Raw genomic sequence first — 128,964 nt, 5'->3', positions numbered from 1 at the left:
AATTTTCTGGGATAACATTACTTACATCCCCTAACATAGTAAAGGTGGTGAGGTTTTTTTGGAAAGATTTAAGTCAGTGGTGCGCGGAGATTTGGTGAATCCAGTTGAATTTCCTACGGTAGCTGGAAATTCTAGAGGAAATTTTGAGTGAATTGAAATATTGAGATATTTCAAGTCACTGTTTAGAGAAGTGACACTAATTGGGTTTTGGTAGTATTCGCGGGTTTATTCAATTTAGTGATTTAGAGATTTTTCCGAGTTTCTGTTAAGAGTTTTTGGGGAAATAGTGGCTTTAGTTGGAGTTTTCAGGGGAGTCCGTCTACGATAATTGTGGTGAGCGTATTTTAAACAATTCTGATATATAGTGTAGATGTTATTGCATGCTTATGTGGACTATATTTTCGACTTGGCACCTAGAGTATTAATGAACATTTACCATAATAATATAGCTACGAATCGGGTTCCCTTTTCATTTTATTAGATTATTATAGGTCATAGTAATTTCCTACGTTATACAGAGAGGAGCGATTAAGTGGGTCTCTTGATAACTTCTCAGAGTTGTATTTTATTTGATTTTATAGCATAGCTAGTAGAATTCAGGCAAGGCATATCTATGCCCTGAGTGAACTTACCTCAATTTTCAAAGGAATACTCCTGTCAGTTTGTTTTAGTAGTTTACCCATAGTTTGTTCATGGTTATAATTATTTATTTCTTTTTCTTTTATATAGTGTAAATAACGTTCAGTATTAGTTCTGTTCATTTAATTTTTTTTCTATTGTTAATCCGATTATTCTGCCAACTTTACTCATTAATAAAGTTGGTTTGTGAAAACTTTGCTAATATTATTTCATTTCCTCAAACCCCTAAAAGACCACGCATTTAAGCCGTGGCCGAATCCAGTCTCCGAGGATATAATTGGTGGCATAACCAAGCCATTTCTCCACGAAGATTAGAAGGTAGGAAAAAGTCAACTGTTGACCAAGTTGCCTACTAATTCTCAATCCGTGTGATCAGGACGGATTTCAAACTTTTTCTGATCTGGTGGCAGCAACTTTCACGCTACCAAACTAAATTAAGAAAATAAATACCTTTGGCTGAACGATCCCATATACAGGGGGGTGAATTTTTCTGGTGCGAGTAAACTGAGATGATTATTATATATTCATTAGTAGTACTTATATAGGGATCGCCAATTCAGACCCGACGGTCATTTATTACAGTGGTGGCAGCGGTGGGATTAACTTTATCAGAAAGATATATTATTTTATTTGAATGGTAGATTTTATTTGAGAGGGTGAAAGAAGGAGGTCCAGAAAGAAAAAGTAATAATATTTTGCGTTAATTTTTTTGGTTGATAAGATACAGTAGAAGTCAGTTAGGTTTATCAACATAGAAAAGGGAACCCTACAAATTACCCGACTTGTGCCTATACATATATATTTTACCCGAAGTTTAGCAAGGAGTCCAAAAAAATATATAGGTAGTTTCTAGTTCGATACTCATTCCGATTATCGAAATGAATAATAAAGAAGGGGTATCAGGGGTTACACCCACGCCAACACCTGTTAGAGTGGCAACCCACTATTCGCTAGGTATGATCGCGGCAACTTTAGATGATTTTTCAGGAAAAGAGGTTGTAAGGTATTTTGAGAAATTACAGTTGCGTGCAAGACTGGATAATTGGTCGGAGGACGAAACCCTTCAGTTATTTAAATTCAAGCTTGTTGGTGACGCCTATAATTATTTTAAATCGGATGCGCAGTTGGACACGTTAAATTTTACTGATCTTAAGAATAAATTCATAAAAAAATTTACCCCATTCCAATTACCAGGCGAAAATCAGTGGAATTTAAGTAAATGTTTTCAACGACATGACGAAGATGTGTCGTCATTTTGTACTAGGTTAAGAATTTTAGGGTCTGCCTTACTAAAGGAAGATTTAGCAGGAGCTGACGCTGGCGAGGAAGCTGGGATAAAAAGGAAGAATCGAGAACTTATCCTGAATCAATTCAAGGTGGGGCTGCGAAAGGACCTTATGAAAGAAACTGGCGTTTTATTGTTGAGTGAGAAAAATTTGGATTTGGAGAAGGCTGAGGAGTTAGTTAAGTTACAGGAAACAACCCTTATGATGGTCCAAGGAAGATGTGCGAACTTAAAAATTTCGGCAGTAGATAAGCAGGGCGAGTGCCAGGCTTGTGGTGGAAAGTCTGAACATTGGTCTAGGGAATTGAGGGTCGATACCACGGATAACAATAGAGATGAATATAGAGGCTCCAGAGATTATAGGAACAAAAATAATCCACTTCTAGGAAAGAATTGTTATTCATGCGGAAAACCAGGTCATTTCTCCAGAGACTGTCGCAGAGTTCAACCCGAATACAGTAATGGATGTTATGTGTGCCAACAAGCAGATCATTGGGCAAGGGATTGTCCAAGAAACAATCAGAGTAGGGGTCGATCAGATTTTCGTAGGTCTTATAGGGGAGCTAGGGTTGCAGAATTTCAATCACGTACATGGAAGCCGGTCAGAAACGTAGTTGGATACAATAGAGATGGAAAACCAAATGCGGAAGCTGAGAATAGCAGAGAGGCAAAGCAGAATACGGGAGCCATACCTAGACAAGCATCACAGTCGACTTCTTTTTCAGGGCCACGACAGGAAGATGGGGACAATGTCAATTTAAACTTCTGAGGCTGAATTCCCCCTGCCAGGATGGAGGCCATCGACAAACAAGAAGGCAGAATCAAATATATAATACAGGGAAATTGGGAAATTCGGGTGTACAAAATCATAATAAAAGGGAAAGTAAACGGGTTATGGTAATACCGGAGGTAAATTCAGGAGATATACCGGATATACCCCATATTATAAGAGTGAGTGTGAATGGAGTATTGAGTTATTGTTTAGTAGATACAGGAGCAGCGGTAACGCTTATTCAAAAAAAGCGAGTGCTGGAGAATGAAGTAGATGTGAGAGGAGCGGATAAATATCAGTTGACCAGTGTCACAGGACATCCTTTGCGGACGTGGGGTACTACGAGTATGACAATAGGACCTGAGGATGGAGATGTTAACACAAGATGTACCGCAATCGTTTGTGAGGATGAAACATTGGGAACGGTTCAAGCCTTATTGGGAAGGGATTTCCTATATGCCAATCGAGCACGTATCTCCTACGAGCAAGTACCATCAGTCGCCATGTGGGGAAAGGTCATCCCATTTCTGCACAAAAAGGACATGGACGGAAATATTGGATGTCAATTACCATCAAGGATAGGACAAATCACCAGGAGAAGAAACGACAAAAATCTAATAGGCAGTGCACAAAACAAAAGTAATGGAAGAAGCATAGACGCAACGCACAGGGAAACCGCATCTTTTCAGCACCGGGGATCAGAGAATAACTGGGCTGGTTGGCTTCAAAAAGTGAAAATCTTCTTCGATAGTTACAGAAGACAAGTCCAGCGGACAGATCGATGGGAGACAAATAGACATCAACAAATATCAGAAAATTTTGAAAGAAGAGGAAACAACAAGCAAGGCGATGCAGAGGAGACTGAAGCGATAACCGAGGTACCTTTAGCGGTACAAGTTATCACAACAGAAGAGGCAGCAGCCGAGACAAGGAAGAATACGACGGACACAGAAGATGACGAAAATAAAACTGAAGGCATCATCAGAATCAACGATGCTGGCAGAATTTTTCCTCAGGAATTAGAAAATGAAATCGTCAGAGTACCAGAGTTATCCAAACTTAGAGACAGTGTCGGTACTTCCAAGACAGATTCAGGAGTGCGTCCATCGCACGCGAAACAGAGTAAGTCTGATATCAGTCCAGACGAAAATCAGACATCAGATGAGCCAGTATCAGAATCGGACCTGGTAGCAATGGAGGATCTGGTAATTTCCCCAAGGACAGAGGCGTATATACGAGGAAGCCTGAAAGTACCTGTAGAAGGTGATATCCTAGTTTGTGAGCCCTTCGAAATAGGAAATCCTCAAGCACACGTAGCCCGTACTGTTGTAAGGAATGAAAAAGAAATCCCAGTGAAAATCATAAACTTATCGTGGAAAGAGGTTATTCTGAAGAGAGGACAGAAACTTAGTAGAGTTATTGTGGGAGAGGAATCACCTCAAATTAACACCTCTAATAGCAATGTTTGTAAATTGGATTTTTCAAACGATGATTGGATGAGAAATGGATTTGACCTACATCATTTGGATGAAATGAACAAAGAAGAGCTATTTAAGTTAATTCGAAAATACAAGCATCTGTTTCGGGATGAAGATGAAGAGTTGACTAGTACGACAAAGGTAAAGCATAGCTTGACTTTGGTACCAGGCGCACAGCCCATTTGTAAAGCTCCATACCGCATACCTTATCGTCAACGAGAAGTACTCGAAGGGGAAATAAAAAGATTATTGGACTTGAAAGTTATAAGACCATCATGTAGTCCGTGGTCTGCACCCGTAGTACTGGTAACAAAACGCCTGCCTAATGGAGAAGAGAAAGTGAGAATGTGCATCGACTACCGAGGACTCAATAACGTAACCAAGAAGGAATATTATCCCCTTCCTAACATATCGGATTTGATTCAAGGACACAAAGCAGGTACAAACATGCTCTTCTCGGTTATTGATGTAGCCGAAGCCTATCATCAGATAGACATGGACGAGCAGGCGATACCGTTGACAGGATTCAGTACGTTTCAAGGTCACTACGAGTATATGAAAATGCCATTCGGTCTTGTGAATGCGCCTTCGACCTTCCAGAGGTTTATGAACATGACACTCACAGGGTTGACTCCAGAGACATGTATGGTCTATTTGGATGATATCATCATTTTCAATACTGAGGGTGGAAAAGACCACATTGAAAAAATTGAAAGGGTTTTCGAAAGATTGAGCGAGGCTAATGTGAAGCTGAAACCAAAGAAATGTAATTTCATGTCAGAGAAAGTGAAATATTTGGGCCATGTCCTTTCCCAGGAGGGTATATTACCCGACCCGGAGACCATAGAGACAATTGCCAACTTTCCACTACCAAAGAATATCAGGGGAGTGAGGTCCTTTTTGGGAATAGTAAATTGGTATCGCCGATTCATACCCAATATTACGGAGATATCTGCACCATTGGTCAATTTGACGAAAAAGAACGTCAAATTTGAAATTACAGAAGAAGTGCTAGAAGCCATAAGGAAACTGAAGAATGTGTTGAAGTCAGATTCGATTTTGATTTTTCCTGACTTCGAGCAACCGTTTATTTTGGCGACCGATGCGTCAGGACTAGGTGTGGGAGCAGTGTTGAGCCAACTACGAGATGGGTATGAAAGACCCATTGCCTATGCGAGCCGTAAGTTGAAGAAGGCAGAATTGAACTACACTACGACAGAAAAGGAGTTACTTGGAGTTATGTATGGAATACAAACTTTCCGTTGTTATGTATACGGGAAGAAATTCTCGGTAATCACCGACCACCGACCGTTGAAATGGTTGCTGACTCTGAAAGACCCGAGTTCGAGGTTGACTAGATGGGCACTAACCTTGGCGGAGTACGATTTTGAAATTATCCATCGACCCGGAAAACTTCACGGAAATGCCGATGCTCTTAGTCGAATGTATAATGAAGAGGAAAACTTCATAGACGTGAAGTACGTGGAATTCGAAGAGTATAGGAAGAAACACAAGATACCACGGTTCCAGAACCTGACGTATCGGAAAGAAGATTTGTTCACTTCACCAGAAAATTGGGCGTTAGCTCACTGCGTGTCGAAGGATCTAGCTATGGGAGCGGGGCTCGCCAAGATTTTCAAGGAGAGATATGGAGGCGTGGAGTCCCTGAAAGGACAAGGAAAAGGTGTAGGGGAAGTAGCGACGTTAGCGCTTCCGGAAAGGAACATTTATTACCTGGTCACGGAGAGTGCCTACTATGAGAAACCCACCTACCACACATTATGGGAGTGTCTTAAAGAACTCCGAGAATGTTGCGAAAGAAACCAGGATAAATTTCTGGCCATACCTAAGCTGGGATGTGGTTTGGACGGACTGGAATGGGAAAAAGTGGTGGAAATGATTGAATTCATTTGGTACGGATCTGACATGGAAATCAGAGTGTACGACGACAGGGGCACTATAGACAAACCTATCTGGATTGTAGAAGAAAATATAGTTATAGAACCAGTTTGGGATCGAGAAACTGTGGAGAGGGCACAAAGTCGTGATAAATTTTGCCAATCCGTGATAGCCCAACTGAAAGATGCAGAGGAAGGAAAACAAGAATTCTATACAGATAAAGACGGAATACTGTATAGAATTGAAGAAGATGGAGAAGAAAAGCTAGTAGTCCCCAAGGAAATGATGAAGAAGGTACTTGAAGATTTTCATAATATGCCTATGGCCGGACATCAGGGGCAACAAAAAACGTTGTGGAGTATCAAGAGGAGATTTTATTGGCCTAATATGCGGGCGGTAATATCAAATTACGTGGCAGCTTGCGAATCTTGTAATAAGCGAAAAACTTCACCACATCATAGAAAGGCACCTCTTCAAAAGTTCACGACGGCTTATGAACCCTGGGAACTGACGTCTATGGACATAGTGGGACCCTTAGTGACATCTTGGGATGGAAATCGCTACCTATTAACGTTCCAAGATTATTTTACGAAGTACGTGGAAGCTATTCCCCTTCCAGACCAAAAGACGGACACAATCGCACGAGCCTTCGTGGAACACATCGTGTACCGACATGGAGCGCCTAGGATGCTCTTAACTGACAAAGGAGCAAACTTTACGTCTGGCCTATTTAAGGCTGTATGTCAAATGTTGGATATCAAGAAGATCCAAACTTCGAGCTACGCACCAACATCGAATGGTCAAATTGAACGGATGCACCGAGTGTTGAAAGATATGCTATCACATTATATAGCAGATAATCAACGCGACTGGGACACATGGATTCCGGTGGTACTGATGGCTTACCGCGGGAACGTTCATATTTCCACCGGATACACCCCGTTCTTCCTTCTGCATGGACGTGAGCAAGTGTTGCCTGTGGAAGACTTCATTCGACCGCAGCGAATCAGATACGACTGTGCAGAAAACTACGCTTCGGAGCTAGCTGCCAGACTGAAAGAAGTGTACTCGCGAGTATTGAAAACATCGGAAAAGGCCAAAGAAGAAAGAGCAAAGCATTACAACAAAAAAACGAGGGAGAGGACGTATGAGCTCGGAGATCAAGTGTATCTCTTGCGAATGCACGTTAAGCCCGGTATATCAAAGAAACTCGTGAAGCCCTGGATAGGGCCATACAAGGTTGTAGAGATAATAGGTCCAGTGACCTATCGAGTGAAGAAGGTTGGTGGAACAGACGAACAGGTAGTACACGTGAATCGGCTGAAGTCATACTCAACCTATACTGTCGAAGGGGATGATTCCGAGGAAAATAATAATAGCGACTATGAAGAGGAGAGGATGAATAGCTCTGGGAGAACGTCTAAGAATGGACGTAAAGAAGAGGAAAACGAGAAAAAAATCACAATTCTCCCCCAGTGGATAGAATTCGAAGGTCACTCGGAAGAAGCAGCGACTGAGGAGGAAGATGTTGATGTAGAGGAAGGTATAGAGGAACCCCAACCCTTAAGGAGATCCGCTCGGATTCGGAGAGAACCAGATCGACTGAACCTGTAAGAGAATGTAACTGAGTGAATGAGAACTGGATGATGGAGAGTGAAATTAATGAGTGAGATGAATGTATGATACGAGTAGATGAACGATTAGGGGTGGGCAGGAAAGAAACTATAATGATGAGAATGCATTTGAGCAAATCAGAGGAGTGCCGTTACTTGAAGAGCCCGGGGTAAACTCTCTTCAAGCTAAGTTATTGATGTGTTCGTCGAACTAGTGTCTATCTTTGACCCGGATTGACATTAGATGACGTATCAAGTGAATTTTGTTTTCACTTCCTTTTAGTTTATTGTATAGTTTATTGTAGTCTCAACTTTTCTTAATGAATGTAATGATTTTTATTTTACCATATTATAAACGATCGATGGTTAACCTAAATTGGAGCGTCTATACACCCTTCGTCAATCCCTGGCAATGAGATGGAAAAAGGCAGCACGATCTCGATTTTCCTAATGATTGCTATCTTGCTGGTCAGGCATTATTTTGTATCGGTAATCAGGATGATCGCGTACGGTTGCAGGGATGAGAGAGTGAACATTTCGACTGTATCTCTCAGAGACGTTAGTGTCCAGAACGAGAATCCGCGTACTTGAGCGACTTCAGATTGTGCATCACCGTGAGATGCATAGTCAGACTTATTTGGTGGAAAAAGGACTGTCGAGTTATGTAGACAGTTACGGAACGTTGAAACTATACCTGTTGGGATCCTGTTAGTTATTGAACAAATAACCTTGAATTGTTCAATCAGCGCCACATTAATAATATTGGGATCAGTGGATAGTACCTGCACCTGCGAAGGAACAACCTACCATGAAAATGGACGAACCTGGAAGAATATGGCTTTCTTAGTCGACGTGAGGATCCGAGCGAGAGACTAATTGGCGGTTATTATACATTTCGAGTTGCGAAGTACCTACTCTATAGGCGATACCCTGACCTGGTGTGTAATTCAACTGGAGCGTTCCAGAGAAGCCCAACCAGATAAACCGACGACGTCATTGCCAATCATCGCAGAACCCCAGCAGACTGCCCATCATACCACTGGCGGTTACCCTGTTTTGCCCCAGACACACTGGACTGTGAACAAAGACATTAACGAAGCAGCTTGAGTGACTGACCAAAAGACTTTTCAATCAGTGCGGTACAAAGTTGTAGGACGAACTTAGGATCTGTGTAGATTGAATTCAATCTGAGTTCAATCTATTCGAATCGTATCTAGAATAATGTGCCGTTGACCAATAAAGAGTAGCATATCATATGGAAGTTATTGAGATGGAAATTCACCAAGGCGTAAAAGACTACAGTGAATCGTGAGTGAATATGGCCTCTGTTGTGACGTGATAACGCGAACTGTAGTATACAAGGAGATACGTTCACTCCTATTTCAATGACTTTTTTTTGTAAAATTTGGAATATTTCGTTAGGGAACCCCTAATCATAGCATGCGAGACAACCCCACTGAAAGTCGCGTAACTTGAGGTGATACCTATTCTGTTTTCATATTTGAATTCGACATGAGGTGGCGTTGTTGCATTTGTCAGTAAGCATGAAGCGAGAAAAGTTATGGCAATTAAGCCAAAACTTTTTCAAAAGGGGGAGTATTGTAATAAGTTGGATTTATTATATTTTTAGTTGAATTTTAAATACCAAAACACATGTGTTTTCGTATGAAAAGGGAACCTTATCATCTTTCAGAAATAACCTTAAGGCCAACAGAACCAAGCCATTTAAAGAAAAAAAGTCGTTAAAATTAACTGCTTGATACTAAGAAATTCGATATTTTGTAACATTCAACCCCATAATTCATTTCATTATCTTTCGTTAAGGGTCGAAAATATGTCATCCAGTCTGTATACCCCATTTAGAATAAAAGTCAGAAAACACTCAAACGTATAATAAATATCGCAATTTATCTTATGAGCTCTAAATTTAACGACAAGATAAAATGAAGCCACCCAAGTGGCTAATCTACATATGTTTTATTCGAGACAGCAAAGAAAATATCCAAAAATGACCCTTGCAGTGACATCTATATATCAGTAGTAGACTCACGACATTAGAAATGTCGGGAACTAGACGTGAATTCTTGAGGACTTATTCGCCGGACCATGAGGTGGCGAAAAGAGTACCAGTCTTAGAAACAATTTCAAACTTTCTGATTGGTTAGAATTTTCTGGGATAACATTACTTACATCCCCTAACATAGTAAAGGTGGTGAGGTTTTTTTGGAAAGATTTAAGTCAGTGGTGCGCGGAGATTTGGTGAATCCAGTTGAATTTCCTACGGTAGCTGGAAATTCTAGAGGAAATTTTGAGTGAATTGAAATATTGAGATATTTCAAGTCACTGTTTAGAGAAGTGACACTAATTGGGTTTTGGTAGTATTCGCGGGTTTATTCAATTTAGTGATTTAGAGATTTTTCCGAGTTTCTGTTAAGAGTTTTTGGGGAAATAGTGGCTTTAGTTGGAGTTTTCAGGGGAGTCCGTCTACGATAATTGTGGTGAGCGTATTTTAAACAATTCTGATATATAGTGTAGATGTTATTGCATGCTTATGTGGACTATATTTTCGACTTGGCACCTAGAGTATTAATGAACATTTACCATAATAATATAGCTACGAATCGGGTTCCCTTTTCATTTTATTAGATTATTATAGGTCATAGTAATTTCCTACGTTATACAGAGAGGAGCGATTAAGTGGGTCTCTTGATAACTTCTCAGAGTTGTATTTTATTTGATTTTATAGCATAGCTAGTAGAATTCAGGCAAGGCATATCTATGCCCTGAGTGAACTTACCTCAATTTTCAAAGGAATACTCCTGTCAGTTTGTTTTAGTAGTTTACCCATAGTTTGTTCATGGTTATAATTATTTATTTCTTTTTCTTTTATATAGTGTAAATAACGTTCAGTATTAGTTCTGTTCATTTAATTTTTTTTCTATTGTTAATCCGATTATTCTGCCAACTTTACTCATTAATAAAGTTGGTTTGTGAAAACTTTGCTAATATTATTTCATTTCCTCAAACCCCTAAAAGACCACGCATTTAAGCCGTGGCCGAATCCAGTCTCCGAGGATATAATTGGTGGCATAACCAAGCCATTTCTCCACGAAGATTAGAAGGTAGGAAAAAGTCAACTGTTGACCAAGTTGCCTACTAATTCTCAATCCGTGTGATCAGGACGGATTTCAAACTTTTTCTGATCTGGTGGCAGCAACTTTCACGCTACCAAACTAAATTAAGAAAATAAATACCTTTGGCTGAACGATCCCATATACAGGGGGGTGAATTTTTCTGGTGCGAGTAAACTGAGATGATTATTATATATTCATTAGTAGTACTTATATAGGGATCGCCAATTCAGACCCGACGGTCATTTATTACATCAGAGTCTCATAGAATAGTAGTTTCGTCGGCAAATGAAGTGAAGGAACCAGATATATCTAAGAGGAAAAGATTATTTATATACAGAAGGAAAAGATATGGACCTAAAACTGATCCTTGAGTACTCCCCAACTAACTTTTAGTAATTCGGATGTTCAACCAGTTGGTTTCGTCCTGTCAAATGTGGTTCCATCCACTTCAGGGCCATGTTTCTTATACCATAGTGAGAGAGATTCTGTAGTAATAATGTGTGATTGACACAGTCAATTATGGAGTTTTGGCTAACGGGACTAATGTCATTTGAAATATGAAAACGCTAATCTAATGAGTGTTTTGATCATCCATATGTCAGAAACAACATTGAGTGTCTGAAAAATTTAAAATGCGGTTCGGAGGGGGAAGGTTGTACTTTCAAATATAACAAAATAATCTGTTTCTTGCATTTTGAGGTTATGAGGTTATATATTCGAAATCTTGATGGAGAATGAACGTTGGCATATGTGAAACATTCGCCAGGAACTTGATGGATTTCAAGTACGAGTATTATTTCTACGGGAAATATCATTCCGTAAATTATTCAACTCCTTCGGCAAACTATGATACCGTACAAAATTGTGAATTACTTCCAAGAATGTAAATATTGTTGTAATCAACGAAGAGATAATGAATATCAGAGTTGGAAATATTATTTTTTGAAAGTAGGTGATTCCCTGTCTCGGGGAAATTGTAAATAAATATTGTGAAGTAAACAATTTTCTATATGATAAACAATGAGTTGTAGCAATGAACTTGTAGGTGATATTTATTTATTTTTAAAATTATCACTTCGCGATTTTTCAACTCAATGTAGATATCATATGAGTGCGAGGTCTTTCACAAGTAACCGACCAACTGATTCAATGAGCAGTTTTTGAATTAGAAAAAAGATGAATTCGAAAATGAACCATTTTTGAAAACTATATTTTTGGAAAAAAAGGTTTTTAAAATTGTTTCATCTGCTACTGCGGTAGACGTCAGTCTAACGTCTACCGCAGTAGCAGATGAAACTTCGAGATACAACCTTTGTCCTCGCAGTCAACGCATATACCACTGATGATGTCTGCCGCGGTAGCGGATGAAACGTTTGATACTTCACGTTCACTTCGACCACGGTCTTCCAGTCCGGATTCTGTTTTCTTTGATAATATGAGTGCTTCTTACTGCTTTCTAGTTGAAAAACCTCTCACAATCTGAAAAATAAAAAAAGACAAATCAATGGGAAGGGTAGTAAAGGGTATACTGAAGAATACACCCCAAACTTCGATGACATATATTTTTCATTATAAATTTTCATTTCTTACTGAAAGGAATTAATAGTTTTTTTTTACTTAACATCCATGGTTGTGTCTAGATCTGGGAAAATACGCAACACAAGCTTTGCTTAGGTGTTTCCCAAAAACTGAACACCACCATTTATTTTTTTTTAAGTTTGCTGTAATCATTAATGATAATAATAATACATCTTTATTTCCCGCTGACAGTTACATGTATGGGAATTGTCAAGCCTAATTCTAAGGTTATTAAAATTATTTAAAAAAATTAAATATGAATTTAAGATAAGGTAGGCGCATACATTAATTTTCAATTAAAAATTCGGAAAGCGAATAAAAACATTTCTCCAATAAAAAATGTTTCAAGTCTTTTTTGAAATGTCTCACATTTTAATGCTGTTTAATGATATCTGGGAGTTTGTTAAAAATTCATGGCCCTATGTACTGGGGAGCAAAATATGATGCAATATTCACTTTCGCAAATGGAATATACATGGAGTCTTTATTTCTTGTATTATATCCATGAATATCTTCATTCAATTCGAACAACGACCTATTTTCAAAAATATAAACAGCTATATCAAAAATGTATATACATGGAAGAGGTAAAATTCCGTACATTTTGAAAATAGGTTACATGAGTCCCTAGATTAAAAAATCGCTAATAAAAAATCCCGATTTTCGACTAAGAAAAAATATCGTAGTATGTCCTGAAACTTTAATAAACATTAAAAATTTTGTTCCAAGGTAGACCTTTCAGTACTTGACATTCAAAAAAACAATTATTAAAATCGATTTACAACTTCTAATTTTAGGGGGGTGTTTCCATTCAAAATGGGTCACACTGTATATGATTATCACGAGAAGCAAGCCAGCCGCTTATACCATGTAACTGAACCTTGGTTGTTGGGTCAGTTTTAATGAAATTGCTAGTCAACAGTTCAGTTCATATTTAAAAGAGGATAGCGCTTTGTAAATGCTAAGTCGTGTCAGGCCTTACTTGATTGAGGGGTAATCAAATTCGAAATACAGAATTCACAAGTCGGACGTGATTTCTCTGTCTCCAGTTAAAATCCAATGAAAGAACGCTAATGCGGCTGTTTTGTCCACTCTGTCATTTCGTTTTCGCTAAATTCGTTATCATTTGTCCGTGAAAAGGGTCCAGCAGGCCGTGAACTGAATCCTTGATGGATTGGCCCTGATTTTCTTATCTTTAATTAATCTGCAAAAGGTCTGCAGAATTCGATCATGTCTTGGTTTATAAAAAATTAATGACGTTCATTGAAATGATTTAAAAGAGGTTTCATTATTGCAGCATGAAATATACAGGGTGCATCTTGATTTATGTCATTAATTTAATGTGGTGATTATTTCTCATATTTTATGAAAAAAATCATATGAAAGCGTGTCGTAACTTGCTTTGTTTCCGAGCGGTTTCGGAAAATATTAAAACTAAAAATATTGTTCTTTTATTAATAACTCAAAAGTACCCTAAGCTGGTATACCATGCCATAAATGACTTGCAACTAATGAATGATATACAATTTTCAGACGTTGGAAAGGTAGATTTTTTTTCAGATATACGATTTTATATAGTATATGTTCAATAGTAGATAAACGTTCATTTAATTTGATGTTTTAGTCTAGGAATATACCGAAATATTTTATTTTAGTTACTGATAAGACGGTATATGTTATTTTAGGGAGCAGGAACTGTTTCAGGAGAAATGCAAAAAATGAGTTTTATCAAAGTTCATATTTAGTAACTTATGATCGAGCAAGTCCTTCATTATAGTCTGTCTCAGCCTTTATTACAAGAGTTTGCCAGTCTGATAAAAAATTGCTGTGTTATACGCGAATCCAATAATTTTACCTCGACTCCTCAGTGAAAACAAGTCATCGATATACATATTGAAAAAATTGGGCCCAGTACAGTACCTTGAGGCACTTTTCTGTTTGAAATATATTTTTTGAATAGTTTCAATTCTCTATTTTAAATCAGGCTATTATTCTATATTGACTGCAAAACTAGATTATCTACAAATTTGCCGTTACCACGTAGTAGAAGAACAACATGAAAAATGAGAAATACATCTTCTTATGTGAGGGGAGTGGGAAAGTAGGGATTCAAATAACAGGGTGATAATTAAAATACTACTGAATACTACTTACTCACATAATTCATCTGTCATATTCTCTGTTTCACCATCACTGCCGTCATTTAAATCAATAATGAATTTATTTTCACCATTGGAAATAAATTCATTATTGAAAGTTTCCAATTTCCATATAGTCTTTTTTATCTAAAATTACTGTTTTAATCGTTTTCTGTCAGTCCTCTTCGGTGATATTAGACATTTCTTCTTTAATTAGCTCTATTACCTTCCTATCGAATTTTGTTTGCAGGCATGTAAGGCGTACACATTCTCGAACCTTCAGTCCACCCTTTCGTAACTGTGTCATACCAAGTTTCGTCCAAATAGAAAATGTACCGTTGTTCTTGTCTATATTTAGTTATTTGTTCTGAGTATTTGTTACGCAATTCCACTATTCTTTTGCTTTCCATAACTGCTTGACATTTGTTTATTATTTTAAATCTAAATCCTAGTTTCTTTATCCAATTTTGAAGAGATTTGTTACAGCAGCTCACGTTATGGCCAGAAGTATTCAACTTCTTTTATATGATTTCAGTTGTAGGAATCTCATTGCTTTTGTAACAGTCGTATATTGTTTTTTCAATGATCTTACTAAAAGAACATCTGAAGGTTTTGGTAATCCTGTATCACATGGCGTATTGCGTTCATAAGGTTTTTGGGCTATTTTACGTACAGTTGAGAAAGGAATTTTGGTCAAATCTGATGTTGCGTGTAATAGTTTATTTCCCTCTAAACAAAACTTGAGATTCCATCGCTATTGGAATCACTACACTGGAAAAAGTATCGTTATTACTATTAGTATTTGTCCAAGGTCGACACATTTCAAACAGATAAGAAAAAATTCAAGTAATTATAACTGCACCAATATAGAATTTCAACACTCAAATCGCGGTCAGTTCCTGAACTGAACACGACGGCGATAACCATCCCCGCATTCCCGATTTGTATTCGTCACCGTAACATGACTTCAAATTCAATTTTAGGACTCTTCAATCAATCATAAAACTCGGTTAGTAAAAATTATCCAATACGAACACGTGGACTACTTGGGAGCCGGTTCATTTTTATGTATTGATTTTTTTGGCCTTTATTGAGAATGCCTACAACTTTAAGTATGCACAATATCATTTACTTTGACATTTTCAAAAGAATACAATGAACTGAAATAGTTAACAATGTTAACTCTTATATATCTATACACCGCTGTAGGTAATAACAGACGGTCCTTAACTTAACTAAGTACCTGGATTTTGTTTACCTGTGACAATGTGGGTACGCTAATCTGAAAACCGGCGAAAAGACTATAGTCCGTTCATAATTTGTCGATAGCACAAAATGAGGGCCCAAGTCATAAAACGGTCGTAAAACTCGTAAAATCATAGGCGGAGGTTCCTGAGGTGTTTATTCATTAAATATAAAGCTTCAGTTATATTCGAAACTTGCCTTGAAAGGGTGAAGTTGTTACGAACGAAAATAATTTTTGGTTAATACATTTTTTAATCGCATTCAATTTACGGCTCGTTGGTGTTTCGGCGTCTACGGCAGTAATTAACGTCTCTAATATTTATTTTGAGAATTTTGTGCAGTGCGTGAGTAACTTTTTTTCATATTCCTACAAACATATACGTACCTTTCGTTCCTGCTTGTTTTGTTTGATTGCTTGCGATGGCTTCGTCATCATCATCAACATCATCAAGTTTTACACCGGTACTGTTGCGTACAGTCAGTAAGTCTGTCTATTCACCAAGAGAGAAGACTATTGTTTTGAACGTTCACGATGCTCTGGTTTCTCAGAATCCCACAAACACTGTTCAGAACATAATCAAGAGTTGTGCCAACATGACGGGCGTAGGGGAGTCAACAATATATAGGTTCCTATCAGAAAGAAAAAAAAAAGGTATAGCTAACCCAAATACAAACGAATACTTAAAGAGGGGGAGAAAACCTATTGAAATTGATGAATTTGCCAAAAATGGTATTCGAAGGAAAATTCACGAATTTTTTTACAAAAAAGAAATACCCAACTTAAACAAAATTTTACAAGAAGTTAGAGACGACCCGGATTTGCCTCATGTCGGACGAACCAAATCGTGGCAAGTTTTAAAAGAATTAAATTTCCGGTGGGAGAAATCAGACCGAAAATCACTTTTGATTGACCGGGAAGAGATAATATGTTGGAGAAGAAAGTATCTAAGATCTATACGAAAATTTCGGGCTGAAGGAAGGCCAATTTACTATCAGGACGAAACGGGGGTAAACGCAGGTCATACTCTCACAAAAATTTGGACAGATAAAAATATATCAAGCTCCAGGCAAGCCTTTATGGAAGGTTGGTCTACTGGTATTTCCCCACCCTCTGGTAAAGGCAGTAGATTAATAGTTTCTCACATTGGCAGTGAAAAAAGATTTGCTAAGCATGGTTTGTTGGAATTTGAATCCAAAAGCACAAAAGACTATCACGAGGAGATGACAGCTGATGTTTTCGAAGAGTATTTTGAGCAGATGATTGAACATATACCACCAAACTCAATTATAGTATTAGATAATGCACCTTATCATTCACGACTAGTTGAAAGACTTCCAACGACTGCGTGGAAGAAACAGGATATCATTGACTGGCTGCGGAATAAGTCCCTGCCTTACGAAGATGGAATGGTTAAAGCAGAACTTTTAAAAATTGCCCGGCAACACAAATCTAAGTTCAAGAAATACGTAGTTGACAAAATGGCGGAAAGACGAAACATCACAGTCCTTAGACTTCCACCCTACCACTGCGAATTAAATCCAATTGAACTCATTTGGGCACAAATGAAAAGCTATGTGGCTAGAAAAAATACGTCATATAAAATACAAGCTGTACGTGAATTGTTATATGAGTCTTTACAACATATTACAGAACAAAATTGGCGAGATGCAGTAAGACATGCAATAGAAGAAGAACAAAAAATGTGGGATCTTGACAATATATTTGATGCGACTGTAGAGACACAACCGCTAATTATTAACCTGCAAGACGACTCGGATTCCGAAGATGATCCTGTTTATTTTGAATTTGAATAGTTTTGTAAGTAATCGTAGTTTATATCATTTAAAAATAGGTATTAATTAAATAAATGTATCTTTTACAAATTGCAAGTAACTTATTATTTTTGAATAAAATAAAGAAATTTTTTTAAAATAAAAATACAGTTTACAGTACCTACAGTTTAAGAAAATTAATATATTTATTTATTTAAAGTAACTAATGTTTTAATCATATACTCTACGACACTGGTCACTCATTTCCACTCAAAATATCTACATAATCGGATTGAAAGTTTTATAGCTGTATTGTATTTCTTCAGATACAAGGTGGGTTAGTCGAAAACATCTTAAACTGCCAGTTTTAGTTTGGTTTTTGTTATTATATCATATTAGCTGTCCTCTCTGTATTTCAGTTCTCTAATGAGGGTCAAACTTGCAGTGAGCTATCAACAAATTATGAACGGACTATAGGTTGTTTTGGTTACATCCGTACTGCCTAAGCTTATGAATTTTCAAGGATTCCATATAGTTGAGTTTCCAACCCTTGCTTGCTCAGTGCAAAATTTCCGTATCGTTAAGATTCGAGAACTTGTGGTTGCATTCCAAGGATTCGTTTGAAAACTTTGCATATATCTAAAAAAATACGTAAACATGGTTTGCTGTCTTTCAGGGCTTCATATATTATATCAGTTAGGGACGAAATCGCATCTTATTAGAGGTTTTCTCTTTAAATCCAAATTGATTATCTGACAATGAGTAGTTTTCAAATATTTCAGACATCTGTGATATTTGTAAGAGTGGTCTATAATTGTTTTGTCACCTTTTTTGTAAAGAGGTATTAAAATAGTACCTACTTACATGTTCCTCTTGGATACCACCATTTTAGAGTACCTACAATATTTTGAAGTACAAGCTATCATTTACAAACAATGAGAAGAAGAATCACCATTCACCGGAATATATTCCCGTATCTTTTAAAATATACTTTTGCTACCGCTATGTTCGTATCACATTTGGCCAAAGCCGGGCATCTCGAATCCATTTTCTCTATTGCCGAGGCATATCTAACAAAATAAGATATTGTGAGTTGTTCTGCTTTGAAGTGTGTCTTTCGGGAAATGCTTTCTCCTTCAAAGGCAAATCGAATCAGATGGTAGTTTATATTTCCTTACGGCAACGAAAACTGAACCAATTTCAAACTTGATTGGGATATTTTTCTGGCTCGGGAAAAATAGAGGGCATTGATCCGTGGAATACGAGTTGAGATGGAGATCATAGTTGGCTTTGCTGCTAGAAACAATTCATAACTTTTGAATAGGTTGAAACGAGATGCATAGAATCCCTGGTGTAATCAGTTGAACTTTTTCTAATGAAAAATATTTTTTTGTACAACTGTCATTAAAAGTGACATTTTAATGGTTGTCAAGAGTATTAAAAGATGATGTTTACAAAGTAGCGTGTTAATAATATTTTTAACACCCGTGTTAAAAGAATTTTTAACACCATTTTTTTCGACTAAATAGCAATGAAAAAAACAATTATTCAATTTTCATAGAGGTTTTATTATGAACAATATATATATAGATACCTACAATTGAATTCTGTTACAAATGTATTATATAAGTACATTAATTACATTATTATTTTCTTTTTCAGTGCGGTCAGTGGACTCAGGTCATTCTTGCCCCCAAAAAATGAGTTGCAGTCCTCGTAGAACTGGTTCCCTTTCAGTGGAAGAACTTCATGAAGCAAGAGCCGAATCGATCCCTCTACGAAACCCTTCTTCACTTGGAAGGATCGATCGCAGCTTGAGAAATGGTGCTTATGGAGATTCTGTGAAACATATTCTTCCTTACGAATCAGTAGATATTTGTCCTGGAAATCTAGGGAAGAAAATTGGATTGGATAATTTAGGAAACACTTGCTACATGAATAGCATTTTACTAGTGTTTTTCATGACGAAGAATTTCAAGAACGAAGTTTTGATGATGAACGAGAACGGGAATGTTTCCTACTTATTCATCAAACTCAAACACCTGTTAATGCAGCTGCAGTTTCGTAAGAAGGTATCATCTTTCCCTCCAACCGATTTCCTGTAGTCTTTGAAGTCCACTAGATACTCGTTAGGACAACAAGAGGATTGTTCCGAATTCTTGGGGTTCTTGTTGAATACTCTTCGTGAGCAAAACAATAGCAAAATCAATACTCCTGACCGCTCTGTACTGAATAATTCCGTACAGCCCATCTCGTCTTGTGTTTGTAAATCTTTTGCTGGAAAAATCCTCACTTGTTTACTTTGTGGTAAATGTTCAAGAAGTACCGATAACTTATGTGAATTTCTGGAACTTCATCTAGCTTTTCCTAATACTACTAATAACCAGTCCGTGCGAAGCTTATTGTTAACTCATCTGAAAATGTAATTTTTAACAGGTGATGAACGACTGTATTGTCAAACATGCGCCAAATTAACTGACTGTTATAAGGAAACAATTATAGCTGAGGCTCCAGTCAATCTGATAATAACACTGATAATTTTCAAACAAGACTCAACCTCTAACGGAAGCAAGAAACTCTTTGGAAGGTTCGAAATAGATGAACATTTCAACCTAGCAGACCACTATTATAATATTCATGCAGTCATTGTTCACTGTGGTTCTGGCGTTGAATTTGGTCATTATTACGCCTTGGTCAAAAAAAACGGACTGGTTTAAGTTTGACGATAGTCGTGTCACGAAGTGTTCTGGCGATGCATTGAATTTATTGTAGCCTCTGGAGACACCCTATATTTTGTTCTATAAGAGAGAGGACATTGTTAGATCAAGATCTTCTGATGATGTGGTGCTGCATGTTTTTCCGGGTTTTCCTGCAGCTGAAAAAGCAAATGCGCCACTGGAATCAATGAAGTCGCCCCGGAGCGCTAATTAATTTTTATTGTTGTTTTTATTTTATTTTCATTGTTGTTTTAATAAAATTTACTTCATTATTATTTGTTTGAGGGTGGTTGACAATGTTTCGTGCTGTATTTCATCAGTTCGGACTTCCATTGTCTAATATAATATTAACTGATTTGAAATCCTTAATAGAATCTGTAAAAAAAAATAAAATAACAATTTTATTAAACAAAAAATTGAAATTACAAATAAATAACATACAAGCAACAACAAAAAAAATGAAATATTAATACAAGCTGAAAATTAAAAAAAACTAAAAAACATCATCATTAAAAAATGAAAAATTTAAATTGAAAGATTCCAAACCAAGTTACGTAACGACGTTTCGATTGTTAGTATCCACAATCGTCTTCGGGTGATAACTTCGGGTGATAATTTTCATGCTTGTATGTTATTTCTTTGTAATTTCAGTTTTTTGCTTAATAAAATTGTTATTTTTCGGTTATTCTTTTTAATTTTTTACAGATTCTTTCAGGGATTTCAATTAATATTATATTAGACAATGGAACACGTCCATTATCATTAATATAACTGTTCCTACATTCGTTCTGCTGATACGCTTCGTTCGTCATTCGTGATCCCATTATCTCAACAATTCGATATACTCGTCCCTTATCAAGTGAATCCATATCCACCCGCACACTTGTAAACACATCATCTAATTTGCCAAGAGACTTGCCTTCGACACAGAGATCGGTAATTCGGAAATCCATTTTATTAGACAGGGGAACAATAGGAGCCACGGTGGGATTAGCAGCGTCTTATTAGCTATAAAATACAACTTAGATTTTCGTGCGTGATTTCCAATTTCCATTCTATTAGCCGACTTGATGGCTTCTCGACCTAATCTACAAAGGATGCGGGCGAGGGGTGTGGAAAGCTCGAGAAATTGTATGTCTTCTTAGATGTTCGCGCGCGGGGATTTGATTAAAAGTGCAATTAGGCGAGATGGGGTCGTTTTGAGGCCGCTGTGTTATTCAAAACTAATTTAAATATTCGATCCGCAATCAACAGTATATTACGTATCGAGGAAGGAAACACTTCAATCTCTCGTCAGGCTTTGCAAACACTATTCTTCAAGTGTCACATAGAAAGACTAGTGGGTGAACAATGACCATATTGTTCCAGTCCTGACCTTGATGCAAACGAAGTAACACGATTTGTTTCTCTCTGACATATCTCGTATACATATCTCCCGCCATGTTTCATGAACTCTATTCATCAGGCGTCACAGAAATTGTAAAAAACTAACAATGGTCATGCTGTTCCAATCCTAATTTTAATGTATACGGCACAACAATATTTGTTTTCCTTTGACCTACCTCGTATACACTGCATCACGTTCCTCAGATACCTTTTCGAACACATTTATATGGGTAGATCCTGTATTATCGATACTTATTAGTTTTTTTTGAAACATTTGCAAATATTTAGATGTTCGCAAGCGGAAATTTGATTAAAAGTGCAATTGTGCCAGAGGTTTTGAGGTTGCTGTATGATTCGAAAACTAATTTAAATATTTGATCCGCAATTCAACTTTATAAGGTTTGATGTGAACGACGTCCGTTAAAAAAATAATATGAACGTTCAAATTTCGCGGGCAACATACTTTCGATTAGGAATTTTATTTTTTTATGTTGGATTTTATTTTTTATGTTGGTATACTCGTCTCGAACATATATTCACAGTTTCAGTTGTTTAGCATGTTCAGGTTGTTGTTAGTGAGAGACATATAAGCTACAAGCTACGTATTCGGCGATTTTCTGTTATCGAAAAAATGGATCAAAAAATTTGCATCAAATGTTGTGCAAAAAATGGTTGGAGTGTTGACAGTGACATACGGTGATTGTTTACAAGTAGTACAGTACAGTGCATTTCTTTAATGTTCCCCCCCTTTAATTTTGTGAACGGGTCAACTCAAAAAATTGAAATTTGGGATAATGAAATTAATGCATGAATAATTTATTTTGAAATGAAATTGACAGATAAAACTTTCAAGATGGTGACTGGGCGCCATCTGGAAAAAAAATTAAATGGAAAGGGGGGTTTTGTGAGACATATTTTTGAAGCTCCTAAAAAATGCTTCAAAACCTTAGAATATCATGTCAGTATCTTCAACTACTACAAAATGGCGGAACTTTTAATAATTGCCGGAATACATTGACATTTAACTACATAATATGAGGTAATAAGTTTGAGGTCAGTTCAAAAGATGCTGGACATGGTTGCCTTGAACTTCTTGACATATGAACAGCCTATCCGATATTTCACGCCAAACACAGTAACGTCAATATCTCTACAAATATTTATTATTCTCTGCCGCATATTCAATCTTGAAGCAGGTTCAGTTTCGTACACCTTTTGCTTCGAATAGCCCCATAAAAAAGTCCAAAGGTGTCAAATCTAGCGAGCGGGCTGGCCATTCTGTAGGGCCTCGACGGCCAATCCAACGACCGAGAAAAGTAGTATCCAAATAGTTTCTCACTTGTCTGGGGTAATGTGGTGGTGAGCCATCTTGTTGGAATACAATATTCATATCGATTTCATTAGGATTCGTTTCGACAATTTCAGTGATGAGAGGGTCAACAGTAGTTTCCAGCATATTTAAATACAGTTCCCCTGTTGAATTTTGATCAATAAATAGAGGTCCTACAATATGGTTTCCCAATAGTCCTGCCCAAACGTTAATTTTTTCTGGATATTGGGTGTGCCCCAGAAAACGTAAGGGTTGGTGTTACTCAAATAACGGCAATTCTGTCTGTGAACATTGCCGTTCAAAAAAAAGTTAATTTATCACTAAAACAAATATTGTGGAGATAGGTAGGATGTCTTGCAATGGTTTCCGTCATGATTTCGCAGAATTCTGTTCTTCTATCAGGGTCATCTTCAGTTAATTAGTGTACTACTTTAATTTTGTATGGATGATACCTATTCCTCTCCAAAAGTCTCCACACAGTAGAAGGAGACACCTCACAAACATTCGCGACGGAATAAGTACACCGATCAGGATTTACTACCATCTTACCAATTATTTGCACTTGCTGTTCTTCCGGAATGGACGGATTACCTGGGGGCTTTTTGTTATGTACACTACCAGTAGTTGTGAATTTGGATACAAGTTCCCTCAAATATTTTCTACAGATAGGACGATTCGGAAAACGTTCATTGAAAATCCTTTCGGTCTCGTGAAAGTTACGCGTCGCGTCGCACCGTAAATAAAAATCGCTTCCATTTTTTTTCCAATGGACGAGAATTAGCCGTTTTAGAGATTGTTGACGTGGTACCTTTCTACTAGTAAAACCGATAACTAAATGAGAATATACTAACTGAACGATTATGTTCATTGTCGTACTGAAATTTTTTGTCGTTTTTATAAACAAAAAATAACTTAACAAACCTTATCGGGTTGTTGGAATTGCCATATGGCAGATAAAAAGGAATATTTCTAGAAATATCGATATTAATGTGTTTGTCTTCAGAAAATTATTCAATGTTCCGCCATTTTGTAATAGGTGAAGATATTGACTTCATATTCTAGGGTTGTGAAGTATTCGTCAGGAGCTTCAAAATGATGTGTCATATGTCTCCCATTTCTGTTTAATTTTTTTCCCAGATGGCGCCCAGTTGCCATCTTGAAAGTTTAACTTCACAATACATCCATCAATTTATCAAAGTGTTATATTTAGTTCAATTTTCAGCTTTAAACCAATTGGTTTTACACTCTTTGAGATCTTCTATATTTTTACATTCATTCATTTGATAGGATAGTTCAATTATTTTTGACAGAAATTCAATTCATATTTTCAAGTACAGGAAAAAAATTGCAACTAACTAATATATGACACAAGATACAAAAATAATCAACTCATAGGTTCCAGGAATTTTACATGCATTATATCAAAAATTTATGATGCAATGTGAAGTCATATCAGAGTGACCTTCTCATAAAAACTATGTGAAGAATTGTTAATATATTCATAATTTGATAAATCGACGATTCACTACAAAAAATAGTTGACAGGTCGTGATCGTGTTTTTTTAGAAAAAGGTTTTGGTTTTCTATTTCTTCATCTCTAAAACCTCTTACCAAAATGTGTAGATCATGCAGAGAGGTAACTTTCAGATACAAACTGGAAGAAAAAGGCCTGTCAAACAACTACTTTCATATGAACACTGAATTACAGGAAAGAAAAATACTTTCAAAACAACTAGTTATTTGAACATTGAATTATATAAAAAACACTTCCTATTCAGTTTGTACTCCAAACATTCATCATGGAATTGAATCAGACACCATTCACAGGATTGCTTCACAATGTAGTATATGAAAGCGGTAAAATTTCACACAGTTACGTCACCCTCAATGGCGGACACCCGATGCCGAAATTCTTTTCCAAAAATTATACCCCTTTTCATTTTTTTTTACTTCTGAAACAATATATTTTATTGAATTACTCATCTTAATAACAAGTTCAAATTTGTGAAGTTTTTTGTTGATTTATTCATGCAAATGAATATTATTGTAGAAATGGTTTTTATTCATGAATGCACATATTTATTATAATTTACCACTATTCTTACTATCACTTGTGAACAAAAACTATAAAGAAGTATCTAAATATAACGGGGTAGAAGTGGCAGAAAAATGAAAAAGAATCATTTGAAATAAATCCTGATTGTTAGAACTAAAATTTGCTGTTTCAGTTTTGTTGAGGTTCAACAGACAACTTTCCAGAATTGAAGGGGTTATATTTTTAGAAGTGATTAATTTCTGGGAAAGAAAGTTTTTGGCTTTCTACTACTCCATCTTGATACAAAAAACAAGGATGAGGGAATCTTCCAAGGAAAGGAAGGAAGTAATCAATTTCAAAATAAGTAACTCTATACATGGATGTGTAGATCATGCAAAGAAGTAACTTTCAGACGCAAACTGAAAGAAAGTCCTCCTGAAACAGCTACTTTCATATAAACATTGAATTACACGATAGAATTTTTTTCTGTTTCAGGAGGACTTTTTTTCAGTTTGTGTCTGAAAGTTACTTCTTTGCATGATCTACACATCCATGTATAGAATTACTTATTTTGAAATTGATTACTTCCTTCCTTTCCTTGGAAGATTTCCTCATTCTTGTTTTTTGTATCAAGATGGAGTAGTAGAAAGCCAAAAACTTTCCAGAATTTTCAAATGTTTCCGTTCCTTAAAAAAACACATCTTTCAGATTTCAAAATAAGCGGTATTTATTATCAAAAAAATTCTTATAATTCCAAAATGGCACAAACAGAAAAATATAATGTAATACACGAAATTCACACATCATTAAATCTTCAACCTTTGACAATCCTGATCCTAAAAGAGACTTTATCTGTGATAAAACTCTGTATCTGCTCAAAGGTTACCATCACATATTTGGTAGGATCCAGGAAATGTTCTTCTGCAGGTACGGTAACAATTCCACTCAAGAAACACCTACGCTTGTTGCCAGAGAGATCAATGATATCGACTTCAAACCTAGAACAAAGGGTGATCCGATAGTGTTCATTGTAACACGAATTCAAATCAGCATTGTTAACATTTCCCATACTTTGTTATGCTTTATTTGATTTTTTGAGCAAAATTATCAATTTTTTCTTTCCAATTTGTTATTGTGAACTGTAAGGCAGCCTCGCACAAATGTTTTTTTCTGAAGCCTGACTGACAACCTAAAAGTAACCTGTTTTCATCAAAGTATTTGTTGAGTTCCTCATATACTGCTAATTCCAGTACTTTTTCAAGGGTTGGAAGAGTATTGATAGGACGAAAATAACATGCTTCATAAGTATTATTTATTTTTGGTATTGGTATTACTGTGCTTATTTTGAAGTGTTGGGGAAATTGTCCTGTTTGAAGAGACGTATTAATAAAGTTCAGTATAACATGCCCCAAGGTGTTGAATGTCTCTTTTAGAAATCATCTGTTCAGTATCTCAGATCTATTAATTTTATTTATTGAAAATATTATATTTTTCAACTGCGGCAAGTCTATCTGTTTAAAAGAATTTAATTTACAATTTACTATGAAGAAACTGTTTGAACTCCAGTCTGACTCAGAATTTCACCTATACTATTGACAAAATATTCATTGAATGCATTTGCAATATCAATTTCTGTGCTACAAACTTTCATTCGATCACCGACATTGAATACTATCTTTTCAAAATTATAACTTTCAATTGGATTCATAAGTGATTTTAAATATTTCCACATTTCTTTCGCATTATGTTTATTTTCATCAATTTTCTGTTCATAATAGCGCTCTTTCTTTACTTTTAAGGACACAATGTCTAATTTACCTCATACATACCTCATTTATCAAATTTTGATTGTTGATTCTGTTTCCGTATTTTTTAATTGGCTTTTCAAACGAACCAAACTCAGTGAGATTTTGATCCAATAACTTGAACATAGTTCGATGTGGTTGTCGTGTTTCGGGATACAAGTTAAAATACATTTCTGATGTCTTAACACTGTATCTATCGTATTTGTATCATATCTCTTTTCTCTTCATTCGTGAAAGCCATTTTTTCGCCAAAAATTCAATGTCTTGTACAATAACAAAATGTCATTGAGTGTAACAAATTGAAAGTCAAATTTGGAAACATCAAAGTCAAAGCCTATTATGATAAGAATTATTTTTTTCAATATCTCCAATTTTTCAAAAAGAATGATAACTTATGATACATCATTGGAAAGATAAAATGAAAACCATTTTCCGAAATTTCTGTTTTTTCCGGACATCTCCGGATATACTCGGGATTTCAGAACTACTTCAACGGCATATTGTTAGTCAGGTAAATGCGCAACTTTACCCCACTTTAACCATCTTCGTATCTCACATAGTTTCCGAGATCCCAATGGTGAGGATCGAATTTGAAACGCCCTGTATGCAGAAGAACATGATAAAATTCCAACAGAAGACATGTACCAACAGACACAAACAAAACTGTTGCAATGTGTGTCATAAAAATGCAGAAGAAAAAAAATTGATGAGTCCATAATGCTAAAGCTTTTTCAGTTGATTTGGAATAATTGGATGAGACAAGCAAGCATAAAATAAACCAGCAGGTGGGTACAAGGGGTGGAGGGATAGTATAAGAATAAAAAACAGTAGTCGTCCATTAGGCATCCAGTAGCTAACGATAAGTTCATAAAAGAAGGCTATAATTCGTAAACTGAGAACTGAAGAGAAAAGTAAGTATGTACTTGTGATATTTATCTCAAAATGACATACCTGCAAGTCTCTTTGGTGGCAGCAGGATTGACATGCTGTATTTCCCAGTGGAACTTCTCGTTTTCATACTTGTACACGAACTTGAAAGCTAATTTGGAGAACTTGATCAAATAAATCTTCTCATTGAGTTCATTCCTGCTGAAGGGAATGTCCACCTTCTCTGCCTTGAGGACAAGATCCAAGTGATTTTCTTCAATGTGCTCGTAGATACCGGTATTACAAGATGTCCACTGGCAGCCGAGGGTGGCTTTCATCGGACAATTGTAGGGACTAAACTCGCAGAATTTTTCGTGTTCTGCCATGCTGAGTGCCTTGTTGGCAAATTGGCAGCCATATCTTCGGTACCTGCAAGGGTAAGTCATGCACTTGACGACCGCTTCTATGGTAAAGTTCTGGACCCTATCCATGGGGTCTCGGCATATCGGACACTTTTTTTCTTTGGCTGAGCAATCGTCGCAGAAGCTGTGGCCTGTCTTGCACTCAAAGATAGGAGGAAGCATGTATAATGAGCATATGGGGCATTTCAGGTTGGATATTTTTTCCCAATCGATTTTTTCATTGTTCTTTGGTTCAGAAACCTGCAAGAAACGATGCTTTGGCAATATTTTCAAATACAAGGTATATGGAGCTGCAAAAGTCACATAAAATTACTTTCAACTTTTATTGACCATAATTATGTGAGAGTAAAATCAGCTTCTTTGAAAACTGAAAGTATGGCGATTCTGAGAATTGGTAGAATGGGTGAAGAACTAATAGAAAATTCCACTGAAATATTATCGTTGAGGTGAGGGAAACATTGTCAACTACCTTCAAACAAACACCTTATTTTTTGAACAGACTTCGTATATTTAGATAACAATATGTCTTGGAAAACTCATATTGTGTATGTGGCAGATAGTAAAAATCAAAAGAATTGAAAATCTACACTATATTGATTCAACCGGAAATGAAAAGTGTACCTCTTTTTTACAATTTTTTTTTATTTTTCTGTGCCAGTGAAAAATTAAGTAAGAGATAGAGCAGCTTTTAAACTTTCACTTTTTCACTGGCACAGACAAATGAACTGCATAGTATCTCAAGACATTTTTCTTTCAGTCAGACAGAAAGATATACTTTAATGTTAAGGTGAAGTAAAAAATTACATAAAAAAAATACCAAAAGTACATGAATAGGTCAAAAATTTCAACTATTAAATTATTTCTCAAAAACTAAACAAACTTTGTTTTTTGTTTCTTATCAAGTTGTTTGACAATATTTGCATAGATGACGTCATAGTGGGACCATATTGAATTAGCAGAAAATGGATTCTTAGTCATCGTTTCAAAGAGAAATGGTCAGTTGTGATATATCATTGAAAAGATATTTTTATATACTACCAAACGGTTTTGAAGAATATACAGGGTGTATTAGAAATTTTTTACTCGGGTTGATTTCTGGTTTTCATTCTATTGGGAAAAAAACCTCAACTTTTTGACAGCGCATATGCCAAATTAAAAAAAAATGCGTTGTTGACAATTATGGCAGTTAGAAACAGTTTGAAGGCAGATGTGTATTTAAGCTTGATTCACGTAAATACTTTCCAGAAAGTAGACGTAAGCACCTCAATTGTTATAACAACAAATGTAAAACGCTTGTTTAACAGTGGTCAATGCTTATTTTTGAAAGAAGCTGTTTCAGATGCATTTTTACGGTTTTTATACGAAAAAACTCCTGTGTGTGGAAACCATTCTAAATGATGTATGAAGTAATAATTTTTTTACATGCCGCAATAGCTTTCCATTCAATATATAGTGATGGAGAAGAGGAATGTCGAAAATTTTTCCAAAATGAAAAACATCATATAAGCCTACCTCATCATAGATACAATAAAACAGAAGATAGTATTGAAAAATATACAAAATATATTCAAAATACACTCGAAAGTGAATTTTCCACTTTATAGTAATTTGAATCATAATGACTATAACTACATGATGAATTCATTACCATCTTTTAACAGAGGGGCACGATTATGGCATATTGCATTTGGAATAGAAAGGTTCAAATCTCGACCTTTTGGAATGGTTACAAATCAATAAATTCAGGAATTCGGGAATGTTACTCAATAATCAAATAGATTTGAATTGTTCCCCTCTATTAAATTTAATTTGTAATGATGAAATTTGTAATTAGGACGGATCTCAAAAGTAAGAAAATAAAGTCGCAGGTAAAACTTGTATTCATTATTCTCCAGTTTAACGAGTTGTTACTAGAAAGGTAAATATTTCAGGTAATGAATTTATCACATAGACAATTATCAGTTAGTAATAGTCATTAGGATTCAAATTACTATAAGAGAAAGATACAGAATTCGTTGAGTCAATATTGTAAAGCTGAAGATGCTATAATATAGCGAAACACGTGTCCCGTTTTTGTAAACTTTCATGTGGAAATCTCACACTAAAGTGAGTTTTTTGAATACGTCATTGTATAAATTCAGAACTGAATTGACAGTGCTTTCCTAAAATGGGTACAGTTATGAAATAATCACAGAAAGCTAGACACCATTTAGACCCATAATTGATCACAATGACTTTGTTTTTTACACAATTATATAAAGGAATTAATTTTTTTTTCATGTTAAGTAATGAGCTGACTCCATCTATTGTGCAACCAAATGATCTATTCCAAGGTTCATCTAATGGTTGTAAAATAAAGTTTTTGAAAACATTTTCTTTCACTTGAGAAATATAACTGCACATTTTTCATTAGTTTTCAGTGATAGTCTTATATACAATTTTATATGTATTTGTCTGAATTAGTAAAATTAAACTTTCACATGTAATATTCATTTCAACAAATGAAGCCATTTTTGAATCCAATAACTGTCCATTTCCGTAAATTGATGACTTTTACCACTTTTGTATATCAATTGAGAATAAATACCTATCCATTAATATTATTATTAATGATCGATTTGAACTTACCTTTGCCAGCTGAGTCAATACTTTCTCATTCTTATTGTGCGCCACGATCTCAACCGTAACGATGTAAAATTGCTGTTCGCCTAATTTCTCTTTCAAAAAATCTGACGTCAAACTGGTGGGATCATCCCATTCTGAACTCTTCTCGTTGCTTGTGTACATGTAAGTCCTTTCGCAACCAAGCACTTTGAGGAAGTAGTGGAACTGTTGATCCTCTTCTTCAGATCTCAAGTGTTCCACAGAGCAAATGAAGACGCGTTTGTGAGACTCGACTTCCTTTTTCACCAAAAACAGCCGATCGTCTTTACACAAGAGGAACTTCTGCACCAGGGTGTCATTGAACCTGAGCTCGAACGAGTCATTTTTCAGGAGAAGATCGGGATGTTTCACCTCGAAATGGGGGAGCATCTCATTGCGGGGGCCCTGCCACGTGCATTCTGAGAAGCCCACGCTGGGACAGTCAAACTTGCGGAACTTGCAGCTTATCTCGTGTTCACTCAGTTTATTTGGAGTCAGGTTTTCATGACATCCATTGGCAGTGTGCCTGCAAGGGAACAACAAGTATTGGGAAATGGTTTCATAAGCTTCATCCCTGATGTATTTGGATTTATCGGTGATGGGACATCTACCGCATACGGCTCCGCTGCTGTCATTTTTTGTATGGATGGGGAATACTGAAAGGTAAAGGCTGCAGTTCAGGCAAACCATTTTATCCAGGATATCGGCTGGGATAAAAAGCTTCGACATGTTGAAAATGAACTGAAAAATGCAATTTTTTAACAAGAAACAATGATAAAAAATCTATGACATAATGTATCATTCACAAGATTGGGGAAACCCAGAACACCTATGAGCGATCAACAGGTAGTTACTTACGTCAAATCAATAAGTAACACTAATGTCGATTGAAAATTACTAAATGCTCTCCTTTCCAACTCGTTATAACCAATTACCAAGCATAAAATATGACTAATGATTATTACACGATAACTAAAATCTATATACCACTTCACATTCAAGGATATTAGACAGAGTAGATTGTCAGATTTAGGTTTTCACCGATTTTATTTTGAACAAAATACGCGCTCTCTGGTGGGCAAAAAATTTTACAACTCCCAATACAAAATTCAAGGTCGAGTCGAACCTGGACGGACTCTTTTTTTGTAACAAAAAATCGTGGAATACTAAAAAATGTAGATGAAAATCTTCAGCAAGTATGTATTTCTGCTGGATTTGGCCGATAATCTTCTCAAGGTCAATCCTCATTGACGATTTAACGTTCTTCAATAATACCAATTAGGAAATTGAGTGGGGAATAACAGTTTTGGTAGAATGGTAAAAAAGTATACTAAAGTCTGTAGACAACAATCTCATCGCATGTTTTCTGTCACATTAATCGACACATATGGTCGATAGTTCATATGGGATGGATGGTTAATTTTTTATAGTCAATGTTGTAGTGAAAATGAAGGTGAAAGTTTATGTTGCATTGAGAGAAATATTGTTTACTGCAAACGTACTGAAAGTATAATTCATTCTGAACTCATCAAAAATATATGGAACTTGTCAGTGGAATTTTCAATAAAACACAATCGAACTTGTAACTTTACCCTTCTGTAACAAATACATCTGAAGAAAGTTTATCACTATCGCTATATGAGGTTGAACATAAAAAAAACTATGACATATTGAATCTCGCTTTAAGCAAGGCCCACAAAGATATTTCATAAAGCATTGTGACCTATGTTTCTTTGATAACAAATAGAATAACCGAACACATGCATTATTACCCATTTTTGTCAGGAATTTGAGTATTTCCTCTTTTTGTCTATATACCGGAGATTGTTTGGCATATTCATATTCTTAGGTACTTTGTGTCATGAATACGAGCTCCATCTATCATTGACATCTTTAATCACGCAAGCTATGAGAGAAGTATATGGAAGCCAGCAACATTGTTAATGGTCCTGGAAATGATTTTTTTGCAATATGAATATGGAAAACTGAGTTTTGATTTCCATCACTGAAAACTCGAAACGAAAGCGTTTTTTACTGCTGTTATAATAGCCGCGTACAATACCCAAAAGAACATAACACGTTTTATTGAGAACAAAAGGATATGATTCTATAATAAACAGCTAGTAAATCAGTGTTGATATTGCTTTGCTGTATAATGTCTGAAAGAAGGAGGATTTTTATACCACAAAATTAGTCTGTCTTTATAAAGATCTATTGTTTTAAGTTCAGCTGCTCCCACTGCTTGGAGGGCGATGATGGCATACCATATCAAATTATTTCTGTGCTATTCTTTACAAAATCATGAATCTATTCAAACTACCTGAATTCAATAACTTGTTTCCCTAACCAGTAATTCAGAAAGAACATGTGATTCTCGAAATTTTTACAATAAGAAAAGAGTCCTCTGAAGACGACAAGTCACCTGTTGAGTGAACTGAATAATACAAATGGGTTCATTTATCATCTATCAATTCCTTGTAAAAATAAATACTAAAAATTGACAAATTCATGGAAAATAGTAAGCAATTTATACCTTTCAGTTTCTTCATGTATTGCATTTGACAATTTCCAGTTTTACCAACTCAACGGAAGATAACCATTGAAGATAATGAAAGTAACTAGAATTTTTTATTTAAATTTTTGACCATTATCAACTGCCTCATAACTTCTAATACCAATGTTTAATTGAATGGAAAACGAAAACTATGAAATTAAGGCGGAAAAACTGATATATAAATTGAGATCGCCATCCACTGAATTGACAGAAAACTTGAATAACAAATGTCAAAGATAAATGAAGGTTCTAGACGAGATCCTTTGAAAAGCTGGACATAAGAAATCGGTTCCTCTATCTTTCTGTAGTTTTCATTGCCATCAGGCAACTAGATGCTTCCAAAGCCCAAAAGGGTAGTAACTGTAGTAGAGTGAAAAGAGAAAATGGAAATGTATACTCTTAGAAATTTTTGAAGGTAGAAAACTTTGCATTATACCTGGAATATTTTCAAATGTTTAGTCTTCCATATAATTTGATTGAAAGCATTCTTATCATGATTTTTTTTTGAGAATTATTATTGCGGATTCACTAACTTTGGACAAACAACAAATATCAAGTAGGTACTACAAAAAAATAATAACTCCTGTCAATCTGTAGAGCAGAAACTTTATTATATTTTTTAGGACATTGTCAACTTATAATAAAATATTTTTCAACAGAATAGTCAAGCATAATTCAGTCAATTCTTACTTACAACCTTCTGTTTTAAAACACACTATATACGAATTCTGCACATTTTAACCAGTACTTTTCGTAATCACACTCACAACAAATCACACAATTCATAACTTAGGAGACATCTTCATTAGGTTCATTTCAGTAAGAGTCCATCTTGCTAGGCATTATCCGGACCCTGTAGCATAATTCGCTGCCAATAAGCTGCTTGATCTGATCGTAGGCCCAGAAAATATGGGGGCTGTCTTCGAGGAAGGCATCACACCTTTCGGTAAGGGGTCCACAAGGTGCCTTGAAGTATGCCCTGCCATTATTTCCTGTGTTGTCGGCGACATCTAGCTCGAATTTGTATTTACTGCTCTCCTCAGGAGGTCCGATCAACTGCATGGCCCAGAAAAGGTTATCTCCATTGAACATGTAGTGTAACTTGAACAGCTTGGTACCATACCTATAAAATTTATTAATTTTTTTTTTATTCAATAGGACAATCTCTTCCTTTCTTAAAAATATACTGAATAGCAATTGGGCTGAAAAGTTTGTAGTATGTTGTGGGTTTACCCTGTATGAAAATAAGAATGAAATATGTAACTTTACCTGGACATGAGTGATTTTGAAGTAAAAATTGTGTTTTTTTCCAATAAAATAAGTAAACTTCACGACATGTGTCGTGTGTAATATGTAATGTAATATGTTGTTGGGTTTGATTTGATTACATTTTTTCTTCTCCTTTTTAGTACTTATAAATGAAAGCTTGTGTTTTGAAATGTTGTTTTACTAATTAATTCTTATTTTACAAATAGAATGTGGAGAATTTACATAAATAATTGAAAATACTAGAAAACTCGTGCTCTAAAATGACAGTTTTCATTGGAAAAAATAAAACATGTATCTATTATTACCTCACTATGTAACAATCCTCATCTTCGTTTTCATCGTCATGATTGAAAGGATACGAGACAGTCTCCATCTCCAGCAGGTTCTCGTAATGATTGTTCAGGATGTGGTCGTACATTTCGTCGAAGATGATGAGTGACTCGCAGCCAACGTACTCCTGCAGGGGGCACTTGAACGGGCCAAAAGAGCACGTCGCCTCGTGAACTTTGATGTTTTTGGCTTTGGCTTTGTAAGAGCACCTCTCGTATTTGCACGGGTAGGTGATGTGGCTGATTATTTGGGCCAGCGCATAATTTTGAGTGTTCCCGAACTCTTTCTTGCACGTGGGACACTCTTTGACTTTTTCTTTGCATTTCATGCATATGCTGTGGCCGGTAACGCATTGGTGAATAGGCGGGACCATGTACTCCATGCAGACCTGAATAGGGGTGATAGAAAAGTAGAAATATATACTTCTGTATATTGATTTTGAGCTTGCAGAAAACTATATAAGGTGTTTTCACGTTACTTGAAATTATTGATTAGATTTTAAACTTCCTGAATGGCATTTTACTGTATGGTTTTGAGTTTTGGAAATATTTCTGGAGTTAAGTCATCAAATGTTGCATCACAAAGATACGAGAGCTGTATGAATACTGATTTGCTCAACCGAGTGCCATTTACAAAGATACATCTCTATTTCTTACATGTAAAACACCCAATTGCAGAAAATGCTTCTTACAAGGCTAAACAAGTGTGAATAAGATAAATCGATATCACCACTTTTCAAAACCGGAATTATCTTTGCAATTTTTAGTTTTGATGGAGATACACCAGATTTCAGAATCAAGTTGACAATACATGTAATTGGTTGTAGTAGCCCAGATAGATTTTCCTTGTACATAACCAATCAAGCGAGCCCGAGTTTTTTAGGGATTTGATGACTTCATTCACCTCTGCAGTATCAGTTTGATAGAAATGCATCAAGTTATCAGCATTGCATGGAACTTGGTGGAGATAGTTTGTGAATGAATTATTGGGTGTGCTCATGTCATTATTCATATCCAGAGCTACATTTATAAAAGTCATTTAACAGATCTGATGTAAGACAAGAAGAGCTGTTCGTGTGATTATTGCTACCTATGTTTTTATTTATAAGCTGCCAGATTGTTTTTTGTTCGATTCGTTCAGTTCAGTACCATATCACCACTGAAAAATTAAATTAATGTCATTTTGTAGAAGCATGTGCTTGGTCTAAATCTTGAGATCATCGGGATAAAGTAATTTTGGAGATACAATTATTTGAGAAAAGTCGACAATAAACAACGTTAATAAATTTGACAGACATTGTGATATTCATGTATAGCCTTGCAAAATTAAAATCTACAAATAAAAAGTTTTTTCTCTAACACTGTTTTTATAACATTGAGGAAGGAATATATTGACATGGCATCCACTTGCGAAAGACCTCATTAAATCCCTATATTATTGATTTTATAATTATACTTTTAATTGCCCTAACTCTTTACTTTTATATATATTTTTTCGCTAGATGATTTCATCTTTGTAACTCCATACAAGGATTTCTGTATTCATGACTTGCCATAAATATACTATAGTATGTAAAATGGTCAAATAAAGTACTCTACTCTAATAATGAACACAGCAGTGGGCCAAGATTGGAACCCTGTGGCACCCCCGATTTGACTAAATAGTTCATCAATTCATGATCATCAATTTCAACAAACTGATACCTATTGAATGAGGAGTAGGAGTATTATTGAGAAGTAGTTGTTTCAAAAAGGTTTTTTCTCACATTTTGTATCTTCTGTGCATAATCTACCGTCTTTGTAAAAAGTTTTCATTGTAGTTATGGCCTTTCTTCCTTCCTTTGAAGGTCATCCACATTTTTAGTTTAATGATGCAGGAGTATGAAGCCAAAGGTATTTCTTTTTTACCAAAATACATATTTCTCTGGAAAATATTTCCTTTTCAATATAATTTTCATGTACAAACAGGGTGTATTATAATATGGAAGGACTAAAATAAATGTTCAATGGATCCATCAAAAAGACAGTGGAATGCGTAGTTGACTAGAATGGAAATAAATCCTAAAGAAACATGACATCATCACTGTCGAATATTCACAACTTTACTGGATGGATTAAATGACGATGAAGCAATTGAACAAAATAGTAACTAGAAAGAATGATTATACCTACCAAACACTCCAGTTCTCGAAGAAGTTCATAGTCCAAGTCACTGTCCTCATCTTTGTTTTCACAATTATCAATCAACTTCTCCTCACGAAACACCTCAATCCTTGCCACAATAGACAAAGGATCATTCAGTATGCTCCTGATTATTTTGCTATCTATTTCTATGGGGCAATTGAGTTTTTTGGTGAGCTCATGAACCTTCGATTTGTTCCCACTCTCCAATATAATTTTGTAGGAATATTCTTCAACAACTTTGTTGCTGCCAATGTAAGTCACGTTGCAGCAAAACGTGCCAGTCTTAGAGTCAGTAGTACGGTTTACCATAAACAAATTTTCCCCATATGGGAGGAGATAGTTCTCCTTGTGGCTGTTGACGAAGTCTATCTCAAAGTTTCCTTCACTCAGAAGGAACAGAGGATGCTCCTCCTCGAAATGCGTCAGCAGATCTTGAGATAAGCCCCGCCACCGGCAATTCATATCAAGAGTGAGGCAAGAGTATTTTCGGTAACTGCATAACCTCTCATGCTGGGGGATATCCTTAGGGAACAGATTTTCTAAGCATCCATTCTCTTTGTGGCAACAAGGAAACTTTTGGAACTGGGCGAGATTTTCATATGCCTCGTTTCTTATAGAATTTTCACCAGTCGGACACCGCCCGCAGGTCGGACCATTCGGGTTGAAGTAAATGGGGAAGTGAGACAGTAGGTTTTGGCAGTTGACACATAAGAGCTTCTTCAAAGAGTCGGTGTGGGCAAAGTTCATCATGTTTTTGTCCTGGCAATGAAAATATATATAATAATAATAATATTGATGTTTATTTCTTTGGTTGAAAAGTACAGTTGAAAGAAAAACAATCAATGCACAATAACAAAGAAAATGTCAAGACCAAAACTGAATATAAAAAACATATGAATGTAAATAACTACATGTAACAGTATTATAAAAGACATTCAAAATAATAAAAACAACTCAATAACACAGACAGCCTAAAAGTATTGACAAACATCCATAGAAGTATAAAAATAAATAGTTGTTGACTATAAAAAACAACACAAAATTTCTCAAGAGATGAAGATCTCATGTTAGTTGATTAGTAAGTTCTTGAATGATGTGACAAATCCTTTGAAGTAGCATTTTTTTCAGCTGACTTTTGAATATATTAATATCTGAATTCTTAAGAGTTACTGGAAACATATTGTATAATTTACAACCACTGTACTCTACGCTTTTTTCAAACAAAGAAGTTCTATGAGCGTTTGGTAAGATTAGATCTTTAGAACAAGTATTGTGGTTATGTTTTGGAAGAGAGGAATGAAAATTGTATTTCTTTCTGTAATTGCATGTACTAGCCTTGTAATATATAAGTGCTGGCTACCGTAAGAATTTTTAGCTGTCTAAAAGCATCTCTACATGTATCTCGGTACCCTAGTTTAGCTATTAAGTATATTTCTGGAGGAGAAATGAAGTCAAATATAAATACATAACATCCGTATGTGTTGTACAAAACTCCAAACAATATCGAAACCAACTGAAAAGCTATTTAGCCATATACCTTTAGGCATCACATTCCTGAACTTATAAAAATGAAATTAAATACTCTTCATTGTCGAAAAATGACATTATTTGGAAAGCTAGAAATCACTGTTCAAACACTAAATTCACAAATTCCTCTAGCTGATACCTAGAGAAAATAGATTCTCAAGATTGAAAAAAACATCTTAAATTACTATGCAGAATTGATGAAAACATTGTAACTAAAAATAACACTATCTAAAATTCAATATCATTCAAGCCTTGTTAATCACAAGTGTATTTCCCTTCATTGTATTCAAAAAAGAGTTAATTAACAACATTCTTGAAAATTACGAGGCTCTTGAAACTTGTCCTGTTTGAATTGAATGAATAAAACAATTTAGCTAACTTACCTTTCAACAGAGATGAAAAGTTACAAAAACGCAAATAAAACAAAAATTACTCATGGAAATACCCGGAATTCTAGAAGCAACAAGTATCAGGCGACATTGACATCGACGTTTTAGGGTCTGTGGTTTTCACGCTGATAAAAATTTTTGACATTGAATCACAGAACGCGCAATGTGTTCGGTTATTCCCAGCGAGCAGCTCTGTTTTTATCATAAGCGAACAACAATGCTTTTGAAAGAAGGAATTCAATATAAATTGTAAAGAAAATATATTTGAAGAAGTAGAAAGTCGAAGCGATATTTTTCGTGCTTTGAAGGCTTGTTACTTTGCAAGCCACTCACTAATATTAGTATTCGAATTGAATATTGATGGCTTTCCAATGATATAAATTCACTAAAACTCATCAAAATCAGTTGAAAATATGATTAATTAGAATATTTCCAAATCTTGCCTTCTTCCTGATGTTATGTGTTCAAGTTCGAAGTTTGTGGAAAAAATAATATATATTTTTATGGCCCTTCCACGCTGTCGTAATTTTCATGCTATCCTCGTCAAAAATTATTTGCAATGACCTACATATTGATAAAAAAACTCACTCGAGTTTGCTGTTAAAATTCACAGCGCGTTTTAGAAATAACATAAAAACCATATACCTGTTATTCAAGAAAAATATAGTACATCACTGATATAAGGGAGCACTTATACCAATCACTGATATAAGGGATCACTTCAATTTATTTGTCAAAATGTCACATGTTTATAGAATGACATCTGTCGCGTGATTTTTGTTCAGATCTTTAATTTATGAACCATAATGTTAAAAATTCATTCACTTCTCTTTCTAATTTCTTTGGCCTTTGCTTCAAGCGCATTTGGCCAGACTCCTGTCCATAGTGAACAAAAGCTTCGTTCTAGGTCGCAGCAATCTCAAGGCAATGTAGCCAATCAAAGTTTTTTTCATCCACCTTAAAAAAAACACTTCATTTTTTACTGATCACCTTCTTCTCGGAAGACCTTTAAATAATAATAACACAAACTGACGGAATTCGTTGAATCCATCGACATCTAAGCTGGTCACTGGCGTAGACGGCCACTTCAGTTTTTATTCAAACGCAACTTTATTTTAGATTACACTTTTTGGACTCCACTCCGACCACGACATCTATTTGGAGAAGTGCGTTTATGTGGAATAAACTTTCTGAGAACGTTTTTTCAGATGGATTTAATTTCCAGCGATTCAAATCCAATGTGATTCGTTACTTTCGCACAGGCACCGCTCTTAAAGCGCCTTGAGGATTTTTCTGTGGTACTTGTGTTTTGACTTTAAGAAATACCGCTCTATGTTGCGATCGGAGAGGAAGTCTTTCACTTACTATCAATTTATTAACAAATGTGAACAACATTGGAAATTAAAGTACAAATTTGACATTGTCAAGCATTGTTACTTTCGAATGTACCGAGCACAACTGTGAATGAAATGTCGAAACTTGTTGGATCTTTTCGTTATTTATCAAGAGTGCCATAGATCGAGAGGTTTTGACTAAATATTTCACAAGGGATCATGCATACTATGTATACTATGCATATTGAATCAATTATTTTGATCCTTATTAGTGTATTCTAACTATGCGCGAGTATGCACTGCATCATCGCTGCAATGTGCATCTGGTGCAGATGGAAAACTGGAAAATGGGTCAGTCGGTCTTTGGGATTCGTTGTGTCCCCAAACTCTTAATTTCAGTCACCGTGACAGTTCATTTCAAAAAATTGAGATGGTACGTGAATATCACACTAACTTTGACATATACAATACGTTTTTTTCCATTTCAATCGGAATTATTTTCGACTTTGTGATCGAAAAAAAAAGAAAACTCGCAAAATTGGTCGCCAACGTGTTTTGGACACAGGAGGAATATCAGTGAAGTTCTATTAGCCATTTTATCGTTGGTGCTTTTTCGGTTGTGCTTGTTTATAGTTTCGTCATCTGGAATGACGCGTTCTTTGAAATTTGAAATAATAAATTTGAGAAGTTTTATTCCTGAATATTGACGTATTTTCCACTTATTAACAAGGTTTACCGTTTCTCACAGATAACCATGTTTATATTGTTGATAACAAATCTTTATTGTAGTTGAAAGTATTTAGTGAAAATTGAAATCTCAACATCAACAGGTTCATATTCTTCAAAATACTTTTTCGTGAATAAGTCGATATAATTTTGAACTACAGAAAAATTCACTCTATTGTTCATTACGCAGTAAGTAATATAAACTATTGAGAACTAAGAACTAGAAACTACTTATAGGTTTCATCTATTGAACCAGGCCATACCCAGGGGACTATCCCCAGGTACTGAATACAAATCGGGAAAAGAAGATTTCAAACAGTTTTTTGTGTCCGTTGAAAGTTATTTTTAAAGGGATCATAAAAGTCCTATATTTTTCGGGGATTATATGAAGCTCTCGAAAGTGTATGCTTTTTATAATCCTGAAGTGAAAAAATGAAAACTTGAAAGCCTTGAAAAATTGTAAGCAAGTTGAACGATAATTTGCCCAAAGCTCAATAATTCAGATACTAATTATGACTGGAATATTTTCTAACCGAACGCCGCACAGAAAATGGAGAAAAATAGTACCTAATAATTTAAATTTTCATATGCAGAGTTGATAATTTCATGTTTGGCTTTTGGAAAATCAGATTTTATATCGAAGAGGTCATACATATGGTCATGCTGTATGAATTAGTGGATTCTTGGGGAAGAAAACATGGGTTTGACCCCCTAACCGAAAATAGGGGTTCAAGACCATTTATTCTTGTACAGTTGATTTTACGTTTACCGTTCTTTGATCAACTAATTTGTACACTATTAGATTAGATTAGATTAAATAGCACTATATTTCTCACAGGCATTCACCCAATTACAGGAAATTTTCAAGAGTTGATAAAAAATATAATATGCAAAACAGGCTAATTATTTAAAAAAATAGCGATAGCTGGAATACAGAAAACAGAAATAGAAGATATCACTAGAAGGAAAAAAGTAAAAGAGATCACAGTTAGAAGGTTCAAGTGCGAATACATTTTAAAATATAACTTAGAGAACTATCATTAATATCGCACATATCACAGATTGAATTGCAGTTGTTACAAATTATTGACACTGGTGCTTTGGAACTGTTATTTGTTATTGACAAGAAAAATGACTGTTTTTGATATGAAACACTAATTTCATAAAAATCGCCATCACTTTGCATAAAGAGTTCACTTTCCACAAAATGAAAATTTTTTCTTCCCCAATTTTTGGAAATATCTCAGTAGTGAATTGTATCGGAATCGATTCAAAAATTCAAATTCAAATATTTATTGATCCATTGAAAGAGCTTAAAAAAAGCAATTGGACAAGTCAGTACATATGAAATACAGATATAAAATATAAGTATATAAAATACACATTCATAAATAACAACAGATACTAAAACAATCCGCAATCAATGCAGATAAGAAAAAAATTCATCGATTGTATGGGGGCTAATTTCAGAAAGTAGTTGTTTTATTTTATATTTGAATACTTGCTCCTTGGTTATAATTTTGAAAAACTCCGGAAGTGCATTATATAATCTCAGTTCCAAAATCTCAAATGAGTTTAGACGTAAAGATAAACGTGTTTTTGGTATGTGAAAATGATTTCTGATGCGTGTATTATATTCATGAAAAGATTGGTTTTGTTTAAAATCCTCTTTATTTTTATGAATATACAACAAAAGTTCCAGAATGTAAAGATCAGGTAGGGGCAAAATTTTCAATTTTTTAAATAATGTTCTACATAATGAAGTTTGTGATGCGTTTGCAATGGTTCTAATAATTCTCTTTTGAGTTATAAAAACATTGTGCGCAGATGGAGAATTTCCCCAAACAATAATCCCATAGTTGATTCTTGAATGTATCTGACCGTGGTAATATAAGAGTAGACCAGATTTGTCTAAATTGATTGAAGCCGTTCTAAAACTTTCAGCAAGCTACTCTCTAACTTGGGTTATTGTTTTCAACAAGATTTTCACATGCACCACCTTCAATTGACGTCATGAGGCTAAAACTCATCTTGCATTTCAGGTCTATGAAAATCATAATTCTTCAAGATGTATCGAATGACCCTTTGAAAATTCACCATGGGCCTGTTATTGTATTGCATGATTTTATCTGAGACGTATAACAATGACAAGTACCTATAAGTCATCGACTGCGCTCTCTAGGCTATTTTTATTTCATATGAATTAGACATAAAAATAACATATTTTATTACCAACATGAACATACCCTACCTAATTACAGAAACTGGTTACATACATAATATCTAACTTATAATTATAATTTCACGATTACCAAATATTACAAAACATGAGGTGTAAACAAATATTAAATATATAAAGACATCAGATGCTGATATGATCATTATTCATACTAGATACGATTTTCTTGAATCGCTGCACATATTAATGATTTTAAGTCAACATTTGATGGGGGAGTATCAGAAAAACCGTTATCTATATTCTTTATTCACGAAATCAAACTGTTCCTAAAGTATCTATACAGTGTCTATAAACAGTTTGAAAGACGTAGCAAACATATTGATTTGAGGGTTATCCTATATTTAACTATTATATTTCATCACACCTGGTATTCGAGATTGGTCTTTTTTGCTAGGAATGCATGTCCAAAAGTTAGAACAGTCACTTAAAATATTGCATTCAACAATGTAATTTTGTATTCAGCTGTTTTTTCGAATTGACGTTTCGGGAAAATAATATTCAACTCTTTGAAATTCTAATTTTTTCAGCGTTTCTTATTGATCAATACTCTGTCAAATGCTGACATTCAATTCACACTTACAACTGTCTTCCTTATCTACACAATGCGTACGCTTGCAAAAAAATATAAAAGCCAATTTGTAAATTTTTTATCGTACTTATATTCATGTTCTCAATTTTTGCAAATGTATTACCCAGTGAAAACTGAAAAAAACGACCTTATCAGGTATTGATGATGTGATTATGGGATAACGATTTTAATTTTTTTTTGAATAAGTAATGATATGCTTGTGTGTGATGATTTATTATGTAAATAAAGAATACTTTTATTACATACAAGTAATCAAGGGTGATGGACGGAAAACGATAAGATTGAACTTTCGAAAATTAACTCAAGTAAATCGCAAGTTGAAATGAAGTACCTACACTATCTCTGATAAAAATATTACTAACTATACTACCTAAACTATTTTGTGAATACAATTGAAATACTTTATACATTATTACCTACAATTAAATATATATTTACAGCAAAAATGATAATGACATATCATTATTTATCAATCATTCCGAAATGAAGATTTTCGTGGAAATAACGCTGCCATAGGGCATTTTACAGATTATGTACAGATATTTAAACTTAGATAAAATATTATTGATGATAGGGGTGACACAGACCCCCAGAATGAAACCAATTCTCTGTAAAGGTTTAAAGTATAAAATAAATAAAAATTTTTATTATTATCGGTGCTGATTGGTAAAATCATACGTGAAAAACGTATATCTACAGTACAATACAATATAATACAAATATCAACTGTGAATAATCATTTTAATGATCATCATTTTAATGATCATAGGAACCGTCAATAGAAAAAAAAGAATATAAAATAACAAAGTGTGCACATACAATTTAGCATATGAGTCCTATATAGGGCGAGAAAAACAAATCAAAAGTGTATTTTCATAAGTATGAAAGTAGAGATAGGAAATGTTGGACATGAAATTAATTCTAGAACAACACGTTATGCGAATATTGAAAATATTCTCTTCTATAAATTGCAATCTGTCGATATTACCAGAGGTTGAATAGTAAATTTTATTCATCCAACATAATATTCGTTTTAATGTTTTATCTTAGACGGTACCAAAGTACCGTAATAAGTAAATTGCAAAACTGGTGGTAGTCGATTTATCTGATGAAACTACACTAAGGCTGCCATAGTAGGGATTATTTTGGAGATCACCTTGCAAGATTTTGTCTTGTACATTTTTTTAGCCTAATGAAACAATGAATCCGATTTTCTAGTTGCAGTTTCATTGGACGCAGTACCTCCTGTGAGAGTTTTTCATGTTTACATTTTACCCGATATCTGAAAGAGATAAAAAACATTGGCAACAGATAAACAACTTGTATTTTCCAAAAAAAAATCAACAAGCATTATTTTTCACATCTGCTAAGATAAAAATGAGCTTCAAAATGAACAATGAAACTTTTGTTTAGGAAATCAATTTTAAAAATTTATCAAAATATTACAAAAATTTTTGGGAATGGAATAACATAACATTCAGAGTGTCACATTCTGAAGTTGGTTAGGTATGTAATTATCTTGAAAATAAAAAGATGCTTCTTTTTTAATTTCCACTGGGAACTTTTGAATTTCACAACGCTATGATAAAGTGTTTTATCGAGCTCGGCTTCAATTAAACATTACATACAAACATTTTTTTAAAGCGAATTTGGTTTGTTTTTACGCAAATTTCCATCTGTCAGGGGGAAATTTGCACCACATGTTCGGAATTCGACCTGTGTTACACATTTTTTGAATAAATAAATCCAAAACCTCCCTTTCCAAAAAATCAATCCTTTCTAAAAATATACCTGTTTCAATTTAATTTATACATATCTTTCAAAATATATTGAAGCTGTCTAAATGAATGTTCCTCGGTTATTTTGAATATTGGAAAAAATTGCGAGAATAAAATTCAAAGACAACACTTTCACGAGTATATTCCAAACATTTCTAAAACTCACCTGACGCTGTGATAAAAAAAAGAAATGCATCGCGTTCTTTATCTCCCAATACAGATAAATTCATATTTGATTTCATTTCGATTTTCAGCAAGAAATATTGTGCACAAATGAATATTTTTGAATCACGTCTTCTCGGAAATTATACACTGTACCAATACTGATGACATTCATTAGTCATCATCATCGTTTTAATGAAACTGAGCACTGACGATTCAGCGGTTAACTGATGTATACAAGTTTCTTAGACGTACAAGGCAAGTATATATACTGATTGATAGATGAATGGATATTTGTGGAATTTCTATATAATCCTCTGAAACCCCAACACACCTACACATTCCTCATGAACTTATCAAATATAGGAATATATTTAGCGATAGTAGGTACTACAGAACAGAAGTCACGCTGCGGTTTTTCTCATTCATGATTGATACTTAGAAGTCATACGATGACATACGTGCATATTCAATGACTCCATTTTTGAATACTGTTTTTGTTCTATACGAATATTTAATTTGTTTTCTAGACCTATTTTGGTTTTCACTTCTGATTATTTTAAAAGCAATTCATGAAAAATTTTGGAAAATATTGGAAATTTAAAGAATTCAAATTCAGTCAATGAAGCATTAGTCTATCTGTAAACAATTTTTTTTAAAGAAAAAACATACAGAAAAATCCTTAAGGCACTGTAAGATCGGTGCCTGCGCGAAAATAGCGATTCACATTGGATTTGAATCGCTGGAGATTTAATACATTTGGAAGTTTATTCCCAGGAAGTTTATTCCACATAAACGTAGTTCTCCAGATGAAGAAAGAGTTCTTAGATAGTGAAGTTCGAGGTGTACTGAGTTGAACCTCAAAACGCTGAGTCCGTTGTGTATTTCTAATATGTACCGCTTCTGGTAGATCTGTTTAAAAATCTGTTCAGAATCAGTTTTTCCGTTAATCAGCTGTCGCCCCCATACGAACGACAACTCTCAGAAGTTGAGAAACTTGTGCGAGCTAAGAACTAACGAGATCTTACCTTTCAACGTGTGATTCCTAACACGGATAACTAGATAGATAGTTTTATTAGTCCTTTGTGCTACATTATGTAGATGAGACAGGTCATATTTCTCAGGTATAATATAAATGTGTAATAATATAAGATGTCATTTGAATGAAAAATAATGTGACACACATTGTAAAACAAACACAAACACATTGAAATATAAGTAAAAAATAGAAATAGATAAATAAACAAACTGTTACGATATATACGTCACAATGCCAGTGATCTGACATTACCAACTTCAAGTATAAATTCATCTACTCTATAGAAACCTTTTTCTGATAGAAACACTTTCAACTGTATTTTAAAAACTTGAGGTGGCAGTGTCTTCATATCGCATGGCAGTATATTAAAGAGACGGATACCAGCAAACATAGGAAACATTTTATACTTTGCGTCATGGTGTTTTGGGTGATGAGCATATGGTTATTCCTAGTATGATAATTATGGACTTCCGATCTCGACTCCAGTTATCTTCTATTTTCATGAATATACGCTAATGTTTTTAGAGTGAACAAACACGCAACAGTTAGTATTTTATTTTGACGAAAAATCTCTTTACATGACGTTTTGTAATCTAGATTGAAAATTAGCCTCAGTAATGCTTTCTGTTTTATAAAGATTCTGTCCACCTCAGTTGCTAAACCCCAAACAGCAATGTTGTTGTGAATAATGGACTGAAACTTAGCGAAATAAACTGATATCAGTGACTTAGTATCCAATTTATTTTTAAGGGATTTAATGAGATAATACGATTGGTTCAATTTATTGAATGTGAACTCTATATGTTTTTGCCAAGTGAAATGTGAGTCCAATTATTGTTCCTAAGAATTTTGTTTAGCTTGTTGAGGCCAAGGATTCATTCCGGAAAATGAAATTGAAATCATGTAGGCTCGGAGATGAATTTGCAAATTCCATGCAGACAGTTATTCTCAGGTTAACTATAAGTCTATTGCTGTAACACCAGCCATCAAATTCGTGTAGGACTGAGTTTACAAGGTTATGCATTTCTTCCGTTGTTTTACTTGAAAGAATAATGAAAGTGTCGTCTGCGTAAAGGTATATCGCACCATTACTTATATTATTAGGTATAGATCATTCACATATAATAGAAAAATTAGTGGACCCAGTACACTGCCTTGAGGTGTCCCATTTGTTACAAGGAATTTATTGGACATTATATCATTTTGTTTCACCTGGAAATATATATTTGTTAGGAAATACATTATAAGCTGATTTATGTTTCCCCGAATATCAATCTTAAATAGCTTATCTGATACGAATTTAATATTCAAGGTATCGAAGGCTCTACTCAAATCAAAAAATAAACCCACCACAATGTTTTTTTTATCCATTGAATCATGTACTTCTTGTACACAGCTGAACGTTGTAGTTTCTACCGAGAGATTTTTCAAATGTGCCAAGTCACTTGAACACCTCCCGTGAAAGTATCTATATTAGAGATACAAATCTCCAAACTTTCTCAGATGTTTCGGGCTATCAACGTTGCACGTGATGTTCGCGTCTCCAATCAGGCGGATGGCTCTTTTCTGGATGGAATCCAGCAACTTCATGGTATGCTTAGGGGCAGAGCTCCACACATGAGAACAATACTCCAAAGAAGGTCTGATCTGAGCTTTATAAAGCATCAAAAGTTGCTGAGGTGTGTACAGTTTTCTGATTTGGAACAGTGTTCCAAGCTTTTGCGAAGAAGCCTTTGCAATTCCAGCGACATGATTGTCCCAAGACATATTGGTGTCCATTTTAGCCCCCAACGAACTTATCAACGCAGAAAGCGGTATTGTCTAACCTGACATTATTATATCCGGTTCGAAGACATTTATCTTCTTGGAGAAAACCAATACCTGGGTTTTTGTGGCATTGAAATTAACCTGGTTACTTTCTTCCAAATTCGAAATCACTTCTAGATCCTTATTAAGATATGTTACTTCTTGCTGTCGGTGAAGATGTGCCTCCGTAGCCGATATCCTGGAATCCAAGTGGAATGACGAGACAAATGTGCTGTCGTCAGCAAAGCAATATATTGGATTCTTGGTTTTTCCAATAAGTCGTTGATATACAATAAAAAGAGGGTTGAAAACAATAGGGTATCAGATGATGATAAAAGTATTCGAGAGATATCCATCGACGGACACTTGCAGGGAACGTTTTTTCAGGAAGCTGAAGAGCCAGCCAGACAAAGAAATGACCCGACAAGCCATAGCATTGAAGTTTGGCCAGCAAACCCTCATGCCACACACGGCCTTAGAAATATCGAGAATATAGTGTGAAAAGTATCATACAGAAATTTTGTATTAATAGCTTTATCTGAAGTTTGATTTTGGCAGCAATCTCTGCTTCGATCGAGATGAAAAGTAATCCCGTAATATGCAGTCAAGTGATAAGTGTTATCTGTCGAATTTTGATTTTTCTCCAAAAAATCTGAAAGTGGGGTTATAATATGATTGCCCAATATTCCGGCCCAGACTTTCAACTTTTGGGGATGTTGTGTATGTATTTCTGCGTATTGTCTTGGGTTTCCATCCGACCAATAACGGCAATTGTGACGGTTCACGCAATCATTTAAATGAAATGAGCTTTCGTTCGAAAAACAGATGTTATAAAGCAGCTCGGGATTTTGCATTAATCTCTCACTCATGCCCTCACTAAACTCCTGTCTTCGGTCAAAATCATCCTCATTGAGTTCATGAACAAGTTTAATTTTGTAAGGATGGAGTTTGTGGTTTTTAAGGATTCTCCATGCGCTCATATGGCTTATTCCGGCCATTGCTGATATACATCTGGTACTCAACCTGGGATTGGCGATGACTTGACCAATCACTTCAATAGCATTATCGTCATTCACTACCCTTCTCTGAATATTTGTTTTCTTATTTAAAACCGAACCTGTCTCCCTGAATTTTGTGACCAAATCCAGAACGTGATTTCTGCTTAGGTGTTTACCAGGGTTTTGCTCGTTAAATAAAATTGATGTTGTATTAGCATTTTCGTCGTTGCCAAAAAATAAAGCAATAACTGAAACCCTTTCAGCAGTAGTGTAAGGCATTTTTAAACAAATAACAATAGACGACCCGTTTAAACAAAACAATCGAACAATGTACTAATGAAAACTGGAAGAAGAGGAGTGGGTATTGATTTTGAAAAAGGGATTTTATTTAACAAAAAACTGATAAGAAAATTTTTTCATTCAGGCATACAAGTTACCGAGTGGTCTGTCTAATGTATTATTATCATGGCAATTTTATCTTCAAATTATCTAGAAAACTAATCGTTTCAAAAATTTTCTATTACCAGAGTTGTGAAGGGATACGAAAGGCCTTTAAAACAAGGTGTCACTCGACACTTTCCCTATCTAAATAAGGGTCGTCGGACGCACCCCTCCGAGGGGTGCGTACTACAAAAAATCTAATTATTTTGAAGGGTATCCCTCTTTAATTAGAAATCGACGTGTTTGAGCTTTTTTTAAAAATCTTAATTTTTATATTCAAAAACGGCTCTGTTATGTTTTCGTTGTTACACACTGTATATCACAAATAAAACCCATGGAACCTAGTCAAGCTTTCATTTTATCATCCTACAGTAATTTTCTGAAGTGTTTCTAACCTCTGTCACTTTTCCGACAGTATGATGTGCCCTTGCGATTATAATAAAGATTTTGTTCGAGAATAAATCCCGATTACAGAGACAATGTAAGTTAAAGTGAAATTGTTGGGCGTACATTAGCTAGCGGCCGCATCTGTTTCTGAGCAAGAGGATGAAATAAATCCAGGATCGCTAGCTATAAAACTGCTACTTGAATCGTTCATGTGAAATTTTTATTGGGAATGGAGATGCTGGAACGTAGAGTTCTTTGAATTAATAGACAAATGAATAAAATAGAAAATAAGATGGGAGTAGGTACTCCCAAGGATACAAAGGTGTAGTGTTGAACAGTAATAATAATTATAGTTTTTGAATAAGCACGTCATATGTGAAAATTTTATTTTAAACATACAAATGAGTATAGTAAGCTCTCAGAGTGTGAAAGCCAAATGGATTAAATTCAATATTTCGGTTTCGGTAAATAGTTTAACAAAATTCCGAAACTCGTCAAATTTGAATTATAATTTGACATACTTCAACGGAAAAATGCTACCCCTACCTTTAACTCCCGTCGAAATTCGATAAAATATACTCCAAACTTATTGCAATATACTCAAAACTTATTTCATGTTGAGGTATTGATAATAAGAAAGTAAGCAAAAACCATAGCAATGTTCTTTTTAGATGGTATCCTTGAAAAAACTGTGAATAATTTCCATGGCAACGTTAGTTCGAAACGCCTTGTCAGCTTGTTTTTTGTTACATTCGTTGTCAGTATTTCAATTTAACTTTACAGTTCGTTAACTTCAAGTCTGAAAAATGGTTCGATTAACGGAAATGCATAAAATAACAGTTTTACAAATGATTGGTTACGGAGATAAAACCCGAACACAACAAGAAGTAGCTCGCTTATTTCATGAGAAATTTCCTAATTTTTCGCCTATATCTCAAGGAACAATAAGCAAAATATAGAAGCAGTTTCGCGAGCTTGGTCATGTGGAGCAGATAAAAAAAGGAGCTGCTAATGCAATGAGTGATTAACTCAAATTAGATGTGATGTTTGAGTTTGAGGAAAACCCACATACATCGAGTGGACAGGCATCCATACATTTAATGTTTGTCATACATCGATAGTAAACATATTGAAAGAAAATAAAATGCATTCCTATGAAATGATACCTACTCAGGAGCTCATGAGAAGACGATTTTGATAGAAGAACTTATTTTTGTGAGCAAATGATTGATATGTTGGATAACAAATCATCCAATTGGAAGACGTTATGTTTTCTGAAGAGTGTACTTTTTCTCGCAACGTTCATGCTAATTGACGAAATTGCTGCTACTGGTCAACGAAAAATCCTCACTGGAAGAGAGAAGAACACATGCAATACCCTCAAAAGGTTAATGTTTGGGCACGGATTGTAGGAAACAATATCATTGAGAGCGTGGAGATAATTATTCGGCACTACTTCAAAATGATGTCATTCAGAGTTAAGCGAATTTATATCCTGATCCACGAAACCCTCAAATTCCAGTGAATATGATATGTTTTCAGCAGGATGAAGCACCACCACATTACTTAGTTAATGACCGGCAAAACCTCGACACAACATTTTCCAATCGGTGGATAGGGATACGATGATCCATTGAATGGCCAGCGCGATCACCTGATTTTTCATCATTAGATTTCTTTTCATGAGGATTTGTAAATAGGAATGTGTACAACACTAAACCTTCAAATTTGAATGACCTGAACATTTTGAACATCTACTTGGCTGATCTTAGTTCTAGTCTTGAAGAAAAGAAAAACTAAATTGGAGAAAAAACAAAAAAAAAAGAGAAAAAAAGAGGAAGGAGAGAGGGAAGAGGGGGAGAAAACACATTAAATGTTCATACTGAACATTTTTCAGAAGTATAAAATCTATGAAATCAATGACTTTCAGATTGAGCAGCGATGAGATATTTTTTGTAACAGCAAATAAGAAAACTTCACTAACTTTATATCTTTGTGGAATATTATTATACAAATTCTACGTCGACGAAGGATCGTCATCGATATAGAGTGGTTCGATGATGCGGAGGGGAAAGTAACCCTTTAAAGCTCAAATTCAAAATATGTACATCGCTGCGAAATCTGTTTTGTTATACAAATATAAAGGACATTTGTTAATGAATATTAATGAATATTTTATGGAAGAGACTAGCCGCGTGTAAAACACGTCTATTTTTCATAGGGAACCATTTTGTTTCTTCAAATTTACATGAAATTCGGTTATATTTTCTAATATCATATATATACCTAAGACATGATTTTTGAACTCTTTCAATTCTACAAATGTCTTTTTTATCCAGACATGCACCGTACATAACATTTGTTGCGCATTTGTAAATTTTATTATCAAACTTATTGATAATAAGTGGCAATGATGATGAAGTATTTTCAAACTCATGTAACTTCTCTGAATAAATTTTGTGACATGTTTTGTAAACCTTAAACTTACGTTCATTTCGATACTTAAATATTCACTCTATATCACATAATACCAGGATGTAGCTATATGTTGGTAAATAACATACGGCAGAAGTATTATTTGCACGAACTACATGAACACAAACCACCTCTCAAAAATCTTAAAATGATATCAAGAAAAAATCCGGTTGGACTATTTCAAAACGGAGGTTTGGTTTGCATAATGATTGAACGTATAACCTAGATTCAATGTAGACAGTTGTGTTTTGCACTTTCGCCACCATGGCGCTGGCATCTGATTTTGAATTCCCATTTGGAGAAACATCTTCTTATAATTACCCAATTGACATGTATAAAATTCAGCTTTTGTGTTATAACGTAACATTGATTGATTGAACGTATAACCTAGATTCAATGTAGACAGTTGTGTTTTGCACTTTCGCCACCATGGCGCTGGCATCTGATTTTGAATTCCCATTTGGAGAAACATCTTCTTATAATTACCCAATTGACATGTATAAAATTCAGCTTTTGTGTTATAACGTAACATTGATTGATTGAACGTATAACCTAGATTCAATGTAGACAGTTGTGTTTTGCACTTTCGCCACCATGGCGCTGGCATCTGATTTTGAATTTCCATTTGGAGAAACATCCTCTTATAATTACCAAATTGACATGTATAAAATTCAGCTTTTGTGTTATAACGTGAGTACAGTTACAGTTTATGGACTTTCAGGGTAATCGGCAAGGGATTTCTACAGTTCTCTACCTATGATGGGTCCATGTGCTGATAAACTTTCAGCTTTTATAAAACAAGGTAGGTCTGGTATTCTAGGGCTTTTATTCTATGGAGTCGTTAGGAAAAATAACAAAAAACGTTATTGAATTCAGTTGAAATCCTTAATTCAGCAACCCGTCAATCATCCAGAGAAACCCATCAGTAGTAACTGCAGCACGAGTCAATTTTCTCGTGCCGACAACTAATACACAAGACATCAGCAATTCCGTGGAGAAAATGGAATACGTAATCCCAATCATTTCCCGGTGGGAATCCAACAACCTTAACGTGCTTCTGACAAGTAATGAAACCCGTGACGTGTGACATGTACGACTAAATAACGTTCATTTGGCGAAACACCCTCACCCAGCGTTGGAAAACGATCTCGTGCCCTATTTTGCATATAACGCACTGATTTCAACTGTTTCTATATGTGTGTGGAGCAAGAGCTCTTGGATTTATTTCATGGGAGGTTGCGAACAAGCAGATGCGACTCCAGTTGAGAGTGAATTAGGGGCTGGAAGAATGTACTTGATTAGACAATGAACGTATTTTGTTATTTCCTCCGAAATTTAATTGATACTGTCAAGTATGAGTATGCGGAGGTTTTTTTAATTGGATCGAATCAGCCACATTTCAACTACATTTCAGACCATTTATTCATTGAGATTAGCAGATAGAAACAGAAAAACACTTTATAATAAACTATATAGTTGAAATGAAATCCTGAAGTGATACATGAATATGATTCAAATTCTACAGAAAAAGGAAGTATTCTATAAGGTTTTCCAACAGGGAGTTCCGAACTTTGACAATTGACAATTGAAGCTACATCTGTCAAATTAGTTGTCATTTAATTGAATTGAACTGGCCCATACTTGATGAAAATTCATATTAAAACTAATTAATACAGTTTATATTATGATTTTCACTATAAAGGGTTTTACAAAAACCGTGACACGTGTTTTGCTATACAATAGCTTCCTCAGTTTACGCTCGAGGAAGCTATTGTATAGCGAAACACGTGTCGTGGTTTTTGTAAACAGTGTTTTTGAACACATACAATTCTAAACGTTATGTTTCAATCGACCTCGTCAAAAATCGTTTCTTTGCTACCAGAAGACCGATTCGTTGGCCTCCCTATTCTTCGGACATTACACCAATGGATTTTTATTCATGAATTTTTTTGAAGAACGAGGTATATAAAAATCGCTACCATAGTATCGATAATCGTCACATGACAGAACGAACACCATACGTAGAATCGATGATAGTGCCATCTCATAGGGCTAAAATTTCGTTTTGAATTTAAATTTTATGGCAAACTTAACAAAAAAGTGGAAAAGGCGCATGACTCTTTTATTTTTGGTTTTGGGAAAAAATTATCCATATCCTTTTGTGATTAGAAAAGAGTTGATGATCGATTGAAGAAAAAATATATAGGTTGTCTCATTAAAAAAATCAAATGGATGAAAAACGCGATGTTCAAATATTTTTTTGTTGGCATCACTTTAATCAGCAAAAAAAACACTACTGGTTCTCTGATTCAAGTGATCTTGAATCTTTCATAATTGCGTAACAAATACTTAGAACACAAATAAATAAATATAGACAAGAACAATGGCAAATTTTCTATTTGGACGAAACTTGATATGACACTCACGACACAGTTACGAAAGGGTGGACTGATGGTTCGAGAATGTGTACGTCTAACATGCCTGCAAACAAAGGATCGCTACTAATCATTGTGCATTGCGGAGGAAGTAAAGGATGGGTTTCAAAATTTTTTGAAATGATGTGGAAAAAACTCGACAAAAAAGTAGAAAAGGGGCATGACTCCTTTATTCTTGGTTTAAGGAAAAAATTATTCATATCCTTTTGTGATCATAAAAGAGTTGGTGATCGATTGAAGAGAAAATATACAGGATGTCCCATTGAAAAAATCGAATGGATGGAAAACGCGATGTTTAAATATTTTTTTGTTGTCATCACGTTAGTCAACAAAAAAACATTACTGGTTCTCTTATTCAACTGATCTCGAATCTTCCATAATTGCGTAACAAATACTTAGAACATATAACTGAATAGAGACAAGGACAATGGCAAATTTTCCATTTGGACGAAAATTGGTATGACACTCACGACACAGTTACGAAAGGGTGGACTAGTGCTTTGAGAATGTGTACGCCTAACATGCCTGCAAACAGAGGATCGCGACTAATTATTGTGCATTGCGGAGGAAGTAAAGGATGGGTTCCGAATTCTTTGAAATTATGTGGAAAAAAATTTGAGAAAAAAGTGAAAAAGGCGCATGACTCTCTTATTTTTAGTTTGGAGAAAAAAATATTCATATCCTGTTGTGATCAGGAAAGAGTTGGTGATCGATTGAAGAAAATCTTCCATAATTAGGAAGTTAGCAATAGTGCCGATTTGAGTTTGATCACACTGTACAGCAATATTTCCAATATTTTGTTCTCAAAAAAACGATTTTTCATAATTGAACACTGAATGATATTCCTCGATTTACTCTTAATTTTCCCAAATTATCATACACTCAGTCCACATACTGAACTCATTCCTGTCAAAGACGAACGTCTCAACTCCAAAGAATTCTATTCCTTATAATCCATCCTCGCCCACTGCCCTCCAAACCCTTCTGTCCTGGGAAACTTTCTCAATTAACAAATGGCAGAGCTGAAACGGAACACTCGGCATGACTGATTTCCCATAATGCGGACGCATAATAACAACTATTCTTGAACCCGAAACGTCGTGTAAAACACAAGACAGCCTTGCAAATGAGCGCATCTGCGAGAAATCGGCCCAGAAGGGCGTAAGAAACTGTTTTCGCGGAGCGATTGTTATGCCATGTGCATGTCTGGATCGGATACAATGGAGAGATGGCATCTAAGAAAGTTTCGGGAAGGGGGATATCTGAGAAAGTGTAACTGTTGTGTCTAGATTTGGTTGAAGTTGGTATCGTTCCAATAACTTATTTGATAGGAAATGAAAAAATATGTTATTGAATTGTAAGGCATTCATTCATAACGTTGCGCGATCTATCGAAGGCATTTGATTGTCTTTCGCATAATATTCTGCTTAAGAAACTGTCCTATTATGGTATCCGTGGACTGTCCCTTGAATTTTTTGAATCCTATTTGCACGATAGATCACAGTGTGTATCATTACATGGGATTAAATCGAATGTGAAATCTGTCAAACATGGTGTGCCCCAGGCTTCTGTACTGGGACCAATCTTGTTTATACTATATATAAATGACCTATACTGCCATATACTTCCTAAAAAATGTTTTCTTTTTGCGGATGATACCACTTTGGTGGACTGTCACGGTAGTGTTAATGATTTGAGTGTTTCTGCTAACGCCACCATGAAGTCTGCAAGTAACTGGTTTGTTTCAAATAGACTTCTCCTTAATGAGGCTAAAAATCAAAATCTTATAATTTCGACAAATACGTATTTAACCTCAGGTAAAAGTGTTAAGCTACAGGGGATTCATATAGACGACAGATTGAACTGGTCATGTCATGTTGACAAACTGGCCAAAAAATTATCAAGTGTAATATTTATGATTCGTAGACTGAAGGTATTCGCCGGTATCAGAGCGGTCAAATCTTCGTACTTCGGGCTCTTCCATAGTCACATGGTATATGGCATAGAGTTGTGGGGGGATTCTTGTCATTCAAAAAAAAATTTTACATTGCAAAAAAGAGTTATATGTCTAATATCTAATGCCAACTTTAAAGATCATTGTCGCCCACTTTTTATTCATCTCAAAATTATGCCACTTCCTATAGCTTTTGTATATGAAACATTGATTGAAATTCATAAAAATAAATCAGAATACATTTTACAATCGCAACAACATGAATATCCTACAAGATCAGGATCTGATGAGAACTGAGAGATTTAGACTGAGCACCTCACAAAATAATTCATTGAATTTGAAATTCTATAATAAGTTACCAAGTCACATAAAACAACTCAGTTTCTACTGTTTCAAGCAAAAACTGAAATAATTTTTTTTGAATCACTGTTTTTATTCTACAGATAAATACATGTTATACAACATAGATAATTCATGTGACTTTGAGTGAGTAACAATTGTTCTCATTTTTAACATTAGTAGATTGTTTGTTTTTATTATTATGTAACTGTTCTGTTATACAAGCATTGTGATAGTTTGATTCGTATATATGACGTCATATTTATACATTTTTGTGTTTTGACTTGCTACAAATATTTGTTCAAATGTATCACGTAGCCAATAAACTATTCTACTTTATTCTATTCTATTCTATTAATTGTCTCACTTCTGTAATTTCGGACAGTCATTTAAGATGAGGTCTCCATATAAAATATTTGGTGTACAAATTACATTGTATATTACACAAATTCATTGCGATAACGAATGCAATCTCCAATGCGAATACTTCAAATTCTGAACAAATCGAAGCTTATGATCCTGATTTTGAAGGCTTTCCAACCTGCCTTACAGAAAGGGGGTTGAGGTTAAGAATACACTGAGATAATCTTCCGAATATCTAAAGACATATCGTTTTCCTTTCAGTCTGTTTGGTTTTTGGGGACAAGCATCGAGAGGTAGTTGTTTGTGCTGTAGTTATGCTTCTGTACCATGTGTTCATCATTCCTAACACAGTCATCATTTCCTTCTATACATCCGATTCCAAGTTGCAGTACTGATTCGACTGAATCTCCTGGGGTACTCAGTGACTGGCAGTTACATTCTGCAATGAGGTTTCTGCAACCATTTTGGCCTTTTAGTTGGGAGGGGCTATTCCTTCATGACATCAGAAGAGATATTCCATTACTACCATGAGGTATCTGTTACCAGATGTGGCCTCTGAAAGTGGTCCAAGAATGTCAACGGTGATTCTTTCGAAAGGTTATCAACTGAGGTGCTGCTTCAACTTTTCTCTTAGCCTTGTCTTCGGACCCTGCTTCGAAGAGCACAGGCCACAGAGCCTGCATCACTCCTCTCCATCTTGGCGACAATTGATTCACTCTCGCTTTTCAATCTATTGTTGACAAATTAATTTGCAGGTAGTGGTTCCTCTAGTTGACTACCGAAAAATCAATTAGGATAATCATTATTTAACAAACAAAGTCCACATCGGACCAAAAAACTTTAGGTATATAAACAGCTAACCCTTGTCTTTAGATTCAGTATCAATTTGCAATGCTAACCTTGTTAGCGATACGCGCGTCGAGTGCAAAAATATCAGTTTGGTGTTAGGGTAATTGATCATTAGAAAAAGTTTTCAAAAATCGGTTTGCAAAACCACTCACTACCTTACCTAACTCCACGAACACACGGTACTGATAAAGGAATATTGTAAAACGGACAAAAAATTAGTATTCAGCCAGTCCAGCTAGCCGAGCCTTTATTCCCCAACTACATTTGATAGCACGTTTACTAACTATCTGGGCGACTAGGGGCCACAGGCAAGAAATGTTTATGATTGTACTCTTATTTTTATTGCCGTTTCAATTGGGAATGGATAGACTATAAGCTGTATTTTTCCATTCTCAAAACCCAAAATTCTCCGTGAAAACTATTTTGGTGCTCATATCTTTTTGCTAAATTTGGTTAATCTGATTCAGTTGATGTTTAGTAACTAAATGGTGATTCAAATGATATCTATCTGACTAAAACCTTCGGGGGTTTCTCTGTGGTTCGAGGCTTCACACTATCTATTTTAATAATAGAAACATATTTTTCCACTTTCCGAAGTCTTCATATCCATCGGTAAAAATAACTTTCATTTTTTTTGTTTGAAACACATCAGGGATTCCAACCCGTCCTTGAATTTATACTAATGCGAGATAGCAGTCACAGAGTGTTCTCCGTTTTCCACATTACTTCCATTTTCCTCACTTCATTAAAATTGATAGATATGAGCAAAACAAACCTCACAGCCAAACGCCAAAGTGCAGACTCATCGTATGTTAATATTTCTGTCATCACAGCGAAAACTTCTGAATATTCATTCGAGTACAATTAAAATATTTTAATGAGGCGACGGCGATACAACAAGCTTCAGTTTATACAACTTCATAACTGAGTGCGTGTTATTGTATAATTATTCAAATTTACTTTCAATTCTTGTTGTGGGGTTAACCCTTTCGTGGTTTTGGTTCATTGAAACTTTTACAATTGTCTTCGGGTTTGGGGGCATAAAGAAATTAAGGGTCCAAGATGTGAATATTGTGAAATTTTAAATGACATTTCGCAAAATACAACATATGTTTCAGTATACAGTAATATTTTAGCATGTGAAGTTTTGTCTTTTCTGTTTTTGTGTTGGATAGACCAGGAATATTTGAACTGACTGCTACTTCCAAACACCTATTTTTTTGTTATCGAAGATAACCCCAAACAATTAAGTTGATGTCTTTCAAACGAAAAGACTAATTAAACATTGCCAAATTATCTTTTTGAATAGAAAGCATGTTTTGAACCGTGATCATGATATATTTCTTCTGGTAAAAAAAGCATTGAAAATATTTTCCATCTATGAATCTGGCAGGTAAAGGTTTGCCTTTTATATATCGGGATTTGGCAACCCTCGTGTTGCAATCTGGCAACTGACAGCTCTATCGTAAAGTTGAACATTTTTGAGCTTATACGTACTTATACCTATCGTGAGATTGAGACAACCTTAGGCATTATTGGGACTAACATACATTCAATATTGCATAAACATTTGACTGTCAAAAAAATTTGTTCGCGTTGGATCCCACAACATTTGTCAATCGCTCAAAAAAAGGCTCGTGTTGATTGGTCGAAGGAAATGTTAAAAAAATACGACCGCGGTGCTTCGAAACACGTCTATGACATCGTGACAAGTGATGAACCGTGGATTTACGCGTATGAACCCGTAAGTGAACAGCAATCGACTGTATGGGTTTTTCAAGATGAGCCAAATCCAAAAAAAGTTGTTCGCGCACGAAGCACTTCCAAGCAAATGGTCGCCTGTTTTCACGGAAAAACTGGAGTGGTACACAACCATTTGTTTGCCAGTTGTCTTCCAAGAAATCAGGAAAATCAACTGCCGAAGAAGGATCACTTTTCACCACGACAATGCGAGCTCTCACACATCGGCTCAAACAACTGCATTTTTGAGCACCCAACACATCGATTTGATGAGTTATCCGCCGTATAGGCCTGACTTGGCACCCAATGACTTCTTTTTATTTCCGCCCGTGAAAAACAAACTGAAAGGTCAACGTTTTTCGATACCTGAAGAAGCCGTTGCTGCATTCAGAATGCATGTTTTGGAGATACCTCAATTAGAGTGGCAAAAGTTCTTCAACAATTGGTTCAAACGCATGCAAAAGTGTATAGATCTTCATGGGGAATATTTTGAAAAACAATAAACTGATTTTCGATGATTAATATTTGTTTGCGTTCTCTAATCCCGAAATATAAAAGGCAACCCTCTGTACTAGGCTGAAAATAGTGACTTATTGTCTTTTATTTCCTTGATCGCCAGAAGAAAACAAAAAAGTATTGAAAATACGTGTAGATATAGGCCTGAGGGAATTAAATGAACCTCTGTGACAAAAGAAATACTATATTCTTGCTAGATATATCAACATATGTGATGCAAGGATCCACATCACTGAAGAAGTCGAAGTTATTGAAGTTATGAATCAGTGGCGTTGCGTGGGTTTTTGCCGCTTGGGACCGACCGGAAATACGCTGCCCCTTGTTGTTTATTATCATATTACAATATATATGTATGAAAATATATCATTTCCAATTTGATTTCAACTTAAGAGCCACCGGAAGACATCTGTTTCAGCCTGTTGGGCATCATCAGTCGTCGATTGAAGACAAAATGTGGAAAGTCGTCTTGGTTTAGGTCAGGTTGGAGCCTGGCTCCCTTACTTAAATTGGCTTAAATTGGTCATTACTGATGGTGGGATGGCGACATGAATATCCTCAGACATCAGTGCCTCCCTTCACGGTGTACTCCTACCTGGCTGGGATGGAATGGATGAAAAAATTGTTCATATGTTAACGGGGGATATGGAGGGCTCATTCGACGGATTGTCGGAGCCTTCTATATCGGGAGGGGTCGTCTACAGCATAATCTATACCTTTCCTAACTAACGGATTATCGTGAGTTTCTGCGCAATCAAAAACTCGCTGATTCCTCGACTGAATGGACTGCCGAATGGAAGGCAGCTGCAAATCTCTGCGGATGGCTTCATTCCGCACGAACCACGGAGCATTCACAATCATCCGTATTATCTTGTTTTGCAATCTCTCCAGAATGGAGATATTAGACGGAGCCGCTTGTCCCCAGACGCCTGAAGCATACATAATGACAGGTTTGAACATCGTGTTGTAGATGGTAATTTTATTTTTGAGGCTCATTTTGAATCTTCTGTGGATCAGAGGGTACATACGAGCTATACGGCCCTCTATCCTTGTTTTAACGTATACAATGTGCGGATTCCAGGTGAGCCTACGGTCTATTAGAAGGCCGAGGTACTTTACTCGCGCTTGCCAGTTGAGCGCCCTTCTAGAGACCCACACTTTCCTAGCCGGAGAAGATATCGTTCTTCCCATGGTTATTGCCTGAGTTTTTTCTGGGTTCACTCGGATCTTCCATTCGAGCGCTCGAAGTTGTCCAATGCGCGTTGCATGTAGACGATACCGAGCTTCCGACCAATGGAAGTTGAGAGGAGAGCCGTGTCATCGGCGTAGAGAGACACCTTCACACGCTCGGACCTCGGGAGATCGCTGGTGTAGAGCGAGTATTACGTGGGAGAGAGCACAGCTCCCTGTGGCACCCCAGCGATGATCTCTCTGTTGTCAGACAGGATGCCCTCTACTCTAACCTGAAATGTTCTGTCAGGAAAGACCCGATCCATCGGATCAGTGCCCAAGGCAGGTTGAACGCGTCTAATTTGTGTAGAAGGCCTTCGTTCCAAACACGGTCGGAGGCCTTCGAGATGTCTAAAATGACAATATGAACTTTGCGGTTACTGATCAGTTCCTGAATAGTGTTATCGACCAGTCTCAGAGCCTGTAACTCGGTGGAGTGGTCCCTCCTGAATCCGAATTGTTCGTTAGGCAGAACATTTCGGTCCTCAACTTCTTCGTTGAGTCTTTGCAGAACGACTCTTTCAGCCAGCTTAGCCGCCGACGAAGGCAGACTAGTTGGGCAATAGTTCTGTGGGAACAGTGGGTTCTGACCCTGTTTCGGGAGCATGACGACGATTGCATGCTTCCACCTTTTGGGGAAGTATCTGTGGGCCAACGAACTGTTTATTATATTGAGAAAGTTCTCGACGCAGTTGTCTGGGAAGGTTGGTTATTGAATAGACCCCCGGAGCTTTCTTGTCCTTTGCGGCCTTGACGTAACCCTTCAGCTCTTCCACAGAAGCCGGGCGGATGTTATCGTCGTCATCTTTTCTGAGGATGCGGTGAACCCGATCTTTCAATAGCAAATCGCGATCGATGTCATCGTTATCGTCGACCTTAAGTTGAAACTGACGTTCCATCGTGTAGGCAAAAGCCAGCGCCTTGTCGGCGGGGGAGTAGCACACTCCGCGCTCTCCGTGAATGGGTTAGGGAGCAGCCTTCTTCGTCTTCAGTCTGCGGGTGATTCGCCATAGCTCGTCATCCCCAGGCTCAAGGGATTCCAAAAGCTCCTCCCACCTTTCGTTCCGATGATCAATGATGGCCTGTTTAACTTAATTTGCCATCCTGCTTGCCGCAATTTTATCCCCTAGGAAAAGGGTTCGCTGATAGAGCCTTCTCTGGCGATTTCTCTCCCGTATCAAGGCTTGGATACGCGGGGGAAACTCATTGTAGCTCTTCAGCAGACACTCCTCCCTAGAGGTGGTCGCTCGCAACTCAAAAGACAAAATGTGGAGAACCAAGATGCGTACTTGATGAAAATAACCGCGTAAACGCAGGCGAGACGTGAGTGGAATCACCTATCGGTGTGCCACCCAAGTTAGCTTACCAAGTTTGTATGTCGGTGTTGGTGGTTTTCTGAAATGCTACCGAAAAACTGTTTTAGCTTGTTGGACATCTTCAGTACCGGGCAGGCGGTCTTCGATTGAAAACAAAATGTGAAGAACCAAGGAGAGTACTTGATAAAAATAACTGAGTAAACGCTAGCGTGATATAAGTGGAATTACCTACTGGTGTGACACCCAAGTTGGTTTGCCAAATTTTTATGTCAGCGTTGCTTGGTCAAACCACCAACGCTGACATATACTAGAGCCAACTAGAATCTCCTAACGCTGATAACAAAAAAACTTGACTAGTGAATCAACGTAGCGTTTTGAATTAAGTGAATCGTTGATTACCGCCAAATATGGGCATCACCTTCAGCCGGGTTTCAACGATATTATAACATCAGTTAAGATGAACTCGGATTGAGTCTACCCTTTACGTGCTATTTTTACCGCGAAGTCCTTTACGCAACCATCCATATCTACAGGGTGTCCCTGGACTTCCTCTTTTCCTCTCGGGAATGTATAGATGGGGTCAAAATATCACCAGTACTTCATATAACTTTTTTTCCTAAAATCCTTCGTTACCAAGTAACGGGCCCTCGAAGTTACAAAATGAAAAATGTTTTTCTTTGATAACTTTTCAAGTGAATATTCAAAATCATCCAAATTTTGGTAATTGACTAAACAAATGAATTCCGTCGATGAGCTTTCATGCAGGAGTCAGTTGTTTTGCTACAAAGTCAGGAACGGACTACCCCCGATGGTCCACACCCCAAAACTTTGAAATGACAGATATTTTTCAATATTTTTCAACAAAATAAGGTTACTTGGACAATTTTATGAATAAAAGTACTCGTGTGGAAAGTCGATCGGAGCAACGAGTCTTGATAAAAATGTAGTTCTACTCGACGACATCAAACCCGCTCGTCCACCATTATTTGAAATGAATAATTATCAAAGCAGAAATAATAATGATAACGTTAATTCAACAACATTCATCCTGAGATGTCTACCATTATTCGAAAATATTAGTTTTTAAGGAAAATGGAAATGATAGGTAAAATGTTCATAACGAATTTTTATAATGCAAACACCATCGGGGGTAGTCCGTTCCTGACTTTGTAGCAAAACAACTGACACCTGCATGAAAGCTCATCGAAGGAATTCATTTGTTTAGTCAATTACCAAAATTTGGATGATTTTGAATATTCACTTGAAAAGTTATCAAAGAAAAACATTTTTCATTTTGTAACTTCGAGGGCCCGTTACTTGGTAACGAAGGATTTTAGGAAAAAAAGTTATATGAAGTACTGGTGATATTTTGACCCCATCTATACATTCCCGAGAGGAAAAGAGGAAGTCCACCCTGTATATGTATATCGTTATCTATATCCATGGCATCAATGGCTAGGCACGTACGTAAAATTGCGCGAACGATTTTGAATAACTGAGTATTTTTTTTACATTTTCCAAATTAATAAATTGGCGCTTCCTGCCGCCCCCTTTCTTATGCTGGCTAGGGCCGTTGCCCCCACTGCCCCCAAGCTACGTCTCTGCTATGGATCATGGCGAATATCCAGTTTGGCTTCTCTATTGATCTGATTGAAATGTTTTTCATTTTTCATTTCAATATATACTGGGTGTTCATTAAACATGCGGCAAAAAGCCAAGGGACTATTTCTTGGACTATTCTAAGGATATTTTGTCCTTTGTCCTTTTTCCGATGATTTTTTATAGGACACTTTGTTTCGAAAATACGCAGCGAAAAAGAATTTCGACAATATACAATTTATTACAAAAAATTACAAGTAATGTTTCTTAATCTACAAGAACTGATGAAATCTTTCTTGAACTCTTTCAAAAACACCACGATCGTTTCTGATTGCGTGACATCCAGCAATTATCCGATTTCTCAAATCTTTCACATCTTCCACTGAAGTAGTATAAACTAATGGCTTCAGGTGACCCCATAGGAAATAATCCAGGATGTTTGAGTCCGGTGATCAAGCAGGCCATAAGTGAGGTCCACCTCGACCAATCCAGCGATGTTACTGGTGCACCATTGTGCATAAACCACATTGCATTTCTTGTAACCAATGGTACATCCTCCAGAAACTGAGGTAGTGTTTGTTCCAAAAAGTTGCGGTATACCTCGCCGGTAAGTCTTCCTGACAGAAATACTGATCCAATTAGGAAGTCATCTACAATTCCCACCCAAACATTTAACGAGAACTGATGTTGAAAGCGAACTTCAAGCACCTCATGTGGATTTTGGTCAGCCCAAACATGGTTATTGAGAAAATTCCTTATGACATTTCTTGAGAAACTGTCTTCATAGGTTTGTATTTGTATTTGTCTTCGTCGGGAATAGGATAATATGTATCAAAAATGATATTTTATCTATAATAATAATAGTAATAATAATAAAAGAAGTCAAAAACGGCTGGTCCAATTTTTACTGATTTTGTGTTTTTGAATTCGTCTTCATCGTGAATAGGATAATAAGTATTGATATATGATATTTCACCAATGAAAATGTTAATAATAATGATAATAAATCTGCTCAGTCAGTAGATGAACTATGCCGATTCTGTGACACCGGAAATTCAACTAACAAAAGCAATGAAGTACGTCGTTTTCCGTGCGTTTTCGATCGTTTTCTGTGCGTTTTCGACCGTTTTTCGTGTGTTTTCGACCGTTTTTCATGCGTTTTCGTGTGTAACCGTCACATACTTGACCAACTGTGCCACGAAAGCGCTACACGAAAAGCATTACGAAAAAAAAACGATCGTTTGTTTCGTATAACGTTTTTTCGTATAATGCTTTCGAGTAACGTTTTTTCGCGTAACGCTTTTCGTGTAGCGCTTTCGTGGCGCAGTTGGTCAGGTATGTGACGGTTACGTAAGAGAACGCACGAAAAACGGTCCAAAACGCACGGAAAATGATCGAAAACGCACGGAAAATAATATACTTCATTGCTTCTGTTAGTTGAATTTCCGGTGTCACAGAATCGGCATAGTTCATCTACTTCATTCATTGACTGTTAGGCGGAATGAAGTTCGCCGGGTTCGCTAGTAATACAGTAATAATACATTCGATACGAAAACCACACGGAACAATTTTCAGGAAACTTCATTATCATTTTTCTGGATAATGTCTTTGAACCTGAATCAAAAGATTGGTGAACCAAAAATGAGATGATGAAAACATTAGATTTAGTGAGAAGCATCCAATGTTTTGAAAACATTTCAATTAGGAACTTTGGTTTGTTCACGTAACCATTCATCCAGAAATGGGCCGCATCGCCAAACTGCTCCAGAGCCCATTTAGCGAATACACGTCGTTGTCTTCAGTGGTGGTATTATCATAATCAAAGCCATAATCAAATAGTGAAGTGAAATGAAGGCTTGTTAAAAATGCCTCAACATGCAAATAGCGAAACCTTGTTACGGCATATTCCTCCCTGCAGTTTTAGACATATATTTGAAGTTTAAAGAGGCGAACGCCGGATCCAATGAGAAGGGCCTGATTTGCATACGTCGTGTCATGAACGACACAAGCGATTTAATTAACGGTTGACAGTTTAACGATCTACTCCAGGCTTTTACTGGATTGCCAGAAAGCTATTTAATTACCTCGCAAAATGACGAACGCCATGAAAATCACGCCGCGGAAGGCTTTGATATTAACTGTCTTCGAGTCAATTTATGTGGGTTTCGAAATAAGTGTTGATATGATTTTTTACTTTTGGAAGCAGCTGGGTAGCTGGCACTGATAAAATACGTTCATTTGAATCAATTTAGCGTTTACTCATTTGCGTCTGGTAAATCGAACAACGGTACCCGTTACAGTAAATAGAACATTATTGTATAGTCGAAGTAACCGGTATTGTACATACTTGAAGTGTCGGCGCTCTCAAAGTACAAAAAAACCAATACAGAGAAATAAAGCCGCTGCCAACTAGTCCACGTTGACTGTAGACTTGGTGGTTTGTATTGGATAATTTTTACTAACCGAGTTATGATTGGCTGAAGAGTCATAAAATTGAATTTGAAGTCATGTTACGGTGACGAATAGAATGCCAGCCGTCGTGTTGTCAATGTTCAGTTCAGGACTGATCGCGATTTAAGTGTTGAAATTTGATATTGGTGCATGAATGAATGAATGAATGAAAGTTTATTGACTACCTTACATTACATAATGTTTGTAGTAAGTCCAAATAATATCTAAAAAGAGTACAACACATAGAAAAACAAAAATAAGATAAAACAAAATTTTAAAATGTAGTATACTGCTACTAGCTATTGTGAAATGTCGCAGTGGCGAATGCACTCCATAGAAATACAGTAGCGATGTCGAAAATGCTCCATGAAATCACTGACAGAATAAAAACAATTAGTTAGTAAACATTCTTTTAAGCGCTTCTTGAATTTATTGTTTGATAGGATTTTGTATTTCTGCGGTAACAGGTTGTAAAGATTATAATTTAGAGAGTTTTTCTGTGATTTGGTTAAGCGAAAACGATCAGTACGAATATTGCCTGCAGCTCTGGTATAATGATTATGTATATCGGATTGTTTGCGCAGACACATTCGATTTTTGTGCAGACTTTTTCCTGTGAAGTGATTTCAATAGCGATGGCGAACAATGCGAAAAAGAGATACCAGTGAATAAGATTCAGATGCATTTGAATATTGAAACACGGAGAGTATGTTTCAATGTATATAAGAATCTACATCTCGAGTTTGGTTTCGAGAGACACAAACTATTACAATCAACATCAGATTTGACCGAAATTACTTTCTCAACTGTACGTAAAATAGTCAAAAACAAACCTTAAGAACTCAAGACGCGATGTGATACATGATTACCAAAACCTTCACATGTGCATCTGATAAAATCATTGAAAAAACAATATACTTTACGACTGTTACAAAAGAAATGCGAGTCCTACAACTGGAATCATAAGGCCATAACGTGGCCGGAAGTATTCAGAATTTCTTCAGAATTAAATAAAATTCTTCAGAATTGAATAAAGAAACTAGAATGTAGATTTGAAATAATGAACAAACGTCAAGCAGTTATGGAAAGCAGAAGAATAGTGGAATTGCGTTACAAATACTTAGAACAAATGATTAAACATAGACAAGAACAACGGCAAATTTTCTACTTGGACGAAACATGGTATGCTACTCACAACACAGTTACGAAAGGGTGGACTGATGGTTCGAGAATGTGTACGCCTAACATGCTTGCAAACAATCATTGTGCATTGCGGCGGAAGTAAAGGATGGGTTTCGAATTCTTTGAAACTATGTGGAAAAAAACTTGAGGACTGCAATGTTGACTATCATAAGAACATGGAAGCCATTATTTTCGAGGAATGGTTTGAATACACATTGATCCAACATTTGGATGCGAATAGTAATAGTTCTTGACAACGTTTTCTATCATTTGCGACAGCTCATCAAAGTACCGAATGAAAATTCGAGAAAAGATGAAATACAAAGCTTTTTTATGGATAATAATTTGTATTTTGAAGATTACTATTCCAAAAACCAACTACTGGAAGTTTTACAGACAAAAACATTCAAAAAAGTGTATGCCCTTGAGAGTATTGCTGAAAAGTATGGACACACCATACTGAGACTTCTCCCCTATTTTTGTGTTTTCAATTCCATCGAGTTGATTTGATAAGGAGGTAATATAGCTAATTGAAGAAGAAGTATCTGATATTGCCGAAGAAAAGGATTAAAAAAAGTAATTTTAGTTGAAAAAGACACTTTCATGTTCATATATATATATATATATATATATATATATATATATATATATATATATATATATATATATATATATATATATATATATATATACTTCAAAAACACCAGCTAATGCCGCGCAGAGAGTTGAGGTAAAACCATCAGGCACCTGTGCAACGTCTTCGATTTGGAAGATTCGTCACAAATTATTTCCCACTATAAAAAGCAGAAATTAATTTCGTTTGGTCGATCCAACCAACCGATAGACCTGTTTCGGGGTGATAGCACCATCATCAGTACCGGGCATGGTCTCTTCAGAGCGGTGTGAATATATATATATATATATATATATATATATATTGTTGTTGTTGTTGTTGTTCTTCCACTTAACCCTGAAAAATACCTATGCGTACCTATTGAATGATACAAATTGTTTCTTCGAAACGTTTCCGCAACTATTATAAAATACGAAATTGCTAGTTGGGAAAGAACAATGTATAAAAAAATATTAAAAAATGTCTATACAGTTTTTGGTGAAAGCGGCAGTTTTCAACCTTGTTATGTGAAAATAATAAATAAAACCTACTGATACGTCCTGAACAAAAGATTTTTAAGTTGGGTTTTGAAAGTTTGGATACTTCCTGTTTTGAAATTTGGTGGGATGAGATTATATATCTTGCAAATCTGGTAACTAAACGATCTCCTGAAGAGTTCAGTTCTGAATAGGGGCGGGGACAAAATTCCTCGATGTCTAATATTGACATTATGAACATCAGTGCGGAATGTTATTTTCTGATGAAGATAGGAAGGTCTTCCGGAAAGGATGATTTTATGAAAGAGATTTCCAGAATGAAGAAATCTTCTGTTTTCCATATTCAACCAACCCGTTTCAAATATCTTGTTGGAAATTCTTTCTCGCTTCCTTATTCCATATATTAACCGTAAGCAAGAATTTTGTACCTTCTGAATTTTTTGTTTATATTGGCTGGTTAAATTTGGTCCATATACGGAGTTCGCATAATTGAAATTAGATAAAACCAAGGTCTCGCAGAGTAAGGATTTCAACCTAATATGAAGACATTGGCGTACACCGTATATAACTCGTAAGGATGAGTATGCTCTTCGCACTAACGCATTTACATGTTTTTCAAACCTCAGGTTGAAATCCAATAATACTCCTAGAACCTTGGTTCCGTCTACAATTTCGATATTTTCATTATTAATTTTGATATCTACTGAGTTTAGAACATCAACTCGCTTATTATTGGGTCCATATAAGATAGCCTTTGATTTTGTGGGGTTTATAATCAGACAATGATCAATAGCATTCTTAACGAAAATACCGAGTTCCCTATTGATTATCTCGCATGCGTCATTCGTTTTTTGAGGCGGAAAATTTAAATAAATTTGGGTATCATCCGCATAACAATGAATGTTTCATTGCCGAATACTTCTAAGAAGATTACCGGAGTAAAGAGCAAACAGCACAGGACCTTATATTGAGCCTTGTGGTACAACAGATGTGAGTGAAAGATAGTTAGACTCTATGTATGTATATATATATATATATATATATATATATATATATGTATATATATATATATATATATATATATATATATATATATATATATATATATATATATATATATATATATATATATATATATATTTTGAGGGAATTCACCTTATTTTTGAATAAAAAGAGTACTTCAATATGAGCAATTTAACGCGATTGTATTCTCTTCTATTGAAAGGTAATTATCATACAGCGGTTGATATTGAACCACGATCTGTCTATCTCTTCGGGTTTTTTTTATAACTGACATATTTAGTTGCGTGGGTTATACTGATACAACTCACCCCCAATTCACCACCCGAGGCAAACATCATTTGCCCCGGCTCAGTTTATATTATTCAAAAATTTAAGTGATACATTAGCATACATTCTCGCGCGGATGAACTTCCCAGTGTGTGTACACAATTTCTCCGGCTTTCTGATGGAGTAACAAGACCAGCACATTTGTTTGACTTACAAATTAGACGCGCTTGGCTTTCCATCAGCAGCACTTGGCTCACTTCGTTTCTTAATGGAATTATCGCTAGGGAGTGTTTGCTTTGCTGGAGCAATTGCAATGGTACGAGCAATTAGTACATTCGTACTCTACCGGGCGTTTGTGAGAAGGCGCCAAAGGATTCTGGTGGATTTTGAGGTGGTTAAACTTTTGTATGTGTAGGAAAGAGGCTTTGAAGCCAAATAGTGAGAAAGATTTGACTCTGAGTAGAAATCAAACTGCGAAAACATGTCATCAGTGCAGTGTAGCCAACTGCATAGATGGAAAACATCTTCATACCAAAAAGAGCCGACTCGACATTTGTGATTTTGAACAAACGAAGAATATGGAAAAATAAACGAAGGGAACCTCAAAAAAGCTCGGGAAAGCTTGTCTTTGAGGTGTTTACATTTGGAGTCATTTCAAACTTTCATTAACTGGGTAAAGGGTCAATCACCAAGCACCAACGAATTGACCTTGTTAATTTTTGTCCGTATTTACACATATATACGCACACATATACACATATAAACGCACAAAACAACTTTATATACATAAACATATCATAGGTACTCTTATATTTACTCACTGAGTTTATATATTTTCTGGGAAAATAGTGGCATGGATTGTGTGTCTCTCAACCATTTTTTAGTACTTTCTTGAAAGGACGAGAATGAAAGAAACTTCTCAGGGCTACTGGAATAATTAATATTACTGGAGTTTTTTCCCAACATCAAATCGTTATTTTTAACAAAGATTAACGAAGTTCCTAGTTTAATCTTCCTCTTGAAGATGATCACTTGGTGATCGAAACTCGTGCCGAGGTGTTGAAAATAATGATTTGGTGTTGGGAAAAAACTCCAGTAATATTCATTACTACACCGAAGGTTCAAAACAGTGCATCATAAGTACTGGAATAATGTTTAAAAGTCGTGGTGCCATATAAGCAAAGTATCTCTGTCCAATTGCTTTTCTTGCTCGCGGTAAGTGTATAGTTAAGTTCATTTCTAGTATTGTGTATATGATTGACGGTTTGTATACTAATTTTTTTAATCGCTGTAAAGCATCAGTATGTTTTTTGCATACAACTTCGTGCGTTCTATGAGAAGTACCAATAGATCTATATCATCGCCAACGATAATGGTAGTATTATTTATTGATTTTTCAATTGCTGTTTCAACGTCAGCACCATCACGTGATTGTCTGGTAGAAATACCAACTTTTTCGAAACTCTCAATGATCATTTCAATTGATTTTCTTTTGTTAAATCGATTAGATACAAATTTTTCTTGACTGATAGGAACTTCCATCGATTCATTTGAAGTGCACTTCACAAGATGTAGAAACGGCTGCGGTTCGTCTTAGTTGTTCCATCGCCTTGATATGTTTACTGGTATCGGAGTAACTATCAAAAATGACAACAGTATTTTAACCAAAATTTTTTGATAAATAATTAATATATTTGTTAATGATAACATTGAATGTATAATTTTTTTTCTATACAACACAATGCACGCCCGAGTAGAAGTTAGAAGTTTTAAGAAAACTTAAATACATTGATGAAAAGCAATGTTTCATATAATATAACATAAATCTTACATAACTTATTCATTAAGGACATTAAAACAACAGTACAAAAATAACATTTCCAAACGCTCAAAGGTGCGAACTTGTTTCCTCCTTTTCATAAAATAGGATGTATGCATCTCCACTCACAAGCGATTTTGGTGAAATTGGTGCCACGTGCTAGTATAAGGGTGTCTGCAGAATGCTGTACAATGTCCGCTGTAGGTAGATGCACTGTGATTCGAAAGTGCATATAGATTATAACGATAAGGAGTCACATTTTCTGCGGCATAATTGTTCATGTCTAATCCATCTAGAGGAAATTCCATGGCAACATTCAACTCGCCTCTAAATCTTTCTATTTGAGAAAATCTTTCAAAATGAATGACTGAAATACGGGGACACTTATGGATCGATAGAGACTTTGTGCATTTTCTTCTTTCCTTGCAACTTGAACACGTCGGTTTTTCATGTCCATCCAAAGTTTCCTCTCTTGTGAAGAAATCCAAGCACTCTGATAAATTCAATTGGCCAGTTCTTTGTGGTATGGGTAGTGACAAATCCCAAAAAGGATCGTAGGTTACAGATGAGTTGACGCCTTATATGTATACGGTATACAATACCCTATGTGAGTGCATTCTACTCGCATTCTCAGCGCTCTAGTCCGAAAACGGTTGACTTAACAGAAAAATGCAGGAGCCATTTTTTGTAGATAATCGTATGAAAAATAATTTTTATAATGACTTTTATTGACTTTCGAAACATAGGTCGCGAAATATTCGCGAAAAACTGAATTTCGTGACCTTTACCCTTATAATTTTTTTAGCCGGCATGATATCGATGTCGATTTTTCACATCTTCATTAAAACGCTATAATGAAGGTGTATACCAAATTCAAGCTCAGTAGGAATTTTTCCGCAGATTGAGGTTTGAAAAACCTAAAATGACTGGATTGAGAAGTTATAGCATTATATTACTATAGTTCATGTCTCGGGATTGTTATATCGTTTCCATAAAATGAACATACAGAAATCTCATCAGAGTGAGTAATATAACACAATACAAGCATTACAAAGCCTAGATGAATTTTATTCATATAAATAATTGAAATCTAATAAATTATGTCAGACAACAAGTTTTATATTACCTTGATATTGATTTGATTTGATTTCAGCTTAGCTTAAGTTTCTGATTAGTCCCATAAATGTATGTAATTAGTGGTGAATAAAGATTTGATCAATTTCATCCTGAACCGAATCACCGATGGGGTCAGTTTAAGTCAAGTGTGAACTCTGTGATTCTGAATTTAACCCCTTGAACGCGTCGTTTTCTTTCAACCCATTGAAATATTCTGTTTTAGCAATCACTAACATCCAAGGTAAATAAATCGTTTGCTTCAATCAACAGGGCTTTTAATTGCTTCCTTAATTAATGAAAGACAGCAAAGTCCGATTCGTATATTTATTTGCAGAGTGTAGTGAAAACGTGGAGAACAACTACTAGTTCCTGCCTTTCAGTCGAACATTCGGGGTTCATTGTGAGTTGGCTGCTTGGTTTTGAATCGTTTTCAGCTGATTAAGTTGGAAGTGAATGTGAAGGATGATGAATGCGAAAGGAGTCAGTCTGGATTGGGTTTTAAACATAGAGGGACAAAGGATATTTCCAGATTTTCGGTTTAATTGGGATTAATTGATCGAGAGAGTTGAAATGAGTTTTAATTGGAGATTCTCAATTGAAATAATTATGTTCGAAAGGGTTTGAATTTGAGTGGTACTTTTGAAGACATTGTAAAATTGATTATACAGCTTCAAAATGAACTAGAATATTCCTCTTCTTGAGCACTCTCCAAAAAAATTACAGGGGTTACAGAAAAAACTTCGAACTATTATTTCTAGGATTCTGTACCCACATTGATCGAATCTATTATACTGTAACGTTTACTTACTCGTTTCTGGAGCAAGAAAACGATAGATTTGCCCAGTTGGAATGGCAAGCTCTTGATCTGCGGAGGCGCAAGGGCACAGATTTTTCAATAGGAATTCAACTATGAGTGCTGGGAAGGGTCACCAAATTGAAAGCTCTTATTTCAACGCCTTCTACAGAAGTTTCTAGAAATACTGTACCCCTTTCCAACACTTGCTACTGTGGAACAACTTTGTTATACCGGGATAGGAGACACTTCAAGAATTTTAAAAGGGTTTTACATGCCCAACCTCAAAATGAATGAATTAACAGAAATACTGAACGGATATTGGATATGAATGATCAACGGTATGGAAAAATCACAGTGTAAATGTTCTGAAATTTTCTACTCTTCCCAATGACGACCTTAATAAGAATAATAACAAGATACAGGGTCTTACCCTAGGGTTTGATGCACCAAAGCTCACAAATTCTGATCGACTTTGATAGGAATAATATCGAAATACAGGGTCTTACCCTAGGGTTTGATGCACCAAACCTCACAACTTCTGATCGAAATCCTATTTCCAGAGATCACCACGAAAACTCAAAGCTTTTGTTTTACACTCCTTCAAATAGTCTCCTCCGATTCTTGAGATCCAGAACTCCAGCAGTCTCTAGTGATAGCCCCGCTAAACCTATATATTACACTGCAGCCAGACATATCTAAGACGATCTCCTTCTTGGATTCAATTCATTCAAGTGTGTTCGTTGACTGGTCTCTGGAGCAGTTGACGACTGACCCTAATTTCCATCTAAAAATCATCTCAAGCGATAAGGTCCATTACTGGATAAAAGAGTACGTGAACAAAATTGTCGAATTTGGAACGATACCAATCCACATGAGATCCAAGAACATCCAATGCATCCCGTGAAAGTCACTGTTTGGTGTGGATTTTGGGCTGGTGGCTCATCAGTCCATATTTCTTTGAGAACTACCTTGGCTAGGCCATCACTGACAACGGCAAGCACTATAGGTCGATCATCATCAACTTCTTTTGGCCTGACTTGGATGATCTGAACACCAACGACATGTGGTATCAACATAACGGCGCTACGTGCTACACAGCTCATGCCACATTGAATATTCTGCACGAGCGATTTGAGGGCATGGTCATCTCACGTGTGATGTGGACTGGTCACCGAGATCGTGCGATTCGACTTTCTCTTATGGGGGTCTTTCAAGTAGAAGGTGTATGCAAATAGGCCACAAATCAGAGAGACCCCCAAAGCCAACACAACTCATGTTTTCGGTCAAGTTCAGCCTGATATATGCGCCGGAGTCATGGCAAATTGGACGTTTCGGATGCGCTCCAACCAGAGAAGGGCATCAATAGGTCTTGCAATTGAAGCTCTTGGCTTCCACCAAGCAACGCCTAAATTGGAAGCAAATTGCCAAAAACGAGTGTCCTCGATGGGAAGACCAAACAAATTGTCTCTGGTCTGGATTCCTGGACATACTGGCCTGGAAGGCGATGAGGCTGCTGACTTCCTTGCAAAAGAGGGTGCTGCAAGCAGCTTCATCGGACCAGAACCTGTCATTTCTGTCTTGTTAGACATCGTAGTTCATCGTAGACTGTTGGCCATCTTACATGTCACTGACATTTGAATTATCATATGCAGAGACTAGGACTGTCGGAAATCACTGTGTTGCCAACTGGATGAACTATAAAGTCGCTACACGTCAACCAAAACTCCGCTATACTGCTTCATATTCCGCTCCGCTTGTATTTCTGACGGAATCATTTCGCGCATATGGCCTGTTTAAAATTAAACACCACGGAACTTACAGTTTGTAGTTTGTGTACCGTTCAGATAGAACAAAACTGAGCTGTCACTAGTTTCAGGAATCAGGATCATGCTAGTTTTCAACCGCGCAACTCAGTAGATGGTACTCAATTTTCTAAATTTACAGCAGTTCATTTTTTAAAGCTGTCGTCTTGACTTAATATTTCTTAGCTGGAAATAATGATTTTGAGAAGTGAAAATAAATATCAATTTGTTCACATACGTAGGTATAGTCACACTGATCTCTTGAACGATCATTCGCGACAGATCTAATTTATCCTTTCAAGTTGGAATCCGAACCAATGTTGAGAAAGAGTTTGTTTGCAGGACTCCTTGTATTTTTTGAACATGTCTCGTTCCCGTCAATTTCAACTGCGGTAACTCTATCACTCGAGCTATAGTCAGATGAACTATCTTCCATTTCCACTGTCGGGACTTTTAGTTCAAGATATTGGAGGTTTTATGGTTTATGATATGAATGAAAATATCCAAAACTATTCTTCTTCTCGTTCATCATGTAATGGCCTCAGCTACTAAGACTATAACGAATTGACTGTGCATTCAATTATTCAAGTGTCAGCTGTCAGCTTCGAGTGCTGTCCACTGCCTCTTCTTCTTCCATATTTTTTTCAATATTGATTATTTGTAGAAAATTTCGCTACTTCATATTCAAATCCGCTACGCCGATACCGTCAAGTAAATTCCGTTACGGTTGACAACTCTGGAAGACAGTGTGTGTCGCCTCTGTTTGGAAAATTACGAAACAACAGAGCACATACTTTGTGCCTGCCCCACTGGGGACCGAATCAGGTTCTTAGAGTTCGGCAGAGCCGTACCTTACCATCTCACCTGAAAGACCACTCACCATACAAACAAATCGGCTCCGTTGCGAAGCTGGGTTCATTTGGTTGAGTGTGAATAGGTGTGAACCACAGTAAATCCTCGCGGGTTGCGGTGTAGGGTCAAATAGACCCACTCACTTTGGACCTAACATATCCTAATCTAGGGCTGTCAAACGAATAGAAAATATCGATGATATCTCACACACTTTGTTTAAGTTATATTTAACGATAGGAAGCGCTTGATGAAAAAACTTATACTTTCATTGCTTCTTATGTTTTTTATGATCGTATGCTTCACATGATTTTGCGATTTTACGATTCAACGATTTTTTCCCATCTTATGATCTTGATGCTTTTTGACGATTTTTGATGATCCTATATCTTGATGATTTTGCCTGCTATTCATACGTATTCTCATGTACCCAAACCTTCGTCGCTGGCGGATTTTGCCAGCTACGGTATAATTTTCGTTGATGTGTTTGTCTTGGGTGCTCGACCACAAAGTTAATCAAGTAATGTCCTTTAATGTTTCTTCGAGGCGATATAGGTGTGAGAACGGAGACGGAAGCGTGGCCATTACTAGGCAGTTATGCAGATTCGCGGGCATTTAAATTCAGATCGGCCTTCGAAAGCCACTATCTTGATTAACGCTTGTTTTGATGGCACACCGGGTTGGTTTTATGAGTGTTGGGTAATATTTGGAGAACCAGGTTCGATGTTTTGGAAAGAGTGTATTCAGCATTGTTTCCTTTTCTTCAATAGTGAAAAAATATAATAGTATAATTCCACTTCCTCTGTAAAAAACATGGAACAGTAGTTTAGTGAGCACAAATACAATATTGATAACATAAAAAAATAGGAATCAGACTCTTTTAAACGAAGTTGAAAAATCAAGTTCCCTGAAGAGGCAGGAGAGGAAATCTGTTGCAGACCAAAGTTAGTTTTGCATCATGGTGAGTTCTTGGTTTTTGATAGAACTCAGGTTCTCCATAATATAGGTTGTTTGGAAAGTTTTGTCCGCAAGTGAATACTCATTTAATTTATTCGAAATGGCCATCATTTGCTCTGTAATACCTAGCGAAAGCAATGTTTGGTAACATATATTCTGATTTCGGGAAGAGATTTCTTCAATTGAGATTTTTTCAAACGTCGAATTTGTCTCTCATACAATGTAAGATTATGGCTGAGGGATCGAGAGTGTTTATATAAACACTATTCATCGGCGTGGTTTGAAAAGATGCACGGTCAGATATATTTGTCACGTAGCTCAAGATGTAAATATGGGCATATCAATATCCCAGCATTGAAAGTTTTGTCAACTCAGCGAAACATGTTTTTTCTCTGATAGTGGAATGGTTTGAGGAACTGAGAGAAAGATTAATCCGTTGATTTCTTCTTGGCTTTTGAAAGAGGAAAGACAGAGAATTCTGAGAGCTCTTCGCCTGAGACAGCGGTCTTAGAGTGGTGCGAAAGTTTTTGGGGTAGTGAGTCTGCGTGAATTTTGAGTAGTTTCGCAAACTTCTCTCTTGACGGTCGCTCAAGGGTGTTATTTTTGTTTTGGGAGATAGTTTTCCTGGTTGGAATCTTTAATTTTTTTTTATTCTTGAAAATACGGGCGGTTAGAGCGATTTTGGGTAGTCTTTTATTCTGACGTAGGAATAAATGAGCGTTTAAGGTTCGATCCCACGCACCTATTGTGCGTGGGATCCTCGTCTTATGTTGAGTAGTTCGAGGATCATTTTTGATGCTAAAATCTCAGGAACGAAAGTTCGCAAACCAATGTCGAACAATCATTTCATTAACACTATCACTGTCAAATGCCTGGTTAATTTTTCGGGCTGATTAAATTCGTAAAGAAAAATTGGCTGAAAATCGTTTAACGACATCATATAGTGACAAGCTGAAAAAGGGCAAACTTTGGAGAAAATAAACAGCATAGACTACAGAATTCTCTATCGATCACTATATACTGCGACACATATACTATATGAACAATCTGATATTCAAAGCTCCGATGAATTTTATGTGCATATGTTATTGAAATATGCGACAATTGTGATACTTTCACTTGTAATATCATAGAAGTCAAGTATGTAACAAACCATTTCTTGTAATACTTTCCCAAATCTATATTTAAATTTTTTCCATTTTTTTCACATAAATATCCTACTGTTGGGCAATGAAAACTATATAAATATTAGCATCACTATTATTATTATCATTAATATCAATACAATATCCTGGTAATCAAATTATCGAACCAACATTTAGTCTACTATAGATTAAGCATAAATAAAATCTCTGACAGACCTAAAATCCAGGCATATATAAATTAAAAATTTGGAATCACGAATAATTCTCAGACCCTTCACAGAAGTAGTTTTCAGAATAATTTCATTATTTGAATTTCAACCAACTGAGAACAAGGTAATATTTTTTGAAAACGAAATTGACACACTTTTTTTCGAATGCATGTCAATAAATTTTTCTCCACAGTGATCCACTGAGTTATTGAAACCATTGTTGTATTTTGTATCAATTGAAGACGGTCTTCAATTGATTGTATAATTGTGAGTAGCTTCAAATTGTCAGCACATAATGAAAATTTGCAATGGTTGAAACAATGAATAATGTCATCATTATGAATCGAAAACAAAATTGGTCCAAAATGGGAGCCTTGAGGAACACTAGAGGTTACTCAAGATGGATATCGTATACAATGTACATTCATGAACGGAACAATTCTAAATCTATTACCGAGATAATATCCTCTTCTTCTCACATTCTCATTTTAATTTGTATCATCAACTCGTAAATGAACTCTGTATTAACGCAATTGCCATTGCCACCACTCGAACGTGATATTGTCTGTGATGTTGAATGTTGGAGACACTGTACACAACTAGTTTGAGAGTGATGGACATTTTTTGGCACCCGCAACACGTTCTAGTATAAAGCAGAGTCTTATGCCATGGTTATAATGAATTTTTGATAAGTAAACAGGGCCGTACTTGCCCTATTTGCAACAATAGTATCAATTATTATTTTTCGATATTTCTTGCAATGCCATGCATACCGTTGTCAAGTACCAATAACAATGAGAATTCCGACGTGACCCAATTCTCGTTTCGTGCCCTTCTCGAATTCTCTAGCTGCTTATACCGTCTGCTCAACCGGAAAGGCATAACGTGCGGAAACTCCCGTCTCGATTCAATCAGGCCCTATTCTATTTCTCCAAGACTACTCAATGCGCACTTATTATTCGTTATGGAGGCGTTCTCGGGCCCCTTTTCTAATTCAACAAGGCAAGAGTAATGTATCTATCCACTACGGAAGATTATGGAAATTCCTCACGATTTTTCTATTCGAATGTTCCAATTTCCCTCGTAAACGGCCTGCAGGAACGGAAATTGGGTTCATTTTCGATATTTGATAAATGATAATGCTCGAGACGTTATTTAGTTTTTCGTTTTTGCGTGTGTGATTTTCTCGGAGGGGTGGCTGTCACGAACATTCAGATGTTTGACGATTAATTTATTTATTATGATTCTATAAAACGATTTCTTGAGACCTCTTTGAGAAAGCAACAGCCAAACAGTTATCGTTACAGAAAAAGAATACGCGGAAAAAACTGGATTTTCTGAGCTCATTAACCTACGATATTATGACAATTAATCATCAGAAAGACATGAAATGAATGCTGAAATCAATAGATGTTGTGGAATTGGCCGCGGTGGTAGTGCGCCCGACTCACGATCAAAAGACCATGGGTTCGATTCCCGCCTCGACCAGATATTTTTCTCGAGATAATTTATCTGGTTGAAGCTGGAATGATTCTGCAACCGTGTTAGGACTCACACGTTAAAAGGTAAGACCTTAGCTCGCACAAGTTTCTCAACTTCCGAGAGTTGTCGTTCGTATGGGGGCGACAGTTGATTAACGGAAAAATAGATTTTAATGAAAATAAACATTTTAATGAAAATGTGAGGCAGTTAATATGAATCCACAATTATCCAAACTTCATTCCGTCATTGAATCACTTGAACCGTTATGTTTGGGCTTGGTGTACAACTAGTTTCCTTACCAAATTAACTAAAAATACAATTTGTAACCTACCTACAGTGTGGGTAAGTGGAGACTGCCCTTAACAAATTGTTTTTTTAGTTAATTTGATTTACAGCCAGTCTTCAAGTATGCCCACTGAATATAGTTTCCTTACTGTGAAAGCTGCAGTGTGAGACAGAGGACGAATCTCTTCAGCGATATCGAAGCTTGTTTTTGCATGTACTGATGCACGATTTCTGCATAAACGTACCTTTGGGCGGTCAGGGACCCGTTGCGTATGACTACAAGGTCTGTGCGATCATTGAGTGTTATTCCGTCCCACACTATTGTTGATCCACCTTCAAATGGGACCCTTGAAGATGAGCAGCAGTGAATAAAGGCTCATTTCTTCTTATGTATACTCTGACTTGACCATCATCACCAAAAAGAGTGAATTTAGACTCATAAGAAAATATTACTTTACGCCAATGCCTTAGCTGCCAACGTCTGTGTGTCCAAGCGAGCTGCATTTTTTCTCTTTTGTGACGTGCTGTGGCCTGAGGTACCTGGACTGGTCGTCTAGATCACAATCCACTGTCCAGAAGTCGATTTCGCACTGTCTGGTCGGAAATTTGGGTCACCGTTGCTCCCTGGCTGTTGAAAATATGCATCTGAGGACACTCAGACGTGAATACCTCTCCTCCTGGGCTAAAGTGGACCTCCGCTGCCCTGTTGGTAGCGGTTACAAATTTTTGAAACCACTGATTTAGTGACATCTAACATTTGATCCACCTGATACCACCTTGAATCCAAGTGACAGTTCTAATTCATTAAAATCTGTTTAAAATATGTTTTTCCATTAATCAGCTGTCGCCCCCATACGAACGACAACTATCAGAAGTTGAGAAACTTGTGCGGGCTGAGGACTAACGAGGTCTTACCTTTTAACGTGTGATTTCTATCAGAAAGAAATCTTCTAACACCATCCACAGTACGTACACATAATAATATTTTAACTGCATTAGCACAAGCTAATGCAGTTACAATATTAGTCTTAATCTAGGTTAAAAATTTAAATGTCACAATTAAAATTTAAAATTTAAAATCATGTACATTGAAACATATAAATAAAAACAGCACAATAATTAAAATAAAAAGAAGAAAAAAAAAACTGTATTAGCAGGTTCCTATACTAAACACTTTGTACGTCTAAAAGGTGCACTTATAATTTTTTTTTAAATATATTTAGAGAGGTAGCATTCTTAATATCCTCCGGTAGTTCGTTGAATGCTTGAACTACTTTAATGAAAACTGTATTATTTGAATTGACATTACTAGTCTGACGTATATGAAAGTTATTGCGACTTCTTGTATTGTATTCATGATATTCAAAGTTATACGTTAATTTGTCACGTAGATATACAGGAACATCACCAGTTTTGATTTTAAAAATGAATATTAATGCTAAATAACGAAAGTAATTTTTTACTGATAACCATTTTAATGTATTCAACATTAATGTTATATGTGTTCTTCTATCACAAGATAATATTACTCTCATTCCTCTATTTTGAAGTTTCTGAAGTCTTCCAATTTCATTTTGGTTTAGTAAGTACAAGATGGTTCCACAATAAGTAAAATGAGGTAAAATCAAGCTATTATACAAAAGTAAAAGCGACCATTGGTTTAAGTGCTTAGATTGCCTACTTAAGTAATTAATTTTGAATGCTATTGTTTTAATAATATATGAAGCATGTTCCTTAAAAAACATTCTATTATCTACAATTACACCCAAGTATTTAATTTTTCTTACTAACTCAATTTTATCATTTGATATTTTAATATTGTAATTATATTTTTTGAAGTCATGGTACTGCTTGTCATTTCCTATAATCATGAATTTTGTTTTATTTTTATTAATTTTTAACGAGTTGAAGCAGCACCAGTTATATACAGATTTTAGTGTCTCATTTATTACATTAATTATATCAAGCAGATCATTTGATGCATAATATATTAAAGTATCATCTGCAAACAGATGAACAAAGCATCTATCAATTATAAATGAAATATCATCGATATACAATAAAAATAGAAGAGGACCTAACACGCTACCTTGCGGTACACCACACTCGTTTATAATTCCTGAAGATAAAATGTTATTTAATTTTAATTTCTGTTTTCTATTATCTAAATATTCCATCATCCATTTTAAAGCATCATCAATAATACCAAAGCTTTCTAGTTTTCTAATGAGTAAAGAGCGGTTAACAGTTTCAAATGCCCTTTGAAGATCTAAAAAAACAGCACCTGTGATTAATTTATTATTTTGGTTTAGTTTCCACTCATCTAAAACATACTGCAGTGCTGTTTCGCAACTGTGTTTGCCCCTAAATCCTGACTGTACACTATTTAACAAACTCTTTTTTGTTCTAAATATTCAACAAGTTGCCTATAGACTACTTTTTCCAATACTTTCTCAATAGTACAGAGCATATTGATTGGTCTAAGACCAGATGCCTTATTCGAATTAGAAACTTTAGCAATTGGTGTTGAAGTTGAAATTTTTAAGATTGATGGAATGGTACTGGTTTCTATAGAAGTATTTATGACATTAATTAAGGGCATTGCAACATTATCAAAACAATTTTTTAAAAATTCTGCATTTATATCATCAGGACTTCCTTTATTTGCCATTTCAAAAATAATTTCCTTTAAAGTATTTCTGTTAATTAATTTAAAACTTTTTAAGTAGATATTGTTATTTCTATTTACAATAGGAAAATCTGGACCAATATAATCTATATTGTTGACTATTTCTTTGATACAGTCAACGTAATATTTGTTTAAAACCTCGGGCATTTCACATATATCTTTCACAACTTGATTTTCACTCACTTCAATCTCCGTGAATCTAAGTTCTTTATTATTTTTAGGTGTCATTTCCTTCAATATCTTCCACAATTTAACAGAGTTTTGTTTGTTATTTTCAATTTGTTGTTCATAGTATTTACTTTTTTCTCGTCGAATTACTTTAACTGCTAAATTTCTTGTCTGTTTGTATTTCTCTAGATTTGAAGGAGATTTGTTTAAAATATATGCCTGATAACTAATATCCCTAGCTCGGGTAGCTTTTTGAACAGTGTCATTCCACCAATTTTTATACTTGGGAAAAATCTTAATATCTTTTATTGGTGCTACTTCATCTAATATTTTTATAAGCTTTAAATAAAAGTCATTGTATCTTTGATTTATATCTAGTCTATAATTCCATTGTATTTCAGCTAGTTTTTCATTTATTTTAAGATAATCAATATTTCTACTACGGCTTCTTATTACTACAGGTTCTCTATCATGTAAACTGTCATTGGTATAGATCAATATATTAAAATGTGTACTTATTTTCTATCTATACTAATTCAATGCCAAGAGACAAAAACAACCGCTGTTGTTTCTCATCAAAGTCTGAGTCCACTACCAAAGGCCACATTATCATATTTATCATACAACTTATTATTGTATACGATCATTTAAAATTAGTAATCCTTCAATTGTTTTGAGGAGTGTATATTTTCTCACAATTTGTATATGTTGAAACTATTTCTACTCATAATCAGCAAATGGTTAATGACGGTGAAAAAACTAATATATCGTATTAATATATCGTATTCGGTAGTGATGAGGGCTCTCGAAGTATGAATAGCTCTAATAGTTTGTGCTGACTCCAAATGAGGAATGGGGGTTTGTTGAAATCACTTGTTTGTACTGCATACAAACACTGTAATCTGTTAGTAAAGTCGGTAAACACATTAGTCGACTTTGCCTACGATTCGGTAATTAATGTGCAAGTTTCTCTACTCAGATTCAAATTGCTTTCTGGAAGAGGGCTTCAGCGAAGTGATGAGTATTGAAATTTAACAGGAAGTTGAGTTGAAATGTATCTTTCTCTCTCGAAATAAAATAAACATGATAGACAATTTTGATTTTCTTGGACACACCTGAAGGTTTTCGAGATCCTTATAGTTGCCCTCTCAGAAACTTGTGACTGAAATGATACAAACTTTTGTTTGAAGGTGATTGACAATGTTTCATGATGTATTTCATTAGTTTGAAATTCCTGAAAAAACTAAAGAAGAAGAATTAAATATTAAAGAAGCATAAAAATGAATAACTGAAAAAAATATATCATCAAAAAAACCTGAAATGAAATGATAGTGAAATAAAATATAAGTAAAAATGGAACAAACTGAACGAAAAATGAAAATTAAATTAAAATTCAAAAAGAGATTCCAAGCCAAGTTATTTCACGACGTTTCGATTGTTAGTATCCACAATCGTCTTCGGTTGATGACTGGACTGATTCCCCCCCATGCCCCCTCCCGGGTTGAGTGCCCTGAAGTAGAAGCCAGTAATGTAGCGAGGAGATCCTACTACCCCACTCCATCCACCCCCGCTCTCGGAGCGGTCCTCAACTTACTGATGGGCACTTCAGCAAGATTGACATCTGACCTCTTTTGGTCGAAAGTCAGCCTTTAGGTGCTATTCTTTCGTGATCGGTAAAAAGTGTTTTGTCTGACTATTCCTAACTGAATTTTTGCATGGGGGCCCCCAAAAACTAACTGGCGGCTATTGCTATTAACGTCGGGCATTCCTCAGTGAATCTGAGGATAATTGGATCGCGGTCGAGTTGTTCTGCGGTGAACTTGCTGCAAGAAAATCTGATTAGTATGCTTACCGGAGTCGCCGGTAGCGACTACACGCGACTACGCGATCTACACGCATCGTGTAGATCGCGTAGCGCTGGGTTGTTGTGCGATCTGATTCTATCGAACACGCTTTCTGCGTGTTCTCTCATATACACGTCCACATATTGCGTGTCCAGGTTCAAGTTTCTGTATATATATTGGGATATAGTCTATTTGGGATATAGTACGGCGCGTTTACGGCGGCCCTTACGCTCGCGTTCATAAACGACTGTATCTGCTTCCTGTATGTCTGTGCGCACTGGCCCCAGGCGGTGCATGCATACAGTATTATGGGCATGAGGACGGTTTTGATCATTAGCAACTTCACTTTCAACCCCATGTTGCTTCTGCGTCCTATGATAGGTGCCAGTCGTTGTCTGGCGTGTCTAGCCATTTCAATTCTCTGCCGTACATGAGACTGAAATGTTAATCCTGTCTAAGATGACCCCTAAGTATGGCGCTTTGCTGGTCCACGGAATCTCTTGTCCGTTGAAGGTGACGTTGCCTTCCGGTTGTACCAACCTGCGGGTGAACAGTATTGCCTGACTCTTGTCAGGGTTTATACTGATCTTCCACAGGTTAACCCACTCCTCTAATCTCCGCGAGCTGACTATTTATAGGTCATTTGGTTACTTTTACTTATCTCTGCTTACCTTTTTCCGCTTCACTGGTATAGTGGGAGGTGATGCTCGTTTGGCGGGGGTTGGCCATTTTTCGCTTGATTATGGGTTTCCATATGTTGTGTATCTAAATGTCAGCTCACGGAGGAATCAGTCCAGTCATCACCCGAAGACGATTGTGGATACTAACAATCGAAACGTCGTGAAGTAACTTGGCTTGAAAACTCTTAACTTTTTAATTTTTATTTTATTTTAATTTTGTGTTCAATTTGTTCCATTTTTACTTGTATTTTATTTCACTATTATTCCATTTCAGGTTTTTTGCTGAATATAATTTGTTTTTTCAGCTATTTATTTTTATGCTATTTCTTTAATTTTTGATTGTTTTTTTTAGTTATTTCAGGAATTTCAAATCATTTTAAATAATATCAGATAACGGAAGTGCGAAATGATGAAATTCATCATGAAATATTGTCGATCACCTTCAAACAAACGTTGAATACCCGGAACGGACCTGGAACCAGCGACTTATTCCGAGGATATGAGAAGACTATGGTTAAGTTTATAAAGGAAGAAACTCACACCAGTTTCCTGTGCAGATCGAAAGACAACAACGTCATCCTCAAAGGTTTTCTGCTGAAATCGCCAATCCCAGGTGAGAGAGCCGAACGCATATTGGAACGTGCCAGCCGTGCACTGATAAGGTCTCAAATCAATGATCGCCGTTGGATGAGGTCAACTTTGTTACAGGATGCCACGGAACGATTTGAAGAAATGAGAAGAGAGACATTGGAAGAGGATCATGGACCAATCTTTGCCAAGATTGAAAGCACGTGCTTGAAGATTCGCCAAGCCATGGAGAATACCCACAACAAAAAGTGGAGGAAACAATGCCCAAATGCAGAGATGAAACAAGACAAATATTAAACCCCCAACGTCATCAACATGAGTTACCCCCGCTCACGGGAATAGAGGAATCCTTGTTGAGAAAAGGACAGAGCTTCGCCATTGCGCCAACGTCTGTGCCCACTTTAGAGATAATCACTGCAGTGGAATCTACCAGTTCCCTTCAACCATACCTACGCAGAAGAATTCAGATGGAAAATCAGAGAAAAGCTGGATCGAGAACCAGCAATGAAGAACGTAAAGCTCTGAACGGCTTACGTAGAGACAACAATATCAAGATCCTACCTGCAGATAAAGGAAATGCTACTGTGGTGATGGATACGAACAGAAGATCGAAGAGGTTTTTCAGAAGGGACAATACACGAAGATCGTACGGGACCTTACTGCATCAATTGCAAAGAGGAAGATTGGTTTAGGAGAAAATTCAAGGAAGCCGCATACATGCTGTCCAACAATGTATTCAGCCAAGCTAGAAGCTAGCGTAGAGATACGCAACATATGGAAATCAATCATCAAGCGAAAAATGGCCAACTCCCGCCATAAGGCATCTCCCACTAAATCAGTGAAGCGGAAAAGTCAGCTCACCGAGAAATCAGTCAAGTAATCACCCGAAGACGATTGTGGATACTAGCAATCGTAACGTTGTGAAGTAATTTGGCTTGGAATATCTTAATTTTTTATTTTCATTTTTGTCCAATTTGTTCCATTTCTACTTGTATTCCACTATTATTTCATTCCAGGTTTTTTTGCGTAATATAATTGTTTTTTCAGCTATTAATGTTTATGCTTTGTCTTCAATTTTCAATTCTCCCTTTTTAGTTCTCTCGGGGATTTCAAATCATTTTATATAATATCAGACCAATGGGAGTCCGAACTAATGAAATTCATGATTAACACTTGATACACTTTTCTGAATGTGTGTTTCACCAACTAAGATGGCATCATCAGAAAATGAGTTTCACAGTTAGTATAACTTATTCTCTTGAGGTTTCTACGCCTGAGATATCAATTCTATCATCTAGTATGTGTACCTTGCTTGAAAAGTATTCAAATTATTGAAATTCTCTCAATCACCATATTAGAAAATATCACTCAATATAGATAAATTTATATCATTTCAAATAAAATTCACACATTCCAGATATAATTATTGGCATACTTTTGAAACACAATTTTTACTTCACGATTCTCAATCCGGTATGTTGAGATCGAGAGACCCAGGATTGAGAGCTTCTCCCAATTGAGCAGGAGCATCTGTAGTTGCTGCGCAAAACTTGAACTGGCCAACGTGACATACGGCAGCTAGCAGTGGTATCACCGTTTTGAAGATCTCGCAGAGTTTGTCGATGAACGATGTTATTTTTGTTGCGTGCTCTCCCATGGTGTTGCCTATTTTACTTGCCATTTCACCAAATTTCAGTAACTGACGACGCTGCAAAAATAAGTTTGTGAGCAGATGTAACTGAGAAAAAAAATGATAAATGGGGCAGTAAAATCATCAAAATAACAAATTTTAAAACTGATAGTTTACTGTTACATTTTCATACGGCAGTATATACCTGTTACAGCATTCTGGAAATGACTTTCGACTTTATGCCTCCAACTGTCAACTCCGAACTGTCTTATAGAGTACTATTCGCGAGTAGAGAGAACTGGGGTCACCGGGAGAAGTAAATCTTAAGAGCGATGCGATGTCATTGACATTGCTTTAGGCTTTGCCAAACAAAGATTGAACACCTGGAGGGCAAGAAGATTTATGGACTTCTGGCAAAATTTTCCAGGATTGGCTCACTCCAAAGCGTTTATTCTCCCTTCTAAGCTTGATACCAAACAGTTGTTGGACTACAGTAGGGATAACCTACGATGTCTAACAGGCCTTCTTACAGGTCACTGTCATTTGAATCATCCTATGCAGATATTCGGACTGTCGGAAGACAGTGTGTTTCGCCTCTGTTTGGAAAATGATGAAACAGCAGAGTAAATACTTTGTGCCTACCTCGCTGGGGGCCGAATCAGGTTTTTCGATTTAGGCAGAGCCTTAGTCTTACCATCTGACCTGAAAGACCACTCACCATACAAACTCATCTGCTTCTTAAGAAGCTGCGTTTATCTGATCGAGTGTGAACATGTGTGAGCCACAATAAACCCTTGCGGGTTGCGGTAGAGGGTCAAATATACCCACTCACTTTGGACCTATTTCAACCTAACTTATACCTGTTGATGGAATAGATTAACTAACCTCCGTAAGCATTCGAAGGTTGCAGGGTCATTTCTATAGACGAAAACTTGGTGGAAAGAAACAGGTTCTCTAACTTTGAAAGCTATAAAAATTTTGAAGGAATCACTTATAACTCCATCTGATACAAAAAAAATGGATGAGAGAATCTTCTAAAGAAAGGAAGGAAGTAATCAATTTGAAAATAAGTAACGCTATACATGGATGTGTAGATCATGCAAAGAAGTAACTTTCAGACACAAACTGAAAGAAAGTCCTCCTGAAACAGCTACTTTCATATAAACATTGAATTACACGAAAGAAAAAAATTCTTTCGAAACAAATACTTCTATATGAACACTGAATTATACAGAAGATACTTTTCTCTACTCAGTTTGTATTTCAAACATTCGTTGTGGAATAAGAATCAGATATCATTCACATGAGTTCTACTTTGAATGAATGGTAATAAATTGTACTCACATGGAACACTGTCACCCTCATTGGTATACACCGATGTTTCACCTTAAGACACTTGCCCTAAGGCTCTTCAGTACCAAATTGGATAACATTATAGAAAATACTGTAATTCAATGTTTATATGAAAATAGCTGTTTCAGGAGGACTTTCTTTCAGTTTCTGTCTGAAAGTTACTTCTTTGCATGATCTACACATCCATGTTTAAAAAAATCGGTTTAAAATCTGTTTTTTCCGTTAAGCAGCTGTCGCACCCCTACGAACGACAACCCTCAGAAGTCGAAACTTGTGCGAGCCAAGGATTAACGAGGTCTTACCTTTTAACGTGTGATTCCTAACACGGGTTGTCGGTAGCAAGTGAAGATCGATCGTTCAGACTAGGGCTTGAACCACCGACCAGCACGGCAGTCAATTCGAGTGAACAAAGCACCCACACCGAACCGCTTGGCTACCGACTGACCAGCGTTACTTATTTACCGACTGTATAGCGTTACTTATTTTCAAATTGATTACTTCCTTCCTTTCTTTGGAAGATTCTCTCATCCATTTTTTTTGTATCAGATGGAGTAGTAGAAAGCCAAAAACTTTCTTTCCCAAAAATTAATCACTCCTAAAAATATAACCCTTTCAATTCACTTATAACCTTTCAACAGAGAGAAAGAGAGATAGAGGGAGAGAGAAAGATAGAAAGAGAGAGTGAAGGAGAGAGAGAGAGAGAAAAAACAAAAGAGTATTTCTCAAATTCCGCATGTCAAATGTAAAGTTACTCATTACTCGCCTGATATGTTTCACCATTCAGGTTTTAATGTTCAGGATAATAAATCATTGAGGTTTGAGATACAACTCCAATTTGTTGAAAGACACAGATGACAAGAGGGCAGCTCAAACAATGATCAGAAAAATATGACAAAAAATCTAACAAAGGACCTGTTCAAACAAGTATAGTAAGAAAAATTGGTAGAATGTATAGACATAGACCAGAAGGTTATAAATTGTCGTATGTTTCGAAATTTCACATAGATCAGACTGAAAAAAAAATTAAAGCACACATAAAAGGAATTACTATCTGGCTGAAACTTGGATATATCACTTCGCGCCCGAATGAACAACAATCGGCTGGAAAGGATATGTCCTTAGTATTTTGGGATGTGTGAGGTGTATTATTCATCGACTGTCTTGAGGAGGAAAATACCATCAATAGTGAATACTGTATAGCGTTATTGGAGCATTTGAAGGGCAAGATTGCAAAGGAACAAACGCATTTGGCAAAAAAAAATTGTTTCATCAAGATAACGTACCGTGCCACAAAACAATGGCAAAACTATATGAATTGCTCCCACACATCCACTATATCCCCCAGATTTGGCTCCCAGCGACTATTCAATCAATAAATAAATCTCATTCATTGAATTAGTTTTCCTTCACAATCACATTAGACAAAAAAACATAACATCATCATAATATACTGGCTGATTTAAAAGGTCAAACAAACATAAAAAAGATAAAATGTCAAAATAAAACATAAAACATACATAAAAAAAAGTTAATAAGCTGCAATCAAATTAAGTTTCAAAGAGAAACTCATTGACAGAATAGTATGCTTTTTGCAATAGAAAAATCTTGAGTCGCCTTTTAATGATATTGATATTTGAGGATTAGATGTCCTCACTAAGTTTATTATTAAATAGCTCAACCCCAATGTACATGGGGTAATTCTTTGATACTGTCAATCTACTATAAAGTTGTTGTAGTTGAGAGTTATTTCTGGTGAAATGTTCATGAATTTGCTCATTTTCAGGAATAATTGAAATATTGTTTTCAATATATATCAGTGTTTGGTAGATATACAAACTAGGCATTGTTAATAAACTATAACGAATGAATAATGGGCTGTAGTGTTTACTTGAAGATGCACCAGCCAGAATTTTGATTATCTTTTTCTGAATAACAAAAACTTCATCAGCTTTACCTGATAAGCCCCACTGTTCGATACCATAGGAAATTACTGACTGAAATGAACTGTGGTATAAAAGCTTGAGAACATCAAGAGAGACTGTTTGTTTTAGCCGACGAAGTAAATATATATGTTTAATGAGTTTCAGTTTGACACTATCAACATGGAACTTCCAGGAAAGTATATTATCAATATCAACAACTAAGAATTTGGTACAATTAACTTATTGCCTGTTCGCAGACCTCAAACGGTAGGAAATTTTGCTCGAATGAAGAGTTTTTTACTGAAAGAGTCATGAGTTCAATCATGAATTGAAAACTCTTCATTTCCAGAAAACTTTGAAACTCAAACTTCTAGGAAGTGTGAGAGTATTGAGTTCGAAAATTTCCTATATCAAATTAACGATCAAATTGATTTTAATAGGTCTTTGATGCTGAATTTGTTCTTTCGAAATATCTGATAGTACATACAGAATATAAAATATAGTTGGCTTGGTAGAAAAATAAGAAAGTCATTCAATATGTTCAGTTTGGTTAGTAATATGTAAGTGTCACTCAACATTTGTTTGAAGCTCACATAGCCAGAAACCGGATGTGTGCCTCATATTTTCGAAACTCGAAGCGGGATAATCAACATTTTTGAACTCACATGAGATATATAAAATTACTTCTGATTTTTGTTCTGAACTTCCGACTTCGCGAATGGAAATCGAACAAAATAAGAAAGGTTATCTCCTCTATCGATGATAGTACACCCATACAGACTGAGTAGAGAATTTAATGAATAATCAATACAAAAATGAAGTCAAGACGTCTCATTGCTGTCCGGGATAATCATACTTCGTCTCCCTAAAATGACTAATTTATGATATTCGAAATTTTTGACACCGGTTTATGATTACAATATTTTAGATGCCCTCAAAAGTTTAGGAATCCAAAAATGTGGAATGGGATCTATGAACAATAATGAGGATCCTATTCCCAATAGCTCTTTGTTCATACTCTCACGTAATTACAGGTTGGAACAGGTGGAGATTAGGAATCATTAGAAACAACTACAAAATACTAGAAATCTATTGAAAATCCTTCATCATGTAAGGTAGTTATTAGTCGAAAAGCATATGAAAACATAAGCGTAGCCGTTAGAATTAGCATCCTGATGATGCTTACTTGGTTACCGAAACTCGCGTCGAAAGACAGTCTTTTTCTGGTGAGGGAACGTTCCCAGGAGATGGAAAAATCGTATCCACAAATATTGTGGCCCTATTATGGCCTGAGGATAGAGATAAATGATTCAATTCAATAACAAGTAGCTTCGTTTTGAGATATCCACTCACCATAAATCCTGGTTCATTCTCTTCATTGCCAGTGGCTTTTGAATCAGTCTGTTGAGTAGGCCAATGCGTCACAATGGCATCACTGTGAAACTGATTCTGTACAGACTTGAGTTCAGCATTTTTGAAAAAGTTGCACAAAATCACCAATGTGAAGACAAACACCAGTAAGTAGTTGAATTTCATCCTGAGACTTCACTCAAGAAAATCAGACTAGCTTTCAGGAAATCATTTCACAGGATATAATAATATTTTCGTTTATGGTACACCACATGAAATATGAGAGATATTTTTATTTACTTTTTGTTTCCTGTTATTGATTTGTTTATCTATTGGAATTGGAGGGAAGTGGTTATGTTGGGAGAAACGATATATTCATATAAAATAAGGATACAGTGGAATTCAAGATATTTTTTTTCATTTTGTAACAATGGTTTGAAAACTATTTTCAGACTGGGAAAAATTTGGAGGTATTTCTTGGGTGGGATATAGAAGAAAAAATGTATACCCGAAAATGGCTAGTAAATAGGTAATATTAGGTGAATTTTCAAGATAATTCAAATAATCTACAGCTCATTTTCACAAAACAAAAATATTTCAATTCAGGCAACTTTGAAACTTGAGTATTTTTGAAACTTATGATTCTTAGCTGCCAATGGAGTTAACTTTTCAAAAAGAGAGTAAAGAGCTCAGCAAACTGATTTTTATTGTTTTTTTGTCAATGTTGATTGAAGCGATATGTTTGAGTTTACAGGAAACTGGCATGGAACAAAATTTCTGCAATATCAATTTCAATATTTTGGAAAAATATGTAATCAATCAATATTTGTAACAATAATTTTTGATTTCGATATTTTCATATTTAGTATATATCTCACTTACAATTTTGAGAGTAAATTCGTACAAGGATTATGATTGCATGTGATTCCTCTCTCATCACTGATACTGAAAAAGCTATCAAGTGGTTTTTAAGACTTTGAAATGTCAGTTTCATGTAGCACGAAACAGCATAATCTAATGAAAAAATCATTTCGAAACTCGAATAAAACGGAAATCAATCCACATCAATATTTATTTCCAATGTTTGAAATAACTATTTTATATACGAATCTCCATTGCCGTTTATTTTCATTTCATGTATACCCAATCAATTTTATCGTATATTTTTCCCTCAATTGGGAAGTTCATGGTCCAGATCTACCGGACATATTGAAACTGAGCCAGATGGTAAAACAAAAACAAACTTTTTTGTATCAAATGTCTATAATGAACGTACTAAAAAACAGAAATTCACAATTAAATACCTCAAAACGAAATAATCCACAATAATAAACATAACCTATGTTTAAAATCTCGTTATACCAAGTAGCTCTCAGTTGTTTGAGTAGTACCATCATCGGTAGAAAGTCTTCCCCATTCAATAAAGAATTTTCAGGATCAAAAAATATAATGGTATTGAGATCAATTTATTACAGAGAAATCAACATAAGAAATTTTCAATTCAAACATTCAAAATGTGTCTGTATTTCTGTTTGGGTTGGTTTGACGTACGATAAAGATTCCCACTCTCCTTTGGTAAAGTTTTCTTCTCCTCAGATATTTCATTTCCCAGGAAATCAACATCAGAGTCATCCCATTCGAAATCATCTTCAGTGGGTGGTATGTATGAAGGAATCTTCGGAGGATTTTCCACACCCCTATTCAAGTCGTCCTGTTCGATAGTAGTAGGTGGCAAGTTTTCGTCAGGTTTCGAGTGAGTAGGTGGGAAATTCGACGGGTATTGGGGAAAACCATTTCCGAACTGTGGATAATTATTCCAGTTTGGCGGGTAATATGCGGGTAAGTCTGGAGCTTGAGGAAAACCTCTTCCTTGAGATGGGTAGTAGGTTTGTACTGAGGGATAATAGCCCTGGACTTGGGGGTACCCAGTTTGAGGAAAGTTGTTGAGGACCCCACAAGCTCCTCTTGCTATTGGAAGAGCCTTCTCTCCAAAGTTTTTGATCTTGGTTCCCTGAAAAAAGTATTAATGAAGATAAATTTTTACTGAAGCTGTATATTTGATGTGAAATCTAAGGTACATTTCAGTTTCACCGAATGGTATTTCTAACTGAATATCGTCTCACCAAGAAAGTAGAGCTACCTAATTTTTGAACACTTACTATATCAAACAGAATGAACTTTCTTATATATTTTTACATTAATACTCATATACTCATATATGTTCAAATGCTTAGCATGTTTAGTTTGCTGGTGAGAAGCAAAAAAGGTAGGATGGTTTTGAGTGTTTGTCGATTTTCTGTAATCGAAAACATGGATCGAAGAATTTGCATCGAATTTTGAGAAAAAACATTGAATATACTGCTCAAAAACACTTAATAATAATAATAGCCTTCATTACACAACAATTGAAACCAACTCACATGGTTAATTAGGTATGTTTAAAAGTTATATAGGTCCTCATAAGTACAAAGTTACAATTTGAGAAAATGAATAACCAAATTATAATATTTTAAATAAAATAAAATATCAGAATCAAAATTGATATCATACAAATTTGAAATGGAATTGAAATTATTTCATATGCTATAGATGGGTGACTTGAGGTACAGATTGGTTCTGACCAGTCGGCTGTAAAAAGTGTTTGTACTTCTAATTCTGAAATGAGGCACACATAAATTTATAGGAGATAACACCTCCATAGCATCCAATTGTTGTACAGTAATTTATACAGAAAAAATATTCTAACAAGTTTTCTGCGTAACTCAATACTTTCAATATTGAATGTTGTGGTAAGAGATTCATATAGAATACCTCTATCAGGATAATACTATAATATTTGAAGTAAATAAACTTTAGGAAATGACGTTGAACTTTTTCAATTAATGTATTATATCAATTGTAGAATTGAGACCATAGAATAGAGCCATATTCTAAATTTGATCTTACGTAGGCAACATAAAAAGTAAATAGAGCAGATATGTTAAAAAAAGTTCTACACTTGTGAACTATAAAGCCATCAACTCCAAATGTGTCACTTATTTTCGATCTAATGTGGTTGGAAAAAGACAAATTTTTATCAAAATATACTCCAAGATCTTAAATTGAGTTACTTCGTGACAGTGAAATGATATCTACCCGATAATTGTACTCGATGAAATGTTGACAGTGGCATACGTGAATGACGTAGTCATTCACATCATCTGGACAGAAGGTCCAGATGATGTGAATGACTACGCTGATATGTTGCCCCTTTCGAAAGTTAAGAGGGGGGAAATATTTAGGAGCACACTGTACATTTTTTCTATATCAGCCTGGTTTCGAATTCTTTTAATAACATTGAGCCAGTACATAGAAAAAAGAAAATGAATTCTTTCATTGTGTCCTTTTTATTGGTAAGTATCAAACCATTTGAGAATGTTATCTCTTTGATACACTGAATACATTATTTAACATCATTTATTTCATCAATAATTACATTTCAAATTTGCATAAAATTAGCTCCTGCTTGTTCAAAGTGTTTATTCGATTTTTCTGCACTTGTATGGCACTGTTTGGAACCTTTGGTGTAGTAATGAATATTAATGGAGTTTTTTCCCAACACCAAACCGTTATTTTCAACACCTCGACACGTGTTTCGATCATAAGTGATCATCTTCAAGAGGAAGATGAAACTTTTTTTCGGCCTTGACTTTTTCACAGTAAATTCAAATTTCATCTTGAGGTTTTTGTAAATTTTATAACGCATTTTTATTTTGTTTGAAACGAAGAAAGGAGAAATGAATTTTTCTATGTTTTTCGCCACTTTTATTGTGCAAGTGGTAAAAAACATAGAAAGTTTCATTTCCCTTTTCTTCATTATGATTTTCTACCACGTAGTAACGCTACATCCATCAATTTATTTTTTTGATTGAAACGTTATCAGTTATTTTATTATTATTTTCTTTCACTACCGATATTTTATCGAAATTGCATCTATTTTTTATTCTTTTATACAACTGACAGAGTCTCAAAATGTCCACGTACCAGTAAATGACTCCAGTTATTTCTTATAATAAGACGGAATATGTCTTCATCTAAAATTGCTATCATTCTTTTAATTATTTTAGGGCTTTTCGTTATCAAGTTCATGTTCTGATACATGATGGTCTTCTCAATTTAGATGATATCTTGAAGTATTCAACTGAGTCATTTTCAAAAATTGTTGAGCAGTGAAAAAAATGGACTAGGGATACATTGACGAATGTCTTATAACACCTTATACCATACTAATTGGAAAATAATACAATTATTATTCTTTCAAGTACTGATACGATAAAAAATACTCACAACTTCATCCCAATCTATGGGTTTTGGAATTGCGGCACATAATCCAGTGACTGCGAAAATCAAAGACAAATGCAAACACACCATGTTGGGGAAAATATCACTTTTGACTGATATTCATTGAATCCCTTATCGAATTTATATACACCATAAGTATGTACCAAGGAATATTTCCATACATGTCACGGAAATTTGTGGTTTGGCGATAAACTTTTGTATTTCTGTCGCTAATGATGAGTTTGCACTAAATTATTGATTGTTCTCTGCTCCAATGACTCAGAAGAACGGTCTGAATCACATGAAACCATCGGTCCCGAAGAACAAAACACAAGACAGCTGATTCATATAATGTTCAATGGAAAAGTGACTTATTCCAATATTTTATTTATGAGAAGAAAGAATTGAAAGATTACACCGAAATTTTTGTTTCTAATTTACATTTATTTAATGTCGCATCAACCTCGGGGGTTATTAGCGACAATTCAAATTTTATAACAGTATCGATTTCTCACATTGAATTTTCATATACGGTGCAGCAGCTTTATAAGTCTTACGAAGGAAATTAGTTTCATAGTTGCAATTTTGTCCTAACGCTGCTTCAAATGGAGGGGGGATGTCGTACTGATCTCTCTCGTAGTAGTATCTGTATCTGTAGAGTAGGGAAGGTGAGTGTAGGCCCACAGCACACACATGTGAGCCATTGTGAGCCATTGTACATCCTCGCGAAGAGTTGTCCATCCTACCCTTTCCAGGAAGGTGGACAGGTCACTAGGATACATCTCCTTCATAATGGCAGGTGTAGGCCAAGACTCGCCCAACACACACTCTCTTATTGACGATAACTACGGACATTCGCATAGGACATGCCTGACAGTTTCATATTCCTGTTCTCACATCCTGCATAGAGGTGTCCACTAGCCCGATAATATGGAGGTGCTTCCTTAGTTGACGGTGTGCAGTCAAAAATCCCACTGTTGAGCGTAGACTTTTCCTGGTCATCGCCCGATATTTTTTCGGCGCTAGCTTCCCAGGGTCGCCCAGGGTGATCCTGGCAAGACTGCATCCTTTGATTCCATCCTATCTCTTTAGGGATTGAGCATGGCTAGTTCTGCAATTGTCAAAGTCATCAGGCCGTAGGTGTCACTGGGTCCTAAAATTCTCAGTCCAGCCGCATCCTTGCCTAAAGAGTTGGCAATGCGATTATCTACCGAGGCTTTGGCTTAATTTTGGTGGCACTCTAGTACTAGCCCTGAGGTAACACGTATCAGTGCAGATTGTTATGTTTTTGGCAGAAATTTTTTTCCTGGTTATTTCTTTTTCCCATTCCCCACTCAATCCTTAGGCTTAGTCATTCGGAGTACACTCCACATCCCAAGCCTTCTTTGGCCTTGTTGTAGTAAGATATGGACTCAGATAAAATATGTTCAACACGTATGGCACAGTCACAAACTTCACATGTTGGAGGGTTATTACCGTTGAGGATGTATTTATGAGTGAGGCGAGTGTGCTTTAGTCGAAGACGTGACAGGATAACTTTTTCGTTTTTGGAAGTGATTTACAGGTTGAGAACAATGGCTTGATTGCTGATAACTCAAAAGTGAAGCAATCTCATTGCTGTTGCCATATGTTAGTAAGGATTTGTTTGTAAAATGGTTTCAGGTCAGGGTGGGCTATTTTTTTTTCAGTAGGTACCTGTGAGTCGGTTAGTAATAGCACATTTTACCAACTGGTTGTCCCTTTCGTTACCGGCTAAACCAACATCTGATGGAACCCACATAAAGTTGATATGTTTACGTTTCTCGATGAGTGAGTGGAGCTCTAGTTTGATGTAGTGTATGATGGGGTGTTCTAGCTTTAGCTTCGTTATTGCTTCGAGTATACTCAATGAGACGGTTATTACCAAGAATTTTGAAAGATCGCACATTCAAGTGCTTTCCATATGGCATACGGTTTTCCTAAAAACACTGCTTCCTACTGGTGGTGTGAAAAAGTGATTGGAGGTAGAATTGATGAATGCTGCCCCTTCCCCTTCCTCTGATTTGGATGCCTTGGTATATATTGAGATACAGCTTTCGAATTGCTGCACTTGTTTTTGAATAGTTGCGTGAATTAGACTATGGTTGGTGTTATTTTTTTTCCAATTGAACGAGCCCTTTCTTAATTTTAATGCCTGGAAAGGTCCATGGAGGAGAATCAGGAATGTTTGAGGTGTTGAAAATTTCAGGTTGATTGAGCTGTGAATTGAAAAAAAATCAATTCTCTCGTCGAATGGATTTGCCACTCTCTTCCTTTTTAAAAATGTATTTCTGAATATTTAAGCATTAACGTTATGGAAAATAGGGTTATCTGAGTTAGATTCAGTTGCAGCAGCGTATGTGAGACTGAGCTGTTTTCTTCAGATGTTCAATGGAGGTTTTTCTGACACAACCAGACTTGTGGAATGCTCCAAGGGAAATTCTGAGAGCACAGTTTTGGATACAAACTGAGTAGAGAAAATTGTTTTTTTTGTATAATTCAGTGTTTACACAAAAGTATTTGTTTCGAAAAAATTTTTCTTTCGTGTGATTCAATGTTTATATGGAAATAGCTGTTTCAGGAGGGCTGTTCCTTTCAGTTTGTGTAAAAGTTACTTCTTTGAAAGATTCCCACATATTTTTTTGTATCAAGATGGAGTAGTAGATAGCAAAAAACTTTTTTCCCACAAATAATAGATTTAACAAACCATAATATTTTGTAAATTAACATGAATGGGTTGAAACAAGGTTTTCTGGGGAAATGGAAATAATTTATTTTCAGACAATATGAAAATCATAAGTTGGCCTCAATCAAGTTGGAAGTTGTTGAAAAATGAAGTTGGCTACACCGATAATGTCTTTTATCATCGGGGATAGAAATGAACTCTTCTCTCTGGTCCAAGGAGGGTTGATTCTAAAGTTCTGCAATACAGGAGTTATCATTGAAGTTTTTTCCGTTGTCCACCAGCGTCTTCTTTCGCTTCCAATCAGTTTCTGTAAAACAGCAATGAGTTTCAGTATCGGAAAAAGTGACATCGATATAGAAGTGCCAATCTTTCAAAATATTCAACTGTTTTTTAAAATGTCACACACTTGACGATTAAAATGTCTTACGTTTGAAAAACTCTTCGAAATCTTTCACAACTATATTGACATAAACAAAATATTTGACTTGAACAAACCAGTTCGGCTGTTATTTCATTAAAAACTCCAACCAAAAAATTTGAAACCGTAGTAAAAAAATTCTATCCAACAAGCTACCTCGCTCATGATAGTTACTTGAACACAGATACGAATACATCATGTCCAATATACAAGCTCCATAGCAATTATCATTTATTAAACTTCATAAACAACATCAACCCATCAGACCAACAGTATATTTTCTCACAACACTATCGATTGTATGAAATCTGTTAAAAACATCTGTTTTTCCGTTATACAGCTATCGCCCCCATAAGAACGATAACTCTCAGAAGTTGAGAAACTTGTGCGAGCTGAGGACTAACGAGATCTAACCTTTCAACGTGCGATTCTTAACACAGTTGCAGAATTATCCCAGCTTCAAACATATGAATTCTCTTGAGAAAAATATCTGGTCGAGGCGGGAATCGAACCCACGGTCTTCCGATCTTGAGTCGGGCGGACTACCACCGCGGCCAATTCCAATGATGAATATCATTGATAACTACACCCGACTATCATCTTCCTTCAGTAGTAGAGTGATAGGAAAGAAGTTGAGGAGTAGGATCAAGGATGCTACCTTGAGGATGCCTCCTCTAGAAGAAGAGATATATTTTAGGCCATTTCAATGATTTGTGGGGTTGTGAAAGATTTGGTTCAGTTAAGAGCAGGACCTCTAAGGCCAGTTTTGAAACTTATCGACAAGCAGTACCTTGTTGAAAGCTTGGGAGAGATCATTGAGTATGCTGAATAGTTTCTCGTTATTGTCCAGGTTTTGAAAAATAAAATAAGATATTAGGTATCCTACCTTTTTGGATACCGGAATGGTATAGTTCGTCAATTTTAGTTAGAAATATCTTTCATGAACTATTGAAAAGGCCAATAGGATAGTTATTGCACGATAATAGATAACATCAGGATAATAGAAATTTGGCGATTTTATGGTATACTATAGTACTAGGTTGTGTTTTGTAGCTGCAAATCTCAATGAATATTAGTTCTTCTATATAATGGCAATTGGCGATGATAGTGGAAGATGAGACCCAAATTGATCAACCTACAGTAATTCAGGATGATAACTTGAGGACCCTGGTGGAAACTAACCCATCAAAAGCCTTGCATGGGATGGCGGAAAAACTGGACATAAGCTCCCATGCGGTTTTTCATGGTTTGAGACGTTTAAGGAAGGGCATCAAGCTTGAAAAGTGGGTGCCTTTTGGACAAAAATTGTCACGTTTCTACATAAGTTCTTCTTTGCGTCCACCCAACCAAAATTATCCTTTTTTGATCAGATCGACACGTGTGATGAAAAGTCAATTTTTTACGACAACAGAAGACGTTCGGGGCCATGGTTAGTGTATGGTAACGAATTGAGCGTAATCCTCCTCAGACCTTTCACCACCCGACTATCATCTTTGAATGACTGATGATTTTCTCACCGGAAGAACCTTCGTCAATTATGACTAAACCAAAACGGCTTTCGTCTACTTCATCGAATCCCGAGCACAGAACTGATGGAACTGATCACCAAAATGAACTAGTTCAAATGGCGCTCATTTCAATTGAATTGTATGAGTGTTCACTGAGATATTACAGTTCAGAATAAACGCATAAAAACGGAAAAAACTTTTGAAACAACAGTCTCAGCTGTAAATAATCATACTCCACCACGGTAAATTTTCGTTATGTGGACACCCGGCGATTTTGAAAACATTTTTGACTGTACTTACGTATTTTGATGCGTAGATTATGAATCCGAAAGAAAAAAGCGGCGCTCTCCCTTATTTAAAAAGTTACGGCCCTTCAAAGTTCAGAAAAAAGCAACTTTTCAGCCTTCTTTTTCACTTAATAAACTATTTAAAAACACAAGCATTTATTCACTAGGTCACCTTTACAGCTTATTCCTCCTTCTTTAACACTTTTCGCTTCAATAATCAACATTTTTCTTATAAAAAACTTAATTTAAAAACGAATGCTTCTCCTGGTGACATTATTCTATTTTTAGGTTAGTTACTAGTGACATTTCAGAAAAAAGCCGTTGGTATTTGCCGTCGCCTACTATTTCAAATTCGTAATACACCACCAAAAACCAATTTACGATCTAAAGAATGAAGGTAAGAAACATTTGAATTACTTCAGGAATATGGACTGCATCAGTCGTACCAACCATATCATTAACCTTAAAAACGTAAAATACAGTGATATGTAACCAAAAAGCAGCTCCGTACATTTTTTAACATTTTTATAAGAAAAATGTTGATTATTGAAGTGAAAAGTGTTAAAGAAGGAAGAATAAGGTGTAAAGGTGACCTAGTGAATAGATGCTTGTGTTTTTAAATAGTTTATTTAGTGAAAAAGAATGCTGAAAAGTTGCCCTTTTCTGAACTTTGAAGGGCCGTAACTTTTTAAATAAGGGAGAGCGCCGCTTTTTTCTTTCGGATTCGTAATCTAGGCATCAAAATACGTAAGTACAGTCAAAGATTTTCTCAAAATCGCCGGGTGTCCGGCGAATTTACCACTGTATTGATTAGTTTATTCAACTTTGTGTCAAATGTTGGAAAATATCGAACCTAAATTCAATAAATATTGAACATATTTTCGAAATTACAAGTATTCGAAAAACATGTTGTAGAGGATTTCATGATTTTCAATGCATAGAAATATATTTTTATTCTCGAATGATTATCGATAGGTATAATTTATAATGAAAAGTAATTCAGTTCAAACTCTTAATTGGATGCTGTAGGAGTTTGTAGTTTTCGTTTAGTTTTTCTTTTCATATCCATATTCAAAACAGTTTTGAAGCTTTCCCTACAATGTGAAACAATACATATTTATGTACTTACCAAATTTACTGGAGACCGCTTCCATTTCAACCCTCCTTTAGTACCAGTGTTGAGGTAGAAAAAGACCAACCAAAGTATGAGGCTAATAGTGACAATTACCGACAATTTGAGGACAAGTTTCATGGATGAGAAAATTTTGATAAAATTGTGATATGTTGATACAGCTGACATTTCGTGCAACTTGTCAAATCACATATGATGTCAGTCTTGCTTCGTAATAATTTCAGCTGCAGGAATGTCCATAGATCGATTTCAAGTAGAGAATACATGAAAATAGGTAAAGTAGTAGTAACATTATCATTATTGATATCATACTTTTGACATTGTTGTTCTGTTCTTTTAGTTGAACTGGCATTACAGAAATTTCATTTTTACCGTGGAAGTGTAGTTTTTCTGAATCTCTCTTATTATCATCAATGAAAAAAGGAAATTGGTGATAACTATCGAACATTTTCATAGCCATTAATTTGAATACATGAACTGCCAAAATTAATGAGTTTATGACCAAATATTTCACTTAGTGTAAAATTCGAGAGAACTTTGTGTGTAAATTCATTGTTGAAGAATAGATAAGTTGAAAAGTTCTAATTCCAAAATCATTTCGGATAAAAAGATGGTAGTATCCGAATAAATTTTTCCTAAATACATAAAAGTTGTGAATCATCGTGAAGTACGTTGACGGCACTGCTTTTGAATTAAATTCCAGAAATTTTCGAAGAAATGGCAACGGGTCATTTAACGATTTTTACCTATCATTTTTCACGTATGAGACTACTAGCTAGGCTACTACCCGAAATATTTAAAAATTCACTTTCAGCCATTTTAGAATGAAAATACATTTTTGTATGAAGAAAATATATTTATTCGATGAGATGATAATAAATTACATGATCTTGACTAGTGAAACTGACAGAATAACACTGGAAACTTGTTATTTTCCTACTCCAAATTGCTTGGCAACTCCTGCATATCCAACAACAGTCGGTAGAGTTTTTTCAGCAGCTTTTCTCACGTTTTGGCCAACTTTTTCCTGAAAAACAAACACTATAAGCTGAAACTATATGTACTTATTTGAAACGATAATTCATACATATAATATTTGATATTCATTCAAAATAATAATAAATCCACTAAGGAGCCCTTGTGAGAATTCTGAAACGAGTGAAAGTTGGAGTTTTACTTTCAAGAAAGGATCGTTTGCATAAGGCAATGAAATTTCAGACTATCCTTTGAAAAAACAACTTTTTTCAATAGGTCTATGAAAAGTAAGGGGAAAATTTCACTTCATGGGATACTCATAGATTTTCACGACTTTTTTTGTGAAGATACTACGTGATGGTAGGAATTCAGAACGTTTTTTATTTTTTGTCGGACTCAATTAGTTTTCGAGATATAGCCTGTCAAAGTTTGTATGATGTCATATTTCACCTTTTTTTATTGAGCAATAAACGATTGCAATTCACATTTTTTTTATTCAACACATCTTTTTCCATATCATCGCACTTTTTTCTGTCCCTTTTCATTCACTCATTGCCAAATTTCTTGAAATTAGATTGAAATTCCATAATTTGTCACATGCTAACTCAACCTAACCTAACTCGACCTAACCTAACTCATTCTAACCTTACTTTAGCATTTTAAAAAACTATGTATCCTCAACATCTAACCTGACCTCCAGATTCTAAAAGAAATAGTGAAAATTAATGCAATTTATAAAAAGAGATTTATGTGCACCCACCGACATAACCTATAAGTTTGCCTGGTTTGGTGATCCGAAATATTTTCAAAGACCGTTTTTTTTTATTGGTTGGGAAGAGGATAAAAAATGTTCGTTTTTTCGTTTCGTTTCGGACTATCGAATCCATCATTCGGGCTCAAATATTAGTTATTCATGTCAAAATGACGTTTAAAATATATGTGTCAGACAACATAGGTACAAACGTTAACATTAACATTAAAAATTTGTCTGTGGTGTATGTGTCTTAATTTGGTTAGTCCTCATTTTCGTTTGTACCTATGTTGTCTGACACATATATTTTAAAGGTTTTTTGACATGGATACCTAATGTTTGAGCCCTGATGATGGATTTAATGAAGTCCGAAACGTTGGCATAAAACTGAATTGTTTATCTACGAACATTTTTGATCCCTTTACCAACCAATAGAAAAATTGCCTTTGATAACCTATAAGGTTATGTCGATGTGTGCACCTGACAAATTACGGAATTTTATTCTAATTTCAGGAAACTTGGCAATAAGTGATTGAAACGAGACAGAAAAAGGTGCGATGATATGGAAAAAGCTGTGTCAAATAAAAAATATGTGAATTGCAATCGTTTATTGCTTTTAAAAGAAGGTAAAATATGACAATCATACAAACTTTGACAGGCTATATTTCGAAAACTAATTGAGTCCGCAAAAAATAAAAAGTGTTCTGAATTCCTACCGTCATCTAGCATCATTCCTGAAAAAATCGCGAAAATCCGTGAGTATCCCATAAAGTATAATTTATCCAAAGTAAGAATGGAATATTTTGATGAATCATTAATATCGCATTCATGCATATTTAGCTCGTTTTAGGGGAATCACTCGTTAGTCGAACTACTGTGTTTTCAATAGATAAATAAACATTACAAGTACGGTCCATTTTCAGTATGGTATGTGTGTTAATATTACGTCAGGTATTCGAAAATGTGAAAATATACAGGGTGAAAGAGTTTGAACTGACAACAGAATACCAAAAACTAAATATCAATTTTTATAATGTGGGTCGTCAAAATATATAATATGTACGAGTTGTTTATGAATAATATATATAGCAATGGATGATTTTGAAATCTACTAGATGGTGTCACCATTTATAGAGACAACAGTCTCTTGTAGAAGCTCCCATTCATAAGATATCAATTTAAATAAAGTTGAGTTACTATGGCTTCCGTTGGTATATATTTTTCAAAGATTTACGAACATGTTAAAATCATCTACTATCCCAATAAAATGTTCAGATCCACATAACATAAAACTTTTCAAATTTGCGTGACTAACAGAATTAATTTTTTATTTTGAAAAATGACATTCGATTTTTACGAAAGCCGGTTTTATAATTGAGTAAAACATGAACAATAACTTGGTTATTTAGTTATTGAATATACCTATCATTTGGAGCAATATCTCGCAGTATCTATATTCTTTATAGAAATGGAAAAGATTATGAATAATATTTATTTTTTCAATATAATAACACAGATGAACAAAATGCAATTTTAAGTTTTCCTTTAACTCATGTCAAATGAATATTGTTCAAAAACAACCTGACAAACTAATTTCTACGATTACCTTGTCAACATGTATGATTTCAACTTTTTATTCGAGAACAAAATAAAAAATCCCAAAATGTTTTTGAAATGTCACTTTTCATATGAGAATATCAATAATTGAATGATTCTTTCATGTTCTGTATACATACATATTAATACTATGCACATTTAAAAAGTGTATATTTTTTTCAAAATCTAGTATTCCAATAATCATTTGAAAAAATTATTTAATACTCACAATTCTTTTCCAGAAGCTTTTGCCTTCAGTCTGGCCGCTGAATGCCAGCAAAACAGCAATAACGAAAACTAGTAAAATTGACAATTTCATTTCGAACGTGTTTATTTTTTCAATCACCAACAGTGCTGAATCAGCGTCGAGCGATTTTTCGAACTGATGATGGTCTTCTTTCCGCATCGATCTTTTATAACGGGATGCCTTCTCTAGCAATGTTTTTCCCCATGTCCGGTGAGTGCGGTAATTCTTTTACGGTTCATTCAAGGTGAATCCCAATTTTTGGGTGAAGGTATTGCGAAAGCTGATAAATCAGCGACATGTAATATTGTTGGAAGAGATATAATTTCATTTCACGATTTAAAAATAGCTATATTGTTTTGTTAGAAGCGATAACATTTTATTTCATACACACAATTTGAAAATGATCACATTCTTTTGGATAATATCAGCAGAGAACATGTGAAAGTGTATAAAGAAATGCGTTTTGTTGAAGATCAACTTCAAACTTTGGTGGCTTCAAAATAATAATTTTTAATGGAAGTTTTGAATTCATTGGCGTTTAGAGACGTTTAGAATTCATTGGAGTTGAGAGGAATTGCCCTTGAGCTTTTTGAAAATTACTTATCTGGGCAGAAATAAGATTGTTAAAATCAACAATATTTATAGTGATCCACTATCTATAACCATGGGCGTCCCGCAGGGGACAGTAATAGGCCCAATTTTGACTCACATCTGTTTACTCTTGGTTGAACATAAGTCTTTTGAGCCTAAACATCGCTAAATACGTAACATTTACCCCCAAAAATAAAGATCAACCTTCCAAAAATAAGCTCACTATACACAAATCTAATTGCCAAACACCAATGATATGCACATGTCCTACAGTTGATAAGGTAAACAACATGAAATATCTTGGTGTATATGTAGACCAACATCTACATGTAGACCAGACCGTTGAAAGACTTAGTAAATGACTAACAATGATATATAACTCATTCGCAGAATCAGTTTTGAGATATTGCATTATAATATGGGGTGGCGTCAGCAAAAGCCTGTTACATAATCTAGAGGTAATGCAAAATACTATCCTGAAAATAATTTTCAATCGTAAAAAAATACTCCACTGTAGAACTATACAAAGAATGATACTTATTTGATGTGAGAAAATTATAAACTTATCACTGCATATTATGGATGCATAATAACCCCACCCCCAATCTAATATATATAAAAATGTACGTTTGTTGGTTGGTTGGTAAGTGATAAACTTATACATCGCTCAACCGATCGTGATGAAACTTGTCATTTATGAGTAAAGAGAAGGTTTCTAGGATATACATTTTTCTGTAACTCGCCACTAGATGGCGCTGTAGAACATTTTTTTAAAGCACTGTTCTATAACGCTGCCCACGCCTAAGTTCGTTGATTCTGATTCCAAGCGGGTGAAGCCCCGGCAACAACTAGTATAAATCATAATTATGAAACCCGAGCCAAACTTCATCAAAAAACGAATGTCCCTCGCTGTAGATTGACTTGCACTCAGAGATTTATATCATACTCTGGCTCAAAACTAATAAACCTAGTTCCTTGAGACATTAGAGCAATCTCCAATAAATACAAATTCAAGTCAAAACTGAAGGAACATGTGAATAAAAAACTATGACATATTGAAATCTGTTTATGAACTGGATTCATAATCGAAGTTCTCTCTAGGCTATGAATATAAACTACATTCTATTGTAGGCAATATCTTGAATTAGTAGAACAATCCAACGTCACCTTCTTTTCGAATATTACTCTCTCTTTCCACCAGTTTTCCTTTCTTCCAACTATTTGTATCAGTTGTAATTACATTGTCAGTATGAGTGTTTGCTTCATTATGCAACAATGATACCTCACCTTACCGATACAAGTAATCATGGAATTACTAGGATGCTGTGTTCGAATTTTTTACGCAAGACGAGGGACTGCCAATGGGATTGCCACTTTCTCCTGTTATAACCAATTTATATATGGAGTAGTTTTAAACTTTGGCCATTGAAGAAACCCACAAGAAGCCCCAAGTCTGATTGAGATACGTAGACGACACCTCCATAATATGGAACCATGGGAATGCAGAACTAGACACTTTCCTGAAGCACATCAACAACGTAAGGCCTTCCATCACTCCCACAATTGAGAAGGAAATCCACAATGAAATGCCTTTCTTAGACGTATTGGTGAAGAGGATCAACACTAAATGGGAAACATCTGTATATCGAAAACCCACTCACACAGGACAGTATCTGAACAAGAAATCCAACCACTATCAATCGACTAAGAAAGGAATCATCATGACTCTACTGGACCGTGCTTTTGGGCCCTGTAATACAAAGGAAGGTCTCGAAAAGGAACTAGGCATCATCAAAAATAACCTTCAACGGAATGGTTACTCCAAAGTGATGGTAAAACAGGCCTTAGCTAGACAGCAAGAACTCCACAAGGAAGGGAAGCCGCCACAACCAGTACTTGTACTTCCCTACATCAGAGGTTATCGAAAAGGATAAGATGGATTGGGTCCAAGTATAACATCAGAACCTGTTTCAGATCTGGAAACACTATCTGTAGCAGCCTCACGAAAACCAGGCCACTGGAATCGCACTGCGATTCCAAGAATTGCATTTACCGGATACCCTGCGTGTGCGAATAATCATACATCCGTGAAACTAAGAGGACATTGAAAGTTCGCATTGCTGAGCACAAGAAACACACACAGCGAGGAGAAACCAGCAAATCCGGAATAGCAGAGCATGTTTGGACTCATCAACATAATATCAAGGGGGATCAAGCTGAAATCATCCACAAAGAGGAACACTGGTTTAGGCGAAAATTCAAAGAAGCCACGTATATGTTGTCCAACAACGCATTTAGTCAAGCTAGCGTAGAGATACTTAACATATGGAAACCTCTAATCAAGCGAAAAACGACCAACTCCCGCCAAACGGTCATCTCCCACCAAAACCAATGAAGCGGAAAGAGGGAAGAAGGGTTAGGTGAAAGCACTCGAAAGATCTATAAATAGTCAAATCTCGGAGGAATAAGTCCAGTTATCACCCGAAGACGATTGTGGATACTAACAATCGAAACAATGTGACATAACTTGGTTTGAAATCTTTAAATTTTTTCATTCTCATTTCATTTCATTAATAATATTCAAATTTTTCAATTTTTTCAACTTTTATTAATATTTCAATTTTTCTTTGTTTGGTTGTTGTTGTATGTTTTTTCTTTGTAATTTCAGTTGTTTGTTTAATAAAATTTTCATTTGCGGTTGATCTTTTTGATTTTTTTCAGGGTTTTCAAATCAATTTATATTATATTAGGCAATGGAAGTCCGAACTGATGAAATACACCACGAAACATTGTCAACCACCTTCAAACCAAAGCATGTCAAGTAAGGCCAGATAACAAGGTTTCTTATTCCTTTCTTCAATTACCTTGACATGGAGCATCAGGAGTTCTTGCCACATAGTTGAACTGTCAATAAGAAATATTGTGTTGAAGTTTTGTGCCTCTTGCAAGGAGAAGAAGGAAAGGTCCGGTATTGTGAAAAAACAATTCATGGCATTTGTATAACGATAATGCACCTGCGGAATTGTCATTGCTAGTTTGTGATTTTCTGGCCGAAAACAACTCCGCAATCACGCCTCAGCCACCGTATTCACCAGATTTGGCCCCCTGCAACTTTTTTCTGTTTCTAAGATTGAAAACACATATGGAAGGACGGCGTATTGCGACGATTGGGGATATTAAAACTGAATCACTGAGAGAGCTCAAGAACATACCAAAAAGTGCCTATCAGAACTGCTTCGAGGACTGGAAATAACGCTGGCAGAAGTGTATTATACCTGAAGGGAACTACTTTGAAGAAACAAAATAGAAATAGATAAACGAATATTTTTTGAAAAAATGAAAATTCACCATATTTATTAAATAGATCTCGTATGTTTCAGATATTTCTTTTTGACATTTCTATTTTTGCCATTCATTGCCTCTTTGAATTCTTCATATGTTATTCAAACCAAGAAAGGGAATTTGGACATGTTTATCGAAACTATTCAAGTGAAATTCCGTTTCAATTGATTTTAATTTGAATTTTTTTTTCAGGAAAGGGTTGGCCATAACGTCAGGAAAGCTGCAGAGAAAATCTTGCCCACGGTCGTTGGATATGCAGGAGTTGCCAAACAATTTTGAGTGGGGAAGGAGTAGATTATCATGCATTTTATTCGGATAATTATCACTCGATAATCCAGTTGTATTTATAATCATTTCATCTAATAAATGATCAGTATTTACTACCCTATCCACGTTTTATTTCAATAATTACCAAAATATAATGTGGATTTCTTGATGTGACAGTTGAATTTCAGTTAATAATGAAAGAGAAATGTTTTCTGTATATACTGTATATACCACTCTGGACAAGATGGCATCTTCGTCATCTGGGAACATGGAAAAGACGCCCTGAACCGTTTCCTAAACCACTTGAACGCCCAACACCCCAGCATAAAATTCACCATGGAGATTGAGCAGGACCAACGGATAGAATGCACTAGTAGAATGATGTGGTACCAGACTAACTAACTCACCAAGTGAATCGAAAACCCACACACACGGATACTTACTTGCACGCACTATCGAATCACCATCCTCGGAGAATATGTGAACCGGAATATCTAGAGAGGGAACTGAAATACCTTGAAGTGACCTTGAGATCGAATGGATATAGTGCCTCCGAAATCAGGAAAGCCATGAAACCGAAAAACACCACGGTTCAAAAAGCGAAAAAGGATCAGATGGTTGTACGCGCATATCTACCGTTTATTCCTAGGGGCACGGACAGAACTGGAAAACTATTGGATAAACACGACATCGAAACAGTCTTCAAACCCACGAGGAAGATATAACAAAGCCTCAGGTCGGCTGAAGACAAAAGAGATCCATTATCAGCAGCAGGGGTCTATCGCATACCGTGCACTTGTGGGAAGATATATATCGGAACCACCAAACGATCCATGGAAACAAGACTGAAAAAGCATGAGAGGAACTACAGACTAGGCCAAGCGGACAAGTCAGCTGTGGCAGAACACGCATTTGATGAAGGAGACCACATAATTTTGTATGAAAACACAAAACTAATTGCTCCCCACCAGGGATATCATAGCCGACTGGTACGGGAGGAAATAGATATCCAAAAACACACGGAGAATTTCAACAGAACAGACGAAGCGGTGAATCTCAATCGAATGTGGAACCCCATTTTGAGAAATTCGAGAATACCGAACAGAATGACAACAGGCAGCAAGATTGTTAATGTTACAAGTTCAAGTGCAGGAACGAGTACAGGTATGAATGCAGGTACAAATACAGGAACAGGTTAATGTTCCAAGTTCAAGTGCAGGAACGAGTACAGGTATGAATGCAGGTACAAATACAGGTACAAATACATCTGATTACCTGACAAGGTATAAATACGCTTTACAAAGCCTAAAAGTTAGTCATCGGACAGCAAGCCATGATGGTTGAATCTCTGAAGGAGCTAGCGACTCGCGCCAGCTTTCAAACTCGGAAAACAGTGACACTAGGTTTCATCACCTATAGAAAAAGTTTTTTTTTTTATATTACAAAAATGAGACGATCTTCGAAGTTGAAAGTAACTTGGTCGGTGCCAGCAAATGCATCTAGCCATAGTTTAGTATTTGATAGATACTTTTCCCAAGAACACCGACCTAAAAAAAAATGTAGGTTTTAATTCGTTTCGTACCTACTCCTTTTGTTGGTTAACTATACATACCTATATCCTTATTCAAAATATCTCTCAAAGCCATATTTTATAATCTCTGTGGAATTTCCATTTGATTTTCTTTCACTGGGAATAAAATTGTTGAACAATATCGAATTTGAGGCTCTATGATAGATCTAAATGTCATTGTTGAGTCTTTTTCTGTTTTCCATGAGGGTAAAATTTTATTTTTTTTAAATAATTGCATGTTTATTGAAATTACGAAGGTTCAATAGATCGGAATCGCTTGTAGAGTTATGTCTATACTCACTGGTACTATCGTCAACTATCAACTTGAAAATTTATAATAATTTCGTCTATTGCTAAATCAAGAGCGTGTTCCTTCGAAGCATTAGATTCTTCGAAATGTTTAGCATTCTCGCAACGTTCTTTTCACTGCTCTTGAGAAAACGAAGTGAATAATTCGTCACATAAACTCTCAACGGATTTGGAATTGAAGTCCACATTTTCATCAGCCACATATTGTTTCAGTGATGTCTATACTAATCTAATGGGTTCAAATCTGGATTAAAAAAAGGCAATCTGTGTACAGTATGTCCATGATTTTCCATAATCCTTTCAATTTCATACAATTTGAATCGTGGTTATTGGATTTTAATAATGGAATAGAGATCAATTTTTAGCATATCATTCGTGAAATGAATGTTCCGTCGTCTTAACCATTCTGTATTTGTATATCTCATCTTTCCTCGACGACATGTTTGGGCACATTTCGTACTGAAAATTGTGGTATGGGGCATTGTCTATAACCAAAATGCTTTTTTTTGGAAGATTGGAAATTTCCATTTTATGCAACCACTTTTTGTAATTGTCGTTATTCATTTTGCTATGATAGCCGCTCGATTTTGTGTTGGATTTGAATTTCAAAAATGAATTTTTCGCAAGTCCACTTCCTCCTTCTGCATTCCCAATTATAAGTCTCTACCTTTATGAAGCAACCCCATTCAAATCATCATTTCAACTCTTCTCATGTGCAAGTGAAGCATGGATATATGTTTCATCTATATGAATTATTGTTCGACCTTCTTCACGGTATTTCTTCATGTCTTTGAGAAATTTTTTTCGCAACTGCTGAATTGCCGCTTTCTCCTTCATCTGAACCCGATTTCCTCCATAACTTTTCTCTTAAGACTCATAAGATCCCTTGTTTCCATTTTCGTTAACGAATTTTGTATGTATGCGGCGTAGGTGGAATTTTTTTATCAGTAATGTAACAATTGATTATATATTGACGAAGAAGGTCTTTGTCGAGATCATCAAAATCTGATTTTGATGGCTCTCCATGTCTTCTTTCATTAGGCGTTGAAAAAGAGGATTCTTTCAATGCTACCCAAACTTACACCCCCTGCTTTTGCACAATGCTCTTGAAATTTTTTTAGGTCAATGGTTATGCCATTATCAGCTTCTCGTTTCATGAGAAAAAATGCATTAGCAATTACTTTTCTCGCTTGAGCACACAAAACTTTCCGTCTCAATTCCGATTCGAATGCCATTTTCTTAGAGCACAGACTTTTGTCGAGTAATATACTTTACCGTAGTGGACACTACAAAATTATCGTTGAGACAATCTGATCGTCTTTAAGGGATTTTTTTCACGCGCATCTTAGGGGAGATCCTAAGCCGAGACTTTGAAGTCGCCTCCTAGATTTGACAAACATTAATAAATATTATTACCCGTTGTTTGCGCTAGTCAGGCCCTATCCCCCGAAGCGCCGATACACTGTGGGAGCGCACTCCCCACACTGTGGGTAAGTGATCATTGGGTCCGAGAATTATGTGCCCTGGGTAAGTGCAGTGAGCCAAGAATGACAGCTTTCTGAATCTGTTCGGCTGAGATTTCTGCCTTAGTGCGGCAAACCGGTATGATTTTGGAATTCGAGAGTAGAGAAGGTATCATTCTACCAAGGACTCCAATAATCAGAACAACCATCTTGACAGAGTGATCTGGATAGACTCTGCGGAGTTCGAAGAGAAAATCTCGATATTTTATCTGTTTTTCCTCCTCTTTTCTGATGAAAACTCCTGAAAACTCCACGACAAATATTGTTTTGCTCTGGTGGTCGAGAAGGACCACATCCGGCTTATTGGCTTATATGAGCCTGAGGGTGGGGAACGAATAGTTCCAATGAATTCGGCACTTCTCATTCCCCACAACGTATTCAATATCCCTCGGAGCGTAGGGCAACACCGGTGTCTCGTCAATACCGTAAGAGTGCCGTAGATGGTAATATAGCACTCTTAGGGCCGCGTTATGTCGATGGATATAGGTCGAAACAGCATTTGCTGGACATGCTGATAGCAAGTGCATTAGTGTCTCAGACGCCTCGCGACAGGCCCGGCACCTTGTGTAATGAACCTGTATACCCATCACGCGATTGCGGTACACTGAGGTGTTGAAGATACCATCCTGTCAAGCCATGATGGACCCCTCAGTTTCCAACTTCAACCCACTTGACCTGAGGAAAGCGAAAGTCAGGCGCTTTGATAAACCAAGGTCTTCAATGTTATTGAAGAAGATACCCCATGCATTGTCTTATCCTTGTGTTTCCGCAGAAGTGAGGTGATTTCTGCAGCTTTTATGTGAGCTTTTTGCTGAACGGATTCCAACTCGGTGACAGAGATGTGATCACCTAGTTCAGAGTTAAAAACTTCAGGGCAGCTGCTCAGGCAGCTGCCCTGAAGAGAAATGTTCCAATTTCTGCTCTGTCATGGTCACGAATCATGCAAAGGAGGCGATCTAAATTCCTGACGACTTCACAGGCTGTATCCAGTACCATACTGTCATGTAGACACTCCAAACTCAAAAGTCTACGGCCTTCCTGTTGTCGGGGAAAGTACAACCGTGAAACAGACGATTTGGGATGCAAACTCCTATAGGGATGCATCATTTTTCGGGTCTTTACGCTCCAAACGAGTAAAGTAAGATTGAAACGGCAAGCATATTTGTTGTTCTTCCCCGACAGTTCCGATGACCAGATCTGTCCAAGTTTGTGCTGATACTCGCCGCGAAGAGAGTTCTTCACTGCTGTTACCTCTTGTGAGTGGCGTTGTTCCATCTCTTGGTAAGTATATGTGTCTCCGGCATCCAAATGGTGTAGGATGCTTCCATCTACGAGCTGCAATCCTCTCCGTAGTCCCCGCATCGTCCTCTTTTGAGATGGACCATTGCACATTTGTCTATCCCGAATTTCATACCGATACATGTACATATGCATGTACTCTTCCACCACCCCCAAAGACTGATGGAGGTCCTTCCCTCCAGAGGCATGAATTTTAAGATCATCCATATAAAACAAATGGGTGACCTTTCCTTATGCCTATCACTATTATTTTTTTTCCACCGTAGTGTGTGCTGATCAGGCCCTATCCCCCGAAGCTCCTTCATTATGTCAGCATATCATTACAATATTATGTAACGACAATCATTCGTTGATTTGATTCAGTCCCACATTCTTTCGTATAAAAATGGAGAAATAGAAAGCCAAAACTCGTCTTTTCCAAAAAAAAAACATTCAAATCTACATTTTCTCCCTATCGTCCTGTGTAAATAAATCTCGACATCCAGCTTCAGCGATCCCGATTCTGATTTTCGAGGTATCTCAATATGCCCATATTTCTAGAGGCTTAGCAGCCGCCCTCTGTCCTAAATCATGTTTAGTAGTTGTTCCTGTTATCTGGGTCTAATGCCGGGGAACATCCTTCTTGAGAATGTTATTGGCATCAAATTTAACGGACCAACATTGAATTTATATATCGTAATAGGATCATTGTGAATTATCAGCGGATGGAAAAGAAAAAGGAGACTAATGGACGTATTTGAGTCGAACCAATAGCAGTTCTAGAAAATGTGAGCTAAATACTATTTGATACAGCGTGTCACAGCAAACTGGCCACTGTTAATGATATCGAAAATGATATGCAATAGTTCTACAATGACTAGATTATATTCCAGATTTCCTGAGATGATAGTAGAAAAACATGAATTGAAGATTCAAACATATATAAGGTCTATTGGAAAAATAAAGTTTCATTGTTGTTTGACAGTTTGTAGTCCTTCATATTGACATCAAATTATAAGCAGAAATAATTATAACTACTTCATTTTATACGACATCATGGGAAGTTTGATTTTTGTTTCTAACTTCGACAAACCATCGAAAATCTTCCCATCGCGATATGCGATTTTCTCTGGAACAACTGCGAAATCCGCATCTTGCCAGGATTATCGGGAAAATTGGGAAAGAGCCGTAAGTATATAGATTTAAACAAGCAATCTTGTGCAAAGTAACGACGTCTAGATGTCGCCAATCGGGAGGGGATTTGGGGAAAGTTATGTAGTAGCATAGACGAGCATTGAAAATTGCCGATTATAGGAAGCTAAGCAGCATATAAATATGTTGGAGCCGTCGCGAAATTGGCTTTTCTCGATAGTTATACCCGCGAAGCGGTAGAGTTAACTTTATAATTTGTATTCATGTTTTAATGGTAATGGAAAAGTTTACAGCGCTGTCGGAGATTCGAGTAATTACTTTTTTATAGGGAATGCAAATTTGGATTGGATGAATTGCTAGTGTGTGGTGCCTGATGAATTCTTCAGAGATAATTTTGCATAGTTCATTATCGAAGAATGAGAGGAAACGATGATGTGAAAATATTAGTAAACTGGTGTGTAGGGTGTGATGAAACAATTTTTTTCTTCAGGGGTGAATTTCGGAATGACTATTGGTTTGATATTAGAGGTCACTGTTAACCACACTAGTGACTAGTCTCGCTAGAGACTCAGACTTCCATTGCTTGAAATCTAAAAATTTCTCACCTCTCAACTTCACTGTCAACATTTTTAGACAATCCAAATGCAAAACTCTTGCATGCAACAAAGAATATTACCAATATGCCAGTGCCGAAGCCTTTGAAAAAGTTAAAAAGTGGAAGAAAACAGTAGTAGGTTCAAACCCATTGGAAAAGAAATATGACAAAAAAATTTACGGGCGATCTGAGGTCGAGATGTGGAAGGGGGTGGATTTTTAGGTTTTCCCACGGAAAAAAGTTGAATGGCAATTTTGCTGGTGGCAGTTACTGCTTTGGCATTATCCGCCATTTTGTCGGCTCAAACTGAAATCATTTTCATGAAAATTTGATATAATTTTCCTAACGAGATGGTCCAATGATGAATTAATGAATCGAAGAGGTTTTTTGTATTGAAGTGTATGCAGAGCAAAGCACTCTCGAATTTCGTCATCATCAGTGCTCATCTGAAAGTAAGTGATCTAGTCATTTGAAGAAGGGCAACTTGAGACAGAATGTGTCAAGTGTCATGTTGAAATAATGGTACCAACTTGAGGAGTGATCCATTGAGGATTTGATTGAATATGTAGAGGAAAAATATTGAATAAATTATATTAATAAAATGTGATTAATTAATAATCCATAATCCTCTTATGAGGGGGAAGAAAATCTCTGTTTAAGTTTACTTGACTATTCAAACAATGATCATTGTTGGAAAGTTCTTTAGAAATCTCCAACTCTTCAAACAAGTCAAGTCTAAAGAAATTTTTATTATCTATTTTATGTAATATTTTGGAATTTCTATTGGGACTAAAGTTGTGATTGTGAAATTTTATGTGGTGGCCAAACGCAGATTTGTCGTGTTTTTTCAAATGTTCATTAATACGAGTAGTAGACCTCTTTTTACTAAAAATGTTAACGATTCGTACTCTCCCACTCTGACTCGTCTCTTGGAATCGGAATATTCTTCATGGCTGCCTTCTCCAGTGTTTTGGAGAAAACAGTGACATTTTTCAGCCCTGTCCAAAAATTACCACCAAGGTGTCATTCGATTCGTATTTTTGCCTAGAAAGTTTAAGGAAAGGTCCGAAAACGCGCCGATAAAAATTACAAAAGTTATAAAGAATTAAGTGAAAAAAAATGGGGCTTTAGTTTTTTCTCAATATCTCGGAAAATTTTCAAAATTTTGGAAATTTGAAGAAAGATTTGAAAAGATCAATGAATTTGCGTAAAAAAAGTCCCGACTCCCAAAACTGTTTCCCGATTATTTATAATTTTTACAGAGCCCTGAAAATAGAGCCAAAAGCGGGTAGTCTGGCTTCCGCGCGCCTTTCGTCACTCTGACATAAAAACAAAAAAAAATATTTAAACATATTAAATGTAAATATTAAGGGCTGAAAAAATTCATATAATGTTGGGATACATCAGTAAACAATAATCCGCAGTCAAAAAATTTTTATCCCAATTTTAACGTTAATTATAAATTTGTTAATTAATAACTTTTTCCGAATTGATTTAATATAAAAATCCCTATAATTATTAAACTGAAACCCTGGCATTTTTTTCGTTTGGTGAAGTTATCCTTAATAGGTAGAAAATAGATTACCGTTGCCAAAATGGAAAAAATTGTTATTTTCTATTTTTTATTGACAATTGAAAATTATAATTTCATAAAAAATACATTACACGTTTTTTTTTAAAATTTTTTATTATTTCAATGTCTCATGGCTGAAAACTAATCAATAATATTTTTATTTTTAATTTTCACAGCTATTGTTAATAAATTTCTTATAATTAAATACATTGTTTATAAGCAATTCGAAAATATTTTTTTGCATTATGTTCATTGGAAAAAATCATGATTTGTAGAAAAAAATGGTTTCTTAAAAAAATTTCTTTGTTGCTAAAAAATGCGTTTGTTAATCAACAATCGTTTTTTGCAACTAAATATTAAAATTAAGGGACCATTTTTTTTAATCATGAATTCTATTGTTCTTTAAGGTTTTGAATGAACTTCTTTTTAATTCTTTTTTTAATTGTTTATTTAAAAAAATTGTTATAAAAAAATTTTTTTTTTATTTTATTTTTTCAATACTTTGTTCTATAATAAAAGTAACTATGTAACTCACAGCAATATGTTTACTCAGATTCAGTTCTTCACTGAAATTCACATCCAACAAAGGCACATTCACTATTGTGAGGATCATGCTGTTGAATGCTACTACTAATCTGTGTTGACATGAAGAACTATGAATGATAATGATTTTTGATAACTTCCTCACTAATTCGGCAACAATAGTATGCATTTTGCTGTCATTGAGTGGTCAATAATCAACAAATTCAACAACACAGGAGTGTGCAATGATGAGCTACTCGTATGCATATATGTTAATAGTGATCGTCCCAAAATTTCATACTAAAAGTTCCACACCTTCGCAATAATGTTTCATCGCTAGATTTATGACCAGCCTATGTTGTGCCTTCCAGTTATTTCACTTCCATCCCAGGGAGCAAAAGCCAGAAATGCAGTATCCCTTATAATTTACAGCTTCGGAGCTATATCAAATAATTTGTAGTTGGAGAATCATGAACCATAAAGAAGACACAAGCGTCAGAACATAATTCTCCTGCCGAAAATTAATATCGCATCGGTGACAAATCCTTGCGACCGATAAAATCGACAGTGTGGAACTAACTATCGTAGCAAGGAATCAGGAGCGGATCTAGGATAGTGAAGGATAACGAAAGGACGATTTCGGTACGGTGGATATCAATTGAAATGTTGGAAGGGATAATTTGCATTATTGACGCCGATTGTTGGGTGTTCAGATGTACAATGTGGAAAAGGATTAACAGATTTGGGAACATGGAATGGAGAATTCATGAATATAAAACCTATACTGTGCGGACCAGTGGAAACGAAGTGAGCCCAACTTCTCATAAATGATATTAGGAAAAAACTTGCTCAGACTCGTTGATTTTCATTGTGAGGGGAAAAAGTTTACGCCTATTGTCAACCTTGTCATTTTCAACTCTTTGGTAGCGTGAAATCCAACTCTCAAATTTAAAATGGCAGTACACCACATCATGTCGATGTGGTGTAATCTTATCTTATGTTAGTGGACGCAATCAATATGTATACTATCATTGCTTCTCTCCAGATATATACTTAACCACTAGCGGAGTCCCGCAAGGATCTAATCTTGGTCCCCTATTGTTTTGCTTATTTATCAACGATCTTTGCAACTCGTTTACCTGCAATAGATTAATGCTTGCTGATGATTTAACTCTTTACACATCTATAAACAGTTCAGTTGACTGCACTATTTCGCAAAAGCAGATTGATTCATTACAAGATTGATGTGTCAATAACCGCCTCCATGTGGATGTATCCAAATACAGAATTGTGACATACACTGCAATTTCCTTACGCTGACCTCTCTGTATATCAGTTTGGTGAGGCCAAAACTAGAATATGGATCCATAATATGGAATCCCATACACAATAAATATACCCCTGCAATTGATAAAGTACAAATAAAATTCCTCAGTTTCAGAATCACTGGATTTTATCCCCCAAGGAATTGTAATTACTATGATCTGCTTTATGAATTCGAATTTGTAGCATTAGAGAAACGAAGAAATCCGGCATCCGTTTTATTTTTATTTGAGTTATTGGATGACAAAATAGACTGTTCTGTACTACTATCATAAATTGAAATCTATGTTCTAAGACTAGCATGTAGGCACAATAATACTTTTCATGCAAAAGGGCACTAATGGAATTGATGTTGAACTCACCAATTAACGTTATGTGTCGTAATGCAAAAAAGCTTTCTAATATCGATGTTTTTTGTTGCAGTTCACGTGGTATTGAAAATAAGTCTCGTGCGACTATAGTCAATCACAATATTTCATTCTTTGTTTTTTCATTTATTTTCGTTTTTTTTTGTCTCACATCAAATTGTACAAAATGGTTTTTAATCAATCATGTATATTTTTCTCTGTCATTAAAAAACTGTTGGGCAATAAATACTATTATTATTATTATCAGGAGTAAATCGATATCACTCTGAAATTTGATGTAGTTGTTTCAACAAAAGATTGTGATTTGAAAAAATATATTGAACCCCCGTGAAGTACCTTTCCACTTTTGATAGTCATTTCCCCGTTAGCCCGAATTTCATTTTAGAATGATATTACTGGATTTTTGACAATTTGCTATTATCTACGCTGAAATTCGATGACGATAATGAAAGAACCAAACGAAGTTGAAAAGTATTTAGAATATTTTTCATCTGTATTCATTGTTTCACAGATTCGAGCCATAACAAATCCGGGTTATTATTTCACTCAAAATGATATCTTCAACTACAGAAACAGTATTGATACTCAAATTTTAGTATCAAAACGGTAGGTGCATTATTACTACAGCACAGTTCTACTAGGCCTAGGCCAAAACCCTCGGCTGGTACACCAAATCATTGACTCTTGTAGGATATCCATGTGACGGATCATGGATACGCCACATCACGTTTAACCTAAATTTTGAATTGTTTTGTGTTACTATATATTTGAATGTAATAATTTAAGTCATTTCTATGACAGAATCAATAACCTGTGTACATATTATATGAAAATGGGTTTCCACGGTTGGAGTCACGATTGAAAAGAATAAATTTCGGGGTGGTGGGCCGTGGTCTGATGTAACCTAGTGCAGCAAACGTTTCGTCTGCTACTGCTGCAGACGCAGATTTCATCAGTGCGTTGACTGCGAAGATGAAAGTTATATTTCAAAGTACCAACGACGACTGACAGTCAGTCGCATATATCTAGTCATTAGGAATGCAAGAAAACTGCTTGATGTAGCTTATTGTATACACATTGGACGATCATGAGGAACATTTATGGATATTCAAATCGTAGTATTACTGTTGTTGATTTGTAAACCATTTCAATTTTATATCGATGTAACTTGTTCTATTTCTGTACTTATATTCTGTCATTGAATTTTGGTATTGGTCATGTATAATATATTCATATTGAGATGACCTAAGTCTATTTCTCCATCGTGAATGCACCAAAAAACTATTTACTTGTTTTCACGTTTTCGACTTCTAATAAAATGATTATTTCACCCAATTCCTAGTCACATTCTTGATGTGAAAAAATACCACACCAAGGGGAGCTTAGTATTCACAGATAAAATGTGTTAATTATACAACTGGTAAGTCCAGTTAATTATCGCCGGACGTGTGAAACCACTAGAGTCATCCTCTGATTGATTGAAAATAAATCCCCGTTCTCATATCAATATAAAAAGGATCTTGGCTGTAAATGAATCCACATTTTTTTTTAATCAAGTCAACTTGCGTTTTCTGAATTGATAGTAGGAAGGTGGAATATTTGACAATTAATTTAATTATGTGCAGAAAGTTGAACAGTCAACTAGTGATATGAGCAGTAATTTGTTTTCAGAAAACATAAAAACCTTTACCTCCTTTACTTTTACCTGTACCTCCAATTGTCGTTATTTTGCGTGACTGCAAAAACTATTGTTGACACATGAAATAATTCTCTATGCATCTATAGCATTCAAAGAAGTCTATGTGGCTATATGTCTAACTTAGGAATGTAGGCTTTCATGGCTGGAATCAATGTTTAGGTTGTCCTGACTAATTATCAATTAGTGGTCAGTGTGATCCGTTTTTACTGCTCCTGCATTTTGGAGTGGGTTAATACCTTTGTGAACTGCCCCAGAAACGAAATAACAGATGTTTTCAATAAGATTTTGATCCGGCGAGTGAGGTGGCCAGTCCAGTAGGGTAATTTGCCTTTGTTCCTCAGAACCTTTCTTGCTTGATGTGGCCGGACGATGTTGCCTGTGAAGATGAGATTCAAAAATAGTTGATTTCGTAATGGATAAACTCGACTCTTTATGTTATCAGGTGGAGGAATTGATGACGTTCGGCGATTGAACATGATGCACCCCAACCTCTCGGGAAAATTTAGTCTTCATTGACAACCTGGTTTTCTCCTCTGTGTGGTCATCATTCTGCAGTCAATTTCTGGTTACATCTGTGAATATTTCAGTAGGTACCCTCAAAAGCATCCTTGCTCAACGATTTGCCAGAGTATTCTCATAATTGCAGAGGTGAATACAACACGGCGGAATGTACCTGGAAAGTGAGCCGTAAGGCTGGAGTTGAAGCATTTCGATGTCCACGGGCATATTGAACCGAATACGGATCCTATCTTTCATGTGATACTCGAGGTTACCCACTATGCGGTCTCCTTTTCCACTATTTCACATTCTTCATATCTGTGATCCCTACGAACAATAGGAGATCTTGAAATGTTCAACATCCTGTTTATATGGTGACTGTCATGTCCAGCATCAGGCAAAGCAACAATACCCTTCCTGTCTAAAGCAGAAATTTCACGATCCGGCATTATTTCTAAAGGAAAGTATAAATTCAAAGCGCTAAACATTCGATTGTTTTAAAGCAGGTCCATAAATACTGTCGCAATAGAAAATTTTTGATGTAATCAGAAACTCGCATAGTCCAAGTTTGAAATTTGTTGAGCAAATCACGATTAGGAAAAAGTTGTCTGAGAACGTTATAAGAAGATTGGTTCAGGTAGCTGACATGTTTGGAAAAGCGAAGTTCCAGATCAAACCACAATCCTAAATTTTTTATCTCGGCCACGGAGGGAAGTATTTCGTTTTCGATGGAACTTGAAAAGTAGAGTTGTTGAGCTCTCTGTTCTTCTTTTCTCCGAACATCATTATTGTAGATTTGTCAGAATTGAGCTTATGGGCTGTAGAAATGTCAAAGATGGCTTGGAGATCGTTATTAATATACGACTGAGCAGATGTAGACTCGCCAGACGAAAAAGAGAAATATAACTGCGTGTCTGCATAGTGATGTATATTGCATTTTTCACGAACAGATGAAAATCACAAATATACAAGCTAAAAAGCAGGGACCCAAGGATAGATCCTTGTGGCACTCCCTTTAATACCGGTAGAGCATCTGAAACCACTTCATCCACAACAACTCTTTGAGTACGATTCTTCAGATAGTTTTCTAAGAGTGACACTGCTTTCCGAAAGAAACCGAAGTAGACAAGTTTGTCACATAATATCTCATGATCTAGAGCAGGGGTCTCCAAACTTTGAAGCCTTCGGGCCGTAATGATTTTTTCAGTTTGTTCCAAGGGCCAATTTCTGCCCTTAACTAGGCTAGGATAGTCGCAAAGTGCGTGACCTGAGCAAACTTACGTTTTTTTGCATTTCAATTATTATTGTGTATTGTGACACTTAACGACATCTAGTGGCGAGTAGTGGTACTATGTGCTATCTTTTTCAGCTACCCGCTAGGTGGCATTAGGCGTAATTAAATATTTGGAATTACCGCGTTGGTTCGAGAAAGTTCTGGTTCTAGCTAGTGTATTTCGATCACCTCAAGATGGCAGTGATGATTGCATATAAAAAGGCTAGCGGCGCAACTACGAGTTAGTCTGCGTAGGAAAGGCGAAGGAAGCGAAACTATCTATTGTGAAATAAAGTAACACCCGTAAATAAAAGTATTTTGATTTGACTTATTGTTTCAGAAATTATCTAATTGCTGGTTTCAGAAATAATCTAAGCACACAAGATGCCATAATTGTTCTTACAAAAAGGATTGTTGCCTGCTTACATAAGTCAGAGAAATGTTTATGTATATTTCTCGACCTAGCAAAAGCTTTTGATACGGTAGGTCACGAAATATTGATAGAAAGATTAAATGAGGCAGGCATTCGCGGTCCAGCATTGAACATTTTAGAAAACTATTTGAAACACAGATATCAACGAGTGAAAATTGATCACATTTGCAGCACACCACTTGAAATAACAACAGGTGTACCGCAAAGAACATTTCTAGGCCCAATTCTTTTCCTTGTTTATATCAACTCGATAGCAAAAATTGAAGATTTCCAAAGACATTTTGTTTCATATGCTGATGATACGGCAATTTTGTTTACTGATAATAACTGTGATAATCTATTCAATAAAGCTGAAAAGGATCTTATAAAAATTTCACAATGGCTAAATTATAGCAAGTTGTCTCTGAATATGTCTAGAAGTAAATTTACAACATTTTCTACAAATTTCGATACGTATTGGCGTATTTGTCGATCAACACCTTAAATGGAACGCGCATACCAAATAGGTAAACAATAAAGCTAGGCAAATAATTCGAAAATTTCACATACTCAGGTACATTTTAGACAATCGAAACCTAAAACTTATATATACATCTTTGATTGAACTATTATTTAGATACTGTATAGGAATATGGGGAGGAGATTATAATAATGCATTACAAAATTTGAAATCTACTCAGAACTGTATACTGAAAATAGGTTTCAGAAAAAACAAACGTTTCTCCACTGATAAGCTTTACGAAGAACTAGACATCTTTGACATTGACAAACTACATATTCACCAACGCTTGCTATATATGCATAAAAATACAAAACCAAATATAAATCCCAATTAAACTATTTCAACCCGATTTAATACGAAACTATCAATCGATATACCATTATTTAGAAAAAGTCACTCCCAAAATAACTTTTTTACATAGGTCCGAAACTATATAACAAACTACCACTTCAAATTAAAAAAATATATAAACTCAGTTCCTTTAAACACCAAATAAAACAAATGATTAATGAAAATAAAATATACTTAGAAATAAAAATAAAATGAAAAAAAATGCATGAATAAAAAAAATATATGAATAAATGAAAATAAAATAAAATGAACGAATAAATAAAAATAAAAAAAATTGAAATATAAATGAATGAAGGGAAAAAAATGAAAAAGCGCTCCTCAAACACTTTCCTCTATGCACAATCAGTTTGCACCTCTCCGAACATTAAAACAAAAAAAATATTTTTCCTCGTACAGAAATATGCACTTCTAGCATTTATGCTTAGGTAATTTCTGTACAGGATTATATTATATTATATATTATATTATTATATTATCTGTTATCTGTTATATAATCTGTATTATTACCAATTGTAAAAATGACAATTATGGAATGGATTAATAAAGTTTTGATTCAATTTGATTTGATTTGAATAAGGACAATTGGTGAGCAGATCTGATAGGTTGAGATTGACGTCTTTTAATTCATCAGGGATATCTGATTTTTTGTTGTTCCTCGGGATATCAAGCGTTCTTAAGGTATTCCAAGTTGCTTTGGAATTTTTATTTCTTAAAACAAAGTCCAGACATACGTTTTTCTCACGTCGTATCGCACTACATGTATAATTTCTGAGGTCCTTATAGCTATTCCAATCGGCAAGAGATAATAATTTCTTGTATTTACTCAGAGCTCGGTTTTTGAGCGCAATCATCATTTCTATATTGTAAGTTAACCAAGGTGGTTTAGTTACTCTCTTCGTTTGAGAAGGGGCGTGTTTTTCGAATAGATTGAGAATGTTGTCGTTCAGGAAGAAGACCATACGATCCACGTTATCGAATTGATAGATGAGATCCCACTGAATATACAGAACGTCTAAACGAAAGAGATCGAAGTCGAAGTTACGAAAATCGCGAGAAGAAAGGAACCATTTTAACTGCTCTAGGAGAAACAGAAGCATTAATTTTGCACATCACTGACATATGGTCTGAAATTCCCTGAATATCATTCACATCCACATCTAATATTCTTTCCTTATCAAAGACGAGAACGATGTCAATAAGTGATTGAGAGTGAGCAGTTATTCAAGTAGGCTTCTCTATAAGCTGAAACAGATCGAACGAATTTATAAAATCTGTAAGCGATGATCTGTTGAATTTATGAACACCATCGTTTCAGTATATAACAGAATATAACAGAGAAATGAATATAACCTTAAAAACCAAAAGTCCTGCTCTGTCCGTTTCTCCAGCACACTCCTTAGACCCCGTCTCTCCAATAATTGGCTAATTAATTTCCCCAAATGAACCTTTGTGACCGTCAGGAAGCTGCAGCGAGGCATCCATGTTGTTTTTTTACCATAACCATAAATCGGGCTCCACGAATGCCTCCAGTAACTGCCAAACTCGATGGGAATTTTGATTCGACAAAAAAATATTTCCATTGTGTTCCTTTCGCCGAATTTTATCGGTCGCGCCTCGTAAAATACTGGAATTGATCGTAAAAATTGTAATTTTATCTCTTTCGTTCAAGATGTATGCGTCGTGGACGCCTACTTGGATGACTGTTAAGTAATAGTTGAGAAAAGAGGCTCTTAAGAAATATTTATCTGGAGTCTGGAAGGAGTATTCAATTGGGAGTTTTTGAGATCGTCTGTTGTCTGTCTGTAGCGACTTTGAAA

General features: G+C 35.7%; 5 protein-coding genes and 2 long non-coding RNA genes across 8 annotated transcripts; 1 reads left to right on the top strand and 6 right to left on the bottom strand.

The window, feature by feature from the left end:
- Positions 1 to 25,724: 25,724 nt before the first annotated feature.
- Positions 25,725 to 31,828, bottom strand: LOC111504269 (uncharacterized). Its single transcript, XM_074176103.1, has 4 exons — positions 31,618 to 31,828; positions 30,745 to 31,500; positions 27,779 to 28,356; positions 25,725 to 26,020 (listed from the first exon to the last, which is right to left on the bottom strand). The coding sequence occupies exons 2-4, from the start codon at positions 31,486 to 31,488 to the stop codon at positions 25,837 to 25,839; spliced, it is 1,506 nt and encodes a 501-aa protein (XP_074032204.1). The 5' UTR covers positions 31,489 to 31,500; positions 31,618 to 31,828; the 3' UTR covers positions 25,725 to 25,836.
- Positions 31,829 to 33,899: 2,071 nt separating this feature from the next.
- Positions 33,900 to 39,129, bottom strand: LOC111504271 (uncharacterized). The gene is made up of 4 exons (XM_074176102.1): positions 39,006 to 39,129; positions 37,084 to 37,854; positions 34,888 to 35,300; positions 33,900 to 34,436 (listed from the first exon to the last, which is right to left on the bottom strand). The coding sequence occupies exons 2-4, from the start codon at positions 37,843 to 37,845 to the stop codon at positions 34,130 to 34,132; spliced, it is 1,482 nt and encodes a 493-aa protein (XP_074032203.1). The 5' UTR covers positions 37,846 to 37,854; positions 39,006 to 39,129; the 3' UTR covers positions 33,900 to 34,129.
- A 1,116-nt stretch (positions 39,130 to 40,245) lies between these two features.
- LOC141482598 (uncharacterized) lies at positions 40,246 to 112,294 on the top strand. 2 transcript variants are annotated; one of them, XR_012465607.1, is made up of 2 exons: positions 40,246 to 40,778; positions 112,104 to 112,294. It is a non-coding gene; the product is annotated as an uncharacterized lncRNA (long non-coding RNA). The 2 variants fall into 2 exon arrangements; XR_012465606.1 differs by lacking the exon at positions 40,246 to 40,778 and adding an exon at positions 104,567 to 104,683.
- On the bottom strand, positions 43,282 to 46,199 carry LOC111504272 (uncharacterized). The gene is made up of 2 exons (XR_002721979.2): positions 45,844 to 46,199; positions 43,282 to 45,181 (listed from the first exon to the last, which is right to left on the bottom strand). It is a non-coding gene; the product is annotated as an uncharacterized lncRNA (long non-coding RNA).
- On the bottom strand, positions 89,154 to 94,330 carry LOC111504264 (uncharacterized). Its single transcript, XM_023158774.2, has 2 exons — positions 94,044 to 94,330; positions 89,154 to 89,493 (listed from the first exon to the last, which is right to left on the bottom strand). The coding sequence occupies exons 1-2, from the start codon at positions 94,224 to 94,226 to the stop codon at positions 89,251 to 89,253; spliced, it is 426 nt and encodes a 141-aa protein (XP_023014542.2). The 5' UTR covers positions 94,227 to 94,330; the 3' UTR covers positions 89,154 to 89,250.
- On the bottom strand, positions 95,491 to 98,525 carry LOC141482596 (uncharacterized). The gene is made up of 2 exons (XM_074176100.1): positions 98,367 to 98,525; positions 95,491 to 96,051 (listed from the first exon to the last, which is right to left on the bottom strand). The coding sequence occupies exons 1-2, from the start codon at positions 98,448 to 98,450 to the stop codon at positions 95,542 to 95,544; spliced, it is 594 nt and encodes a 197-aa protein (XP_074032201.1). The 5' UTR covers positions 98,451 to 98,525; the 3' UTR covers positions 95,491 to 95,541.
- LOC141482597 (cecropin-A) lies at positions 101,127 to 108,152 on the bottom strand. The gene is made up of 3 exons (XM_074176101.1): positions 107,961 to 108,152; positions 104,407 to 105,436; positions 101,127 to 101,371 (listed from the first exon to the last, which is right to left on the bottom strand). Exons 1-2 carry the CDS (start codon positions 108,135 to 108,137, stop codon positions 105,338 to 105,340), a joined length of 276 nt encoding a protein of 91 aa, XP_074032202.1. The 5' UTR covers positions 108,138 to 108,152; the 3' UTR covers positions 101,127 to 101,371; positions 104,407 to 105,337.
- Positions 112,295 to 128,964: the final 16,670 nt, after the last annotated feature.

The sequence above is a fragment of the Leptinotarsa decemlineata genome, unplaced genomic scaffold (assembly GCF_025532065.1).
Source record: "Leptinotarsa decemlineata unplaced genomic scaffold, Ldec_3_MD MMD2_tig00001621_RagTag_RagTag, whole genome shotgun sequence".
In the NCBI taxonomy this organism is placed as follows: domain Eukaryota; kingdom Metazoa; phylum Arthropoda; class Insecta; order Coleoptera; family Chrysomelidae; genus Leptinotarsa; species Leptinotarsa decemlineata.
This window is presented reverse-complemented; position numbering and strand designations above follow the sequence as displayed.

Bases quoted from the DNA above. Each gene is read 5' to 3' on its own strand.
- LOC111504269 (XM_074176103.1), bottom strand. From the start codon at position 31,488: ATGTCGAAGCTTTTTATCCCAGCCGATATCCTGGATAAAATGGTTTGC. The intron at 28,357-30,744 runs GTAAGTTCAAAT...CGTTTCTTGCAG, and splicing joins TATTGACTCAGCTGGCAAAG to GTTTCTGAACCAAAGAACAA. The intron at 26,021-27,778 runs GTATGTCATTTT...CCTTTGTTCTAG, and splicing joins GCCACCAAAGAGACTTGCAG to GTTTGAAGTCGATATCATTG.
- LOC111504271 (XM_074176102.1), bottom strand. From the start codon at position 37,845: ATGATGAACTTTGCCCACACCGACTCTTTGAAGAAGCTCTTATGTGTC. The intron at 35,301-37,083 runs GTAGGTATAATC...ACCCCTATTCAG, and splicing joins TTCGAGAACTGGAGTGTTTG to GTCTGCATGGAGTACATGGT. The intron at 34,437-34,887 runs GTAATAATAGAT...TAAATTTTATAG, and splicing joins GAGGATTGTTACATAGTGAG to GTATGGTACCAAGCTGTTCA.
- LOC111504264 (XM_023158774.2), bottom strand. From the start codon at position 94,226: ATGAAATTCAACTACTTACTGGTGTTTGTCTTCACATTGGTGATTTTG. The intron at 89,494-94,043 runs GTGAGTGGATAT...TTATTTTTGCAG, and splicing joins AGAATGAACCAGGATTTATG to CGTCGTCAGTTACTGAAATT.
- LOC141482596 (XM_074176100.1), bottom strand. From the start codon at position 98,450: ATGGTGTGTTTGCATTTGTCTTTGATTTTCGCAGTCACTGGATTATGT. The intron at 96,052-98,366 runs GTGAGTATTTTT...TACTTTTTTCAG, and splicing joins CCATAGATTGGGATGAAGTT to GGAACCAAGATCAAAAACTT.
- LOC141482597 (XM_074176101.1), bottom strand. From the start codon at position 108,137: ATGCGGAAAGAAGACCATCATCAGTTCGAAAAATCGCTCGACGCTGAT. The intron at 105,437-107,960 runs GTGAGTATTAAA...TTTGTTTTTCAG, and splicing joins AAAGCTTCTGGAAAAGAATT to GAAAAAGTTGGCCAAAACGT.